We start from the raw sequence: 134,173 nt of genomic DNA, 5'->3' as shown, positions 1-134,173 counted from the left end.
CAGGACAGTGCTTCCCTCTGGGGGAAAGCAGGAAGACAAGACAAGAGAGGTCCATATGGAGAAATGTGAGTTGTGATCATGTTCTAGGAGGGCTTGGGTGGGCGCTGGCTTCATCATGTTCCTTGTATAATTAAAAATAAAATTGGCTGGGCTCAGTGGCTCATGCCTGTAGTCCTAGCACTTTGGGAGGCTGAGGGAGGTGAGTAGATCACCTGAGGTCAAGAGTTCAAGACCAGCCTGGCCAACATGGCAAAACCCCGTCTCTACTAAAAATACAAAACTTAGCCGGGTGTGGTGGTGCACACCTGTAATCCCAGCTACTTGGGAGGCTGAGGCAGGAGAATCACTTGAACCTGGGAGGCAGAGGTTACAGTGAGCCAAGATTGTGCCACTGCACTCCAGCCTGGGAGACAGAGAGAGACTCCGTCTCAAAAAAAATAAAATAAAATAAATGAGGACCATACATCAACCGATAATCATAGTACATGGTGAGCCAAGAAATTATGATGAATCTAATTACAGCTCACCCGTGAACAACACGGGTTTGAACTGTGAGGATCCACTTATACATGGATTTTCTTCCACCTCTGCCACCCCTGAAACAGCAAGACCAACCCCTCCTCTTCCTCACCCTCCTCAGCCTACTCATTGGGAAGACAGTGAGGATGAAGACCTTTATGATGATCCATTTCCACTAAATGAATGGTAAATATATTTCATATTGTTCTTGCCGTAATTGAAGAGGACCAACAATTAATAGCAGAAACAATGGCCAACACCACAGACATCTCAATTGATTCAGCTTACACAATTCTGACTGTGAAATTAAAGTTGAGCAAACTTTCCACTCGATGGGTGCCAAAACTGTTGTGCCCAGATCAGCTGTAAACAAGAGCAGAACTTTCAATGCAAGCGTTAAACAAGTGGAATGAAGATCCTGAAGCATTTCTTCAAAGAACTGTAACAAGAGATGGAACATGGCTTTACCAGTACTGCCCTGAAGATGAAGCACAATCAAAACAATGGCTACCAAGATGTGGAACTGGGCCAGCCAGAGTAAAAGCAGACTGGCCAAGAGCAAAGGGCATGGCAACTGTTTTTTGGGGATGCTCAAGGCATTTTGCTAGTTGACTTTCTGGAGGGCCAAAGAACAATAACATCTGCTTATTAGAAGAATGATTTGAGAAAGTTAGCCAAAACTTTAGCATGAAAACACCTGGGAAATCTTCACCAGAGAAGCCTCCTCCACCACAATGACACTCCTGCTCATTTCTCTCATCAAACAAGAGCACCTTAAATCTTAAAAAATCTTGTAAAATCTTTAAAAACTTGTAAAAGGCACCCATTTTCTTCACTTAATCATGTAAAAAACAATTGCCTCGACATGGTTAAATTCCCAAGACTGTTAGTTCTTTAGGGATGGACTAAATGGCTGGCCTTATTGCTTATAAAAGTGTCTGAACATAGCCAGGTGTGGTGATGCACACTTGTAATCCCAGCTACTTGGAAGACTGAGGCAGGAGGCTCACTTGTGCCCAGGAGTTTGAGGCTACAGTGAGCCATGATCTTGCCACTGCACTCCAGCCTGGATGAACTTCAGCCTTTGAGACAGAGTGAGACCCCGTCTCAAAAAAAATAAAAAAAGAAAAGAAAAGAAAAAAGAAAAATGGTGTCTGGACTTGATGGAGCTTATGTTGAGAAATAAAGCTCATATTTTTATTTTGATCTTTTAATTCCATTTTTCCATGAACTTTTTGAAGTCCCCTCATAGAAACTGTCCCATCTGGCAGGAGTGACTTTGAGCCAGGTGACCTGCAAGGCCTTGAGGAGTGTGAGAGAAGGTCTGGGGAATGCTCGTTGAGAGACCAGGGAGTCACCGCAGCCCCAGAACCTGCTGCTGCTGGAGCCTGCTGGTGTCTCAGTAGCGACCCATCTCCCACCCACCCTGGAGTGTGGAGAGCCCTGGCTGGACCCCTGCCCTGCCGCTCACCCACTGCTGACTGTCACCAGCTCTGTGCCCCTCCCTGCTGCACCAACATTTTCCTCTTGTGATGGATGGAAATTTCCCTGCTTGGGTCAAGTCAAATTTCTCCTGATTTGTTGTTTTACACACACTGAGGCTGAAGGTGGATCCCGCGTGATTCATAAAGAGAAATGTGCTGTCTGTGAAAGAGAGTAATTTATAGGCAATGTTTCCCCTACTTTCAGAGATGAAAGTCACTGGGTAGGAAGAGGAGGAGAAGGGACCTTCATCCACTCTCAGTAGCCAGCATGGCTTCTAACGCTCCCCAACAGGTCCTCCAACTGTGGCATGAGTTTGTCAGCGTGTTTTGCAGAAGCTGTGGCTTTCTTTGGTAACTGGGCACAGAGCCAGACCTGGGCGAGCAGGAGACAAGAGGGGTTGAGGCCCCCAATATCCTTCCTGGCTCTCCCAGCCCCTCCCACCCCCTCCTGCCCCCTCCGCCCTGGCTCTCTCTCTCCCTCTCTCTCTCATGTATGAAAATAAATGAAGTCAAGTTTCCCAGCCCTTCTCGTCTGGAGGGGGCGAGGGGAATGGGGCAAACAGCCAAATGACACCCTCCTGACCTAAGCCGTACATCACGAAGGTCACAAGGCTGCCGGGGACAGGTCTAACCTGTGGCCACTAAGATTTCAGGGTTGGACAGATCTTTGCTGGGGGTGGTTGGGGAGGGGTGGACTTCACGATCAGAAGAGGAGAAGACCAAATAGAATCTGTGGAAAGAAGGAAGGAACTGAGTGCTTACTCTGTCCCAGGCACTGTGCCAGGTGCTTTGCACATAGAAGCTCAGTTATGACCCAGTGAGGCAGTGATCACAACTTCCATTTCATAGATAAGAAAACTGAGGCTTAGGGGGTGGAGGGGGTGGCATCCAGAACTGTGGGTTTGACCACATACCCAGAAAGTGCCAGTGAGCAGAACATCGATCCCCTGGGTCCTGAGAAGAGAGAGAAAGGGGGCAGAGGCAGAAGGCTGGAGAGGTTTGGGGTGCATCTGAGGATGGGGGTAGGGCATGAATGGGGCACAAGGTGAGAGTGAGCTGAACCTGCAGGGGCTCATGGCCATATCTGTGGCCAGGTAAGCCTGGATATAGGTAAACTGAGTCGCCTCAGGAGAGTGATTGTCGGCTGTCCCCATGCCACCTCAGCCATGCCCCTTATCCCACCATCAAATCATACCTCCTGAACCTGGCCCCAGATTTTGTGCAAGCCCCACCCCCCAACCCCAGCAGATTGCTCCTTCAGGCCACTGACCTGTAGAGCCTCAGAGACTCCACTAGGTTTGCTCTGCAACCCACACACTCTCCCCACAGGCTTGCGCTCTCACTCAGGCTCACTCGTTCATTCACTGTGGACCATGCCTGGGTTGGGCTTTCAGATGTCTGTCACCACGGCCCCTGCCCCTAGGTGCTCCTCATCTAGAGGGGGACATACCAGGTGGCGGGTCCCATGATGGATGGGCAGGGAGTCAGCAAGCTCCACGGAGAGGGGGCCAACTCTGCCCAGAACATTCAGGGAAGACTGAACTGGGCTTTGGAGACTGAGTAGGAGTTTGGTTGCCAGACTGAAAAGTAAGGGAAGGATGTTCTAAGCCCCAGAACCACATGTGCATAGCAGAGTTGCAGGCAGCCATCCTATTCACTATCCTTCATTTGCCCCCAAGCCTCCCTCCACTCCTGTGATCCTGACCCACCATCTTCTGTCTGTCACTCTCTAGCCCCCTTGCTGCTGCAGAAACTGAAGCCCCTGCCAAGACACACCAGGGCCACAGGCCCCTCTTGCCTTCCCCACCATGTCCCCTGGTAAATATGCTCAGGGACACATGCGTGAACCATAAATTCAGCCTTCTGGGGATGGATTCTGCTGAATAAAAAGCACATTCAGTAGCGAGAATATTTGTTTTTGTTTTCCTTCTCCGAGTAAATGGAAACATGCACTGACCTCACTTTTCTCACAAGTACAGTAGCTTTCCTGAGCGGCCGTCAGGCCTGGGGTGCCAGGAAAAAAGTGGTGGAACATTCAGCCTTGGGAACAAGGGCCTCAGTGGCAGCTGTGGCCGGCCAGTGGAATACAGCTGTCAGGCCGCTGACATGAGTTTCCGAGAGGTGGGGAGGATCCGGCCTGGGCCTCCCAGGGGGCCCTGAGCATCGCCAGGATGGGACTTTGAGACTGCTGTCCTCCCAATTCATTTTCTGACACTGCAGACAGAGGGTCCCAGGCAGACTGCAGGCTGGGAGGAGAGCCCACACAAGGGCCTTGGCTCAGACCTGCGTTTCCATCCCGGCTGCCATTTCCTGGCTCTGTGGCCCTGACTAGTCATTATACTTTTCTGAGCCTCAGTTTCCTCAACTTCATTCCAACCTCATGGAGTTGTGTGAGTTTTAAATATTTGAAAGTACCAAGAAAGACTAGTCCTCAGTCCCTCCCTGGCCCCCCCAACGCATCCAATTTAAGCCCCACCTCCTCTGTAGTACCCACCAGACCCAGTGACCTCTTCCACCAGATTTTTTTCCCATGGCCTTGTGATGATGAGTACCTTTCTATGAGAGCAAGACATTCACCCACCCACCCATCCGTCCACCCACCCATCCACTCATCCACCCACCCACCTACTGATCTACCCATCCATTCCCCTACCCATCCACCTATCCATCTACCCACTCACCCATTTATTACTCACTCATTCACCCATCCATCCATCTACCCATCCTCCTCTTATCCACTCACCCACTCACCCGTCCACCTATTCATCTACCCACTCGCCCATTTGTCATGCACTCATCCACCCGTCCATCCATGTACCCATCCTCTTATCCATTCACCCACTCATCCACCTATCCGTCTCACACTCATCCATCTACCATCCACCTATCCACCTACCCATTTACCCATCCATCCATCCATTCGTCCATCCATCCATCCATCCATCCATCCATCCATCCATCCATCCACCCATCCATCCACCCATTAACCCATTTACTCACCTACCCATTCATCCACCCACTTATCCACCTACCCATCCGTACACCTATCTACCCACCTATCCATCCATCCATCCATCCACTCACCTATCTGTCTGTTTATTCATCCATTTACTTATTTACTCAGTGAACATTTTGAGCAACTATGTGCTCTCCCACTGTTGGGAAGATGTGCTGTTCTGTCTGTGATCTGATCTTCATCAGTTATAGACACAGTGCATACTGCCCCCTAGAGACTAGGGGATTGTCCTCAGTTTCCTCTATAGCCATGGATGGCAGAGAACATTCATTTGGTTAAAACAAACAAACAAAAAAAAAACAACTAGCTTAAGAAAACGGAAATCTAATGATTCATGTAACTGGAAAGCCCAGGTATAGGTCTGGTTTCAGATGCAGCTTGATTCAGGCCTCAAGTGCTATTTCCAAGACCTCGTGTCTGCATCTCTCAGCTCTTCCCTCCTCCAAGTAGTAGTAATGCTGGCAGCAGCCGCGGCCTCAGCCTCACATCCACCCAGGTTGCAGTCCAGCAAGAAAGATCAAAAATCTTCTCCAGAAACCCTACCCAGACCACATGGGCTGAGAATTAGAGAAAGATAGAACCCCAAATTAAATGGGGAGGAAGGATTAGAAGATGGGAAGGCAAGCGCCAAATACCTGCTACACATCCTACATGCAGGCACTGGGGATCCCCAGCTGAACGGGAAAGCTCTGTGTAGCATCTAGGGGCTGACATCCAAGGGGAGGCAGCAAACACACAAACCAACAAATGTAGAAATAAAATCACCTTGGATGGTTTGGACGATAATAACTGCTGGAGTGACAAACAGAGCAGTGTAGTTATAGCGACTGGAGTAAAGCTCTTTTAAAGAAATAGTCAGGGAATCTGACATTGAAGTCAGATCTGAATAAGTCGTCATCTGGGTCAAGAACTGAGAGAGAAACATTTCTGGCAGAAGGAACAGCAGGTGCAAAGGCCCTGTGGTGGGAATGTGTTATGCAAGTTCCAGGGACAGTAAAAGGCTGGAGAGGCACAGCGGGGAGCATAACCCAAGAAGAAGGTGAAGAGGTTGGAGGGGCTAGATCTTAGAGACTCTTGCAGGGCTTGGTGAGGAGTTTGAATTATATCTCCTCACCAATGGGCACTCAGGGTACACTTTTAATTGAGTAAGGAGATAATCTCATATAATTCTTTTTAGGATCCTTTTCAAAAAAATTTTTCATCAGGATATAACCTATACATGGTAAAGTACAAAAGCACATTCTTCTTAGGTGTACAGCTCAAGGTCTTTTTCCTTATGCCTACATTGGTGTACCCACCACCCTGATCAAAGTGGAGAACATTCCCAGCCCCCAGAGACCTCCCTCTGCCCCTTCCTACTCAACCCTTCCTCCCACAAGAGGTAGCCTCTATTCTGACGTAGGTCATCATAGGTTAATTTTGTCTGCTTTTGAACTGTATGTAAATGGAATCCTACAGTGTATGTTCTTTTGTGTCGCTCACCACTATGTGTAATTGACTCTCATGTTTCTGCATGTGGCAATGATTCTTCCTTTTTTACTGTTGCATAGTATTCCACTTTTTCCACTTTCCCTATGCTGGGAGGTGGGCCGTTTTTTGGTAGGATTGTCCTCAGTTTCTTCTTCAGTCAGCCTCGGGCTTGGGACAGGATGGATCAAACCCCATTTTGGGGATTGAGCTAAGAATTCAACCAGGATAGCACAAGACAGGCCATCTAGACTAGAAATTGCTAGATGCCCTCTCCTCCAGGCCTGACATCTCCCAGGCCCTGGGCGCCCCTCTCACCCACCTCCCTAACAACAAAGTTCAGGTGCTTGCGCTTGGCCGGGCAGAAGTTCTAGTAAATGCCAAGCCCCAGAGCCCCCGGTGGCCAGCGTGAGGGACGTCGCGGGAAATGAGAGGAGCTGCGGCTAGCCGCCAGGCAGTGACTCTACCACCAAAGAATGTGCTCTTGGCCAGGGTCTCCTTCCTCTCTCTTCTTGGCTCCTTCAGGCGGCCAGGAGTTGGCAGGCCCGGGTGCAGATAACGTCGAGAGCCCCAGGCCCTCTTCTGTCATCGCCTCCCCAACGTGAAACTCAAGATCTTGTTTATTTATGAGGAAATTCTGTTCTGCTGCTCGACAAATGGTGTATGGGGGCCAGGGCACATGGAGCGTGGAGCCGGCCCAGCCAGGCCCCAGCATGCTGCGCCTCTCTGCTGATGCAAGCTCAGAAGGAGAGCTGGCAGCGACTGGAGGGCCGGCCCAGCACTCCCTGGATGCCTCCCCCATCCCTGGATGGGGCCGGGGGTGGGGGAGGAGGGGTCCTTCTTTCTCTCAAGCAGCCAGAAACCCCTTGCCTTCCCTGAGAGGCCACAGGCAGTAACAGCCCGGTGGCTCGTCTGATGAACCTGCTGCAAGGCCAGCGCCAACCCTTCTCTGGGACTTGCTTCTCCCCCTACCTTCCTGGGAAGGAGGAATGAGATGGTGTATGTCAGTAACCAAGGGATGTGAGAGAGAAAATAAAATCTACCAATTTATTTTATGCTAATGTAAACGCACTACATGCCAGGGGTAAACCTGGCATGTAGTGGGTTTACATTAGCATAAAATGAATCAATTCAATTGATTCACCAACATTCAATTCAACTTGCCAACGATGCTACCAGGTAGATATGAGTGTCCTCACTTTTGATGAGGGGCTAAAGTTCAGAGTGATGAAATGACTCATCCAGGAACATAGAACTGGTAAGCATAAGAGATGTGACTCAAACCAGAGCTGGCCCACTCCACGTCTGCCATCTGGATGGGGTTGACTTGAGTAATCACTCAGAAACAGCCAGGGTCCAGCTGCAGCAAACCATAGATGAAATTGTTTTATATCTGACTCTAAATCTCACTCCATCATGCCTCCCTGCCTCTCAAAGTGACATGTCCTTTCATAATACATTCAACGGAGTCCCAAGTTGCAATGCAACATCCACTTCTGGATGAAGATTACCCGTTGTACTCCATCCCCATTTCAGATTAATCTGATTGAAAGACATGGCACTAGCTGAGCCCTCTTATCCAAACAAGGGTCATTTGCTGAGCCCAAATCTTCTGGAAACATTTCATGTGTGTGGGTGGAATTGGTGACTATTGAGCTGTGGTGCAAGCATGTGTTTGTGAAAGTTGCCCTTTCATCTGTGCTGCCAGAGCTATAGACCTAAAACAATAGCGAAACACTTTAAAATGACAGAAGACCAAATATGTCAGCTATGAAGTAAGTATAAATGGGTTAAATGCTTTTATTAAAAGTAAAGACTTTAGCTTCCAAACAACAAACAAGTCATTCTTTTTTTTTTTTTTCTCTACATTTTCAAAATATACCCACACTGAGTCCCAAATCTTCAAGGAGTTACCTCTGTCCTTCCCAGGCTACACAGACTCTTTTTCTTTTTTTTTTTTTTTGAGACAGAGTCTTGCTCTGTCGCCCGGGCTGGAGTGCAGTGGCGCGATCTCGGCTCACTGCAAGCTCCGCCTCCTGGGTTCCCACCATTCTCCTGCCTCAGCCTCCCGAGTAGCTGGGACTACAGGCGCCCGCCACCACGCCTGGCTAATGTTTTTGTATTTTTTAGTAGAGATGTGGTTTCACCGTGGTCTCGATCTCCTGACCTCATGACCCGCCCGCCTTGGCCTCCCAAAGTGCTGGGATTACAGGCGTGAGCCACCACGCCCGGCCCGGCTACACGGACTCTTACATCTCTGATTTCTCCAAAGCTTGCTTGCTTTATTTTTATTATAAAATATTTCAAACATACTTAAAAGTAAAGAAAATAGTGTGACATCCATTGATCTACCACTGAGATTTAATCAACGCTGATGTTTATCATCCTTTGTTTCAGTTTTTATAGTGATAAAAAGGTAAATCACTAACTTGAAGATGATTGTGTATAATTTCCCCACACATTTAATAACTTTTCTATGTATAGATGTAATCACAAACTCTATGTCGAATCATTTTGTGTTTTTAGAATTTATCTAATAATACCATGTTACAGATATGGTATATCCTTCTGCAACTTGCTTTTTTGAGAATTAGATATATTGAGACACATCGATGTATTACATTGATGTGACTTGCCAAACAATGCTCACTGTATACATAAATTACAGATTTTTTGTCCATTTACCCATTGATGGACAACCATTTCTATTTTTTTGCCATCACAAACAGTGCTTTGATGGATGTCTTTATCATAATCCCTTGCAAACTCAAGCTAGTATTTCTCTGTAATTCTCTGGAAGTGGAATTTCTTAGTTGGGCTGGTTTTAACACATCTGATGCCTATAATCTACTCTCCACTTTCCTCTCTATGGATGCAGTTAAAGTGGGCTTCATAAGCAGGATTTGAGTTGAGTCTTGGAACAAGAGAAGTCACAATGCTAGAAAGAAAAGTGAGCAGGATGGCAGGAAGAGGGAGTCACCAAGAGTAAGGGTCACATGGCAATAGGCCCTGTCATGCTCTCTACTGTTAGTTAATCCTGTGGGCTGGAGTGTGTGGGCATCTGTCATTGCAGCTGAGGACATCATATCCTTGGGTTTGTTCTGTTGGCATTATACTCATTCTTGTACCAGCTCCCATTTCAGAGCTGAAAGCCAGTGCTTTCCAATCGCAGCTGTGCATCAGAATCACCTGGGGTTGGGGGAGGGCTTAAAAAATATACAGATTTCTGAGCCTGCACCCGGAGATCCAGGCTCAAGGGTCTGAGACAGGCCCGGAAATCTGTACTTTTAAAAAACCTCCCCAGGGATTCTGAGGCTTCCAGTCTGCGAACCCAGTTTTGGGGGAGGCATTTATCTAAACGACCACGATCCCCATTGGTAAAGCTGGCATTGCCAAGGACGTAACCTCTGGTTATGTGCTTGGAGCTAGAACTGACTTTCTCCAATTATCCCACTGCCCATCACTGTGCACTTGTGAGCAATAGTTTGTGGTCATGGACTTCTCTGAGATGTCTCCACAAATCCCGCCGGTGCTCCTTGTATGAAGTCTTGTTTCCTGTATTGAAGAAACATGGCAGAGTCAGGGAGGGACCGGATTGTGACTCCCTGCCGAAATGAGGCAGAACCTTGCCTTGCCCTTCTTGTTGTCTCCACCAGATGCCTGGCTGGGCCACGGGAGAGCCGAAGACTGTACCCTTGCCCGTAAAATATTGGTAAAATGATAACAATGCAAACAGCACTTTCAATAAGGAGGAAACTGTTATGCTCCCCATTTCACAGCCAAGGAAACTGAGGCATAGCTGGTAAGTGGAGGAGCTGGGATTTAACAAGGTGAACTGGCATCAGTACCCATGATCAGAACCATTCTGCCGGACTCTGCCATCTCCTCACTCTAGAAGGAGGAAGTCTCCCCAAGGCACTGTCTCAAAACGTACCCATGCCTGGTCCCTCCTGTCGTAGGGTAATGTGGGGGTCTCCGGTCTATATGACACCTTTTCTTATCTCAGTCCTTGCATCTAACATACATTGCAGATGTTCATGTGTGAGTCATAAAACTAATATCAACCACAGCTGCCATTGTCTGAGTCCTTACCTTGACTATGTGCCAGACCCGTGAAGAGACAGTTTATATGGGTTATCACGTGCAACACTGACCATCACCACCTGCCAAGCACACATTGCAAGGGGCATCCTAACAGGCCCCCTGTGAGAGGTGAGGTCACTTGGCCCAGGGTCACTTGGCCACTCGGCTCAACTTGGAGAGCCTCTCACTCAGGACCCTGTTCTTTGTTCTTTCTACACTTCTTGTGGCTTCTAGCTCCTTCTTCAGAGTGAGGTCAATGAATCACAATAGCAATAAAAATTCAGCAACAATACAGCTCCTCCCTTGAGAGAAAGGAGCCCTTCCCCAGAACTGGAATGATTACCAGTTCTTTGGACTTTTCTTCCAAGAGCAGAAGGAGCCAGAATGTCTTGACTGTGGCATTTTTTTTTTTTTTTTTTTTTGAGACGGAGTTTCACTCTTGTTGCCCAGGCTGGAGTGCAATGGCGCGATCTCAGCTCACCACAACCTCCACCTCCCAGGTTCAAGCAATTCTGCTGCCTCAGCTTCCCCAGTAGCTGGGATTACAGGCATGCGCCACCACACCAGGCTAATTTTTGTATTTTTAGTAGAGAAGGGGTTTCACCATGTGATCCGCCCACCTCGGCCTCCCAAAGTGCTGGGATTACAGGCGTGAGCCACCATGCCCAGCCTTGACTGTGGCTTTAACCATCTTGTCTGACTCTGAGCTGGTAACTGCAGTGCTTCCTCCCTGCCCACTGCCCACCCCAGGAACATACACCCCCTGGTCTGTTCCCCAATACCAGAGCCATCTCTTTCTTGTGCAAATCTGCTGTTGTCTCCCCTCCTCAGAAGACTTCAGGGGCTCCGTAGCACCCTTTCCCTCTCTGTGTAAGACAGCTGAATGTGCCAGCTCTCAGTACACCGTAACTTGCTAAGACATCGATGCAGCGGATGCCTCATGCCTTCCTTCACAAATCGAGTGAGCCCACCTGGGAGCTGGGGATAAAGAGGTAAATAAGACTAGGAATAGCAAATATCAGGCACAGGATAGCCACTCCCCAATACTGTTGTCACTGGCCATGTGGGGCTATTGAGCACTTGAAATGTAGCTAGTGCTGCTAAGAAACTGTACTTTTAATGTTAAAAATTAATTTAAATGTAATAGCTGGGCCAGGCACAGAGGTTCACGCCTGTAATCCCAGCAGTTTGGAAGGATTGGGAGGTCAGGTGGATCACCTGAGGTCAGGAGTTCAAGACCAGCCTGGCCAACATGTTGAAACCCCATCTCTACTAAAAATACAAAAATTAGCTGGGTGTGGTGGTGAGCGCCTGTAGTCCCAGCTATTCTGGAGGCTGAAGCAGGAGAATCTCCTGAACTCGGGAGGCAGAGGTTGCAGTGAGCAGAGATTGTGCCACTGCACTCCAGCCTGGGCAACAGAGCAAGACTCCATCTCAAAAAATAATAAATAAATAAGTAAATAAATGTAACAGCTGATAATTTCATTATTAAAAAATTTTACATAAGTTTGGGATAACTTAGGTATGTGAATCTACTTTTCCAAATATACATTTTATAAAACCTTAATAGACATCAAGCATTTCTGACAAAAAGTTAGCACATGAATTGAGATGTAAGTATAATATACATGTGGAATTTCAAATGCTCTAGACTGAAGAAAATAATGGAAAATATCTCATTCATAACTTTATACACATTGTAGGTTGAAATGGTAACATTTGAATATATTGTGTTAAAATATATTATTAAAAGTAATTTATCTGTTTATCCATTTTTGAATGCAGCTACTAGAAACTTTTAAATTATATGTGTCTCCCATTAAAATTAGATTGGCCTGTGCTGCTTTAGACAGATCACTCTGGGTGGCCACTACTAATTGATCAGAGGTGGCACATTGAGGTAAAATCTGTTTGCCATCCTTGTAGTGCCTGCTTAGTGGAACTCGCAGGGCAGTCGGAGAGCTGGCCACTATAACGTGGGAAGAGATGCAGAAGGTTTTGCCAGAGCAGAATGTTGGATCGATTCGCTCTGCCTAGCAGAAAGTTTGGGAAAACATTTTACGGGGTGGCATTTGAATGAGGAAGAGCATTCCACGCCAAGAGAACAGCACCAGCAAAGGCAAGAAGGTGAGCACACGCAGAGCTGGTGGCTAGATGGGCAGCTCTTTAATGGGGCTGCAGCCTAGAGCTACGTGGGAGGACGATTTGAAGATGCTTGAACTCTGCTCCTATGTGCTCATGGCTGAGGGCCTCCACTTCATTTATTCCCCTCCTTGTTCCCCTTTCTAACTTCCCAGCCTTTGATGAAGCTGGATACAGAGACTAAAGTGCAGAGAGGAGCAGATACCAAAGCTTTGAAAAACAGAAAAGCCTTCAAATACTGAAAGCAGACACCACAGACAGCTAGGGTGGGAATGAGTTCATTGGTAGGAGTCAAGCTGTAGTGCCCCGTTGAGGCTCATATTTTGGCTCCATGGGTGGCTCATTATTTTTATTCATTGATCCATTTATTCATTCAATGTTTATTAAGCACCTAGTAGGGACAGTGAGTTATGGGGCCTGCAAAGGCAAAGTCCTAACGCTCCGCTGGTTCACAAAGGTTGGGAAGTCAAGACATGCTTATTAAAAATTTAATTAATACTACAAAGGAACATAGGACAAATCTGGTATAAAGTAGGTGCTCGATAAATACTTTCCAAGTCATGCACAAGGATTTTCATTGCACTATTGTTTATAAAAGCATAAACTAGAAATAACTTAAGCTTCCCTCAATAGGGAAGTGGTTAATAAACTATGACATATCACCACTAAGTGTTTCTCTTTTGCTGAGAGGGTGGATGGGTGGATGGATGGATGGATAGATGGATGAATGGATGGACAGATGAAGGATGGGTATAAATTCAGAAGAGGAGAAGAGAAAAAAGGGAAGTAGGAAGGTTAGAGAAAGTGTCACAGAGAAGGCAATGTGAGAGAAAACGTCTGGCACATCGTACATAGTCAGTAGAAAATGAGTCCCCCCAGGGCATCTAGTAAAATAAACCATTCCTACCCAAAGATCCCCAGGACCATCCTTCTGTGCCTGTGAACACGTCTCCTCCACAGCGCCCTGGCTGCACCCCTGTCTCCTATGGCAGCTGCACTGAAACCTTGCGGATGCCAAACTTTCATGGAGATTTCATGGCAACAATGGGGAGAATGGCCCTCTCCCTCTTTGAGTCCTACAGCAGGGCTTCCTGGGCCCAGTGTATTACAGAACTTCCCATTCTACCCACACAGCCTGCTGCTAGCTTGTTGCTGAACCCAGATATGAAGCCACGGACTTGGGCTGGGGACAAATCCAAGGAGTCATACCTGTGCCCTTCTTGGGACCTCCCAGGTCAGCCCTCTATGCCCAACTCCTTCTTAAGTTCTTATTCTCTCCAGGAAACTCCTCATCGCTCCTGTACGTCATGTCTGGTGGGTCCGTACGCCCAGTTCAGCAGACCTGCTCAAAGGCATGTCTGATTTCCATGCGTATTGAGTCAGTCCTACCCCTACATCCACCTGCTGCCCTGCCACATGCACACGTGTGTGTACACGCATGCTCGCTCGTGTGATTTAATCAGCAAACTGACGTTTGGGGATTGGTGAAAGGAATGGTCCTTAAGATGAAACTCTCCTTGCACTAAGAAGACACCCTAAGCAGCTCCCTCCTACCTCTGCTTCTCACAAAGAAAGGACCGTCTCTTCCCTGTGCAAGCACCCTAACCAGATTCCACAGGGAAGGGGGTTCCTCTGCCTTGTGACTGCCCCTACCCCCCTCTCCACTAACAAAGAGGACAAAGCCAGGCACACCTCCCCTTCCTGTCCACTAAGTACAGGTTTGCTGCCTCCTACATGAGCCTCATCTTACTCAACTATTTGCAGCCTCTGAGCTCAGGGGAGCCATGACAATTCTGAGCTTTGACCTGCCGAAAGATTCTCAACAGACATCAAATTGCTATATTCTCACCTTGACACTGAGAGGTGCCAAAGGGAAGATTTTCATGCCTGTTTCATAAGCGAAGACCCCGAGGCCTTGGCTGTGAAGCTTGTGCCTAAAGACATAGTAGAGACCGTCAGAGTGTGTTCCTGGGGTTACCCGCACCTGCTTATCGCTGAGACTATGAAGACCCACCTCTTAAGGATCGGGGCAGGGCTGGTTTTCTGAAGGCTGAGGATTGTAGTGGAAAGAGCACTGGCTTTGGAGCCAGCTAAGCCTGGGTCCAAATCCTGCCTCTAGCACCAGTTCCTGGGTGGCCATACCCTCACCACCACCACACCCGCAAATATAATACCTGAGAGGGGGCAAGGATGTCATCAGAAAATACCTTAGGGAGCAACTCAAACACCAGGTTAAAAAAAAAAAGCCACACACCTAGATATGTGCAAAAAGCTGTTTTTTTGTGTTAGCATCAGAGATCACATAGTACCCAGAATTCCAAAGGAGAACCATTGCCAGGAAGGCTGTGGGAGCTCCTAGTTTGACCATTAGGACTCAAAAGTTGTAATGAACTATAGGTAACTTGGGGCTACCAAACATTTATTTATCCTCTGTATGAGTACCCTAAATCCCTCAGAGAATCACCACTCCCCCTTTGCATGGAGTCTTGGTGGAAACCCAGGGGCTGGCTAACCATTAAGAAAGCCAACGGACTATATCCTTTATTTTGTAGGCCTGGTATGGTAGGAGGCAAGTATATGACAGCCAGAGGGAACCTCCTTCTAAAACTTTGCATCTTCATACCACAGAAAAGGGAGAATGGCAAGAGGACACTCATCATTGCAGCAGTGGCTGACTTTATAGGACCTGCAGCAAGATGGTTGCTATGGTTCCTGGAGATGCCTGAGATGCCAGACAACCTTCTTTTCTAAGCCTGCTCCTCCTACATCCCACCAATTTTGTGGTTCTTCAGCATCCTTCCAATGGCTACCCAGCCAGCACTGTTATCCAGTCCTGGTTTCTGTTGCTTGCAGTCACCGAGCTCTGAGAGAGTGGCAGACATAGAGTAGGCATCCAGTAAGTATTTGTTGAATGAATGCAGGAATGAATGAGAAAATTAATGCAGGTGTAATGCATGTGTGCATGAATGAATGAACATAACAATGAACGAACAAAGGAAGCTCCTGCCTGTCTGTCTATGTGCTTATCTTCCCACACTCTCTGTCAACAGCTGCAAGGAGCTTTCTTTGGCTGCCTTGATGTTCCAGGCTCCCTCCCTCTATAGGGACTTGGCATGTGCTGTACCCTCTCCTGAGATGATCATTCCTCCACTTACTTTTTTTTTTTTTTTTTTTTTGAGACAAGATCTTGCTCTGTTGCCCAGGCTGGAACACAGTGTCTCAATCATGGCTCACTGCAGCCTCGACCTACTTGGCTCAAGTGATCCTCCCACTTCAGCCTCCTGTGTAGTGGAAACTACAGATGCATACCACCATGCCTGGCTAATTTTTTTATTTTTCATTTTTTGTAGAGACGGGGTCTTGCCATGTTACCCAGGCTGCTACCGAATTCTTGGGCTCAAGCGATCCTCCTGCCTCAGCCTCCTGAAGTGCTGGGATTACAGGCATGAGCCACTGTGCCTGGCTTTCCCTTTACCTTAATAACTGTTCATCTTCATACTCAATCATATACCTAGAGAAGCCCCTGACCTCCCAAAGTCCCACCAGATTAAGCCTTGTTACAGTCTTCCTCCTAGACCACTGGTGTTTTCCGTCAAATCGTCTATCTCAGTAGATTCAACACCTTTTTGTGCCATTATTTCATTAATGCGTAAATCTGCCAAGACTCTAATCTCCAGGAAGGCAAGGACAATGCCTGCTTTACTTAACGCTGTATCTTCAGACCTAGCCCAGTGCTTTGAGGCAGCAAGTATTCAATAAATATTTGGTACCTAAATAATGAAAGTGTGTGCCCCTTTGAAGGAGAGGACAGGAGATCCTGACCTGAATAAGCAGCGAGTAAATGCCTGTTAGTGAATTTAACTTGGCAGCTCAATCCCATGCACGGGGTCAGTTCTTGGAGATTAGTTGAGGAGCACTCAGACAGCCTGAGATGGAGATGAGGGAGGGAAGTGGTCATAAGAAACCTGGAAAGAGAGTGGCTCAGTGGGGAGGCAGGCGGTGGTCAAGAGCTAGCTTCTTCCTCTGCTCTTGGCCATGGGCTGGGCTGGAACCCAGGCGTCCTGGCACTCAGGATGCTGCCTGCTCTCTCAGTCATTAGGAAGTTTGCTCTGAAGATTAAAGAGACTCTGCCTCCCCCCACCCCCAGAAAGCAAGGAGAGTCCACAGGAAAACAGCTCCTTAACCCTCTTTGCTGGATCCCTGGAGAATCATCTGTCCAGTTCTACCGTGTCTGAGAGGGGCCTCCAAGTGGAAAAGGGCCCCATGGTCTGGTCTACTGCCTTACTTTTGGGGTCACAAACACGTAAGCAGAACCCCAAGGCCCAGGGTCTGGGCACCTGCCTGGCTCCCCATAGCCTCCTCTCCCAGCTGGGTGACTCATCTCTTCATGGACCTTGGCACCTCTGGTTGGCATCAGGAGCAGTTGATGAAGTCACATGCTCCTGAAAACCAATCCCTCAAATGACAGAGGAGGAGGGGGCAGTCCCAGGGAGTGGGAGCGGAGACAAGGAGAAAAACCAGGGTTCTAAATATTTTAAAATTTTAAAAGAAAATGAGCGAATTCAAGTTGGCTGCTAGTAATTTACAATGACGAGGCTGTTTTTACTCTGGTACCTCATAAATAACTTTTGATTTAAAGTTTCCAAAGAATTGACAGAGCACTTCAAACGACCTCATCGGAGAGGGAATGAGCTTCTCCCTCCATGCCCTGCCCGCTCAGGTGAGGACTGAGATCAGTAGCTGGAGGGGTTCATCAGGGGTGTAGCCCGACTGGCAACTGACAGGCTTACTGACTGACTGAGGAGCTAACCGGCCAGCAAGCTCATGGAGAGACTGACCCATGGGCTGACAGGTTGGTGAAATAACCAAGGGATGGTTGAGCCAATGGCATGGTTGATACACCAATGAAGGGACTGACTGTCCAATAGATGGACAGTTGGACTAATGGCCAGCCAGCAGACCAACGGATTGACCGATGGATCGGTTTGTCAGTGAGTCAGTGGATCGTAAGGCTAACCTGTCTGCCTCCCCCAAATCTGGTTAGCCAGCTGACCTACAGACCAACAGGCTGATGAACCAACCTTCCCAGACACTAACAGGAGAATATGGAAAGGAGGGGGTCATCTAGCAGATGGACAGGGCAAGCAACCATTGACCTACACACATATCAGAAAGAATTCAGATTGCCAGGACTACACACAGCGAGGAATGCTCCCAAAAGAAGATTACATGCAGATGCAAAAAAAGATTAAAAACTAAACTAGACTAAAATGCTTACTATATGGTAGGGAATGGAGAGGACCCTGGTGATCATGTTGGAGGTAACCTGACATTGTTGACATCCAGAGTTGCATAAAGAGGCTGGCAGATTCCAACACAATGTCAAGATGTGGTTTTTGCTATTGAGGTCTCCCTTATGGGTTGAATCAAATAAGCAAATGAGCAAGTGAGCTCAGCAATGGCCTCTCTTTAACATTCTTCTGAGCCTTTCTCTATGTTCCCATCATGAACACAGCAGACTCATTCATTCTCCTAAGGTCATAGATTTGGGGTCATAAAATGAAGTCACAGTGGTGTTCTGGTTACAGGATTATGGGTGATTATTTTTTCTTTCATTTTCTAATTATATCTTATAGTGGAGCTGTATTATTTTGTAATAAAAAAATTCACACATAATTTTAGAAGGAAAAATAAAAACTAATTTGGACCCTTCTTCTCATTTGCTCCATACCCAAAAAAGATTTCTTGATTTATGGATCCGAGGAGTCTTCAAGACTCGCCTCACCTTACCTTTCATGTCAAAATGGTTTATTGAATACCTACCAGTCCTTTCTCTCTTTTTCCTGGATTACTAGAACAGGCTTTGCAGCCTCTCCTTGCTCAAGTCTGTCCTTCATGCAGATGCTAAAAGAATTTCCACTATATTTTTCCTTCTTAAGAATTTCCAGGGGCTGCCAGGTACCTGTTTAATTCTCAACTTAAACTTTTTAGAATTTAACTTTTTAAATTCTGAACTAGAATCAGTGGACTTTGGATAACTGTGTCCTCTCCTTGCACACCTCTCCCCATATCCACATGCACACATGCACACACAAGCACACGCACACAGACCCGACCGACCTCCCCATTCCAACTTCTTATGATGCCCAGTGCTTACCTGAATTCTTGGTTCAGTTACACATCTCACAGTTTTCTCTCAAGCCAGAATGGAAATCCCACACCCAACATGTGGCCACCATCACTCTGATAAACTTATCCAACTATCCATCAAAAAGTACTCACTAAACACTCAGTATTTGACCACCATTGTAGGCATTATGGAATCTCCAAGAAGGGCAGAGAGAAGAGTGCTGATATTTATTGAGTGCTTAGTATATCAAACATTGAATTCACATAGGTGATCTTTTGGTGTCCTCAGTAAAGTATTTTCCCCATTTCAAGGATGAGAAAACTGAAACACAGAAAGGTCAAACTAAGGTCACATCGCTAGGAAGCAACAGCTGAAGCTAACTCCGGTGCCTTTGCTTTCTCATCTGGTTGGGAAAGCCAGACCATGTTTTCCACACACTCATCCACTCGCATATTCATTCATTCACTCACTCATGAATGCATTCATTTAGCAAGCATTTATTGAGAATCTATTCTATACCAGGACAATACCATATGCTGAGAATATAATGGTGAATAAGACAGTGATGATCCATATTTTCATGGAGCTTACTGTTTAGTAAAGGAGATAGACCAAAAATAAAAATCTATCTATCTATCTATCTATCTATCTATCTATCTATCTATCTATCTATCTACCTATCTATCTATCATCTATCTATCTACCATCTATACACCAATTTTCAATGAGGAAGGAACCAACAGGTAGAGAATAACATGGACAAATGATCTTAGATTTTATAACATCTATCATTTATATTGCTTTACAGTTTTAAAAGCCCCTTAGAAACTTTATGTGGAACCAGTTCTTAAAAGGCAAGATTCTATAGGTAAATTGAAGGGCAACATAAATTATGAGTGCAGACACCTGGAACCAAGTCTGGAGTATGCAAAGCTGTTCTTTCTGTAGCATCATAAACAGGGTCACAATTGAACAAAGGAAAAAGCACAGGTTTGAGACTAGCAGGGCAGTCTTCAAAGGCATGATGAGACTTAGAATTGAATGAGGGCTGGAGGTGGACCAAGAGGGAAGGAAACAAATGCAGCATAGGTCTCTAGGACTGAATTGAGGCGTGCTCATCCAAAACCTTCTTGGAAGATCCCAGGTGTGTGAAGATATAAAGGCTTCTCCAAATAGATAGAACCACCAAGGAGTCTGAAAAAAAAAAAAAAGTTTGAAAATAGGATTCTCAATAATGCCAAGGTCAAATTATTTCTGACTTGAGACAATCAAAATAAAATTATAAGTTGCTTATAAGATTTGCAAACATGACCAACAACATGCTCTGGGATTTTGGAAAGATGAAGAAAAGCAAGCACCTAGTTATGTTGAGACTTGTGCTACTCGGCACAGATGAGGGCAAGAACCACAAACAGTCCTGCATGGGCCCAGAAGCTTCCCCTTGTGGAGCTGGGATTCTGAGCCCATCTGTATCTTTCACGTATCTTCCAGCTGCTAGTTCATGACCTGCTGCGAGGCTCACTTCCTTCTGTAAAGTCCTGGCAAGAACACAGGCTTAGGGATTCCCAGCCTGAATCTGCCACTGACACACTATGTGGTCTTGGGCAGGGTCCCCAGACTCTCTGTGCTTCTGTTTTCTGCAAAATGAGAAGAATCATAACTACCTTTTGGGCTTGTCATGAGAACCAAGTTTGTTGTTTTCCGCTCTGTGGTAGATGTTGGCTGTTCTCATCTACTCAGCGTCTCTCTCCTCTTCTGTCAAGAACCTCCGCCTTGCCCTTGGAGAACTGCTCCTTCCCCGTTCTCAGACCATGTTGATTTAGGTGGGGTTGACTCCACCTCCAGGTTTCCAGGATGGATACATGATATGGCTTGGCATGTGACCCAAGTATTATATAATACGTTATATAATACATTCAATAAAATGCAGTCCTAGGGCTTGTATTTAAGCTGTTGGGCAGGAGTTCTCTTTTTGTTAAGGTGCTGAGCTGGTGAGAGGTAGTCCTGAAGCTGGGCCGCCATCCTACCATCACAAGGGCAGAGCCTGCCTGAAGGTGGATTCAAACTGAAAGAGAATAAATTTAAGAAATGTAAAGAGATTAGCTGGGCAGCTGGATTCAGCCATACCTGAAGCCATTTACTCCTATTAGTAAGTTCCTTTGTTCATTTATTAAGACAGATTGAGTTAGTGTCTGTCCTTGCCATCTAAAGAGTCCTGACTAACGTGCTATCCTAGGAAGAGATCTCCATGGACTGAGATACTGGTTAACACGTTGGGCAGTTTGTAGTCTCCAAGAATCCTGTCTACATGGGTTGGTAGGGGCTGGGGAAGAGACGCAAGGACTCAGGATCTTGACACTGCCCAGGAAGGGAAGCTAACAATATGAAAGAAGAAAATGGGCTCCAAAGTCTAAAAGTGCCAGATTGAAATAATTTCTACCATCTAGTAAGACCTATGACATGCCAGATATACTAAAAACATACTCATTTATTCAATGTGTATTTCACAGGGTCTACTGTGCGCCAGGCACTGTTCTAGAGAGCTTCCATTCTACTGGGAGAGCTGAGCCTAACTCTGCCAGGTAAGTACAATGAATCCCATTTTACAGATGAGAAAAGTCACAGCTCTGGACAAGGGTAGATTCAAGATTCTAACTTGGGTCTGTCTGACTTCAAAGCCCATGCCTTTGTCATCACTCCAGGCCACACTTTTTGTAAACTCTGCTCTCTGGAAACATTGCCTGATTCACATCTTTGCCTGAGATGGAAATCGGGGAGTTGGGGCCCCCATACTCAGCCTCTGGTTCAAGAGTCAGGACCCACAGCGTCTCATGAGGCGCTTGGCCATGTTTATGTTGCTCATCAGACAGGCCTGAGTGTGTCTGCCCAAATGGACTGTGAGTTGCGTGATGGAGTTTGGCGGTTTTGTCTGAGGATCCTCCGACAGCCAGAGGAACTGGCAGAGGGCTAAATTTGGCTACCCCGCCCAGCCTGTGGCTTCTCAGTTCTCCCAGAACCCTATGTTTAAATGTACCCCATCTATCCCACCTCACCCCCATTTTGGGGAGACACCATTGCTAAGATCACTGCAGTGGTAGCTTGAGAAAACAGCTTCACTCTTCTGTGCCTCCTTTTCCCCACCTGAAAAGTGGGAAAAACAGGACTCCCCTCATAGGCTTGCTACAGGAACTAGACAGATAAATGGAATGTCTACATGTTCCTAGAACTACATCTAGCTACAGTAGGCTTTTTTTTTTTTTTTTTTTTTTTTTTTTTGAGATGGAATCTGGCTCTGTCGCCCAGGCTGGAGTGCAGTGGTGCAATCTCAGCTCGCTGCAGCCTCCACCTCCCAGGTTCAAGCCATTCTCCTGTCTCAGCCTCCCGAGTAGCTGGGATTACAGGTGTGTGCCACCACGCCCAGCTGATTTTTGTATTTTGAGTAGAAACGGGGTTTCACCATGTTGGCCAGGCTGGTCTCAAACTCCTGGCCTCAAGCCATTCACCCATCTCGGCCTCCCAAAAGGCTGGGATTACAGGTGTGAGCCACTGTGCCTGGCCATACAGTAGGTCTTTGATTAGCCTGAGTTATCTTTCTTGCCCACAGCAGCCCTCTCCCCTGTGGCTGCCTGGCTCACCTGGACATCCCCCTCCACCCACCAGCTCAGCCACCCACCCCCCAGTCTAGCTCTAATGACTTTTGCAGCCCATCTCTGGTGGCAGTAGCTGAGAGGCTGGAGACTCCCAGGGTCCCGGGGCTCTTTCATCAGCCTCTGTGAGGGCTGTAAGTGATTCAGCCTGCAAGTGATTCGGCACCGGGCACAACAACAAACAGGCCTGCGGGGAATCACTTCAGCAGAGAGATCTTGGCACATCTCTATAGCAACTCAGGGAAAATATTTCACGCAAAAGTCCATCTGCTGTAACATAAAGGGAGTCCCAGCCAATAATCCAATTATAACGAGTTATAAATTAATCCTAATTTGCAAGCTTTATTTTACCAAACCACAAAATACACACACACACACACACACGCCTCTATATATTTACACACACTGTATATATTCTTATACATGTGCACACACATGTGTGTGCAGTCAGGAGGCAATAGCAATGCAATTGTGGCTTGTTTGTCTCATCTCATGGTGCTGACTAATCAGCAGGCAGAACATTCATCCGGAGGCTGAATGATTGACCCAAGCAAGTAGACAGCAGTGACCTCCAAGGCCACTGTGAAAAGGAGAGACAAACTCACTATGTTACCTAGAGCTATCCTGCAAGCCAGGGCTGAAATCTTTTTGTTAGTTGTGTCGGTTTCTCTTAAGGAAAAAAAAAAATGTATCTTTTTGTTTCCAATGTCTTTATAAAGAGACATTTGTATTGATTCATCGGTATAAAATGCTTTGTAGAGGCTATCAAAGTGGAAAAAACAACGTGATAATTCGCATTGTGATGCTTTTAATTTTATGTGTTGTCAACACTTCAAAGCGCGCCGGAGTTCTGTGTGGGAGATCTGGGATGTCTCTCTTTGCACGTCGTATCTGGGCTGCAACTGTCTGCAACTCTAGAGCCTCTTGCATGACGCCCATTCTGGCTTCAGATCTCTCCTCTTTTTCTTTTTTTCATTCTCTGCTTTCTACGTCTGCTCTGCAAAACTCATGTGGCCTGGAAAAAGAAAAAGGGTGGTGGTGAGTGGGAGGGAGCAGGGTTAAGTGAGAGCAAGATGTATAGCATCTTCTCCCTCTTAGACAAAGAAACAGTTGGCTTCCCAGCCAAGAACCTCCCATGGCATCTCAGGGAGAGCAGCTGGAAACTGAGCCATCAAAGAAGAGTCATGACTATTTGTCACCATCCCTCGAGCTAAGCACTGTGCCAAGGGCTTGCATTATGCCACTTAATCCTGACCTCAACCCCTTGAGAAAGAGGGCATTCCCTTGAGGAAGAGGGCATTTTACCTGCATTTTCTTTTATATTTTATTCATAACCGGGGCCCAGAGAGGTGGATGAATTGCTCAAGGTTCCCCAGCTGGGAAGCTGTATAACCAGAATTCATAATCAGTTTTGGCTGATTGTACTGCCTGGACTGCTTCTGCATACCTAGAAAGACACAAAAAGGCTGTCCCTAAGAGAGCGATCTCCAACAGTTGACTTCCACCTCCGAAAGTTAAGTCAGAAAGCTGCATTGGGTCCCCAGTATGAACCCAGATGTGCACTGGACTGCAAGCACATTCATTGTCCACTCTGAACCTCACAACATTCCAAGGGAGATAGGGTAACCCCCATTTCACAGATGAGCACGTAGAGACTCAGAGAGCTCAAGACACTTTCCCAGGGTAACACAGTAGAGAAGCCAGACCTCAAAGCCCATGACCCACTGAGCCCCCGGTGCCTGTTTCCCTCTGGATAGCTGTCCCCTAGGCTCGATGGTAAGCTTCTGCAGGCCGAGGGGGGCTGGTCACACACATCTGCGCCATCCGTGGGGCTGAGTGCAGATTTGGCCGGCTTTCTTAGAGCATGTCGACTTGATGAAACGCAGCAGGGGCGGGGCCCAGGCAGAAGGGTCAGGAAGGGGAAGAGGGCAGGAACACCCTGTTACCAGATCTGGAGAAGAAATGGAAAGTGAAATACTTGGAAAATAACTTCGGCCTGCCTGGAGGAAAGTGTGTCGGGATGTTTCCAAAGGCCTGGATGAGCAAGGCTTTTCCCCACCCACTCCCACACCTCACTAGAGGGGCAGGGGCGTGTGCAAAAGAGGCTGCTTCTGGCCTGAGTCCCTGGAGTTCAGGTCACTTCCAGGGACAGTCTCTGAAGAGCCATGCGATGTTCCCCCTGAGGCCCCTGAACCTGCAAGGAAGGCCCTGAGGCTCCCTGACACTGCCCTGCCCTCCTGGAAGGGCAGGAGCTTCAGCTGCAGCATCTTAGGTCCCCACCATCCAAATCTTTCCCTGGGGACCCAGAAAGGCCCTCCCAGCCAGGGTGACTCTATTTGGAATCAGCATCGGACCTGTTGAGTTGGGGCCTTGGAATAGGGAGCTTGCAGCTGCACAAGAGGCCACGATCCATCCACTAAGTACATTTGCAAGAACAGCCCCACAGTGGCCTCCATTTCAGGCATCATTAGGGATGAGCCCATCAGGAAATTTGACTCAACAGACCAGACCCCTAGTATGGTCAATTTTTCTCTCCTTTCTTCCTTTCCTTTCCTTTTCGTTTCCTTTTCTTCTTCTTCCTTCCTTCCTTCCTTCCTTCCTTCCTTCCTTCCTTCCTTCCTTCCTCTATCTCTCTTTTTCTCACTTATTTTCTCCCCTAAGCACTTGAAGAAAGAGAACTCCCTTTCAAAGGCCAGCCTGTAGCAGCCTTTCCCATGGCTGGGTTTCCAGTGCTAAGCTGCTCCCTCTAAGCTGCTCTGTGGCACATGAGGGAGGGAGCTGTGTCCGGGGGAACAAATATCCCAGTACTCCCGCCTGTATGCCGAGAGACCATTCCAGGATCTCTCAGACTTGCTGGGAATCCACCCTCTGGGAGGGTGAGCCAAAGGCAGGGCCTCCGCTGACCTCTGCCCTCCCTTAGCCTGGCCAGAAAGAACAGTCCAGAGCACCGCAGGAAGCCCTTTGGTTGAGCAAAGCAAAAACTCGCATGCAAGCCCAGGAAAGCCCAAGCCAGGTCTTTCACATGGGGGATTTGGCTGCAGTTAACAGAGGCGTGGAGAGGCAGTGAAGCTGAACGCCCTTCACTCACCCACCCCCAGCTCCCCCCAGCCTTGGCCTCGGTCATCTCTGAATTCTCAGCCAGGTTCTGTCACCAAAAGTTGCCCTCAAGTGGCAGAAAGACATGCACCCTGGAGTCGGAGGGCACACTCCCGTGGGAGGCCCTGGAGTGTAGCAGCTAAGAGCTTGGAGTCCAACAGATCTTGCTTTGAATCCCACATCTGCCACTGACCATCTGTGGGAGTATTTATTCCAACTCAGGAGCCTCCGTTTCCCTAGCTGTAAAATGGGGATAATAACATCCCCCGTTTTGTACAGTTTGGGTTGGTGGTAACAACATCACCCGTGTTGTGCAGTTTGAGTAAGAGGAAAATGAAGCAATACACGTGAAGCACTTAGACCTTTGCATCCTGTGCCTGGCACAGAACAAGTGTTCCCAAAATGATAATTATCATATTTTGCGCTTGTTCCTACATCCAGATCCTCCATGTGCTGCGTGTGCACGCACACTCACATACACACGCGCACAGTCAGTCCAGGAGCACCCTGAGGGTCCAGGCTGCCTCTCTGCATCATCATAGAATGTGAGAGTTGGAGAGGATGTTGGAAAATATCTGAGGCCAGACAGGGGATGTGTCCTGGCCGTAGTCACTGACCGGTATGTGGCAGAGTGGGGCTGAAATGCAGTTCTTATTTAGTTAGATTTCCTCTCCTCATTTATTATGTATCCAACAAACATTTATGCTGACCACCCCCTCTGTGCCAGACCCTGGCTGAGCTGGGCTTCAAGGTGAGCAAGATGGCACCTGCATTCCCAGATCCTGCAGCCAGCAGCTTCCGGCCCATTGGGCAGCTCTGTGGCTCTCTAAACTCCCGTCCTGTGCATAATCAGAATCTCAAATACCCCAAATGCTTGGGCAGCTTTGTCTTTGTCTCAGGTCTAAATCTCCTTTCCCTTGGTGATGGTAGGCTCTTTGAGGGCTCTCTCTGCTCGTTCTGGGTAGGGGGCTCCCATGTGGCAGCCTGGACTGCACTGAGACGTACCCATCCGCACGGGGATCTGTCTCTCCCCACAGACCAGGAGATCCTGCAGGCAGAGGTCTCCACTTAGCCAAAGCAGTGCCTGGCATGGAGCTGACTCTGTAAATGGTGGTTGAATGAATGATGAATGAATGACTGCTCAGGGAAAAGAAGGTCGGTAATTCACTTATTCACTGACAATGCATTTATCATGAATTTATCTGTGCCAGGCTCCTTGAGACCCTGGGATACAGAAATGAATGGGCCATCATCCCTGCCCTCAAGGAGGCCCAGTAAACAAACATGAGCGGTGATAGCCATGCATGCAGGGGCCAATGGGGTAGGAAAAGGTGAGGTCAGTTCTTCTGGGCAGTGGGGAATCAGCAGGAAAGACACGGAGTGACACTAGGACAGGGCTGAGCAGGCAAGGCTGCCAGGTAAGCAGGGAGAGAGCAGGCTTTCTGAGCAGAGGGACAGACATGGGCAAAGGTTCTGAGGGGTGATGTACTCTGGGAAACATCAGCCTTACCATTTCACTCCATTTACCACAACAGTAAGAACAACAATAAGAGCAAATATTTGTGGGATGCTTTGCTCCAAGCACTGTCTTAAAGCTTTGTAAGGGTTAACTCAGTAATACGCCCACCTTAGTGTGTCTCTAGTCTCATTTTTCGAAGAGAAAACTGAGGCACAAAGAAGGGAAGGAATTTGTCCAACGTCTCACAGATTTTTAGTGGTAGAGCTTGTTGTCAAAGAGACGTTAAGGCTAGAGGTGCCAGCACTGACCCGGCCACAGAGAGCCTTAAATATTGAGTAAAGATGCTGGACTCTACCCTCGTGCTGGAGGAGAGCCACTAAAGGATTTTGAGCAGGGGAATGTCGTGATGTGATTTTCATTTTTGATCATTTCTTCTGGGATAGTCAGGGGAATTGACTCAAGGTTTCTAGTAGCTGTGAGGTTAGAGAGGACCAGGAATCTCTTGCACACATTCGATAGAGGACAGGTATAAAAAAAGTTCACGGAGCGATTTTCACAATATCAAAAACACAAATGCCCATCAATAGCAAAGTGGACCAATAAACCATATGTACACTGTGGAATATTACACAGCCATGAAAATGAATGAGCCATAGCAGCATGCAACAAAAGACTGAATCTTGGTGTAACAGCTGGTGATTGCTGTGTAACAAACCACTCCAAACTTAATAGCTTAAACAATTACTTATTTGATTCAGAATTCAGTGGGTAGGTATTCTAGGCTGGGCTCAGCTGGACAGTTCTGGTTTTGGCTGGGCTTCCTCATGAGTCCAGGGTCAGCAGAGAGTCAGCTAGGGGGCACTGCTTCTGAGAGTTGACTGGTTGTTGGCTGAGACAATGGTGGCAATTGGGCCACATGTCAGTCCTCATCCAGCAAGCCAGCCCAGACTTGTTCAAAAGTTTCCAGGAAAATATGGAAGAGCACAGATCCTCCAAAGGCTTAAGCTCAGAACTGGCACAATTCCACTTCCACCGTATTATATTAGTCAAAACATACATCAGCCCAGCCCAGATTTGAGAGGTGGGGAAATAGACTCCACCTCTTGATGGAAGGAACTTCGAAGTCATGTTGCAAAAGGGATGTGGAGGCGGGAAGAGGAATAATTGCAGCCATATTTGGAAATGATCTACTACACTTGCAAAAAGTAAATTCCAAAAGATTACATACAGAATACCCATTTATAAAATTAGACTTTAGGAGTACAGATACATAAAGTAAGATTTTATCAACAGGAAGCAACAGAGCAATAGACACAAGACATAGGATGATGGCTCCCTCGGAAGGCGGAGGGCAAGGAGATGGGGTGGAGAATCATGCATGGTGAACGCAGGTTATTGTCATGGTTCTAGCTTTTGTTTTGTTATTAAAAAATAAGGAAATTTAAAAAGCAAGCCATTTGAAAACTGGATTATAATTAGTTGGATTGTATATACTTCAGGTCCAGAAAAGGAGAGGGAGATTGAGAGAGAGAAACAGTCCAATGGAAGTGCACAAAGAGTCAGGTTGTCAGGATATGGCACATGCCACATCTTAGATGTGGATGGAGAGGGAGAAAGAGGAACAAGGATCACTTCTGAAACACCCGCTTGGGGGACTAGGTGGTAGTACCATCCCTAAGCCAGGAACCCCACAGAGGAAGACAGTTTGGAAGAACAAAGAGTCGTGTTGGGGAATACTGTGTTTACAATGCCTGTGAAGACCCACAGATCAAGGTCCAGTGGCTGCTCTTCTTTCCAGAGCTTTGGGGAATGGTCAGGACTGGAGAAGCAGGAGCCCCAGCAGACCTGAAATGGAGACCATCCCAGAAAATCCTGTTTGATATCAGCATGGAAAGCCTCCCTTCCGCTGAGAGCCACCACCAGCCCCTTCCTGACAGCTCCTTGGGGCATGTCCACAGCCAGGTTTCCCTTCTAAGCAATCAGGCCTCCACCCTGGAGTCCCAGGCCAAGCGAGTAGGCTTGGGGTTGTGGCTGAGGGGGCCCCAATAGCAGCCTCCTCCCTCCAGCAGGGCCAATGGGACCCCAGAGGGGGCTGGATGTTTGTGCAGATGACATGTTTATGGCCCAACCTCTCCTTACTCATGCTTTTGGCTTTCCCTCGCTGATTTTGGTTGGGTGGATCCCAGTTCTGCTGCTGGGTTTGGGAGCCTTGGGGCTGGGGCTGAACAGAGGTTCCTTTAACTGTTCCAACCCACGATGATTCCAGCCCCTTCCCCCTCTCCCCCAAGACCTCATCTTTTCCCACACCCAACCTTATTACCAAATGCTGGCCTCTCAGAGCTGGAAGGGGCCTCCGGCATCCTCTTGTCCAATGCCTCCTCACGTAGATGAAGAAACTGAGGCCCAGAGACAAGAAGGGACTTGCCCAAGGTCATCCAAGCAGGTAGAGACAGAAGAGCCTGCATCCTGACTTCCAGCTTGGAGCCCTGAAGCCATCCTCCCACCACCAACTTCCTTGGTTGCTGTTTTGTTTGGGAAAGGACAGTTCAGCTTTTTCAAGCCTGCAGCAGTAACTCTCTCCCCTCCCAGGGAGGCAGCAGACAGTGACGGACTCTCTGCTTTTACACTTTAATTCCATAGGAAATTGGAAATTGCCTGTCAGAGGTGTCCGGGTGGCCCGGCTGCCGGCCACCCCACACAGACCCAGGCTGCCCCGCCCCGACCTGGCCGCCAGCACGCCCGCTTCTCCCTGCTCCCTGGCAGGGGGGCCCTTTTCGGAAGCTCTCCTGAGGGCTCCTGTGGAATCTCTCCCTGCTCTTCCTTCCAGGGCAGGAGGATAGAGCTCGGTATAGGGCAGCCAGGCCTGGCTGGGGCCCGAAACCCTGACATTTAGTCGCACTGTTTTCCATTCCGGGCTCTCGGGAGTCTCTGGCCCATAGTGGCAGCTTGGCTTCAGCATTGCTTCCTGCCCTGAGGTCACAGCGAAATTGGGGGACCCCTCTTCTGGGGGTCTGGGGTATCCAGGTTCCCTAAAAGCCTCTACATTGCCCTCCCAGTGCTTGTCACCATCTCAGGGTTTCTGAGACTGCAGTGGGTCACACTTCTTCCCTTCTCTGGGTATCCCCTGCATTTGGGATCCTATGGTGGCATCTCTATCTTGTCTCAAAAACCAGCCCGGAAGCTTCTGGAGGTCAGTGTTCCTGTTGCATAGTAGTTAGAGGTGAGAATCTCTGGCATCACAGTGCCTGGACTGAACCCCAGAGTCACCACTTTTGAACTTTGTGACTTTGGACAAATTGCCCACCCCTCCATGCCTTTGTTTTCTCATCTCCAAAATGGGAATGCTAATAATAGCACCAAATGTGCAGGGTTGTGTGAAGGTTACATGGGACAGCGCAAGTGAAGCACTTGATAAATGTGAGCACTGTTCATATTCTATTTCAGCAGCCTCTCATCTGACCCTGCATTTCGGCCCAGACCTAGGCTATGAGAGATAGTAAGTACTCATGAGCTGACCTCTTAAACAACTGGCAGGATATATAGCAGAACAAGCAGTCTGTAGCTTCCTGGGTCCTATTCAATGCAATGAGCATTGATGGAGTGCTTGTTATGTGTAGACACTGTGCTTGGTGCTAGAGGCTCAAGGGTGTGCAAGATGGACAATCTCTGCCCTCCCACAGCTTTCATTCTAGTAGGGAAGCAAATGCTGGAGCAATCCCAGCCCAGTGAGCCAGGTGATGAGCTGGAAGCAAGCTCGGGGCCTGCAGGTCCAGAGGAGGCATGGAAAAGAGGTCACTCTGCGGCTTTGACCTTATGGATGAGCAGACATGAGTGAGTGTGAGTGTGTGTGTGTGTGTGTGTGCGTGTGTGTGTGTGTGTGAACAATGTGGAAAAGTATATAGCAATGCATATATGCTTGATGGAGCAAGATTCAGTGAAGGAATTGAAGAATGTTTAGTGCAGCTGAAGAAGAAAGTAGGGAGAAGCAGGAGGGGAAAAATGAGACTGGAGAAGTGGAAAGAGGCCAGATCTCAAGAGCTTTGTAGATTTGTTCTGAAAGCAGTGGGGAGCCACTGAAGAGTACAGAGCAGGAGGGTTTGGCAAGGGGAAGTTTGCCTTTTAGATTGTTCATTCGGTGTGGCGGATGGATGGAGGGGTCAGGCCTGGAGGCAGGGAGGCTTGCAATGAGACCGCTGCAGTGATCTGGATGAAAGGAGGCGAATGGCAGAATATGGACTAAAGTTCAAAGTCTCAAGGATGACATTCAAGGCCACTCCCAAACTGGCCCACTGGACTTTCCCAGTCTTCCCTCATACTAAAACTGAGTTATTGTGAGAATCAAAGGAGACCCATGGGCATGGACATGCCTTGTTAAACACAAAGCACCGTGTGAGTATAAGAAATTGTTATCTTTGGGATTGTTAGTGGTTGGTTTGCTGGACATACTCACATGAGCATCCTGCCAGGTCCAGGAGTAACACCGCCTCCTTGAGAGAGGAGGATTTATTTCAGTTTGCCTCCAGTGGTTCCTAATGGATACCCACAATTGGTGACACAAAACTGAATTTCAGGGCACCCATTCCAACCAAATTTCTCTGCTGCCTTGATGAACTGATTTCTAGACAGAAACAAACTCATAGCATCTTCCATGCTTGGGAGAAGGCACTTGGGCTAAACGTAAGCAAACCTGCCATAAATACAGAGACTTTTAGAGGACCAGGGAAATCAGCTGGGCCCTAGACAACAGTGTGAGCTGGCAGGAGTTTGGAAGAGCTCCAAATACAAGAACAGATTACTCATCTCAGATATTTTCCTGCCCCACATGCTCCCCTTTCTCACTGCTGAGTAAGCAATAGTGAAGAAAGAGTTAGTAAACGGATTGTAGTTTAATGCATTCTCGTGATGATAGGATTCAAGATCCTGACAGACTTGAATTTAAAAGTGAACCAAAACTATCTGAAACTGTAGGCTGGGTGTGGTGGCTCATGCATGTAATCCCAGCACTTTGGAAGGCCGAGGCGGGTGGATCACCAGAGGGCAGGAGTTCGAGACCAGCCTGACCAACATGGCAAAACCCCGTCTCTACTAAAAATACAAAAAAGTAGCCAGGCATATTGGTGTGCACCTGTAATCCCAGCTACTTGGGAGGCTGAGGCAGAAGAATTGCTTGAACCCAGGAGGCAGAGGTTGCAGTGAGCCAAGATTGTGCCATTGCACTCCAGCCTGGGCAACAAGAGTGAAACTCCATCTCAAAAAGTAAGAAAGAGAGAGAGAGAGAGAGAGGGAGGGAGGGAGGGAGGGAGGGAGGAAGGAAGGAAGGAACTGTAGCCATTTTCCAGCTCAAATTCTGACACGATTAAAAACAAAACAAAACAAAACAAAAAACAACAGCTTTGGGGTTTGGACATTGAGACAATCACACAGATGAACTCAATCTAATTAAAGCTGTGGCCCAGCCCCATCTCAACTTGATCAAGGAGAAATGTGAATGATCAGACATTTACTTTAACCATCAGTCATAAGAAAGGGTTTTCAGTGTGGGAAATAAACAAAGAAAAGTATCCTTTAGTCTTCACTGCTATTTATATATAGTGTTTGGAATACAATTTAAAAAGTACAAGCCATCTGAGGAATCTCGTGGTGGTGGGGGGAATAATGATTATAATCAAGAGAAAGCATAATCAACAGAAACAGACTCCCAAAGGAAATATAATTAGAATTGAAATTCTGTCATTGGAACTGGCAAATAAGAACTTTGGAACAACCATTTTAATATGTTTAAAATTTTAGAGGTAAAGAAAGATATAATCATTGAAGAGATTGATATTTCTGCAGAGAATTGTAAACTATAAAAAATGACAAAATGCAAATTCTGGAACTAAAATATATGAAGCAGAAAATTAATAGAATGAGGTCCTCTGGAAAGATGGTGAAGTAGAAAGCACCAGAAATCTGTCTACCCACCTAACACTAGCAGACTCCATCTGATGTAACTATTTTGAAACTCTGGAGTTTATTGAAGGCTTGCAAATTCCAGGGGAAATTTCACTCTCAGCACAGTAGTAGCTATTCATCCCCCACCCCCAAGCCCATGGCAAGCAGCCGTGCACATGTTTCTGGAGCAACCTGCACATAGCTTGAGTGAGCCAGGGTAGACCAAAAGGACCCTATCCTCTACATATCAGGCATCTGTTGTCTGATCCCTGATTTCTGCTTCTGATCACAAAGGTGCAGACAAAGAAAAAGGCAGCCATTGTTGTTGCACCTCCCCCAACTGTTGCAAGCCCCTGCTTCTTGGCTGAAATGACTTCCAGGGGATTTAAAGGGCTAGCACTCTTTTTTTTTTTTTCCATTTGTCTCTGTTTTTTTCTCTTTTTCGCCTTTTGGGGGCCAAACATTAAAGACTAGAAGATTCAAAAGCAATCACAGATACAGGGAAATCAGAAAATGACCACTCATGTCCCAGGAAAGATGAAGGCTCAGAAAAGACTTGAGAAGACCTTAAGTTTATACCCCAGGCTGATCCTTGGCATGGAGACAGCCTACAACAACCAAAAACAAAACAATAAGAAAACAACAAATCCTGAGGAAGGGAGAGAATCTAACTTCCAGTCACCATATTATTAGATTCAAATGTCCAGTTTTCAACAACAACAACAAAAAAACCACAAAGCATATAAAGAAACAGGAAAGCATAGCCCATTCAAAGGACAAAAATAAACAGAAACTGTCCCTGAAAAAAAACCTTATGGCATATCTGCTAGACAAAGACTTTAAAACAACTATTTTAAAGATGGTCAAAGAACTAAAGGAAGATATGGAGAAAGTCAAGGAAACAATTTATGAACATAATGAAAATATTAATAGATAGAAACCTAAAAAAAACCCAAAAAATATGAAGCTAAAAATACAATAACTGAAAAGAAAAATTCACTACAGAAGTCCGAATCAGAGGCAGATCTGGGCAGACAAAATAATGAGTGAACTTGAAGGTAAAACAATGGAAATTATCAAGTCTGAGGAACAAAAAGAAAAAAGATTGAAGAAAAGTGAATAGAGCTTAAGAGACCTGTGGGACACCATCAAGCAGATCAACATATGCATTGTGGAAGTCCCAGAAAGAGAAGAGAGAATGTTTGAATAAATCACGGCCAAAAACTTCCCAAATCTGATGAAAGACATGAATATAAACATCCAAGGAGTTCTTCAACAAACTTCAAGGAAGATGAGCTCAAGGAACTTACACTAAGATTAGGGTTAGGGTTATAACCTAACCATATAATCAAAACTTTACATTATAATATAAACTTTTGAAAAACAAAGAAAGAATCTTGAAAGCAGCAAGAGAGAAGTGACTCATCACATACAAGTGATCCTCAATGAGATTATCAACACATTTCTCATCAGCAACTTTGGAGGCCAGAAGGCAGTGGGCCAATATATTCAGTGCTACCAACAACAACAACAACCTGCCAACCAAGAGTCAAAACTGGCTCAGAACTAACACAAATGTCAGAACTATCAGACAAGGATATTAAACTAGTTATTGTAAGTATATTCCAGTTGTTCAACAGTTAAGTAAAGGCATTAAAGATCTAAAAAGGTCACAAGTCAAATCTAGAGAGATTAAATCTACAATGTCTGAGATGAAAAAAAAAAAAATACTAGTCTTTAATGTTTGGTTCCCAAAAGGTGGAAAAGAGAGAAAAAAGGGGTGGGGGAAAGGTGCTACCCCCTTTAAATTCCCTGGAAATCATTCAGAGGAGAAGGACTTGCAACAATGGGGGAGGTACAACAATGGCTGCCTTTCTCTGCACCTCTGTGATCAGAGGCAGCAATCAGAGATCAGACAACAGATGCCAATATGTAGAGGATAGGGTCCTTTTTAACTAGGAGATAGTGAAAAACGGCACACTAGTGTTTGAAGAAGCAATTAAAACTATTCAAAATGAGACAAGGGGAGAAAAAATTTTAAAAGTGAAAAGAGCCTCAGTGAGCTTTTGGACAATGGTATAATACCCATAATCACATTAAATGTAAATGTGCTAAATATCCCCAATTAAAGAGCAGAGATTTTCAGATTGGATTAAAAAAACAACAAAAAAGAAAGAAAAAGAATTATATCCTGTTTACAGGAAATGAATTATATATATAAAATAATTATATATAATGTTGCACCATTGTCTTTTTGCTTGCATTGCTTTTGCATTGCTTTAAAAAGAAATCTGATGTCATTCTTATATTTGTACCTCTGCATGTAACATGTCTTTTTTTCTCTGACTGCTTTTGAGATATTCTCTTTGTTACCAGTTTTGAACAATTTGATTAGGATATATCTTGGTATAGTTTTCTTCACGTTTGTTGAGCCAGAGATTTGTTGAACTTCTTGGACATTTGGCTTTATAGTTTTCAATAAATTTTAACAGTTTCTGACCATTATCTATGTGTGTGTGTGTGTGTGTGTGTGTGTGTGTGTGTGTGTGTATAAAATGAAAGTAGAAGGATGAGAAAAGATACCATGTTATCCCTAACCAAAAGAAAGCTGGAGCAGTTATATAAATATCACAGTAGATTTCAGAGCAAAGAATATGGCTAAAGATAAAAAAGATCTTTTATTATGATAAAGGGGTTAATTCATCAAATTATAATTCTAAATGTTTATGCATCTAATAACAGAACCTCAAAACACATGAAGCAAAATTAACGGAATTGAACTACAAGGAGAAACAGATAAATCATCATTACAGTCAAAGATTTCAACATCCTGTCAAGAGTTGATAAAATAAGTAGACAAAAAAATCAAAAAGGATATAAAAGATTTGAATAACACTATGAACCAACTTGACCTAATTGGCATTTATATAGCACTCCACCCAACAACAGCAGAATATACAATCTTTTCAAGAGCACAAGCAACATTTACCAAGATAGACCATATTTTGGGCCATAAAATAAGTTTCAGTAAACTTAAAAGGATTCTAGTCTTACAAAGTATGCTCTCTGACCAAACTGAAATCAAATTATAAATTAATAACAGAAAGATCTCTGGAAAAATCCACAAGTATTTGAAACTAAATAACACACTTCTAAGTAATTGAAGGGTCAAAGAAAAAAATCAAAAGGAGAGTTAAAAGTATTTCAAACTAAGTGAAAGTGAAAAAACATCAAAATTTGTAGGTCACCACTAAATCAGTACTTATAAGGAAATTTATAGTACTAAGTGCCCATATTATAAAAGAAAGGAGTTATCAAACTAATGATCTCAGCTTCCACCTTAAGAAACTAGAAAACAAAAGAGCAAATTAAACCCAAAGGAAGCAGAGGAAAGGAAATGATTAAAATTCCACCAGAAATGAATGAATTTTAAAACAGAAAAACAACAGAAAAATCAAATGAAACCAAAAGCTGGTTCCTTCAAAAGATCAATAAAATTTTAAAAACTTCTAGCTCAACTGATCAGGAAAAAATGAAAAGAATATAAAAATTACCAATATCAGAAACAAGAGAAGTTATATCAATACAGACAATATCCCTAAAACTATTGAAGAAAATGAATTTGCAGTTAAACATTGTCACAAAAACAAAGCTCCAGGACCAGAGAGCTTCGATGGTGAAGAATATGTAACATTTATGGGAGAAATAATGTCTGTTAGACAGAAACACAGGCATACCTTGTTTTGTTGTGCTTTGTTTTACAGATTGAAGGTTTGTGGCAATCCTGCGTCAAACATATCAGCACCTTGTCTCCAACAGCATATGCTCACTTCATGTCTCTGTGTCAGCAATTCTTAGCAATAAAGTTTTAAAAAAATTAAGGTATGTACATTGTTTTAAAGACATAAAGCTATTGCACACTTAATAGATTACAGCAGAGTGTAAACATAACTTTTTTTCTTTTATTATTAAACCTTAAGTTCTGGGATAAATGTGCAGAACATGCTTTTATATGCACTGGAAAACAAAAAAAAATGTGTGATTTGCCTTATTGCAGTGGCCTGGAACTGAACTTGCAATATCTCTGAGGTATGCCTGCACTTCTAAAAAAATTGAACAGAAGGAAACACTTCCCAATTCATCCTATGAGGCCAGTTACCTAACATCAAAACCAGACTAAGAAATTACAAGATGAGAAAATTAAAGACCAATACTTCTCATGAAAACAGATGCAAACATTTTAAATAAGATTTTAATGTATTGAATCTAATGACATATAGAAATGAATAATACCTCATGATGAAATGGTGTTTTAAATCCTTAGGAATTCAAGGTAGGTTTAATATTCAAAAATCAACCATTGTCATTCATCATAGTAAAGACTAAAAAGAAAAACCATATGATCCACCCAATAGATACAGAAAAAACATTTGAAAAAAAAATCAAACATTTGGCTGGGCATGGTGGCTCATACCTGTAATCCCAGCACTTTGGGAGGCTGAGATGGGTGGATCACTTGAGGTCAGGAGTTCAAGACCAGCCTAGCCAACATGGGGAAACCCTCTCTCTACTAAAATACAAAAATTAGCTGGGCATGGTGGCGGGCACCTGTAATCCTAGCTAGTAGGGAGGCTGAAACAGGAGAATTGCTTGAACCTAGGAGGCAGAGGTTGCAGTGAGCCAAGATCGCACCACAGCACTCCAGCCTGGGTGACAGAGCAAGACTCTGTCTCAAAAAAAAGAAAAAAAATCCAACATTTACTCCAGATAAAAAAAAAATCCAACTATCAGCAAACTATGAGTAGAAGGGAATTATTCAATCTCATAAAGAGTGTCTAGAGAGGCCAGGTGTGGTGGCTTTAATCTGTAATCCTAGCACTTTGGGAGGCCAAGATGGGGAGATCACTTGAACTCAGGAGTTGAGACCAGTCTGGGTAACATTGCAAGACCTTGTCTCTACAAACACTCAAAAATTAGCCCAGCATGGTGGCTACTTGATCCCAGCTACTTGGGAGGCTGGGGTGGGAGGACTGCTTGAGCCTAGGAGGCAGAGGTTGCAGTGGGTCAAGATTACACCACTGCACTCCAGTCTGAGTGACAGAGTGAAACCCTGTCTCAAAAAAAAAAAAAAAAAAAAGAAAAGAAAAAAAAAGTCTACAAAAAAACCCTAAAAACCTACAACTAATATCATATTCAATCGAGAAAGACTAAATGTTTTCTCCCTAAGACCGGGAGCAACAGGATGTTTATTTTCAATATTTCTATTTAGCTTTGTATACAAAGCTAAATAGCAAGTGCAAGAAGGTAATAAGAAGAAAAAAAATACATCCAAACTGGAAAGGAAGAAGTAAGAACCTCCTTTTTTACAAACAACATGATGTTTTATGTAGAAAATCCAAATGAATCTCCAAAGAATCCACCTGAACAAATAAGTTAGTTTAGCAAGGCTTCAGGATACGAGATCAATATACAAAAGTAGATTGTGTTTCTGGCTGGGTGCGGTGGCTCATGCCTGTAATCCCAGCATGTTGGGAGGCCGAAGCAGGCCGATCACTTGAGGTCAGGAGTTTGAGACCAGCCTGGCCAACATGGTGAAACCCCCTCTCTACTAAAAATACAAAAAAAAATTAGCCAGGGATGGTGGCGCATGCCTGTAGTCCCAGCTACTCAGGAGGCTGAGGCAGGAGAATCATTTAAACTCAGGAGATGGAGGTTGCAGTGAACCATGATCGCGCCACTGCACTCCAGTCTGTACAGTAGAGAGAGAGAGACTGTCTCAAAAAACAAAAAAAGTAAACTGTGTTTCTGTACACTAGTAATGAAAGAATTGGAATTACAACTTAAAACCAATCCTATTCATAATAGCATAAAAAATATGAACTATTTAAGGATAAACCTGTCAAAAGATACATATGATCTATACACTGGAAACTATAAACATTACTGAGGAAATTAAAGAAAACTTTAATAAATGGAGATATGTGTTCATGAATCAGAGGACTTAATATTATTAAGATCTCAAGTTTCCCAAAACTGACCTTCAGATTCAACAGTTTCAATTGAAATCCCAGTAGGCTTATTGGAGAAATTGACAAGCCGATGCTTACACTCATACAGAAATTCAACCAACCTAGTATGGCCAAAATAAGAATAAAATTGGCAGACCACTATCATCTAACTTTAAGACTTACTATAAAGCTCCAGTGATCAAGATAGTGTGGTATTCATGTGTGTGAGGCCGTTCTTGCATTGCTATAAAGAAATACCTGAGACTGGGTAATTTATAAAGAAAAGAGATTTAATTGGCTCACAGTTCTGTAGGCTTTACAGGAGGCATGGTGCTGGCATCTTCTCTGCTTCTGGGGAGGCCTCGGGAAGCTTACAATCATGGCAGAAACTGAGTGGGGACCGGTATGTCACATAGAGTGGGAGCAAGAGTGAAGGTGCCACACACTTTTAAATGACCAGATCTCATAGAACTTACTATCATGAAGACAGCACCAAGCCACGAGGGATCTGCCCCTGTGATCCAAATGCCTCCCACCAGGCCCCACTTCTACCACTGGGGATTATAATTCAACATGAGATTTGGGTAGGGACAAATATCTAAACTATATCATGATGGAAAAATAGAAAACAAATGAATCAATGAAACACAAGAGGGAGTCTAGAAATAGGCCCAAATATAAACAAACAACTGAGGATTTGGGGTTTTTTTTTGAGACAAGGTCTCACTCTGTCACCCAGGCTGGAGTGAAGTGGTCTGATCACAGATTACTGCAGCCTAAACCTTCCAGGCTCAAGTGATCCTCCCACCTCAGCCTCCCAAGTATCTGGGACTACAGGTGTGCACCACCACACCTTGCTATTTTTTTTTTTTTTAATTTTAGCTAAGACAAGTTCTCACTATGTTGCCCAGGCTTGTCTCAAACTCCTGAGCTCAAGCAATCCTCCCAACTCAGCCTCCCAAAGTACTGAGATTACAGGCGTGAGCCACCACCCCTCCACCCCCTGCCATTAACAACAGATTTTTGATGAAGATGCAAAGCAATTTGGTGGAGAAAGGATGTTCATTTTATACAATGGTGCTGGGAAAATTGGACTTCTTTAGGCAAAAAAAAAAGAACTTTGATTCATAAGTCACATGGCGTAAAAATTAATTCAAAGTGGATCACAAACCTAAAACTATAGAAATTCTAGAAAAAAAATAAGAGAAAGAGCTTTGTGACTTTGGATTAGGCAAAAAATTTTTAGATATGATATCAAACAACAAACCATACAAGAGCAAACTCATAAATTGGACTTCATCAAAATCAAAGATTTTTACTCTTTAAATGATACTTCTAACATAATAAAAAGAGAAGGCATACATTAGGAGAAAATATTTGAAAATCATACATATGGTAAAAGGCTTGTGTCCAGAAGATAAAAAGAACTCTTAAAACTCAATAATAAAATAAAAAGGCCAGGCACAGTGGCTCACGCCTGTAATCCCAGCACTTTGGGAAGCTGAGGCAGGAGGATCGCTTGAACCCACGATTTTGAGACTAGCCTGGGCAACATGGCTGATATGGTAGGGTTGTGTCCCCATGAAAATCTCATCTTGATTGTAGTTCTCATAATCCCCACAAGTGGTGGAAGGGATCTGGTGGGAGGTGATTGAATCATGGAGGTGGTTTCCCCCATGCTATTCTCGTGACAGTGAATAAGCTCTCACAAGATCTGATGGTTTTACAAAGGGCTTCCCCTTTGACTCAGCTCTCATTCTTCTCTCTCCTGCTGCCATATGAAGAAGGATGTGTTTGCTTCCCCTTCCACCATGGTTGTAAGTTTCCTGATGCCTCCCTAGCTCTGTGAAACTGTGAGTCAATTAAACCTCTTTTCTTTATAAATTACCCAGTTTCAGGTATGTCTTCATTAGCAGCATAAGAATGGACTAATACAATGGCAAAATCCCATTTCTACAAAAAATACAAAAAATAATAGCCAGATATGGTGGCAGTGAGTCATAATCACTCCACTGCACTTCAGCCTGGGCTATGAAGCCAGACCATGTCTCAAAAAAAAAAAAAAAAATATATATATATATATATATATATTTATATTTATATTTATATATACATACTGCTCTTACCATGAGTTTACAAGAATTTAGAAAAACTAGAAGTCTCATAGACTGCTGATAGGAATGTAAAATGGATCAGCTGCTTTGTAAAACTGTTTGACAGTTTCTTAAAAAGTTAAACAAAGGGCTGGGCACAGTGGCTCACACCTGTAATCCCAGCACTTTGGGAGGCCGAGGCTGGCAGATCATGAGGTCAGAAGATCGAGACCATCCTGGCTAACACGGTGAAACCCCATCTCTACTAAAAATACAAAAAATTAGCCGGGCTTGGTGGTGGGCGCCTGTGGTCCCAGCTACTCGGGAGGCTGAGGCAGGAGAATGGCGTGAACCCAGGAGGCGGAGCTTGCAGTGAGCCGAGATCGCGCCACTGTACTCCAGCCTGAGCAACAGAGCGAGACTCTGTCTCAAAAAAAAAAAAATGTTAAACAAACACATACCATATGAGCAAGCCATCCTAATCCTAGGTATTCACCCAAAGAAAATTAAGTATGACCATATAAAGACTTGAACAAAAAAGTTCATACCACCTTTATTTATACTACCCAAAAACTGGAAACAAATGTCCACCAATCGATCGATTGTGGTATATCCACATCATGGAATACTACTCAGCAATAAAAACCTGTGTATTAATACATGAAATAACATGGATGAATCTTAAAATAATTCTGCTACCTGAATAAAGTTGGACAAAAAAAGAGTATACATGCTATGATTTCATTTATACAAAATTCCAGAAAAAATGCAAACTAATCTAGAGTGACAGGAAGCAGAGCAGTGGTTGTCTGGGGAATGATGGGTGGCAGGGAGAGCTGGGAAGGTGAGATTGCAAAGGGCATGAGGAAACTTCTGGAGATAATGGATATGTTTATTATCTTGATTTGGGTGGTGTCTTCACTTGTCAAATTATATGATTCCAACATGCACACTTCATTATGTGTTAATTATATCTCAATAAAATCATTTGGAAAAGCAGAGATTGTTGATTAGATTGTTAAAGTGGCCCCAGACTGTGCTGTAATCAAGCAACTCATTCTGAATATGAATACACAAACAGGGCAAAATAAATACACTTTCAGACACAAGAGCTGAGAGAGCTTGCCATCAAGACAGTTCCAAAGGAGAGGCTTCTGACAAAATGATAATTATCTCTGAGGAAATTTTTCAAATGTGAGTAGAAATGAAAAACAAAAAGGGAAAAGGTAAAAATAGAGTAACGTCTAGGCTGGGGAAGGAAATGAAATAGAACAAAGATGATCAAAATAACATATTTTAGGAGAAGGTGATTGGAATTACAGCATTGAAGATTATTTTATTACCAGTAGAAAGGCAGAGATATTAACTTTCTTATTTAGTTCAATTTGCATGTAAATTTTCTGGAGGAACCAATTGGAAAATTAAAAACAAATTTATAAATAACTCATTGATCTAAGAAGCACTGATATATTAAACCACTTAAATACATGAAGCTTGGGGCTGGGCACAGTGGCTCACTCCTATAATTCCAGCACTTTGGGAGGCCGAGGCGGGTGGATCACTTGAGGTCAGGAGTTTGAGACCCATCTGGCCAACATGGAGAAACGCTGTCTCTAATAAAAATACAAAAGTTAGCCGGGCATGGTGGCGGGTGCCTGTAATCCCAGCTACTTGGGAGGCTAAGGCAGGAGAATCACTTGAACCCAGGAGGCAGAGGTTGCAGCGAGCTGAGATCGCACCACTGCGCTCCAGCCTTGGCGTCAGAGCAAGACTCTATCTCAAAAAATAATAATAATAAAATAAATAAATAAATAAATGCTTAAAGCTTGGGAGGCTGAGGCAGGAGAATCACTTGAACGTGGGAAGCAAATGTTGCAGTGAGCCGAGATCTTGCCACTGCATTCCAGCCTGGGTGACAGAGGGAGACTCCGTCTCAAAACAAAAGAAAAGCTTAAAGCTAAATAATAAAATTTTTATATGTCAAAACTTATACAATGCAGCTATCACTGAACTTTTGGGGAAATATGTAGCCTTAAGTGTTTATATTTAAAAAGAATAAAGCTCAACATTAACAACCTAAGCATTCTACAGCACAAACCCAAAGAAAATAAGAGGGACATAATAAAAGGAAAAATTATTGAAAAATAAAACATATAATAAAAAGAATCAGCTGGGCATAGTGACTCATGCCTGTAATCCCAACACTTTGGAAGGCCGAGGCAGGAGGATCACTTGAGCTCAGGAGTTTGAGAACAACCTGGGCAACATAGGAAGACCCCATCTCTACAAAAAAATTTTTTTTGATTAGCCAGGCACCTGTCATGTGCCTGTAGTCCCAGCTACTTGGGAGGCTAAGGTGGGAGGATCACTTGAGCCCAGGAGTTTGAAGCTGCAATGAGCCATGATTGCACCACTGTGCTCCAGTCTGGGTGACAAAATGAGACTGTCTCTAAAAAAATAAAATAAATAAAAAGGATCATCAAGGCCACAAGTTTTCTCTTTGAAAAGCCTAATAAAATAGACAATACAGATGGATAAAGTAGACAAATATCTAGTCAGACTAATCAAAAAAGAAAAAAGACACAATAAACATTAAGGAAAAGGGACATAAAAACAGATGATAGTGATATTAAACAGACAATACAAAAATGTTGCAGAAAAATTTTGACAATTTATTGGAAAACTTAGACAAAGGAGCAAACTCCTCAAATAATATAACTCATTAAACTTGATTCAAGAAAAAAAAAGAAATTTAAGAAACCCAATGAAATTGAATCAGTCATTGAAATTGAATCGGTCATTGAAAAGCTCCCCATGAAGAAAACTCAGGTTCAAACATCCTTACATCTTCACAAGTATTCTACCAACCAGGTAACTCAATCTTAAACTTTTTCAAATAATAGAGGGGAAAAAAGAACATTTTATGAGCTTGACCCAGTCTTGATTAGAAAGTCAGGAAATAAAAGCATAATCAAGGAACCTACCTCATTTTTGGAGATCAACGTAAAAACCCTAAACAAAATTTTATCAAACAGATTTCAACAATGGATATTTAAAAATCCAACTTCATGGCCAGGCACAGTTGCTCATGCCTGTACTCCCAGCACTTTGGGAGGCAGAGGTGGTCGGATCGCTTGAGGTCAGGAGTTTGAGACCAACCTGACCAACATGGTGAAACCTCGTCTCTACTAAAAAATTACAAAAATTGGCTGGGCTTGGTAAAGCATGCCTGTAATCCCAGCAACTCGGGAGGCTGAGGCACGAGAATTGCTGGAACCCAGGAGGCAGAGATTGCAGTGAGCTGGGACTGCGCCACTGCACTCCAGCATGGGCAACAGAGCGAGACTGTCTCAAAACAAAACAAGACAAAACAAAACAAAACAAAAAACCCACAAAAATCCAACTTCACCAAATTGGCTTTACCTAGGAATACAAGTTTGGTTCAATATTAGCAAATCTATTTATGTTGTTCATCACATAAACATAATTACAGAGAAAAACCATCTGATTGGTTCAACATTTATTCATAATAAAAACTCTTAGCAATTGGAACTAAATACTTTCTCCACCTCTTCAAGAGTATCTTCAAAAAATCTATAGCAAACTGCCATATTTAATGGTGAAAAGATTCTCTTTATTAGAACAAGGAGCTAGGGGAGAATTTGCCTTACCAGATATAAAGGTTTGTTATAAAGCTATGACAAGTAAGAAAGTGTGTACAGGTGCAAGAATAGGAAAATATACCAGTGTGAAAGAATAGAGAGACCAGAAACAGACCCATGCAAACAAAGAAACTTGGTTTATGCCAAAGTGGAATTGAAGATGAGTGACAAAAGATATTGTCTGGACAATAGTCCATTCATATGGCTGAAGAATGAGACTGGATTCCTATGTCACAGCATAAAAAAAGTCCACTTCAGATGGATTAAAGCCTTAAATACAAAAGGCAAAACTTTAAAAATTTTGGAAGGCAATGAAGGAAAATACTATTGCTGACTTCAGAAAAAGGAAGGATTCCTCAAACAAGATGCAAAAAGCAGAAATCATTAAAAATTATAATAAACTTAACTGCGTTAAATTTAAGAGCCTCTGTTCATGAAATAACACCATAAAGACAGTAAAAAGAAAAGCTACAAACTGAATGTACTTGCAGCACATATAACTGACTAAGGATTAATATCCAGAATATATAAAGAACACTGATGGATCAACAAGGAAAAGTCAAACCATACAATAGAAAATGGAGAAAAGTCATAACCTCTTCAGAGAAGAGGGAACATCAACGGCTCATAAAGTAGGAAAATATGCTCAACCTCAATAATCATGGAAATGCCAATTATATTCATGAGATCTCATTATACTCCCATCCAAAATGCTGGTAAGAATGTCGAGTAATGGAAATTCTTATATACTGCTGTTGGGTTTTACTTTTCACATGTAAATGGCATAATCATGAAACACTCAATAGCATTGATCAGTAATGAACCACAGCTTCTACATATGTGCATATGAACACAGATGCGTCTCAAAATCATAATGAAAATGATAGAAGAAAGTCATAGAAAAATACACACGGTATGATTCCTTTTATAGGAAGTTTAAACAAAGAAAAAAGAAATGATTAGCACAAACTTCAGGGTGATAATTTCCTGATTGATAGGTAGAGAAATGCAGTTTGAGAACATGCCACACGGAGCTTCAAAGGACCTGGAAATGCTATTTTTCCTAAGGGGAATGGAGTGTCCCTGGATATTCATTACATTATCATTTCTTTTTTTATTCTTTTTGTTTTCTTTTGAGACGGAGTCTCGCTCTGTCACCCAGTCTGGAGTGCAGTGGTACGATCTTGGCTCACTGCAACCTCTGCCTCCTGGGGTCAAGCGATTCTCCTGCCCCAGCCTCCCAAGTGGCTGGGATTACAGATGCCCGCCATCACGTCCAGCTAATTTTTTGTATTTTTGGTAGAGACGGGGTTTCACCATGTTGGTCAGGCTGGTTTCTAACCCCTGACCTCAGGTGATCCACCTGCCTTGGTCTTCCAAAGTGCTGGGATTACAGGCATGAGCCACCATGCCTGGCCCATTATATTATCATTCTTTATACTGGACATATGTGTTATCTACAATCTTCTCTCTGTGTGACATATTTTATAAAACATTTTACCTAAAATAATTTAAAAGAAAGAAGGTAGGTTATTAATACATTAAAAAGTTCTTAAAACTAACAAGAAAAAGATTAAGAGTCTAATAGGAAAGATGAGCAAAGGACTTTAATGGTTCAGGGAAAAATAAATAAAATGGCTTTAAACAGATAAAACGATGCTCGATTTCACTCATAATAAAAGGAATGCAAATTAAATCACAAGATACAAGTTTTCTCCTATCCTAGTGAATATATACGAGAAATATATAAGAAAAATAGGCACTTTTATACAAAGTTGATGAGACAATAAACTGCTACAGTGCCTTAGAAGGGCAATTTGGTAAAAGCTATGAAAATTTAAAATACACTTGTAAGAATTTATTCCATAGATATAATCACTCATGTGTGCAAAGAAGTGGACAGGGCATTTAATCTCTTCGTGCCTTGGTTTCTTCATCTATAAAATGATAAGAGTACCTGCAATCTAGCTTTATTTTGAAGATTAAATGATTTAATACAGGGAAACATAAAATAGTTCCTAGTTAGGAGTCCAACAAATGTTAACCATTATCATTATTATCAATAAAATAGCATTTGCTGCATTATTTATAAGCATCAAAAGAGTAGAAATGTCTTAAGTGTCCATCAATTGCAGTCTGATTAAATAAATCATAAGACATCCATACAAGGCTGGGCGTGGTGGCTCACACCTGTAATCCCAGCACTTTGGGAGGCAGAGGCGGGCGGATCACGAGGTCAGGAGATCAAGACCATCCTGGCTAACACGGTGAAACCCTGTCTCTACTAAAAATACAAAAAAAATTAGCCGGGCGTAGTGGCGGGCACCTGTAGTCCCAGCTACTCGGGAGGCTGAGGCAGAAGAATGGCGTGAACCCGGGAGGCAGAGCTTGCAGTAAGCCGAGATTGCGCCACTGCACTCCAGCCTGGGCGACAGAGCCAGACTCTCTCTCTCAAAAAAAAAAGACATCCATACAATGGAACATTCTGCAGCTGTTAAAATGAATAAGGTAGATGTATGTGAAACCGTCTCAAAGATATAGTATTAGGTTAGAAAAGCACAGAAAAATGCATATGCTCTGCTAATATTTCTGTAAAACACATACCCACAAATCTATACCTTTATATACATAAGCTTCTAAATGGTGGCTCCAGACAGGTAAACTGGGGAACTGGGAGTCAGAGCTGAAGGTGAAATTCCTTTGGAGGATCTAGCCTTTGTGCTATTTGAATGCCTTGCTGTGCACATTGGATCTGTGTCTGAAATAGAGGAGGAAGAGAAAGTAGCAGAAAGAGGAGGAAGTAAAGGGATGAGGGGATCCAGGAGGAGGGAGAAGGAAAGAGGAGGAGGGAGAGGAGGTAGAGAGGAAGGAAAATGGGAGAAGTAGGGAAAAGGAGATAAAAGAGGAAGGGAAAAAGGAAGGAATGGAGGTAGTCGAGGAGGGGGTGGCGGGAGAGGAGGGGAGGGGTCCTCCCACCTGTGGCTCTGAACCCATGCCCTAGTCTAAGCCACCTTCTGATTGTGCCTTGGCATCCTGTGAAATTCTATCTACCTAGGGTTCATGCTGCTCAGGCCCCTGTGAGCATTAGGCGTGAGTGGCAGTGCTGATTCTCACCTTATCTACATGAATCTGTCTGTTCTCATTGAGGATGCAAAATCAAGATTTTGCCACTACAAGGTGGCACAAAGTACCCCGGGCAATGAATTGACCCTGGACAGTGGCAATGAGCTCGAGGTGAGTGTCCCCTGGTGGAGGTCGGGCTAGGCTGGGGGTGGGGGTTGCGAGTGGTCACATGCCGGCCCTTAGTGTCCACCCACAGACCCAAGGACACTCCCCCACCGCCATATCTTGCTTCTCTGACCTCTATCCCAGGGCTCCATGGCACCAGGGCCCTGCAGGAATTGCCTGCTCTTCCTTCCCCTTGTGTCCACACTTCCCTCTGCCATTCTCTCTCCAGCTCCTAGCCTCTCGACCCACAGTCCCCACTGATCTTTTTCTAGAATAATCATAGAGACCTATCTTCTCTTTATCAAGGCAAAATAAGGATGGTATGCACCCCTTCCTGGGTACCTACCAAGTGCCAGACCCTGTACTCAGCCACCTCCTGTTCCAGCACTGTTCATCCCCTGGGCAAATTCAGGACACGTCTGAGACCCAGAGGGGCCAAATGACTTACCCAAGATCACATTGTGAGGACGCAGTGGACTCGGATTTGAACACAGGTCTGTGTTTCTCCAGAGTTCATGCTCCTAAGTCCCAGGATGGAGTGCTTTCCCCGGCTGCCTCCCAAGAGGCTGGCGGTGGGACCATTCACGGTGGTCACTACTCGAGATGAGTAAGGTGGGGAGACTTTGTGAAATTATAGAGCTGGCTTCTCTTTCCTGCAAAAACAAAAAACCAAAGACTCAAAACCAAAAACCTTGGTCCTATGGTGTGCCTGGCATGCATTTGGCTTTCCGTCTCACCAGTGCTAAAGGGCAGCACAGTCTTCCCAGAGTGGTCTGGGATGGTGAAACACAGAGGGAAGCAACATCCTGTCATTCTAGAGCCAAACCTCCTCCCCACCCATCCCTTCAGCCACCTTTAGAGTAGCATCCCTCATGGTGATTTCTCCCCGGTGAAGTGGGAAGGAGACTGGACTACCCGACAGTCATGTGCCTTCTTCAGTGTAATGAGCTTGCCCACCTTCTCCCTGTCACCAAATTTCACATGAATGAAATAGCTCAGTATCTGGGCACAGTCTTAGGCATGGCTCCCCAGTTGGAGAAAGGGACACCTTCTGTAATGGAGTGGCAGGAAAAAGAACTGAGCCATGTGTTCAAAGGGAGGAGAGTCTGTATGCACAGTCAGCATCGAAAGTCTCCTCCATTAACCTCATCCCCTTCCTCCATGCCCTGGAGAGTGGAAAGCTCAGGCAGGGTGGGGAGGAGCTGGTTTGCTTGAACACCTTTGATGAGCCTCAAAACAGCTCTGGGTCCTCAGTCTGAAGCTGGGGAGTGACTGGCCAGTGCAGGGAGGTGGGATGCCTCAAATCTTAATTTTTTTAACACATTCTCATTATATATATATATATATATATATATATATATATATATATATATATATATATATATATACTGTAAGTTCTGGGATACGTGTGCAGAACGTGCAGGTTTATTACATAGGTATACACGTGCCATGGTGGTTTGCTGCACCCATCAACCCGTCATCTACATTAGGTATTTCTCCTAATGCTATCTCTCCTAGCCTCCCACCCCCCAAGCAGGCCCCGGTGCGTGAGGTTCCGCTCCCTGTGTGCATGTGTTCTCATCGCTCAACTCCCACTTATGAGTGAGAACATGCAGTGTTCGGTTTTCTGTTCCTGTGTTAGTTTGCTGAGAATGATGGTTTCCAGCTTCATCCATGTCCCTGCAAAGGACATGAACTCATCCTTTTTTATGGCTGCATAGTATTCCACAGTGTGTATGTGCCACATTTTCTTTATCCAGTCTATCATTGATGGGCATTTGGGTTGGTTCCAAGTCTTTGCTATTGTGAATAGTGCTGCAATAAACATACGTGTGCATGTGCCTTTATAGTAGAATTATTTGTAATCCTTTGGGTATATACCCAGTAACAGAATTGCTGGGTCAAATGGTATTTTCGGTTCTAGATCCTTGAGGATTCGCCACACTGTCTTCCACAATGGTTGAACTAATTTACACTCCTACCAACAGTGTAACAGTGATCCTATTTCTCCACATTTTCTCCAGCATCTGTTGTTTCCTGACTCTTTAATGATTGCCATTCTAATTGGCGTGAGATGGTATCTCATTGTGGTTTTGATTTGCATTTCTCTAATGACCAGTGATGCCGAGCTTTTTTTCATGTTTGTTGGCCACATAAATGTCTTCTTTTGAGAAGTGTCTGTTCATATCCTTCACCCACTTTTTGATAGGGTTGTTTGTTTTTTTCTTGTAAATTTGTTTAAGTTTCTTGTAGATTCTGGATATTAGCCCTTTGTCAGATGGATAGATTGCAAAAATTTTCTCCCATTCTATAGGTTACCTGTTCACTCTGATTATAGTTTCTTTTGCTGTGCAGAAGCTCTTTAGTTTAACTAAATCCCATTTGTCAATTTTGGCTTTTGTTGCCATTGCTTCTGGTGTTTTAGTCATGAAGTCTTTGCCCATGCCTATGTCCTGAATGGTATTGCCTAAGTTTTCTTTTAGGGTTTTTATGATTTTAGGTTGTACATTTAAGTCTTTAATCCATCTTCAGTTAATTTTTGTATAAGGTGTAAGGGAGGGGTCCAGTTTCAGTTTTCTGCATATGGCTGGCCACTTTTCCCAACACCATTTATTAAACAGGGAATCCTTTTCCCATTGCTTGTTTTTGTCAGGTTATTCAAAGATCAGATGGTTGTAGATGTGTGGCATTATTTCTAAGGCTTCTGTTCTGTTCCATTGGTCTATATATCTGTTTTGGCACCAGTACCATCCTGTTTTGGTTACAATAGCCTTGTAGTATAGTTTAAAGTCAGGTAGCATGATGCCTCCAGCTTTGTTCTTTTTGCTTAAGATTGTCTTGGCTATACGGGCTCTTTTTTTGTTCCATATGAAATTTAAAGTAGTTTTTTCTAATTCTGTGAAGAAAGGCAATGGTAGCTTGATGGGGATAGCATTGAATCTATAAATTACTTTGGGCACTATGGCCATTTTTATGATATTGATTCTTCCTATCCATGAGCACGGAATGTTTTTCTATTTGTTTGTGTCCTCTCTTATTTGAGCAGTGGTTTGTAGTTCTCCTTGAAGAGGCCCTCCACATCCCTTGTAAGTTGTATTCCTAGGTATTTTATTCTCTTTGTAGCAATTGTGAATGGGAGTTCACTCATGATTTGGCTCTCTGTTTGTCTATTATTGGTGTATAGGAATGCTTGTGATTTTCGCACATTGATTTTGTATCCTGAGACTTTGCTGAAGTTGGGCAATCAAGCAAAAGAAAGAAATAAAGAGTATTCAAATAGGAAGAGAGGAAGTCAAATTGTCTCTCTGTTTGCAGATGACATGATTGTATATTTAGGAAACCCCATCATCTAAACACATTCTTAAAAAGCTGGTAAAAGAGACTCTTCTGAGAGCTGACACAGGCTAGACTCGCCTGGGTGACAGTGATGGTGACAGGGAGAAATATGGAACACAGCTAGAGATTGAGCTAAAAGAATGAGAAGTGGAAAGACTTGTGGAGCCTGGTGGGTGCCAGTTCAGCCCCCACAAAAGCAGCCCTCCCAGCGTGAACCCCTTCCCTGCAGGAGTGAATGGGAGAGCCTGAGGAATGACCTAGGGCTACCGTGGCTTCACCCCACTGCTCTCCACTGCCACATCCACTTCTGGGCAGACAGCACAGTCAGTTGCCAGATGCCTCTTCTGCACGGAGACCATTTACTTGTGAGCCTGACAGACAGGTAAGGAGACAGTGCTGGCATCCTTAGCTGTGCGACCTACATCCTCAGTCACCTCACCTCTCAGCTGGAAGCAAAGAGACCTTTCCGAGAGTTGCTGGAGGATTCAGTGAGACGGTGTGGTGTGGGCTTGGTGGGGGCCAGTAGCAGTAACCCCCTACCGTATGCACAGCTCTTGCCGTTGTTATTACCATTCCTATGATTTACCCTCCCCTTCCAGCTTCACACCACCCTGAGGAAGTGGTTCAGAAAGAAAATGTCAGTGTTTGTACTCATGACAGTCTTCAAAGAAATTTGGAAAGCATAGACACTGAACGGCAGTCCTTAATTGCCCCCCAACCCCAGTAAGCTGTGATCTACTCCAGAAGTGAGAATTATCAAAACTTTGGATCTGGTAGGTCCTCTTGTTTATTTTGTCATTCTCATGATCTCCACTTGGCCTTCATTTTCTTTTCCTTTGTTCCTTTTTTTAAAAAATATAAGCTCTATTATTCACAGTAGCAAAGACATGGAATCAACTTAGGTGCCATCAGTGGTGGATCGAATAAAGAAAATGTGGCATATATACACCATGGAATACTATGAAGCCATAAAAAAGAACAAAATCGCCTTCCAGCGATAGGGATGCAGCTGGTGACCATTATCTCAAGCAAATTAATGCAGAAACAGAAAACCAAATACTGCATGTCCTCACTTATAAATGGGAGCTAAATATTGGGTACACACAGATATAAAGTTGGGAACAATAGACACGGGGGACCTTACAGGAGGAGAGGGATGAAGGAGGACAAGGGTTGAAGACTCCCTATTGGGTACTATGGTCACCATTTGGGTGACAAGTCCAATCAAAGCCCAAACTTCAGCATCACACAGTATACCCATGTAACAAACCTGCACATGTACCCCTGAATCTAACATTTAAAAAGAAAAAATAAATTATAAGCTCTATAATACATGCTAAAAGTATTTAAAACATTATGTACTGTATCATTTAAGGTAGGTAAACCTCAAAATTCCAATGGCTTCACTCAAGAGAACTTCTTTCTTTTTTTTTTTTTTTTGAAACAGGGTCTCACTTTGTCACCCAGGCTGGAGTGCAGTGGTGCAATCTTGGCTCACTGCAACCTCCACCTCCCAGGTTCAAGTGATTCTCCTGCCTCAGCCTCCCAAGTAACTGGGATTACAGGCGCCCACCACCACGCCCGACTAGTGTTTGTATTTTTTGTAGAGGTAGGTTTTCACCATGTTGGCCGGGCTGGTATCGAACTCCTGACCTCAAATGATCCACCCACCTCAGCCTCCCAGAGTGTTGGGATTACAGGCGTGAGCCACCATGCCCGGCCAGAAGTCCAGGGTTTTAACTTGCATGATAGACTACCCTGGGTATTGTGGGCATCTGTTATTCTTACCATCTAGCAATCATTCTCCTTTCTCGCAGTAAATGTGCAATGATTTCTCTCTAAAGAACTACACTGTTGCCCACTGTCAGTCCACATGATTAATATGGAGTTCCATCCTTACTCCAGAAATGCACACATGATGTAGGCCTAGCCAATTCTAACGTTGCATTCTCTTGGCCATGGTAATGGGTCAGAACTGATGAGCTACAACTAGCCCCTTGCTGGGACTTGAACCTTTGCATGAGTGCTGGAATTCCTGGTGGCCATCTTGCTACCACAAGGGAAAGTTCATTCTGAAGACAGAATCAGAACACCAGAAGCAAAGCCAAGAAATGGAGAAAAAGAAACTGAGACCCAATCGTCTTTTTCAATGCCCTGGATCAAGCCATGCCTGAAGTTCTAACTGCCTTAGTTTACAAGAGCCAATAAAATTCTTTTTTAGTTAAGCCAGTTTGAGTTGGGCTTCTGACACTTAAATAGAAATATCCCAAACTTTTACACAGACTAAATACTGTCCACGAATGTTTGAGAAGATGCACTGCACTGAGGATAAAGTATTCTCAAAATGACTTAACAGTTAAAAGTATGTATTATTTGAAGACTTAGATCATTTCTTCTGTAACATAGCTTTCCATCCTTCCCTCTCCTAATTAAAGAGCACAAAAAGACCCCTGTCCAGCTGCAGAACAGGACCCCTCACCCTACTTTCACCCAGTGCAGAAGCAGGAGGAGAGAAAATTTCCCTCCGTAAGGGTGGACCAGTGTGTCATCTGATCTCGGGAGATTTGAGGGTCTCAGTTTAAAGTGATAACAAGCCAAAATTATTCTGAACCAAGATTTTTTTAAAAATCAAATGTACATCAGTAGAATCCCATAAAAAATAATTACCTATCTGTCACCTAAAATCATTTCAATGCTGTTTTTCAGCTACGACATTCAGAATACAGGGATCTTGTCTTTCTTCATTTGGGACTACACTGCCCCTTTTCTCTCCCGGAGTTAGGAAAGAAAACATTCTTATTTCCAGTCGCTGGTTACCCGTGTAGCAGCCTCTGTCCACTGGCCCCATCCCACACTCATTTTTACGCTGGGGGCCTCCAGGCCATAAATCTACCCTTCAGCACAAGTGGTCTGTGGCTCATAGGGGCTCCCTGGACTCCCTGAGCCAGGCCTGGCCAGCTCCTCTGCAGAGTGAGCTTCGGCCCAGGATCCAGATTCAGGGAGGGGCAGCTCGGCAGGGACAGAGTCCAGGTCCCAGGCCAGCAGAAGAGCGCAGATGGCAGAGGGTGGAGGCAAATGGCTGTAAACTCAGTCTTCAAATGTTTTTTTAAATCGAAATATAATTCACAAACCATAAAATTTACCCTTTTAACATGTACAATTCAGTTTTTTAGTGCTGTATTCACAAGGCTGCTATACAACCATCGCCACCATGTAATTCCAGACCATTTTCATCACTCCAAAAAGAAGCCCCATACCCATTAGCAAGACAATCGTAAAGAAGGATGCCACTCCCATGTTCCTAATGTTGGCATTTCCCCCTTTGCCTATATGGAAAGGAAATGCCCTTCTTTTATTCATATTGGAAAGGATTAGATGGAGAAGATGCAATTATTCCCTCTCCCTTGGGCCTTGCCACTCAAACACAAGAACAGAGGCCCAAAGCAGCCAAGGAAACAACACATCTATGAGGAATTCCAGCCCATCATCACTGGGAGAGAAACTGCCTCCTTCAATAAGCTGGTACTGTACCTTGGCATGGTTTTTTTCTTTTGTGTAAGGGAAGCAAGGTGCCTAGGGTGAAAATTGTAAGGAGGTCCCCACTCTCAGAGTCCATTACAAGTTTCAGATCATATAAACCACTGGAGATCTTTGGTAATTCAAGGGAGGAGGTGCCCAGGAGGGAGATCTTGGGCTTCCTGTCCATCTATCATTTGAAGACTCGACTTGATTTTAATTTCTGTTGAAAAATAAAATACAAACCTCAAGTTTGTGAATTCAGTCATAATCATTATTCCAGGGAAATTTGAATTGTCTTTTGTGTTCCATAATACAAACCTTAAGTGTATTGATGGGGACAAGGTAGATTCCAGGATGGAAAGGGGTGACTTAGTGGTATAGGGTGACATTAGCAAAGAAATATGTCTATGTCTTCCCCCAAAAGACTGCTTTCATTACTGTGGCTCAGCTGTACAAATCATTTGAAGTTTTTCTCTGATGGCGTTGTAAAGCTAATTTTCTTTCTTTTCTGACCCTATTTCTTCATTTAATGAATATTGCCAAATGCCTTCTATGATCTAAGCAGAGTGCTATGGATCACAGAAGTGCTAGGCCATGGGAACTCAGAAAAAAAAATAAGATGTCCTTTGTTCTCAAGGAGGTCAGTTTAAAGGAGAAGATAATCTTAGGAACCAACCTTTGTGGTCCAGTTCTATGATGGATACATTTACAAGAACAGACGGATGTGAGGAACCAACTTTAAAAAATTCATCACATCACTGTTTATAGGAATAACAACCTTGAAATAATCTGAATGTCTAATTATAGGGAAATGGCTGGAGATAATGTAAGGAAATAATATTGATTAGTACAATTGTATAGGAAAGCATGTTCTATTTGTAGCTGTAGGAAAAAACTTCACTATCCCTCCAAACACACACACACACACACACACACATGCATGCACGCACACTTGTTCTTCTTACAGGTTCCAAGCATAAGTCTTAGACTGACACAGCCCAGGTTCAGTTGTGGCAGACATTTCACTCACATAGTGTTTTAAATTTGGCTTTGCCCACATTTTAAAATGAAAGATTTCCCATTTTTTGGAAGATGAAATAGTTTTCTGGCTTCTTTTGAAGCATGAGATGATGGGACCCCAGTGAGCTCCTGTCCTGCACAGCAGTGGTTGCCTGGAGCTCCGTGGTGGGCTCCCCCTTGAAGTGGGTCACACGCTGGCCAAGGCCACTGCCCCTACCCACTGGCCTCTTTCAGCACAGGCTGTGGGTCACCATTGATCGTCCTAGAGCTGGCCCTGGTATACTCAGTGATGTGAGCTTCCTGACCACTGCATGCATTTAAAGTTTGACCTCCTTGGGGAAGAAAAAATTGTTTCTGAGAATAAATGTCTGGTAGAAATATACACTGTGTGTGGTGTGCATGTGTCTTGGTATGGGGGGATCAACCCAGCAGTCAGCCTCTGCATGGGCAATCAGAAAAAGAATCATGTTTACAACTCACAGTGGTGAAGAAACCATAAAGAAGCAAGGCTAAATCATTCTTCTATAGAGATACATGCACATGTATGTTGCAGCACTATTTACAATAGCAAGCAACCAACAACCCAAATGCACATCAGTGATAGACTGGATAAAGAAAATGTGGCACATATATATCATGGAATACTACACAGCCACAAAAAAGAATGAGTTCATGTCCTTTGCAGGGACATGGGTGAAGCTGGAAGCCATCATTCTCAGCAAACTAATACAGGAACAGAATACCAATAAGTGGGAATTAAACACTGAGAATACACGGACACAGTGAGGGCAGCATCACACACCAGGGCCTGTCGGCGGGTGAGGAGCAAGGGGAGGGAGAGCATTAGGACAGATACCTAATGCATGCAGGGCTTAAAACCTAGATGATGGGTTGACGGGTGCGGCAAACCACCATGGCACATGTATACCTATGTAACAAACCTGCACGTTCTGCACATGTATCCCAGAACTTAAAGTAAAATTAAAAAAAAAAAAAAAAAAAAGGAGCGAGGCTTGGTGGGCCCACAGCAGCTTTGGATAGTTCTACAGAACACAGCATGTCAAAACCACATGGTGTCCTGTTCTGTGGGGCTTGGGGGCTACCATGGCATTACTTCCAGTCTGGGTAAATTAGGCCTGTGGAAATCCCCTGCTGCAGGAAAGAGGGATGAGCGTGGGGGCAAGGTCAATATCTATGGGTCAGGAAGATAATCTTCCAAAATCCAGGCGAGCTTTTGAAAGGAGGACGTGTGACAGAGACCAGGGAGATCATTGCGAGGGGCTTATCCCCTGCACAGCGGGCCTTACCTTTTTTTCTCACACGGGAATCCCCATCGGTCAGTCAAGCCAGGCACACCTCCACAACTGTGGGCCATTATGGGGGGAGTACAGGACACGGGCATCAAAAATTGTGAGGCTCGAGCGCCTGGAATGGGAGACTGCCATCCCAGAGCTCCAGGATGTGGGCCGGACAGCTTGAGCTGTGGCCCTCTGAAGAACAGAGACCCATGTGGGGGACAGTGAAACGTGGTGGAGGGCAGTCAGGTTGTCAACTCCGAAGCAGAAAGGAGGCCCTGCCCTTCGCTTTCACACACAGACTTGAGGCCGATACTGCTAGTGCTTTCCCAAACCCTGGTCTCCTCTTCCAGACTGTATCTCCCAGCCTTGTAGCTGCTTGTGCCATGTGACTGAAGTTTGGCCGATGGGATGAAGGCAGAAGTGATGTAGGTACATGACCTCCAGGCCTTGCCCTTAGCACTTGCAGGTCAGCCGCGCTACCAGGCTCCCCAGGGTGGCCCGGGTAATATTTCCCTTTGCCCCTCTCAGGGTGAACAGCACAGTTCTGGACACACCGCTGCTCAGTAATCCCGAGGATTTAGAACCCTGGGTTTTGGATTGAGACCGGCTGGCTATGTGGCCGTGGGCAAGGAACTGACCTCTGAGCCGCTGGTCCTCAGTGGTAGAAGAGCAATGACGAACTTTCCTCAGAGCCGTGCTGCAGCGACAGGGGCAGTATGTTCCCTCCCTTGTCCAGGGCCCCAAGAGAACTGAGCCACCTGGTGCCTCCAGGACCTGGTGAGCCACATAGAACACCTGAGCACTTTTCCCCAAGGCCGCTCAACAAGGGGCTCAAATGTTGAGCCCAGCTGGAGGGCCCATGGTCCCCCAGACCACTTGGGCCTGAACAAATCCCTGCTCCTCAATGGGAAATGGGAGGAAGCAGGCCGGACCAGGGCAGGAGTGCATCCCTCTCTGAGACGGGGAGGGGGCCCAGTAGGGGGAGGCGGAGGACATGACTCACTCTACAGGCCAGGGAAGCTCCCAGGAGGAGATGCTCAGGAAATGGACCCACCCTCCCGCTGTTCCGGCGAGGATGTCTAGCCCAATCCCACTCACATCCCCAAGCCCCCGTACAGGGGTGATGGCAGGAGCTGAGCTAAGAGAACAGGAGCCAACGGAAGGTTAAGTGGGGACATGAAGAGTCCTGGTGGAGTTAGGGTGGGCAACTCATCAGGGGTTGATGGACCAGTAGAAAGTCAGCGCTCAGGAATCAGTGAGGCGGTCCTTGGGGTAAGGCGTGGGGTGAACAATGAGAAGGAGTCTTAGGGGAGGTTAGCGGGGCCACTCAGAGGGCAGGGTCACAGCTGCCACAAGCCCCTGTCCATACACCCTCCTCACTCTCCATTACCCTGCATGTTGACCCAGAGGTGACCAAGTGAAGCTCTTATGACCTATCTGAAAGCTAACTACACACAGGACAAGCCAGAGGTATGGGGAGCTAACATCCCCTGCAGGGCCCCTCAAACGATGGCCGTGGGCCTGGCATGGAACACTTTGCTCCCACTTCCTGGCGGGCAGCCTGAAAGGCACACTTTCCACACCACTCCCAGACCCACACCACTAACGACCCCCATATTGACCTCCTGCCCTTCTCTGTCTCATAGCCCTTCTCTGTCTCATAGCCCTGTTCCCCTTGCCAGCACTTTCTGGAATTACCTTCCAAATAAACATGTGTGCTCACATCCTCCTTTCAGAATCAGTTGTGTGCGGGCTGGAGGGGGTAAGTGGTGGGCCATGGGAAGAGGGGGGTCAGCCTTTCTGCCAGGACTGATGATGTTAAGTCATGACCCCAAGGCTGGTGATGTGGCCGCCTGGGCCAGCCCCGCTCTTGTCTCTCTCAGCATCAGTCTACAACTCTGCAAGGCGGAGCTCATCCATTTGAGTACCAGTGAGGTGGGGAGGGTGAGGAGCCTCCACTGGGGCCCTAGGACTCAACGTCCCAGGCAGCCTAGGGACAGAGTTCCCTTCCCAACTTCAAAAGCCCAGTTGGAGCAGTCTTGGGGAACAGGGTGGTTAGGACTCCACCCCAGTTTTCCGGATACTTTCAGTCTGGGTAAGGGGCTCAAGCACCGAAGCCTTTGAACTGCATGCTTGTGGCAGCTGTGGCGCTGCCTTCTGAGTGGCCCTGCTAACCTCCCCTAAGACTCCTTCTCATTGTTCACCCCAGCCCTCACTGCATGTTGAGAAAAACCCTGTGGCCGAAACAAGATGGCATATTAGGATCTGAAAGGAAAGTGCATTTTGAAGGCTGGTCGGGGAGGGCTTCTCTGGTGATGTCCCTGTGATGTCTGAGCTGAGACCTGAAGGTGCAAAGGAACCAGCTGATGGAATACTACTTGACCAGAAAGGGTGTCTCCACCCAGGGCTGACAGATTCAATGCACGCCCTGCCCCCCAGCCAGTGCCAGCCACTACTACAGGCGTGATCTCACTGAATCCTCATAACTCCAGAAGAGTGTTAGGATTCCCATTTGCACATGAGAAAACCGAGGCCCAGAGAGTGCAGTGACCTGCCCAAGGTTGGCACAGCAGGCACGCAGTGCTGCTGGGATTCCTACCCCACAGTTCTGGATCTTGCCCTGAGGTCTTCGCCTGGGCTGTTCTTTGAACAGCCTTCCCTACCCTTCCTTCTCAGGTCCTGACTAAAGCCAACTCACCCAGCTCAGAGGTTACCTTCCAGGTCTTCCAAGAAGCTTCCCTGACCTGCCAAGCCTGAGTTAAGATCCTTTGCTGTGTTTCCACAGGCCCCTAGCTGAGTAGTGACTGCATGGTGTTCAAACTGCCCCTTCACTTCTTTTCCTCATGCCATTCACACGAGTCCAGCAGAATAGTCATGCTAGTAAATGGCCCCGCCCCTGGCGCCGTCTAGAGGCAGGCACCTGGTAGAAGCTAAGCCCATTAGAAACCTTCCCTGGGGCTTTGGAACTGGAACCCAGGAAGAAGAGTCAAGCTCTGCACAGATGGTTGGAACAGAGCCCATAGGAACAAGATCCCCGTTCTGCTGCGGTGACCGAGGAGCAGAAGGGCCCGCAGACCATGAAAGAAGAGTTAAAACCCAGCTAGGAGAGAAGTAGAGGCAAGAGATAAAGAGAAAACACTTCTGGGGCTTCCCACCATGTTTGGTTTGGGGTTCCAGCCCATCCCTGGCTGGAGTCTGACTCTAGGAGGCCGGGCGCTCCCACAGTGTCCTCATTTCTGTTACCACCAAAAGACTTCAAACACAAGAAGCTCAGTCAATGCCTATTAAATGAATAAAGCAGCCCGAACACGGTGCTGATTCCCGTCTCACTGAGTCTTTCTTTGATGTTACATTAATTTAGAGAAAAATAATAATAAAGATAAAACAGGCCAGTCTAGCTGGCAGGCTCTCTGAGCCCAGAAGAGAAGACAGCAGGACATGCCCCCACAAGAGGCCCCAGCACATGGCCCCAGGGGTGTCCGGCCCCTCTTCCCTTCGAGGAGGAGCTGCCCTCACACTCCCCTCGACAGAAGGTCACAGGCGTGAAATGGGTCCCTCCCAGTGACCTGGCCAGGCCTTGGGTGTGAGTTGGAAGAGGCGGCATGGTTTGCTCAGGAGCCAGAGGTCACCAGTCAGAGCGGATGCTTTGAATTTAGACCCGGGTTTATGAGCCGCAGCGGCCGCCAGCGAGGACAGGACCCAGCCCTTCCCAGGCCAGGGGCCGTTGGGAGGAAGGCGCACTTTTAATGGGAGTGTTTCTCCCAAATATTACGCTAGGCAGGGAGTTTGGACCAGAATGAAAGCAGAGGGTCTAATTTTAGACAGTACCTATGAATGAAACTTGACCCAGGCTGGGGAGGAAATACCTTCCACCAGCCCATGCCAGGGCCAGTGTGTATGCTTTACTGCTAAATTAGGCAGCTCCTGCAAACAGGTTACTGCGGGGACTTGGATTTTTTTCCCTTCTTCTCTCCATTAAATTGGTCAGACTCTTTATTTCTAAATATACATTCCCTCCTCCCCTCATCCCCTTTCTTTTATGAAAGCTCCAGGTCACCCCATCCCTGCATGTCCCAGCTAGTTAACCATCTGCCCCTCCTTTTCAATTTCCCCATCCCTTCCCAATTCAGCCCTGCCTAGGACCAAAAGCCCAAGACATTACGTCAAGTGACATGGGACTATAGGGCCCGGGGTGCCACACTACCAAGTACCAGCTTGACTGGGGTCAGATGGTAGCCAGGCTTAGACTATGGAGTTGATGAAGGCAAGGCCCACATCTGTCCTATCCATGGCTGTCTCCCAAGTCCCCAGCAGAGTCCAGCAAGGATCCAGGCTCAGTCAATACCTATCAACTCTTAAGGGAAAAAGACATTTGCCCTCTTGGTTGCTGCATCTGAGCCCAGTTTGAGTAGATCAGAGGTCATCTTCTGACCCAAAATATCTACTCTCCTTGTTTTTGCCTTATTTTTTTTTCTTTAAAATGATTTGGCAAACATCACCTGGGAGAAAAAGAAGCGTATGACCTCCACCTCCATAGATACTGACCTACAGCAGAGAGGGAAAAGGCAGCTGAAGAGACCAACAGGCCAGGGCTCCGATTCCAGCCCTGTCTCTTCCTGTCTGTGTGATCTTTGGCGAGTCTCTTGTCCTCCATAAGCCTCAGTTTCCTCATCCATAAAATAGGGTAGCAATCCCAACTTTTCAGAGTGCCCTGCACCTATGATTCTTTCCCTAGAATGTTCCCCTATCTCTCTTCCCAGCTCCAGCTCCAACCGGGGCCTGGCTAGACTTGGGGGCGAAGGCGGAATCACATCAGCCAAGCAGGACAGAGGCTGGGACGTAGCTCCGTTCCCAGTTTGGGGCGAGGCCCTGGCCAGGCTAAGGATCCGGTTCATCTGTGGCTGGGCTCTGCAGCTTTGGAGCAAAGGCCCAGGGAGCATCCCAGGAGGCCCTTGAGACCGAGCAGCCCTGGGGCAGGGACAGTAGTAAGGACCTCGGTGGTGACAATTGTCATTCCAGCCATGAGACGGGGCCGTGTGGGCTGGCCATGGAGACAACCTGAGTGCCACCCGCACTCCCTCCCCGGCCAGCCCTGACCATTTGCTTGTTGTATGTTGAATGACTCAGCCATTTGGGACCCATTTTCCCTTCTCTAGAAACCTTCCCAGCAATGTTCCTGGGGAGGGAAAAGAAACTTCCCTAGAAGATGTGTTTATCTCCAAGCGCTTATTTTCTTTTGGGGATTTGGGCCGAGAGTACTTAGTGGGGGAAAAAAAAAGACACACTCAAAAAGACTTACACTCAAAAAGGCTTCTTAAAAAGTGTTCTGTGGCTGTCTCTCCCTCTATGCCACGCTTCTCACAACAACCCCCAAAGACTCAGCTACCTCTCTCTAATCGGGTTTTTTGCTATTCCTTCATCCTTTCTCCCTTCTTTCTTTCCTCTTTCTTTCCTTCTTTTCTTTCTTCCCCCTTTCTTTCCTTCTTTTCTTTCTTCATTCTCCTTCCTTTCACTCTCTCTCTTTCTGAATTCTTTCTTCCCTCCCTCCCTCCTTCCTTCCTCTCCCTCTTTCTTTCAATTCATTCCTTCCTCCTTCCTTCCTTCTTTCCTTTCTCCTTTCCTCCCTTTCTTCCTTACTCAAGTTCGGTTCGGCAAACCGGTTGTTTTTTTTTTAATTTTAGCTTTTATTTTAGGTTCAGGGTTACCTATGCAGGTTTGTTTCCTGGGTATATTACGTGAGGCTGAGGTTTGGGGTATGGTTGATCCCATCGCCCAGGTCAGTGCCCAATAAGTAGTTTTTCAGCCCTTCATCCATCCCCACTCTAGTAGTTCCCAGTGTCTAATGTTCTCATCTTCAGCAAACCTTCAAATGCTTACTACGAGTCAGTACTCGGTGAGATGTGGGTAAAGATGGTTATGGTGGTCACACACGGCAAATGCAGAGCCATCTGACTGGCATTGATTCAGCACCCACGACACTCACCCTGCAGGGGGAGAGGGGCACAGCAGCAAATGAACGCACTGGCAGCAGGCAGAGGCAGCACAGGGGAGTCGGTTCTGGGCTCTAGTGCAGGCTCATGGAAGGGGTCCTTAGGGAAATGATGTCCGAGCAAGGCTTTGAAGGTTGAAGAGGAGTCCATCAGAAAGACAAGAAGGGAGTCTTGACTAAGCATCCTAGGAGAGGAGGCAGAGTGCACAGTGACAAAATATGGTCCATATTAGGATGCACAGAGGAACTTGTGGGGTATAAGACACACAAGAGCCAAATACAATGCCGAATTAGTTGAGGGTGCTAAGAACAGAGCAGCGGGCAACAGGGCTCTGAGTTATAATAACTTAGAAGAGCTTGGTCAGGGAAGACAGCCTGGAGGAGGGGCCTGTGAGAAGTCCTTTAATAATAAAAGTATTTCCTCAGGGAAGGACGAAGGATGGGGGAAAGAAGAAGACCGTCTAGAGCAGTGTTCCTCAGGAGCACCTGGGGTGCTTTTAAGAACACATACCCCTGGGCCGGGCATGGTGGCTCACGCCTGTAATCCCAGCACTTTGGGAAGCAGGGGGGTGGGCGGATCACTTGAGGTCAGGAGTTCGAGACCAGCCTAGCTAACATGATGAAACCCTGTCTCTACTATAAATACAAAAATTAGCCAGGTGTGGTGGTGCAGTCCTGTGGTCCCAGCTACTCGGGAGGCTGAGGCACGAGAATCACTAGAACCCAGGAGGTGGAGGTTGGGGTGAACTGAGATCGCATCACTGCACTCAAGCCTGGGCGACAGAGCGAGACTCCATCTCAAAAAAAAACAACAAACACAGACCCCCACCCTACTCCCAGACAGTGGGATTCAATTGGTCTGGGGTGGGGCCCAGGCATCTGTATTTTTTTAAAGTTCTCTGGGATTCTGATGTGCAACTAGGGTTGAGATGCGCTAGTCTGAGCAAAGCAGACAGTAGAAGGAAGGATTTGGGGGGAAGAGCAATGGAAGCTGCACATGGGAAGACACAGGACAGCATGCCAAGGACCTCAGGGTCAGGCTCAGAGGCCTCATCTCCATTCCATTTTCACATGGAAGTCATCAAAAGCTTTTGAGCAGTGGCACTTGTTGGGGCACAATCAGAGTGAAGGCTGCTGGAAGAAGGAAGGGGTTGGAAGTAGGGTGCCTGTTATGGCTGTCGGACAGGGGAGAAATATACAGCCCTGACCCGGAGTGGTGATAGGGGACAGGTTTCTGGACTTGTGGACGACAGGGGGGGATGTCATCAATCCTGGATCTCTGCTAAGGACACTGACCTAGTGCATCTTTGCACATCCATGTGCTGAGTGCTTGTCAAGTTCACTCTGCTAAGGACACTGACCTAGTGCATCTTTGCACATCCATCTCCTGAGTGCTTGTCAAGTTCACTGTCATCACTATGACAACATTATGGCAAGTGTGATTGTTAATGCTATGTGTCAATTTGGCTGGGCCATGGTGCCCAGATATGTGGTCAAACATTATTCTGGATGTTTCTGAGATTAACATTTAAATCAGTGTCTTTTGAGTAAAGCAGATTGCCCTCTGTAATATGAGTGGGCTTCACCCAGTCAGCTGAAGACCTGAATGGAACAAGAAGTCTGACCACCCTTAAGCAAGAGTAAATTCTGCAGCAGATGGTCTTCAGACTGGAACTGCAACATTGGCTCTCATCTGGGTCTCTAAACGCTGGCCCACCCTGCAGATTTTGAACTTGCCAGCCTTCATAATCAAGTGAGCCAATTCCTTAAAATAAATCTCTCTTCACACACACACATGCACATACACACGTATGTGTATGCACACACACACACACGTAGCCTATTGGTTCTGTTTCACTGGAGACTAATACAGTAGAGATACCTCCGCTCCTTTACCACCCTGCAGCTTCAACAGAGCCAAGCTCTCTTGTCCAGCTTTGGCACAGGGATGCCTCTTAGCCAATCCATAAAAACAAGCATGGTGCCACCTTCCTTACCAAAGCCCTGCCTCATTTCTTGCAAGAGCCTGGTGCCGTAAAACTGGGTATACATCTGGATTTTCTTTGCATAAACTAAAATCTCTTAAGTAAACTCAGAGTATCAGACAGGATGCTTTCAGCAAAAAACCAAAAACCCCAACTCATAAGTAAATATTTAGCTTACGTATTAGAAACCCCATGGGTAGGTCAGGCTCCAGGACTGGCACTGCGGTAACTGAGCATTGCCACCAGAGTGGGCTCCTTCCAGCCATCCTCCCTGTCTCAGTGTTAATTTCATCCTCAGCCTGGCAGTAACATGGCCACAGTGGTTCCAGATGTCTCCACCAGACACTGCAACATCAAGGCAAAGTGGCAGATCCTTGCTTCCTGTGGCTGTCTCTTAGGAAAGAGGAAACTCTCCCAAAAGGCCCACAGTAAATTCCCCTCATATCTCATTGGCCAGAACTGGGCCACATGACCACTCCTGAGCCAATCACTACCAAGGTGAGTGAAATCATATTAATTGATTTAGACTAACTACCTCGGATGGGATAGGTGTCAGAATAAATGAAGACAACCAACTTCATTGTCCCCTCACATGTGGGACAAACTCTGTTGAAAGAATCACTCTGGACTTACACCCATTTAATAAATGTTCAGTTAATTAGGTGGGTTCTGACTGGTCAGGTGGTTGCACAGTTGACAATTATTCTGAATTATGTTTTACTACAATATGCCCCTGTGAGTATTTCTAGAAGCCACTAACTGTCTTGCAAATGCCACTACCAACATGTCACTCTTTTCTAGTGAGGTGAGGCTTTCTCCAGCCCTGGGTAAGAGGTCACACTGTATGCAACAAGGATCAGGGAAGAGGGTGACGATGAAATACCTAGCACAGTGCACACAATGCCATCTAATTCCCCCAGGAGCTGTAGAAAGTAATCATCATTCCTTATGTCAGCTAGGGATGCTTCAGATGTGAGTAACAGAACACCCGAAGACGATCAAAGACTTAATTACTTCCTGTAACAAAGAGTCCCAGTTTGATGCAACAGTTCAGTGTTGTCATCAGGATCTTTCTCTCCTTCCCCTGTGTCATTCCCAGTGCATGGGCTTTAATTTATAAGCTCATCATTTCGTTGCTCTATGATGATTTCTTCAGCTGTGACTACCACATTTTTGCACAAATGAATTCACGGCAGGAAATAAAGGGAGACAAAATGTTTTTCATAAACCTCCAACCAGATGTCCTGTTGGTCAGAATTTGGTTACATGTCCGCTTTTAAAACAATTACTGGCTTAGCCCAAACATGACACATCCCCAGGGTAAGGACATCATCAACATGGATGAACTCAGGGCTCTGTTAGATGGAGGTAATAACTATTCAGTGGGCAACGAACAGTGTCTGTCACATGCCTATTCTACAAATGATGAAACAGGCTCCAAGGGGTTAAGCCAAATGCCCAAGGTCACCCAGCATGCAAAAGGCAAAATTACGGCCAGGCCTGGCGGCTCACACCTGTAATCCTAGCATTTGGGAAGGCCAAGACAGGAGAATTGCTTGAGCCCAGGAGTTTGAGACCAGCCTGGGCAACACGGCATAAAACATACCCGATCACCTCTACAAAAAATGAAAAAATTAGCCAGATATGGTGGCATGTGCCTGTTGTCCTAGATACTCAGGAGGCTGAGGCGAGAGGATTGCTTGAGCTAGGGAGGTAGAGGCTGCAGTGAGTTGTGTTCACGCCACTGTACTCCAGCCTGTGCGACAGAGTGAGACCCTGTCTCAAAACAAAACAAAACAAAACAAACAGAAAAAAACACAAAAGCAAAAGCAGGATTCAAATCCAAGTTGAGATATTCCGAATCAAGGGTCTTTCCATAGTGCCGTGATAACAGGTGAAGACGTATGCCTTGAAGCTCATTTTACTCACATTCCTGAATCTTCCGCTGGCCAATTACACACTTCCTGCTGGGCTCCGCCTGGTTACCTCGGTATGAATGATACTCCACACTCACTGACTGATGGCCCCATAACAATTGCAACCAACTGGACAAGGGCTTCTGGTTGCTGTTTGGGGGATACCCGGACACAGCTCCACTGCTCTCAGTGTAGTCATTAACACCCAGCTGTTAAAGGGAATGGCTCCCTGTTTGCACTGAGCCAATTTTATGACATCCAGTGAACATGAGAGAACTGCAACCAGAACCATTTATAGACTTCATCTTAGGGCCTGCAATGATATAAATGTCTAATGCTTTTTCCAGGTGTGGGCTGGGGGAAGCTGTGTGCATAAACCTTGGGTTGAAAAAGGACTGACGTAGGAGGGTTGGGGTCACAGGAAACATGGCTGGAAACTCTGGCTGGGGAACAGGACACCTTCCTCTAGTCCTATCATGATCCTGGGCGGACCATCTCTTCTCTCTGAGCTGTTCTGCTCACCCTCCTTGTTTTTTCCCCCAAATGCCCTGGAAGAAAAGAACTAATTCTTACTCATCTTCATTTCCTTATTAATGGTTAAGGATTGGCACATAATGGGTACTCAGAAAGTATTTGAATGAATGAATGAATGAGTGAATAAACGAAGCGAATGGATGCCTCTCTTCCTTGAGGGAGGAGTAACATCTGATTTCCTCATTCCTATCTGAAACAGAGGAGGAGCTCAACTGCAAGTCTGTTGGGTGAAGACATGAATGAATAAAATGTTTCAAACCTGGGGTTGCATTTACTGAGTTGACTTAGCTGTTGTACTCAATGGTCCCTCTGCCCAGAACCTTCTTCCCCTGACTCACTCAGGTCTCAGCTCAAATCTCGCCTTCTCAGAGCTGCTGTACCCGATCACCCTATCCAAGATTTACCATCCCCTGTTCCAGTGCCTCCTGAAGCTTCATCACACTCCTTGTTCATTTTCCTTCCTGACACTTTTCTTAATATGCAATTATTGCATTTGTTTATAGTCTGTCTCCCCCCACTATGAAATAAGCTCCTTGAAAGTAGGAGCTGTGTCCGTCTCAGTCACTGCAGTACCCCCATTAAAATGTCTGGCACACAGTAAAAGTTCAATAAATATCTTTTGAATGAGTGAATAAGTGAATATGACTTCCAACCTTTTCTCTGGCTGCCAGTGTCCCCCTCTCCAGAGCTGGAGGCTCCTTCCCATTTATTCAAATATTCCAGGGCCCTTTACAATATAAAGCATCTTAAAAGTCTTTCCGGCCTTGGCTTTAGTAACCCTACACCACCTTGGCCCCCTACCCCTCTGACCACATTCCCCATCCTTCTCCTGCCCCCACAGTCCTGAATCTTCTGAATTACTGGTCATGCTTAATTATGGTACAACCATACAATAGAATAAACACTGAAAATGATGTTAAAGAAGCATGTCTATTGACATGGAAAGTCATTCACAATATATTGCTAATTAACAAGGTAATTTTATACAGGTAGTTAGATTCCATTTCTATAAAATCTCTGTGTACAGTTACATGTGAATGTATCACATAAAAACAGAGGTTTATACAAAAAAAATTTAACAGTGATAACATTTGTGTATATTCTTTGTTTATGTCGTCCTTATTTTTTATGATACTCCTGTATCCCTTATACAATTTCTGAAAATATTAAGTTAAACCACATGAAATTGCCATTTTGATAGATCAAAAACAGTAAAATATCTTCTATTTCATATGATTAGTTGAAATAAACAAAAAGAACAGAGAAAACATAAAGACTAAAAGAGCCAAGATTGCATGCCAAGGGGAACTGCGTGCAGGGAAGCCAACCCCACTCAGTAGGACCAGGTTTGGGGAAAGAGAAATGGGGCAGGTCTTTGAAAGCCAAAATGCTGAGTCACCGTGTCCAGTATTAGGACACTGAAGGTCCCTGGTCACTGCTGATTGACAGGTGCTGGGGATTATTGATTAAGCACTGAGACAGCTGGGGGCGATGGACACAGCTGGGGGCTGTCTCCGAGGACTTTTTTGTTCCTTGCCTTGGCTCCTCACATCAAGTGCCCGATTTGGGGATCATGGCACCCACTTATCATTTGAGCAGAAGTCAACTCCGTGCCACTGTCAGCAGCCTGGGAGGCTAAGTCAAGATTCATCAAAGGAAAAAGAGGAAGAGGGAGAAAAGGAGAAGGGGAGGGAAGAAAGGATATTTCTATTTCCCAAGCCCGAGTGTCAATGGCAGGTGCTTTTCCCTGGGTGCTAAGCCTTTACACACCATGGCTTCTGAAAGAGGCAGTGACGCCACACATATCTATGACACTCGTTTGAGAGTACTGAATGCTCAACGTGGGAGGAAGATGACTGATCTGGATGTTCAAAGGAGCCTGTCATGAAGTTTCACAGCAATGACTTTGACATGCTGTGGCATTTGTCAAAAGGTTTTGTTATAGATAAGACACCTCGCTCAGACGTGGGAAGCCAAAGGTGGGGAAGAGTGGGGAGAAGGTGGAGTCTCCCAGGCGTTGGTGACTCAGGGTGTGTGTGTGTGGTCACAACCAGCCCTCAGGCCACATACCAATGCTGTCCCAAACCTTTGAATGGCTAGTGTAGGCTAGCACCCACAGCTTAAAAAGGGGGCTCCATCCACCACTGAAAGGCAGTGACGGTTTAAGCTTAGATACATCTGAGGAAATGACAAGAGAGAAAGCAAATAAATATATCTGTACATGAAAAAAAAAAAAAAAAGCCAAAATGAACATGACAAGACCCACAGTTTGGGGGGAAAAAAAACAATAAATTCTACCAAAAATGACTAAAGGGCTAAAATCTTTATCAAGGGCAAATTAGTTAAGAAAGACACAAAATCAAAAAATAAGTGGGCAAAGGATATAAATTATTATGTCACAAAAAAACCGGGATTTAACAATAAGATACCATCTCACACCAGTCAGAATGACTATTATTATTAATAAAAAGTCAAAAATAACAGATGCTGACGAGATTGTAGAGAGGAAGCAACACTTATATATTGCTGGTAAGAATGTAAATTAGTTCAGCCATTGTAGAAAGCAGTCTGGAGATTTCTCAAAGAATTCAAAATAGAACTACCATTCTTCCCAGCAATCTCATACTGGGTACATACCCAAAGAAATATAAATCATTGTACCACAGATACATTCACACGTATGTTCATCATAGCACTATTGACAGTATCAAAGACATGGAACCAACACCGACATCAATAGTGAACCAGATAAAGAAAATGTGGTACATATATACCATGAAACACTATGCAGCCATAAAAAAGGAGATCATGTCCTTTGCAGCAACATGGATACAGCTGGAGGCCATTATCCTAATCGAATTAATGCGAGAACAGAAACCCAAATACCACAAGCTCTCACATGAATTGTAAGTGGGAGCTAAATATTGAGTCCACATGGACACAAAAAAGGGAACAATAGACACTGAGGCCTACTTGAAGGTGAAGGATGGGAGGATGGTAAGGATTGAAAAACTACCTATCAGAGGCCAGGCACGGTGGCTCACACCTGTAATCCCAGCACTTTGGGAGGTCAAGGTGGGCGAATCTCCTGAGGTCAAGAATTCGAAACCAGCCTGACCAACATGGAGAAACCTTGTCTCTACTAAAAATACAAAATTAGCCAGACTTGGTGGTGCATACCTGTAATCCCAGCAACTTGAGAGGCTGAGGCAGGAGAATCACTTGAACCCGAGAGGCAGAGGTTGCCATGAGCTGAGATAGCGCCATTGCACTCCAGCCTGGGCAACAAGAGCGAAACTCCATCTCAAAAAAAAGAAAGAAAGAAAAACTACCTATCAGAGGCTATGCCAATTACCTAGGTGACAAAATTATCTGTACGCCAAACCCCCGTGACGTGCAGTTTACCCATGATATACCCAACCTGCACATGTACACCTTGGCATAAAATAAAAGTTGGAAAGGAAAAAAAATCTGGATTTAACTTATTTTTTAAAAAACAGGGAATTCAACTTCACCAGCAATCAAAGAAATATAAATTAAAACAAGAAGATGTCAATTCTCTGTTGTCAAATTAACAACAGTTTTAAAGTTTAAAAGTATATAACAGCCCACGCTGATGAGGATGGAGTCATACAGGCATTCTCAATATTTACATGTGGACATGTGAATATATATATATAGGAAATTAACAATGTATAACAGAATTTGTTAAGAGTATTCAAGACCTTTGGCTCAGTAATTCTACTTCTGAGCATCTATCTTAGGAAAGCAATATTTTTTTAAAAAATTAAATTTTATTTAGAATAGTTTAAAAACTGAAACAACTTTAATCTTCAGTAATATTGGGATGATTGGGGAGATGTCAACCTATTAATTCACTTAAAATAATATTATAAAGATCTACAGTGATATGTAAAAGATATATTAATAAATTCAAACAAAAACACATAAAATGCTTATCACCTAATATTAAATGAAGAAAAATCAGGAAGAAAAAACTGCCTATGTAGTGGAATCCATACTCTGTAATAATCAAAATTAAATAGAGTAAAAAAGACAAGAAAGAAATAACTCAAAATGTAAAAAAATTAATGTGATTGGAACATCAGTGATTTAAGGGTTTTCTTCATATTCATCTTATTATCCAGTTTCTTTAATTCCTTATAATGAGAAAAAAGTAAGTAAGCTATACTTTTAACAGACAGAAAAGAACAAAGATGTCTGCAATCTCTATATCATAAATAATAAAGTGCAATGAAGCCAAGTACACGCCCGACCTGTCTGCCCCACCCTGTCTTCCTTCCCCTGAAAGCAGTTCTGGCTCACTCTGTTAGCATGGAACAAATTCACACAGTGCACAAATGTCAGCACACCCAAACAGAAGAAAAAGAAGGAAAAAAAAAAAAAAAGCACAAAATAGAGAAATCTAATGAAACATACGAAGCACCATCAACTTGATACTTAATAGAAATGCCCAAGTAAGATAAAAGCATCTGATCTTCCTGACCTGGGCTTTTTTGTTTAATCTAGAAATATTGAAAAGTGGGCAAAATAGAAAAGGATACTTGAAAAGTGGATTTTAAAAATCTCAAGGGTCTCAAGGGGATTGAAATATTCTTATCTCAAAAGAAATATAAATTTGGTACGTAAAAATTTCTCTGTGAATTTGGGGATGGGTCAATGGAGGCCGCTGTCCTCAGGCAAAAGAGAACCAGCCTTGGGAGTTTAAATCTCCACTCCTTCCTTGGCTGGCTGGATGCGCTCTGTAAGGCACGTCTTCCTTTCCCACAGGCTCAGTCTCCTCATCTGTAAAATAGGCATGCCACCTTCCTAGGTCATAACCAGGAGTCTCTGCTCATTACGACTTCTCTTTTTATTAATTTGTATTTTATTTTTCTTTAGAGACAGGGTCTCACTCTGTAGCCCAGGCTGGAGTGCAGTGGTGCAATCGTAGCTCACTGCAGCCTTGGACTCCTGGGCTCAAGCTATCCTCTCACCTTGGCCTCTTGAAGCACTGGGATGACAGGTGTGAGCCACCACATCTGACCCCACTTCTCTATTAATTAAGCAGCTCCTCTCTGCTGGAGCTGGGCAAGTGCTTCATTATTATCCTAATGAATCAATAATAAGATAGCAAGTGTTAAAAGTGTAGAGGTTACATGTATTCTTGTCTACTTTCCCTTGATGAATTGCTTTTAGATAAAGTTTGCACCCTGAATGCTAGACCCCAAGTAGCAAGGGTCCAACATGGGTTATTTGATCCAACTCTGCACTCAGGCAGGTCTTGAGTTCTCCAGTACATCTACCATGGCTTCCTTCAATCATCAGGCATTTATTGAGCACCTACTCTATGCCAAGCACTGTGCTGGGTGCTGGAGATGTACCCACAGACAAGGCAGCACTGGGCCTTGCTGTCCCAGAGTTTAGGACAGGGACAGAAACAGACCAGGAAAATAGGTCTTTGCAAGACCAACTGATATGTGAAGGATAACAAATCCCAGCTTTACCATTTACTATCCATGTGACCTTGGACACGCGATGCCACCTCTCTATACCTCACCTGTGAAGGGCGGACAATAATAGTTCCCACCTCAGAGGGCATTGAGAGGCTAAAGGGAACTAATATGTATTGAGTGCTTAGAACAGTGCTTGGCACATGCGGACATTATGGAAGCACTTGCTATGAGCATTAGTGTTCACTAATATTTGTATTAGTGTTAGTATTGACATTAAACTTAGTACTAGCCTTAAGGACAGGCACTGTGGCTCATGCCTGTAATCCCAGCACTTTGGGAGGCCAAGGCGGGCAGATCACTTCAGGTCAGGAGTTTGAGACCAGGCTGGTCAACATGGTAAAATCCTGTCTCTACTAAAAAATACAAAAAAAATTAGCAGGGAGTGGTGGTGCATGCCTGTAAGCCCAGCTACTCAGGAGGCTGAGGTGGGAGAATTGTTTGAACCTGGGAGGTGGAGGTTGCAGTGAGCCAAGATCGCACCACTGCACTCCAGCCTGAGCAACAAAGCGAGACTCCATCTCCAAAAAAAAAAAATTTAATTAAATTAAAAAATAAATAAACTTAGTACTAGCTTTAAGATTAGCATTAGTACTATTGTTAGCAGTATTTTTAGTAGTTATAGTACTGTTGTTAGTAGTTAATCAGTAGTAACATAAGCAAAGCACTGGGGATACAGAGCAAAGTTACCTTATCCAGCCTGGAGATGGGGATGAGTAGGGAAGACTTCCTGGAAGAAGTAACATTTAAGCAAAGACCTGAAAAATCAGTAGAATTCACTTGGTGAATGTGATGGTGGGAAAGTATTCTAGGAAGAGAAGACTGTGTGTGCAAAGGCCCAGAGTGGACAGAAAGCAGAATGCATCTGTACAGTTAACTCCGAGAAGGCCCTCTAAAGTACAGAGCGCTCCGAGAAATGGGGGCAGAGATAAAGCTGTTGAAGGCAGGAAGGAGAGGGCAGGTCCTGCAAGGTCTGTGGGCCAATATGGGGAGTTTAGACTCTACCTTGAGGTCACTGAGGGCTCTTGGTATGGACATTACATGATCAGATTTGGCTTTTAGAAAGACTTTTCAGGGGCCATGGGGAGGGATTGAAGGAGGGTTGGCTGGAGGCAGGGAGTCCAGGGCGGAGGCAGCTGTCATCATTAGGGGAGGGAGGATGACGATCCACCAAAGCCTTGGCAACGAGGTGGAGAGAAATGAGCGGGCCCAAGAGATTTAGAGGATACAGCAGGATGAACCCAGTGTCTGCTGGGATGAGGAGGAAGCCAGAGGAAGGCAGGCTTCTGGCCTGAGTGGCAAGGACGTGGTTTTGAGATGTTTTTAACTTCTCGGATTTCAAGTCTGAATTCATACTGAGATAATGAAGTTCTTGGAGGGCCCAGGACTGTTTTAAGCATCTGTGAATCTCAGGGGCCTGGTACACAGTGGGTGCTCAATGAATACCTCTGACTCGGGCCCTTCCCAGCCACCAGCCGTTCCACTGGGCTGAGCCACTGCCAAGCCCTTTACCACGGAAAACCAAACCGCAGTGGGTTTCCAGAAATGTGGAAAACATCCCCTCAGGAATCCACACGTCCCCACGGCTCTCCTGTGCTGCAGAGGAGTGGCAGGAGTGGGGAGCCAGGCTGGCGAGGAAGGCTCCGGGCTGGAGGTCTTGCTGCTCAGGAGAGCCGTAAGGAGCCCTCGGGGAAGGCTTGGAAGAGGGTGAGCGAGGGAAGGGCTCTCCTAGAGTTCAGGCGTGTGACCGATCCCACACATGGGCTCCATAGCTCTCAGGAGCCATGAGGAAAGGCCGGGACAGGAATGTGAAGGCAATAAAAATCTCCGACCCACCCAAAGCCGTGCACACCACAGCCCCCCCACCCAACACACACACACAGAGACCACCTCCTCACCACCATTTATCCAGCATCTGTGAGGGGCCCTGTGCCCCGTGGTTCTTGTATAGCTCTGAGGCACAGGATGACTGATAGGGAGGTGAACTCACTTGCCCAAGAACACACAGCCAGTTGGGAGGGATGCAGGATTTGAACCCGGCATGTGTGATCCTTGCTTGCTTTTAAACACCATCCAAAAGGCCAAAGTCTGGAGCTGGTGGCCATGAGGTCAACTCAGCAAGCACATGTGTTTTGTTTGGACCTGACACTGTTCTAAAAAGTGGGAAATTTCACATAAAAATCCAGGTTTCCGGCTTCTCTTTAGAAACCAGATCTGTCAACCCTAGGCCCACATTTCCGTAGGGCCACAATTGGCCGGGCTGAGGAGTGGCTTTCCCTTAGATGAAGCTGTACACTCTGCTCCGCAGCCCACGTGCCTCACTGATGTCCCCTGCCTGGTCTCGGAAGGCATTGACTTTGACTGACAGGCCCAGGAGCTCCCTCCCAGGAGACAACCCTATACCCTAAAGTAAAGATTCTGGCCCAGGTGCAGTGACTCACGCCTGTAATCCCAGAACTTTCGGAGGCCAAGGCAGGCAGATCACCTAGGTCAGGAGTTTGAGACCAGCCTAACCAACATGATGAAACCCCATCTCTACTAAAAATACAAAAATTAACCCGGTGTGGCGGCAGATGCCTGTAGTCCCAGCTACTTGGGAGGCTGAGGCAGGAGCATCTCTTGAACCTGGGAGGCAGAGGTTGCAGTGAGCCAAGATGGCGCCACTGGGTGGCAAGTCTGGGTGACAAGAGCAAAACTCCATCTCAAAAAAAAAAAAAAAAAAGATTCTGAGTTCCCTTTCTCAGCAACCTTTTGCACCCTCTTTTTTCCCATGTTGAGTGCATGATCTTTAAAGTCAGGCGGGAGACCAGTGGCTTCCCACTTCTAGCCTCAGTTTTCTCATCTCTAAAATGAGGATGTTAACAGTATTGATCTGACAGGGCTACGGAGAGAATGAGATGAGCTCCCAAATTCCGAGTTTGGGCCAAGTGAGTCCTCTCTTCCCCATTCTATGGAACAGAGTAGGTTCAGGGGTTGCTAGCAGCCACTGGGAGCCCCAGGTAGGACAACATCTGTCAGAGTGGAACTGTAACAGGCCACGTTAATGGGTTCCCTGGGCTGGATGAGATGCCACCCTGGGCTCCCACAGTCGTGGGGCTGACCCCTTTCTACAGCTTGTTGGCCTGGTGAACTTGCTGGTTCCTTCCACGTACTGCCCTTTTTAAAACACACACTCTGTGAAGGCAACAACCACGTTTTCTTCTATCTGTACCCTGAGGGCTCAGTATATATTAGGAAAATCTCTAAGTGATGGAAGGTCCTGGGCTCAGTCCTTGGACCTCTTCTCTTCGCTGTCTACACTCGCTCACTTTGTGATCTCATCCAGTCTGAAGGTTGTAGACGCCATTCCTATACCAGATTGATGCCTCCAGCCCAGACCTGCTCCTGACCCCAGACTGGATATTGAGCTGTCTTCATGGTGTCACTGCTTAAAGATCTAATGGGTGCCTTAGGCTCAACATATCCAAAAGGAGCTTCTCATATTTGTTCCCCCCAACAAAACCACCTCCACCCACAGCCTTCCCTCTCAGGTGATGGCAATCTTTCCAGTTGTGCAGGCATAAAAACAAAATCATCCTTGATGTCTCTCTTCCTCCTTCACCTCACATGGAATACTGATGGTTCTTGCCACCTCCACTACTATTACCCTGGTCCAAACCGACATTATCTCTTGCCTGGATGGTTGCAATAGCTTCCTAATGGGTCATCATCCTGCTTGGACACTTACCTCCTGACGGGCTATTTTCTACACAAGACCTGGAGTGATCATTTTGTTTTGTTTGTTTGTTTGTTTTTCAGGCAGAGTCTTGCTCTGTTGCCCAGGCTGGAGTGTAGTGGCGCCATCTCGGCTCACTGCAACATCCACTTCCTGGGTTCAAGTGATTCTCCTGCCTCAGCCTCCCAAGTAGCTGGGATTACAGGTGGGCACAACCACACTCAACTAATTTTTGCATTTTTAATAGAAAGGGGGTTTTACCATGTTGGTCAGGCTGATCTCGAACTCCTGACCTCAGGTGATCCACCCGCCTCGGCCTCCCAAAGTGCTGGGATTACAGGTGTGAGCCACTGCTCCCAGCCTCCGGAGTAATCATTTTAAAACCACAGTTGGATCATGTCTTCTCTGCTCAAAGCCCTGTGATAGCACCGTTTTTACTCAGAGTAGATGCCAGAGCTCTTCACAATGGCCTACAAAGCCGTACATGGCCTTGAGCCCTCTTTGACCTCATGTCTCTCTCCTTCCTTTACAGAGTTTCAGTGACTTGCACAAGTCCCTCAGCTAGGAAGGAAGCAAACTGGACCTAGAAGTCTGTTTGAGCTTCAGGATTCTCAATCTTTCAATTACAAAGCACAACTTCCCAGCAAGTCTCATTGCTTTTCCTGGCCTGCAGTTTCCTCACCTGTAAAATAAGATACTTCCTCCCACCTAGATTACATCTGAGGGGGTGGCATTAGACACTTTCTAATATTACATTCCACCTCCAATATTTGATGAACCTGAATGAGGCCTCAGCAGGAGCTGTGTTCTAGTCATTTCTACACCTCTGATGCCTGGCAGTTAGTAAACATGGGATGGGTGGGTGAATGGATGAGTGGATGGATGAATGGATAGGTGGATGTAGGTAGAAGAATGGATAGATGGATGGATGGATGGGTGGATGGATGGATGGATGGATGGGTGGATGGATGGGTAGGTGGGTGGGTGGATGAATGGATGGATGGACAGATGGACAGATGGATGGATAAATGAATGGTTCAATAAATAAATAAATAAATAAATAATGTTTAAGGGACATTCTGAAAGCTTAGCAAAGGAGAAAAGGGAGAGAAAACATTGCCGAAGGGGTGGTTTTTAGGAGCTCTGATTTAGAGCTGGAGGGTTAAGATGATAGCCAGGACAGAAAAGCTTCCCTTACTTACCAAATTCTCCACAGGAGACCAAACTCTGAGCTAATGGGTCATATGAGGGGCAGGTTGGAATAGAAGACAGAACACAGACTTTAGGGTTGAGGGGCCTGGGTTCAAATCTTGTCAGTGCAGGTTTCTAGTTGTGTGACTCTAAGCCCTGGTTTTCTCAGGGGCATGGGGGAATCATATAATCCTTTTTTCTTGTGGTCGTTGTGAGGAGTAGATGAGATATTAACATATATTTGTAAGTGCCTGGCACATAGTAAGTGTGAGGCAATGGTGCTGCCATCATGGCTAGGAAAGGACTCTACCAGAGACAGGGGCCTCAGCCAGACACCTCAAAGCAACTCCTGTCTTGACGCTGCCTAAGAAGCTTTGATGAGGGGTGCCAGAGGCAGAGGCCAAATGCTCTGTCTATATCTGCTGATCTCTGGCCATTGGCTAAGCGGCCCAGCTGGCTTGAGGCCTTCTAGAGTACACAGGATGGGCCAGCCTCACGCAGAGTGGGCCTGGCCACGTCCCTCCCTGACAGGTTCAGAGGGCCTTGTGAAAGAGCCAGCCACCTGCCCTGCCCCTCCAGGCTTAGGGGGAGAACTTGGCTTCAAGCTCCAGAGCCCCAACTTCTCAGGAAGCTCTCAGACATGAGGAACTTTCCGTCCACATTGCAGGAATTTTTTGCAGAAAGGGAAAAAACTAAAAACCTTCATCCTTTGGCCTCTGGGAGAATATTCCTTTTATGTGAAACTGGCAGGGAGGAAAATTCAAGATTCCTTCTCCTTCGCCTAATTGATATCAACATGAAATATTCTGGTGTTGTTTTAATAAGACTTTGGTTTTCCAGCAAGAGTAGGGGAAAAAAAGAAAAAAAGATCTTCTCCTGGACCAGAATATTTTTAGCGAAAATATTTTGCTTGCATCCTCCCTGCCCCCTCCCTTCCCTGTTCCTGCCTGGCTTCAAAGGCACAGCAGCGCCGTTCTGGGGTGCTAAACAGCGGCCCACACTCGGCAGCCCCCTCCTCCCGTTGCATGGCAGGCCGGCCGGCCAGAGAGTGCCAAGCCAGGAAGATATTTTTTCCAGAAGCGGCATCTGGCTGCTTGGCAGCCGCACAAGCAGTTGTGCTGGCAGCCAGGGCTGGCCGGGGTCTGCCGTGCGTTTAGGCTGCTGCCTCTTCTGACTCTCTCTCACAAACACAGTGTTCTCTCTCCCAGGCTGGGCCTCTCCTGTTCTCACCCCTCACGAGGATAGGGGGACCTTAGAGCACCTGGGGGCTTTGCCCCTGGCCTCCCGACAGGATCTGACATGGGAGGCCCACCTGAGCTTCATCTCTTGCCAACTTGCCCTTGGGCAGGTGGTTTAACTCTTCTGAGCCCTCAGTTTCCTCGACTGCGAAAAGGGAGTCGTCAGCACCCACATGAATGAGGCTGTCTGTCTGCTCTGGCCCCTGCCTGACTCCCCGAGAGAATCTCTTACATGCTTCCCATCACACGTGAAAGTCCCTGAAAGCATGGCCTCTGCTTTCTCAGGCTCTCAAAGCCTTTGCCATCCCAGAGCCTTTGCACTTGCTGTGCCCTGCCCACCTCTGCCCACCTTTCAAACAGCTGACTCCTGGCACTTCAGCTCAGAACTCAAAAGCCACCTCCTTCAAGACGCTCCCTGGATTCCCCATCTCCAGCAGCCCCTCCTGACCTGTGATCCCAGCTCCTGGCGCTCTCCCGCAGAGCAGCTATCACAAACCGCTCCGTGCATCTGGTCTTCACTCCTCTGCCATCCCAGGCACAGGGCTCCATGAGAGCAGGTTTCCCATCTGTCATGTCAATCATCAATCCCAAGCACCTTGCATAAGACTTTCCCAATGACATGTAGATGAACGAAAGGGCCCCCAGGCCCACTGGACATGTCTCTTGCATCTCCCATTGACAGCCCTTGGGGGTCATGATGTCCCCAACCCACCCCCTCGGAGAAGGGAAGGAAGGAGGCCAGCTTCCAGTGTATGCCTCCTCCCCGCAAAAGAGGAATTATTATCGCTGATATACAAATGTGGATTCTGAAAAGTTGAGGGGCTGGCCTGTTGTCACACAGCCAAAGTGTAGCCAGCTCTGCCTAACCCCATTGCCCTCCTTCTTCCACTCCCCACAGCTGGTCCTACCACTGTGCCATGTGAGCTGTAGGCTCGGGTGTGATGCTGTAAGGAACACTGATGACAGCTCCCATGCAAAGTCCTTGTGCCATGCTGGGTGCCCTCCATCCATCATCTCATTAAACTCACAACAGCATTACAAACGGGGATCATTAAATCTCATTGTATAGGTGAGAACACTGAGGCTCACAGGAATGAAATGGTCTCCCTGGGCACACAAAGGAAGTAGGGGAGTTCCTTAAGTGCTGAATGGAATGGACCCACTGCTAAAGTGAGATCCCATTAACATGTGTACCATGCTTTCTGATGCACCTTCAACATCCGCTATTGACCACACAGCTAGCATGCACCTGCGCTCAACAATTAGTCATTGCATAGATGAATGGATGGATGGATGGATGGATGGATGGATGGATGGATGGATGGATGAATGGTTGGATGGATAAATGAATGAATAGATCCAGAGCTGACATATGAATCTTGATCCATATCAAAAACCAAAGTCCCAACTGAGCACAGTGGCTCACATCTGTAATCCTAACACTTTGAGAGGCCAAAGCAGGAGGAATGCTTGAGGCCAGGAGTCCAAGGCCAGCCTGGGCAACATAGCGAGATCTTGTCTCTACAAAATAATCTTTTAAAAAATTAGCCAGGCATAGGGACTTGCAGCTATAGTCCCAGCTACTCCAGAGGCAGAGGCAGGAAGATCGCTTAAGCCCAGGAGTTTGAGAGTTTGAGGCTGCAGCGAGCTTCGATCCTGCCACTGCACACTATCTTGGGTGACGACAGAGCAAGAACTTATCTCAAAAAAATAAAAAGAACCAAGGTCCCAATTCTGGCTCTACTCACCATCCGAGGCCTAGACCAGGGTCTAAAACCCGTGGATGCCCAGACGCCAGCTTCAAGGAATACAGACTCCCCAGGAGCTGGCCCCACAATGAAACCATTGCAAGCAGCCCTCACAATTCTGTCTCCCATCCTCGTCACCCCATAGAGGGGCCGGGGTCAGAAATGATGATCATGGCTAATCCAGTGAGTTCTCCAGCCACCTTCTAAGTGGTCACCCAATTCTACCTCTCCTTGAGTCATCTGAATGAGAATGTTGGAGAGTAACCTGAGACCGCAGGGAAATGGAGGCACAGAGAGGGGAAGGGACTTGTCAAGGTCAGTCAGCCTTGGTTCCTGGGGTTGAGCTTGATCTGCATGGAAAGAGCCTCAAACACCATTTTGTGCTAGCTCCCTGGGATCCTTTGCCTTGAGTACATTTTTATAGCTCCTTCTTTGCAGACGGAGTGCTTGGGGCCCAGACACAGTCCTTGTGCCTGTGGAGGGGCAAGCTGATCAGCCTCGAGACAGCCTCCAGCTTCACCGGCAGCCCTGACAGCTTATCAGACCCAATCAAACACACATCCAAAATGGTTTTCTAGGCCAGGGAGGAGGGTGGAATATTCATCCGGTCAAGCAAAGTGTCACACTGGTTGTCCATACTCTCAGCCTGGTATTCAGAGCACACCTCTCTGCGTTTCAGTTCATCTCCTAGCTTTACACTGTTGGCCTTCCAGCAGGGCTATAGCCACTGCAAGACCTTTGCAAATGCTATCTGTCCTTTCTGCCTGGAGGCACGTTCCTGCTTTATCCCTTGTAGAATTCTCACTCCTCCTGTAATGCCACCTTGGAGGCCCCACCCTTGAACTTTCCTCCTACCTGGCTCCTCCCACTTCTCCATCCCAGCATTCTGTTCCATCATGGCCTTGTGATGGAGTTGTCTCCTGCCCTGGACTGTGAGTTACGTGCAGAAGAAACCTTGTCAAATAATCTTGTTACCCATCCCCTCACTGGTCAATCCCAGCACCTGGCACATTTAAGGGTCTGTCCCTGATGTCCTGACTCTCTGAAGGCTTGACCTCTCCTGCAATCACCGAGCTCTGTTCTGAGATGTGATTTGTTCTGAAATGTTCTTACTAACTTGGGTGAATCCTCTGTACTGCAGAGGAATGCAGCCCTTTAGCAGCTTTTTCAGATGACTCACTAGGGGCTGAGGATGATTAAGGGAGCATTAATGTTACTCTTTTCTCTCCAGTTCCTAAAACCTCCCTGGCCTGCTCACAGATGTATTCCCAGCACCCGACACCAGGCTGGCACAGGCCTTGTTTCTTGCAAGAGGAAGAAATGAATAAAGGCAGCTCTCAGCCCAGCAGCCCCTAAGCTGTCTACATCTGCAGCTTTCCCTATCTCCTAGGGTGACATAACACAAATGTCACAGGTTGCAAGCTGAAGAGGCCTGGGGTTGAATCTTAGTTCTGCCTCCTCCCACAGTGAGAAGGTGGGCAAGTTCCAGGAGTGACAGTGCAGAATGCTGGAGCTTGCTGGAGACTTAAAGGTGCGATGGCACAGAGGCACGGGGCATGACTGCAGCTTGGGAAAGGTCTGTCCCACCCTCCCCCCATTGCCCTCCCTCATACCTCCCCCACATCTCAAGGGCCTTTGTCTGTTCCCATCTGCCTCTGCCCTGGGCAGAGGCTGCCCTGCCTGCCTGCAAGCTCTGCCTGCTGTTGCGGGGCAGGTGGGTCTGGGAGGGCCAGGCCCGGCCATTTCCTCCCTTCCCTTCCCGCCCCGCCCGCCTGCCTGCAGCCAGCTGTGGGGCAGACATTCCTAGGCCTGCTCATTGATATTCAGGAATGGAACTTGAGCCGGCTCCGGGTGCCCAGAGCGGGCAGGCGCTCAGACCCTCTGCTTGGGTTCTTCTGCCCATATTGGGAGGACCTCAACAGCCTCACCAGCCAGAAAGAGCATCCCAGGCCACCGACTCCAGCAGTTGGATGGCAGGGGAAACTGAACCCTGAAGTGGGGACCCCTCAACAGCCCCAGGGCACGCAGGAGTCTGGGGGTGTGGGTGGCTGAGATCTCCCGACTCGCTGCACAGTGCTCATTCTCTGCCAGCCGCCTGAGTTGCAAAGTGTCCCCAGAGCTTCCTGCTCCTCCAGGTGCTTCCGAGTCCTTCCCAGCCCCACACTGCTCTCCGGAGGCCCTGCCCAAGGCCCCATGGAGGGAGGGAGCTGGATCCCAGGCTGGGCTGGCCGGCCTTCCCACACTGTCTCAGCGGGAAGACAGGAGGCTCCTCCCTCCCAGCCGCAGATTGCCAAGCCTCCACCTCACACCTCTGGGTTTTTGCAGATGGGCTTGTTTTTCCTTGGGGTGTGAAAGAGCTGGTTGGTCATCGAAGGGGCCTCCTCCCCTCCAGGCAGCTGCTCAGGCCAGCCACAAACTCCCATCTCCCCAGGAGATGGCCCCTGACCCAGGGGTCACAGGGTGGGGAGGAGGTGGTACCCTCCCAGGACCAGCTGGGACGGGCCTTAGGGGGCCCAGCCCCGAGGACTGAGGCTCCCACCCCAGGAGGTGGCAAAAAGCCCCCTCCATTGCTCCTTGGGAAGCAAGATAAGCACCTTCCCCCCACCCCGTAGGTCCTTCTCACACTTCTCAGCTTCAGCTGAATCCTGTTGGACTCAAGTGTCCACAGGAAGGACACAGGACAAGGCCTCACATCCCTGTAAGGGGGTCCATCCCCTCATACACAGTTCTACAAGCTCCTATCCTCATGCTTTCTGCACAGTCTCTCCCCTGGCCCAGCTTCCAGCCTTCCCTCCTTCCAGAACCTTCTCCCAGGACCCTGAAGAACCCCAGCCCCACAAACAGCACACTGCCTCGCACACAGCTTCCTCCTCTTCCCAGCTCCTCCCTTCCATGGCCTTGGGGAGCCCCCTCTGCCTTGGGGACATCATTTCCTCCCCTCCCTCCCAAGAGAAGGCTGGCTTTCCTCTCTCACCTCAGGACAGGAGACAGAGGCGGTGTCCCCTTGCTTCCATGGCCACTTTCTGGCCTATGCTGCCCACACCTTCCCAAAAACACCTGCTCTCTCAGGACACAGGCTGTTTGCAACATCTCACCCCCCTCACTTGTCCACAGCCTCTTGGGCACTCTTCACTCCCTGAGGAGCCCCCCAACTGCATCTCTTGCCATTGCCCTGGGTCGCTTTGACACCCTCACAGACATCCCTCTCAATGTCCTGGCCCCTCTGTCTTGGACTTCCTCGTCACCAGTGCCCCTCCTCCACCCCGAATCAGCCATCAGGACTAGTCATCACAGAAACTGCACCACTTCCACCATCAAGGACCCAATCAGTACCTTCTTCACCGGCAGCCCTCTCTCTGTCTCTGGGGCTCGGGAGCTCCTGTACTGCCCGCTCCGTCCCCAGACTGTTCTCAAACACATCTCTCTCTGCCTCTGAGAGTTTCCACCCCATGGCTGCAGCCCAGATTCCACGGCCAGCACGGTCATCCCTGTCTGCCCTCTCTGCCTCCGCCACCCCCACCTGCCTGAGCTGCAAGCCTGGGTGACCCTCCAACCCACACCCCTGCTCCTGTGCCTGAACAGCTGAGCTGGGCCAGAGACACTCACCCTGAGGGGCAGCTGGCCTCTGTGCTCCCAGTCCCTGGCCCGCACTGGGTGATCCGCATCGCTGGCAGCCTCTCCCTGGGCCCCAGCCGGCTTCCTTTCCCTCTCTCCACCACGGCCGCCGCATCGTTCCTTTCCTCTCCTCGACCCACCCTCAACCTCAGCCTCAGCAAACTCCTCCCGACCCTCAGGAAGTGGTCTTGTCTTGTCTTGATCTTCATAAAGAAAATGGAGGCCTTCAGATGGGCGTCCTCGGATCTCCCCAGCTCATCTCCCTGCCCCGTGACTCTCCCCTTGTCTCCCCTCACCATGGAGATGGTGGCCCAGCCGCCATCCCCGGCCCTGGGTTCCTGACTCCATCTCTTCGTCCATCTTGCTCTCACCAATGCATTTTCTCCTGAATCTCCATTTCCTCGTTCTCTGCAGGGTGCCTTTTTTTTCAGCATTTTTTTTTTCCTGAGGCAGGGTCTCTCTCTGCCACCCAGGCTCAAGTGCAATGGTGTGATCTGAGCTCATTGCAACCTCCACCTCCTGGGCTCAAGTCATCCTCCACCTTAGCCTCCTGAGTAGCTGGGACTACAGGCACCCGCCACCACACCCAGCTAATTTTTGTATTTTTAGTAGAGATGGGGTTTCACTATGTTGGCCAGGCTGGTCTTGAACTCCTGTTCTCAAGTGATCCACCTACCCTGGCCTCCCAAAGTGCTAGAATTACAGGCATGAGTCACCTCGACTAGCCATCATCAGCATTTTTTAATGTACCAGTCTCTCCCATCTTAAGACAAGAAAAATGTTCTGGACTTCATTCCGCTTCTCAAGCAAATTTCTCAGAATTGTCACTCTCTCCTCATCTCTCCTCATCTCCCTTCCATTCTTCAACTGACTTCAGTCACACTTGCAGCCGCATACTCCAGGAGGCTGCCAATGACAGCCTCGCCACCAAAACTGGGGCCGCATGTCTGCTCCGGCATCCGTGGCCTCCCAGCAGCATTGGAGGTTACCGCTCCCTCCTTCTTCAAAGCTTCTCCTCCCCTTCCCGGTTTTCTCCTGCCTCTGGCTACTCCTCCAGTCTCCCTTGGAGCCAGGGTGACCAAGGTCCCAGCTTGCCCAGGACGGAGAGGCTGCTCGTTATCCTATGTGGGGTGCCACCTTCTCTATCCCTGTTGCTTTCCCAGAGCTTGGTCTTCAGCAACTTTTCTCCCCTCTCTGCTCTCCTGCTCCAAGTGTGATCTCCCGCCCCTGTGCACTTAAATAAAGCCCGTGTGCCAATGACTCCCAAAGGCAGGTCCCAGCCCAGCCGCCCCTACCAAACTCTCTATGTCGCCCTGTCCCACTGTGTCCAGAGCCCCTCCAAGGCAGGGCTACGTGTTATGCCACTCTGTATCCCCACAGTCTGAAAGCCACACAAGACCCTGTAGTGAGAAAGTCAGTTCTAACAGCAGCTAACAGAAACTGAGAGCGCACCTCTTGCTGGGCTCTGCTCAGTGCTTTATATGAGGATATGAGGTCACTCATGCAATTCTGCCAACAATCCCATCGAAGCCCTTTTAGAGGAAGGGAAACTGAGGCTGGAGAGGAGCAGTAACTTGGCCAGCATCACACCACTAGGAAGCATGGAGCCAAGACCTGAGCTCCACAGTCTATGCCCTGACCTCACAGATGAGGCCTCACCTCGTGAGGCAGGAGCCCATGATCCATCTATTGAGTCGAGTTTTACTGGGTTACCTCCCACCCCAGAAGACGTGGAGGCCCTAGAGACTTCAACCAACCTCCTCCTGTTCTTGGAACTGTAGCCAGAGGTACCATTTGCCAAGAACTAAAGAAACATGTAAGGGAATGGTTAGAAGCTTAATCTGGAGTCAGACTTGCTGGTATGAAATGCCAGCTCTTTCTCTTACTGACTCTTGGGGCTTGCTTGAGTAAGTCATTTATTTTGTACCTCAATTTTCTCATTTTTAAAATGGAACATGGTGGCTGGGGGCGGTGGCTCACACCTGTAATCCCAGCACTTTGGGAGGCCTAGGTGGGCGGATCGCGAGGTCAGGAGATCGAGACCATCCTGGCCAACATGGAAAAACTCCGTCTCTACCAAAAATACAAAAATTAGCTGGGCATGGTGGTGCGTGCCTGTAGTCCCAGCTACTCAGGAGGCTGAGGCAGGAGAATCGCTTGGACCCGGGAGGCGGAGAATTGCAGTGAGCTGAGATGGCGCCACTGCACTCCAGCCTGGTGACGGAGTGAGAATCCATCTCAAAAAAAAAAAAAAAAAAAGGAAGATGGTGATAGTAAAGAGTAAAATAAGATAATACAAGAAAGCACATAGCACAGCAGCAGGCACACAGCAGATGAGCCGCAAGTAGTTACTTAGCCTCTGCTATGTATTAGGCACCAAGCTGGATGCTGGGATACAGAATTGAAAACATAGACAGGACGGGGGCTGAGAGGTGTTTACAATCATGGGTGTAGGAAAAGTAACCCTGAGAGAGTTGGTTTCTTTGATAACTGAGTTGCTGAGATTGCGCTTGGGGTGAGAGGGAAGCCATGCACCTATTCACTCTCATACCTCTCTGCCTATTCCCTCTCAAGCACGAGCTAGTCCCTGTCCCAGCTCTAACTAGAAAACTCCTACTTAACCTGTAACACCTAGCCTGATTATTAGCCTCTCTATGGAGCTGCCTCTGATTCCCACTGAACAGAATCAGTGTCTCTTTCCTCGGGCTAACCTTAACATCTTACATATCCTCTTACCAGAGCCACTCAGTCATTCACAGTTTCATCAAACAAACAAACATGTGCTGAGTACCTAGGTACCTATTATGGGCACTGAGGTTACAAATAATAGCTAAATGCTAATGTCTATCGAGTACTTATTATGAACCAGGCAGTTTTCAATGCTTTATATATAATCTTCACAACAACCCTGAAAGATAGGAGATGTTATTTTCTCCACTCTATGGATGGGGACACTGAGATGCAGAGAAGTTCAGTTACCCAGGCCTCACAGCTAGGCAGTGGGGAAGCAAGGACTGCTGCCTGGGCCCACACCCACCCTGCCAGATCACCTTGCAGAAGCCTGAAGAAGTCACAGTCCTTGCCTTCTGTCAGGTTCATCCACTGTTTTTCTAGGGCGACCCCCAATCCGGTTTCCCTAGGACTGAGGAGTTTCCCAGGATGTGAGACTTTCCATGCTAAACCTAAGAAAGTCCCAGAAAAAGAGGGACAAGTTGGCCACCCCAGTCTTCCCTTGAATTGTTGTGGAACCAGATTCATACCCACATCTGTCAGACTCCATACTCGCCCTCCCAAGCAACCTCCAAAGGAAAGAAAGAAGCTCCTGGCTGCTGGTCCCAGCCCTCCCAGTCCGCAAGGACCACAGGCTGGTGGAAATGGGGCTGAGGAGGGGCCAGCTGGAGGCCAGCAGACAGGGAGGGGACCTCAGGGCAGGGGCCAGGCTCACTTCATTCAGGAGTGGCCAAGTCACCACTGACAGGCACCACTCCTGCCTGGCCCCTTCCCCTCTCTCGGGCCTCCTCGCCTCTCTCAGCAGAGGGAGAAGCTGAGATGACGCTTTGCCCCATCAGCCAGGAGCTGAAGAGGACTCAGGCCTCCTTTGTCTAGCCCTTTCCGAGGTGAGGGAGGGTGGGCCACCCAGACAGGTGAAAATGTCTCCCCGGGCATGGTGGCTCACACCTGTGATCCCAGCACTTTGGGAGGCCAAGGCAGGCAGATCACAAGGTCAGGAGTTCAAGACCAGCCTGGCCAACATGGTGAAACCACGTCTCTACTGAAAACACAAAAATTAGCCAGGCATGGTGGCAGGCACCTGTAATCCCAGCTACTCGGGAGGCTGAGGCAAGGGAATTGCTTGAACCCAGGAGGCAGAGGTTGCAGTGAGTTGAGACCGCGCCACTGCACTCCAGCCTGGGCAACAGAGCGAGACTCGGTCTCAAAAAAAAAAAATGAAAATGATGTCTCCCCTTGCCCAGTTCCTCCTCCTTTTTGGCCTAGTCCTAGGGATCCACTCAATATGGATCTCCCTCTAGAGAAAACAGTTTCTGAACAGCAAGGGGAAGGACAAAAGCATTGAAATGGATGAGAAATAAGAATGAATAAAAAGCACCATTCTTGAAAAGAGAAACCTTGAGTAAATGTTGAATCAATCTCAGTAGTATGAAAGTATGGCAACTAGTTCCCATGTTAAAACCTCCTTTACCCCCACATCCCGATCACCCCACTTGCCTTCTCCCCTTGCAGTCAAACGCCTCAAAATAGTCTGTGTTCACTCTCTCCACTTCCTCTCTTCCCATTGTCTCGAACCCACTCCAACTACCCCCTTCCCATCACTACCACGTTTCTGTAACCCCAAGACCTCTAGCCGTCAGCTCCCCTGGTCAGTTTGTAGCCCTCGTCCTCCTCAATCTACCAGCAGCATCCATTTGACACAGATGACCCCTCCCTCCTTCTTGAAACCTGCTTCATGCGTAGCTCCCAGACCCTACTCTGCCTATTCACCTCCTACCCTCCGGCCACTCTTTTCCAGCTGCCTGGTTGGTTGCTCTCCATCCTGTTGCCCCATAAATGTAGGAGGGCCTCAGGGCTCTGCCCTCAGATGTGGACTTGTCCATACACCAACTCCCTTGGAGACGGATCTCATCAGTCTTTCTTCTTTAAATATACCCTTTGCACACCCACTACTCCCAAATTTATATCTTCGATGCAGACCTCTTCCAGACTTGCTGCTCTTTGAATATCCTCAACACCCACCTACATCAAGATCCTCAACACCTACCTACATCCAGATCTTTGCACTTTCTCTTTCTGTACATTCATCAGCAGAGCTGCTCCAAGACACCCTCTCTCGCCACTTTATATATAAAGTAGCACACTTCCATAAACATCATCCACCCCCAAATCTGCTTTCTCTCACTTCATGTCATTTATCACAACTTGTCATGTATTTACTTGCTTATATCTAATAGAATATAATCTCCTTCCATGCTGGAACTTCTTTACTTTGTTTACTGCCTTATCCCCAGCACCTTTAATAAAGATATATATATATATATATATATATATATATATATATATATATGTATGTATGCATGCTATGGTCCTATACCAAAGCAATATCTGGCACAGAGATGGCACACAGTAAATATTTGTGGAATGGATGAATGAAAGAATGAATAAATGAACACAATTGTAAATCATGAACAAGCAAGTAGCTGAATAATGGGTGAATAAATTAATTAAAAGCTACATGAGTGGGAAATAAAAAGTTGTGTACACGGAATACTAGTTAGCAATACAAAGGAATGGATTACTCATGCATGCAACAACATGGATAAATCCCAAATGATTCAGCCAAGTAAAAAAGGGGCCAGACACAGAAGATGTTATAATATATGATTCCATTGATGTAAAATTCCAGAAAATGCAAACAAATCCATAGTGACAGAAAGCAGGGTGGTTACCCGGGCATGGCACTGGAGGGAGGGATGGACTGTGAAAGGGCACAAAAAATCTTTGGGGAGTTGGGAATGGTCTGTGTCTTGATTGTGGCAATGGTTTCATGGGTAGACACATGCAGCTGTTCAAACTCATCAAATTGTTCATTTTAAGCGGATGCAATTTATGGTATAGAATCATACCTCAGTTAAGCTGATTTTTTAAAAAAGAAATAAGTTGGTGAATAAATAAATCCATCAACTTACTCAACATCCCACTCCTTCTCACTACTCCCACCAGGGCTCCAAATACTTGGGTGGAAACCGAAGTGACACATTTTGGGTCTTTCTTTCCTAGACAAGCTTTTCTTCCAGCGAAAATGGGATTGGTATTTATTTAGTACCTGGTATGTACCAGACACTGTGTCCATAATTATTTCAATTCTTCCTAACAAAGGCCTTGTGAGGTGGGCCATATTATTCCCATTTCACAGATAGGAGCACTGAGTCTCAGAAAAGGAGAGAGACATCTCCAGAATCATACAGCCCCAAAATGGCAGAACCAGGATTCAAACCCGTTTCTCAGACTCCTAAGCTATGCCACAAACTTCCTCCCCACCAAGGTCCCCTGTACAAACCTCGTGTGCGTGTGTGTGTGTGTGTGTCTGTGTGTGTGTGTGGCCTTGTACATGTCTCTGATCTTTCAGGGAGAAAGTGTTGCTGCCACCAAGGAGTCCAAATGTGTTTCTCATCATGTTTGAGTTGTCATGAGGAGATTCAAGGAGAAGCAGTAGCCAGGCCAGGTGTTGTCTCTGATCCATTGAGGACAAAGAAATCATCCCAGCTGAAGCAAGAGGGTCAGGCAGTGGTGTCCCTTTTGGGGTGAGGGTGGTGGAGGGGGCTATTCTATGCCCAATGTAGGCCCCAGGAGGTTGTACCAGCCATGTCAGGGATGTGTTTCTATTAAAGCTGGGGTGGCGGACACAGAGGAGACCTCGGTATGATTTCGCTCTATAAAACATAACCTTCCACCTACAGACAAGGAAGAAGGAGAGGAGAGGCAGAGGAATGCAGAAAACCGACATTTTTGAGAACTTAATAATATTTAATGCACTGTGCCAGACACTTGCACACATACCTCACTTGAGCCTCACAGCACGCTGCCAGGTAAATAGTATTTGATTTCCCTTTTATTTTTAGATGAAGAAATGGAGGCTCAGAGAAATGAAGGCACTTGTATCAATCATATAAAGGGTACATGAAATGTTGCTTCTTTTCTACTAACTCTTCCATAAAACAAACTTGCTGACTTTAGCATTTCCCCATTTAGCATTCTCCCAAAGAGATCTATAGATTCCCAATATATCTATTCACACACCCATCTACTTGTTCACCCACCCTCTCATCCATTCCTGCCTACATCTAACACACTTAGTCTTTCAATTATCCACCGGTCCCCTCATTTACTCATTACTCAGACTCCACCAGTCACACAGCCATCCACTGGTCCATGCATATGTGCGTCCATCAGCACTTCATCCAACCACAGGTCTTACTAGACAACATCCAGCTATCCAACCAACATTCAACCCTTACCATCCCGTCCACCCACACATTTACTACTCAACCAGTCACTCACCAATACATATATTCACCTCTCTACCTATCTGCCCACCCACCTACTCACACCACCAATCATTCTATGATTCATCTACCTATTCATTTACTCATTCATTCATTCATTCATCTGGCCTCTAAACACATAACCAATCATATATCTCCATCATCCCATCCACATATCCAGTTATCCATTTATCCGTTCATCCCTCCATTCAGCTATCCAGCTACCCACATTCCATGTATACAAAGACATACAGGCTGGGATAGATAATTTCATGTGTCAGCTTGATGAAACGGCACTATCCAGATTTTTGGTCAAATGCCAGTCTGGATGCTGCTGTGAAAGTATTTGTTAGAAAAATTTAACATTTAGATCGGTAAACTAAGAGTAAAATAGATGACCCTCCATAATGTGAGTGGGCCAGATCTAATCAGTTTAAGGCCTTAAGGAAAAAATGACTGAGTTTCCCCAAGAAAGAAGAAATTTTCCAGACGGTCTTTAGGCTCCAGTTGTAGCATCAACTCTTCCATGCGTCTCCAGCCTGTCAGTCTGCCCTGCAGATTTTAGACTTGCCAGCCCCGACAATCACATAAGCCAATTCCTTAAAATAAATCTGTCTGCGTCTATATATCTATACCCACATCCTATTGATTCTGGTTTTTTTTTTTTTTTTTTTTTTTTTGGTTAAATAAAAATTTAGGTCAGGTGCAGTGTCTTACACCTGTAAATCCCAACACTCTGGGAGGCTGAGGAAGGTAGATCATTTGAGCCCAGGAGTTCGAGACCAGCCTGGGCAACATGGCAAAACCCCATCTCTACAAAAAATACAAATAACAATAATAATAATAATAATAACTGGGTGTGGTGGTGTGTACCTGTAGTCCCAGCTACTAGAGGGGCTGAGATGGGAAGACTGATTGAGCCCGGGAGGTCAAGGCTACAGTGAGCCATGATCACACCACTGCACCCCAGCCTGGACAACAGAGTGAGATCCTGTCTCAAAAAAAAATTGTTTAATTAGGTTACGTAAATGCCCAACATAAACACTTTATGCAAGATTGAAATGCATCTTCAAGTTCAGGTTTTATAAAGATCCTCTGTATATAAAAGCTGCATTTAGTCCCTTGTGCCTAAGAACGTTATACTTACCTGGCAAGGGAGATACCATGATCACCAAGAATGTTCTGTACAAAACCGATGGCAATAGCAATGGTGAATGGTAAGCTAATTTGCAATTCTAAAAACATGAGTTAACAAACGGCTCAAAGTTGGCCGGGTGCGGTGGCTCACACCTGTAATCCTAGCACTTTGGGAGGCCAAGGCAGGCAGATCACGATGTCAGGAGTTCGAGACCAGCCTAGCCAACATGGTGAAACCCCGTCTGTACTAAAAACAGAAAAATTAACTGGTTATGGTGGCGCGCATCTGTAATCCCAGCTACTCGGGAGGCTGAGGCAGGAGAATTGCTTAAACCTGGGAGGCGGAGGTTGCAGTGAGCCAAGATCGCGCCATTACACTCCAGCCTGGTTGACAAGAGCAAGACTCTGTCTCAAAAAAAAAAAAGTTCAAAGTTTAAATGTTTATCATCATTACAAACCAGAATGTTTAAATTCACAATACAAACTTTATCAATCTTGAGTGTTTTTGTATTATTTACATGATAACTTTTAGAGGACTTTTATATGGCTTCATAGAATATTACATTTGTTTCAATATAAAAATGTTCGCTGGCTCACGCCTTTAATCCCAGCACTTTGGGAGGCCAAGGTGGGCAGATCACCTGAGGTCGGGAGTTCAAGACCATCCTGACCCTGTCTCTACTAAAAATACAAAAAATTAGCCTAGTGTGGTGGCACATGCCTATTATCCCAGTTACTCGGGAGGCTGAGGCAGGAGAATCACCTGAACCCGGGAGACTGCAGTGAGCCGAGATTGCGCCATTGCACTCCAGCCTGGGCAACAGGAGTGAAACTGCATCTCAAAAAAAAAAAAAAAAAAAAGTTGGCTTTTCCTCAAAATTCTCAAGTAATATTGGCACTTAGGGAGATTCCTCATATCTACTTGTGACATTGTGTACTCCCTCCGATGCTATCAGGCATCCAGTTTGAGAAGCACAGCTCTGGGCAATGAGGAGAAACTGAAGTGGTTTAACCCAGGGAATGATATATGTTCTGATTAATGTTTCTAGAAGTGAAGGCCATTTGGAACAAGGTAGGTGTGATGGAAATGGAAAGAGGTCTATAGATGTGGGTGGCATTGTTAAAGTGGCACTGGCAGGACGTAATGACAGAAAGAAGATGATGGGGTCAAGGAAGACTCCTGTGTCTGGCTTGAGAGAATGGATAAGTGGAGATACCATTGCCCGAGAACAAGGGAGGAGAAGGGGAAGCAGTGGGCAGTTCACTGCGCATGCCCCGCAGCAGTGGGCATGCGGGGTTGGCAGTTCCTGTGGGATCCCTAGGGAGACATTCAGCAGGTGGGGGACATGAGCGGCTGGAGTTTAAGGAATAGAGAACTGAGGGTAGTCTTCAGTTAGTAGGAAAGCATAGTTGACAATCCTATTGGAATTGAGGGGCCTCAGGGCCATAAACGAGCTTGTGTAGGGGGAGCAGGGAGGGCCCTCTAAGCTGCTCCCTCTTTCTCCGGGGCTCATGGAGGGTTCACAGGAGCAGGCGAGCCCCATAAGTTCCTGTCTTGCACAGATGGGCAAAGGGGTCATCTCAGGCTCCAGCTAAGGGGTGGGCCCCAGAGCTCCAGCTGGAAACCCCATTTGGGGCTGCAGGGTGTGTGTTAAACTGCTCCCTGGGTGGCTCAGGCCAGAGCAGGGCAGCTCAGAGAACAAACTGTTGTCTCTGCCATAAATCCCGTCGGCCATAAAGTCCCTTCCCCCGTGACCCCTTGGTTGGTGTGAGAAACTGAGGTCAGGGCAGGGCAGGGTGATGACCTCCTGACTCTGGGGCCACTGGCCTCCCAGCCCACCGTACTGTTACTTTCAGGGCCTCGCAAGCCCGTTCAGGGACCCAACACTGAGAGACATGGCTCCGGCCTCGAGTCAGAGCCCTTGTTCCAAACCCAACAATGCCCTGGTTTCCCCTTCCACTGCTAGCCCCCTCTGCCCCTGTCTGTATCTTGGTTTCTTCATTAGCAAACTGTGTTGAGAATCCCTGCTTTGCCTCTGGAGGGAACTCTGGGGCTAAAAGGAAAAGCACAATTTAGCATCAGAGACCTGAAGAATGTACTTGAGCATGCCCCACCAACTTCATCTCTCTGCACCTCAGTTTCCTCACCTATACAACTGGGATCATGGGCCAGGTGCGGTGGCTCACGCCTGTAATCTCAGCGCTTTGGGAGGCCGAGGCGGGTGGATCTCCTGAGGTCGGGAGTTCGAGACCAGCCTGACCCACATGGAGAAACCCCATCTGTACTAAAAATACAAAATTAGCCGGGCGTGGTGGCACATGCCTGGAATCCCAGCTATTATGGAGGCTGAGGCAGGAGAATTGCTTGAACCTGGGAGGCGGAGGTTGTGGTGAGCTGAGATCGTGCCATTGCGCTCCAGCCTGGGCAACAAGAGTGAAACAGCATCTCAAAAAAAAATAAAAACTGGGATCGTGATAATCCCAACTGCCTCAAAAGGTTGTGTGAATGAGAGTGAGTACTGAATGAGGTGCAAGTATAGTATCAATGCACTCTAGTAAAGCTGTTTGAAATGAAGCGTATGCATTGCCCTTTGCAAAATGTTTAAGGGATGCTAAGGGGGTCAGATGACACTTAGATGACTAGGGAAAATGTGACCAACAATGATTTTATGAATTGCCTGGGAAATGACATAATTTTTTCAATTGCACTTAATTTTCCTAAGATTTTTCTTCAAGACCAAAGCACTCATTTCCCAGCTGCCTGGAGTATTACCTGATGATGGCACATAGCAGAGTTGTTTCCAGGAATTGCCTTCAGCTAAGGTGAGCTGCCTCCTTCAAGGCTACACCCCTCCGCAGGGGCAGCCCGCGTCCAGTGACTGGTCTCCTTGCTTCCATTCAAACAACCTGGAAGTGCCATCCCAGCTCTGGAAACGCTCATGGAATTGGCCAAGGACTTTGTCTCCACTGCGTAGCAGTTCAACGTCTCCCTCCACCTCGTCCTGCTTTCCTCACCCGCTCAGAGGACTCCCCTGCCCTGCTGCAGTGGTACAATTCTTAAAACTTTACCAACCAGGAATTATGATGGGATGCAGGTAGAAGGGAATGTCACACAGATGCAAAGCCTCAGATGTTTCAGAGGTTGGGGAAAATATCTTTACAATGATAATGGAATCAAATGACTGTTGCCAAGTGTCATCAATACAGTGGATAAAGACAATAAAGGGCTGCCAGTGTTTAATTACTAATCGAAGGTGAAGTGTGAAAGCCAGATGTTCTCCTTGGTGACATAAGAAGAGATTCCCATCTCCTGAGCATCAGGTCCAGAGTTCATGAAAAATGAGCTTCAGAGGTTGAATTCTCAACCCCAACAAGTTGGCTATGCCAGAGTCATGGTCCTGCTTGGATGGAGCGGAACTCAGAAGATGGATGTGGGACCATCTGGATGGAGGCACTGAAAACTCTTGAATTCCTGAATTTCCCTGAACCCTATGAGTGTGCAGACATGGCTCACCTGAACTCCCTGTTCAAGGCTGGCATTTCCCTCTTATCTGAAGATGACACAGAGGCCTCTACTTTGAAAGACAGGATCTACCTCATTCAGAATCTACCCTCATCTTCTTCCTGGCTGCCAGACCAATAACTAGGGTTAATCACAACATGACCCAGCCAGAGAATTGGCAGACCTGCTAAAGACAATGCTAGGGGACCACCACAAACTTAACCACGTAGCTCCAGTTGCAGCTGCCATGTTGGATATGGTCTTTTGGCTAGAGCAAATTAGCACCATGACAGGCACTGGGCATGTGGCCACTGGGTTGGCAGATGCATTCATTTCTATCCCTATTAGGAAACAGGACCAAAAAGAGTTTATATTCACAGAGGATGGATAACAATCTTTCTCCAGGACTATGGTAATTCCCCTAACCTCTGTCATAATGCACTACGAAAAGATGTGGGCAATGTAGACATCGTGCAAAATACCACAATAGCCCATGATATTGAAAAGCTACAGCATACTTGGGAAGCTGAGGCAGGATAATCGCTTGAACCCGGGAGGTGAAGGTTGCAGTGAGCCGAAATCTCACCATTGCACTCCAGCCTGGGTGACAGAGTGAGATTCTGTCTAAAAAAAAAAAAAAAAAAAGGCTATAGCATGTTAATTAGACCAAATAAACAAGAAGTGGCAAGTATGTTGGAGACCTTGGAAAGACACATGCTTCACAGAGAATGAGAGAAAAACTTTATGAAGGTTCAGGGGCCTACCATATCAGTGATGTTCCCAAGAGCCCAGAGGCCAGGTCATGCTGGGTCAAACCCCTCTAAAGTAAAAAACAATTTATGGCATCTTACAGCTCCCACCGTGGAGAAGGAAGCACAAGGCCTGGTAAGGCCCTTTGGGTTCCAGAGGTAGCATATTTTCCACTTGGAAATGTGTTCTTTCTGATCCATTTACCAAGTGACATGGAAACAGCCAACTTTGAGTTGGGCTCAGAGCAGGAAAGGGCTCTGCAAGCGGCCCAGGCTGCAGTGCAAGGAGCTCTGCCTTTTGGGCCATATAACCCAGTCTGTGCTATGCTGTTAGAAAGTGTCCATGGTAGGGGCAGTGTGTTGTGGCTCACGCCTGTAATCCCAGCACTTTGGGAGTTAGAGGCAGGTGGGTCACTTGAGGTCAGGAGTTCAAGACCAGCCTGGCCAACATGGTGAAACCCTGTCTCTAGTAATAAAACAAAAAAAATTAGCCAGGCTTGGTGGTGTGTACCTGTTATCTCAGCTGCTCAGGAGGCTGAGGTGGGAGGATTGCTTGAGCCCAGGAGGCAGAGGTTGCAGTGAGCTGAGATCACGCCATTGCACTCCAGCCTGAGCTACAGAGTGAGACTCAGTCTCAAAAAAAAAAAAAAAAAGAAAAGAAAGTGTCCATGGTAGGAAAAACATGCCACATTGTATTTTTTGGGCAAGCCCCAGTAGGACAATTAAAATATGGACTTCTAGAGTTCCAGAGCAAGGGCAAGGACATGCCATCTCCAGCAGGGAATGGCATCTATTTTAAAAAACAGCCCCTGAAGGGCTGCCAGGCCCTGGTAGAGACGGGCACGTCACCAGACGGCAGCAAGTGACTGTGGGAACAGAACTGTCCATCACGAACTGGGTTCTTCAAACCCACCAAGTCACAATGTCAGGAAGCCTGGCAGGAAATGCCACTCCCAGGATTGGATGTGAGCAGAGCCTGAGGGCAAAAGTGATCTGCATGGGCAAGTGGGCCAGACTGCCCCATCGCCCACCACTGCACAGCTCATAGCCAAGCTCCAGTTGCCACTGCCCAGGAGCCGACCAGTTCCGCTAGCCTAACCCAGAGGTGGCAGCAATGGCAAGGCCTGGAAAGAACTTGAGGCAGGGCCAATGGGCAGGCAGGAAAATGAGAATGTGGAATCATTCCCCTTACTTTACCCTTACCATCAGAGGAGGTGAGGGCAGAAAAAGGCTGGTGTTACTCAGCCATCAGCAGAAAGGGTCTTGGGGCCCTGGGGAGAGCACCCTCACCAACCTCCACTGTTGCTCCTTGCTCTGCTCCCTCCTCTGGAAGACGCCAGCCGCAACCAGTGCCTCCAGTCCATCCCACACTGCCTGTTCTGGCAGCCTTTTTAAAGCACAGCCCTGAGCCCTGCCTGACCCAAAACTCAGCCATGGCCCTCGCCACATTCAGGAGGAAGCCCAAGTCCTGTGAAAGGCTGCACAATTCACCATGACCTTGAGCCCTATCTTCTGTTTCAACCCATTTTCCACCACTCTCAGCTCCGTTCCACCCCCAACACACACACCACACAATGCTTGTTTGCTGTGCTACAGCCACTCTAAACTTCTTCAGTTTCCAGAACACACCAGGCATCACTTTCCCTCTCTCTCCAGACATCACTTTCTCTCTCTCTCTCTCCTCTGAGCCTTCACACACGCTGGTCCTTCAGCCTGAAACACTCTTCCTCACCCCTACCTAGCTAACTGCTACTCTTCCTTCAGGGCCCAACCTTAGATTTCATCTCTCTCATGAAGCTTATCCAGGGTCACCAGAGACTGGGTTAAGTGATCCAACCCCTGCAGCCCTTTGTCCCCCCTCAACTCTCCATACCACTTCTTTCTGAATGAATGGAGTAGTTAATACCATTCTCTATTATAATTTAAAACACATAGACATTCAACTTTGCATTAATCAGAGCTCTCTAGAGAAACAGAGCCAATAAGATATCTGTAGATATATAGAAAGATTATTATGAAGGACTGGCTCATGTGACTATAGGGATGGAGAAGTCTCATGATCTGCTGTCGCAAGCCAGAGACCCAGGAAAGCTGGTCATGTAGTTCCAGTCCAAGCCCAAAGGCATGGGAAGCAGAGAAGCAGTAGTGTAAGTCCCCATCTCAGGTCAAAGGTTCAAGAAACAGGGGGACCACTGGTGTAAGTCCTGGTCCAAGTTCAAAGACCCAAGTACCAGATGCACTGATGTCCATGGGCAGAAGAGATGGATGTCTCAGCTCAAGCAGAGGAGGCAGTCTTCGCCCTTCTTCACTTTGTTGTTCTATTCAGAACTTCAACAGATTGGATGATGCTCACTCGCATTGGGGAGGGTGATCTTCTTTACTCAGTCTACTGATTCAAATGCCAGTTTTTTCCAGAACACCCTCCAGACACACCCAGAAATAATGCTTCACCAGTTTTCTGGGCAATACTTAGCCCAGTTAAGTTTACACGTAAAATTAACCATCCCAAACTTCAGCCTCCAAATTCAGCCAAAATCTGCTATTTTGACTTCAACCTTGGCCTGGGCTTTGGAAAGCGAATAGACAAATGCTAATGTCACTGTCATTTCTGGCATTCCTAAGCTGTGGGTGAGAACTGGTCATGTAATCATATAGGTTTCCCATGGTGTCCAATCATTGTAACAATGTCAGCAATACATAGAAGACATGCCATTCAGGCATATTGTTAATTTCTGAATATTTACTTTTAGGGTTTTTAATTTTTTTTTTTTTTTTAGAGTCACCCAGGCTGGAGGGCAGTGGTGCAATCGTAGCTCACTGCAGCCTCAAACTCCTGTGCTCAAGTGATCCTCCCACCTTGGCTTCCCAAAGTGCTGGGATTACAGGCATGAGCCACTGCACCTGGCCCTGAACATTTACTTTTAAACATAGGAAATAATTCTAATTGTAACTTGAAGTGAAAATTGCGTTGTGGGATTTTTTATCTTATCAGGTAGTTAAAGGGTAATGTATCATTGCAAGCATAAAGCCTGCAATAATTAATGACAATTGTGAACACTGTTCATTTTATATACAAAAACAAGCAAAATAAATTGAGTTGTTGGTAGACAACTATCAGTGAGTCTCTTGATTTTCTTTCCTTTTTTTTGAGACAGAGTCTTGCTCTGTCACCCAGGCTGGAGTGCCATGGCATGATCTCAGCTCACTGCATCCTCCGCCTCCTGGGTTCAAGTGATTCTCCTGCCTCAGTAGCTGGGATTACAGGCATGAGCCACCATGCCTGGCTGAGTCTCTTGATTTTCTGCACATCTTGGGAACAGAGGCATTGTCTCTTCAAGTTTGTTTGTATGTTATGAACAGCCCTGGAAGATCACCACAGTATCTCCCTTCAGACCAAAGCATAGGTTTGTCTAATGTCCAATATAACAAAGAAAAAGTCTTCCCTAGGACAAAAGTCAAGTCAGTTTCCTGACCATTATAAAGGATTCGGTTCCCCTAACTCAGGGTCCCTCCTCTGTAACACAAACACACAGCATGTGCAGCCTCCACCTGGACCCCTCCACGTCATCCCCGTCAATGAAGCTCATGCTGCCTACGGTACTGTGAATAAGAATGTCCTTCTCTCGGGTTAATGGGTGCAGCAAACCACCATGGCACGTGTATACCTGTGTAACAAACCTGCACGTTCTGCACATGTATCCCAGAACTTAAACTTTATATATATATATATATATATATATATACACACACACACACACACACTTTTATATATATGTATATATATATACTTTTATATATATGTATATATATAAAAGAATGTCCTTGTCTCTGACCCCGGAATATTGTGTCTTCTGCCAGGATCCATGAAACAATGCAGGCTAACTTGTTAACTTGTATACAAGTAGGATAAAAATCTCAGACCTTTTACAGTTCTTGACAACAGTTTATTTGAATCTTAAGAGAGAGTATGTTCTAGGTCAGGTTTCTTGGGAAAATGGCTCTAAGATTGCAGGACTCCTCTCAGCTATTCAGGCAGAAGAGATGACCCTGGGCCGTCTCCTTGGATCTGGGGAAGAGAGGCAGGTATAAAGCATCAGGCAGTGGGTGAATTCCCAGATGCCGCTGTCTGAACCTGCACTTCTCCTGTTTCCAATCTGCATGCTGACCCTCTCCAAGGAGCGCTGAGATTAAACCCAGCTGAACACCGAGCCCCAGGGATGGGAACTCCACAAGTTCTGCACCCCAGTTAGCAGGCAGACAGGGTTGTCAACTAGAGAGATGGAGGGCTGCCCGGACCAGGGTGCAGACCTCCCCCAACGGCTAAAGACTTTAATCGAGGAATTATACATGTGACTATTTTTAGCCAGGTGAAATCTGTAGAAAGCAGACAGGCTCAAAATGCAGCAAAAACCTGCTTTGAATTTACAGAGCAGACCTCCACGGGAGGGAGGAGGGGTGACTGGGGGACTCTCCAAGAAAAAAAGGTAGAGAGAATTTGATAAAAACATAAAGGAGGGGTGTGGTGGCTCACGCCTGTAATTCCAACACTTTGGGAGGCCCAGGTGGGAGGATCGCTTGAGCTCGGGAGTTCAAGACCAGCCTAGGCAACATAGTGAGACCCTGTCTCAATTTAATTATATAAAATATATCTTTTTAAAAAAAAAAGGTAAGGGAGGACTCATTCCCACAGATACCCACTGTGCATCAGGTATGATGATCAGAGAAATGGCATCTCAGTGTGGCCCAAACTCCAGACCCCATTCCACCACTCCACATGCAAGAACTACCTGTAAATTAGATACCGATTATAAGTGCAAGCTCTGGTCAACATGAATGAAAACAACAATGAATGGAAACACATCAGAGAAGCTGGCAAACTTCCTATAAAGGGCCAGAAAGTAAGTATTTGGGGCTTGTAAGTAAGACTACCCAACTCTGTCATTGTAATGCAAAAGTAGCCAGAGACAATATGTAAATGAATGAGTACAGCTGTGTTCCAATAAAACTTCTTTTTTTTTTTTTTTTGAGACGGAGTCTCACTCTGTTGCCCAGGCTGGAGTGCAATGGCACGATCTCGGCTCACTGCAACCTCTGCCTCCCAGGTTCATGCAATTCTCCTGCCTCAGCCTCCTGAGTAGCTGGGATTGCAGGCGCCCACCACCACACCTAGCTAATTTTTGTGTTTTTTAGTAGAGACGGGGTTTCACCGTGGTGGTCAGGCTGGTCTCGAACTTCTGATCTCGTGATCCACCCTCCTTGGCCCCCCAAAGTGCTGGGATTACAGGCGTGAGCCACCGCACCTGGCCAAAACTTCATTTTTTAAAATGAATATATTTTATTTTGGACTGGATTTGGCCTGTAGGCCCACAGTTTGCCAACCGAAAATGTCAAAGTAAAATTACAAAACACGGTAGCCTGTTTTAAATATTAGCTCTGAACAAATTAAAGGTTTTCAATCCCCATAAAATGTAAGATATCCCCAGGGTAATTTCAGGACTTTTTAAAGATACCAGTCTAGGCTGGGTGGGATGACTCACGCCTGTAATCCCAGCACTTTGGGAGGCAGAGGCGGATGGATCACCTAAGGTCAGGAGCTCAAGACCAGCCTGACCAACATGGTAAAACCCCGTCTCTACTAAAAATACAAAAAAAATAGCCTGGTGGTGGCAAAAAAAATAGGGCGTAGTGGCAGACACCAGTAATCCCAGCTACTTGGGAGGCTGATGCAGGAGAATTGCTTGAACCCAGGAGTCAGAGGTTGCAGTGAGCCGAGATCACACCGTTGCACTCCAGCCTGGCCGACAGAGTGAGACTCTGTCTCAAAAAAACAAAAAATAAAGAAAGATACCAACCCATAGAGCACTACAGTCCAGACAATTTGATAACACGACAAATTTCATCAAGGTGAAATCGCCTACTATGAATTCCATCAAGGTGGTTCTGGGACAGGATATAGGGTGGCCAGATGAAATGTAGGATGACCAGTTAAACTTATTTTAAGATAAACAGTGAATAATGCTTTCATATAAATATATATCATGCAACATTTGGGACATACTTATACTAAAAAATTATTGGATGCTTATCTGACATTTAAGTTTAACCTGATGTCCCATATTTTGAATCTGCTAAATCTGGCAATCCTAAGAGCATGTGTAATCTGAATCGAAGAGGCTGTCGAAAGCCTACATCTACAGTTCTTTGTGATTGCAAGGCCGGGGTCAAATGAAGCTGGTGTCCCGGGACTCCCTACCACCACCCGACAAAGGCCCTAGATCCAAAGTAGAAAAGTCACTGTTCAAGCAGATAGATCCAGGTTCATACGCAAATTGTCTGGTACCTAGTGGGTAGATGAGAAATTGTAGTTGTGGGTTTTATTCATTTGCAGTTTCTTTTGTTGTTGTTGTTTTGTCTTGTTTGTGTTTTGTTTAAGACAGTCTTGCTCTGTCACCCAGGCTGGAGTGCAGTGGTGCGATCTCGACTCACTGCAACCTCCGCCTCCCGGGTTGAAGCGATTCTTCTGCCTCAGCCTCCCGAGTAACTGGGATTACAGGTGCGCACCACTGCACCGGGCTAATTTTTGTATTTTTAGTAGAAACGGGGTTTCACTGTGTTGGCCAGGCTGGTCTCAAATTCCTGACTTCAAGTGATCCACCTGCCTTGGCCTCCCAAAGTGCTGGGATTACAGACATGAGCCACCACGCCCGGCCCATTTGCAGTTTCTTGATGTGTTTTATTCTCCCTTTGTAAACACACTAGTTGCGTGACCTTGGCCAAGTTTTTGAATTTTTCTTGAGCCTTAGTTTCCCTGTCTGTAACACAGGGATAATGCCAGCACCTTCTTCAGGAACTATTGATATGAATTAAATGAGCCGATGTGTGTCAAGTGCTTGGCACTGTGCCTGACAACTAATGTGCTTTCTGTAGATTTTAAAAAAGTCTCTGATAACTAATTCCAGCTTCACATTCAACCTTCTATTAAATCTTCAGAACAACCAGAGAGTAGGTGTTAAGATCCCCTTTGCACAGAGCAGATACACTGAGGCTCTAGAGCTCACTCAGAAGGAAGAAGCAGGAGAGATGGGATTCGAACTGGAAGTCCCGGCCGCTCTTGACTCAACAACCGGCAAGGCTGGGCTGGTTCCACACAGCCGGGATACAAAAGGCAGACTAGGCTGTGGTTCATCCTCCATAGACCTCAGACACAAGTCCCCCCATCTGCTGAGCAAGCTGCCAGTGTCCCAGCAGAAGACACTAGCCTGCAGAACTGGCACATTTTTACCTGGGTCAGGAATATTACCGCGGGCAATCAGTTCCAGGTTGGGCCGCTGGAATCAGACCACCCAGGGGTTTCCCAGCTGCTGCGGGACAGACAGGGAGAGAATTCCTCTGCACCTTCAAGCATCCAGGGGTCTTCAGCCCTGAGGACCTCTCCCACTGCCCTAGATAGAAGCCCTCCCTTAGGCCATTGGGGTCCAGGGCTTTCTAATCTCCGGTTCCCCCAAGCATCTTCCCTACCCACTTCTAGGCTTTACCTGACCCTGTACTTCTCCCTACCAGCCCAGGGCATGTTTAAAATCATCCAATCAATTATGTGTCATGATTTGCTTAGCAACTGTCTTCCCCATTTGGCTGGAAGCTCCATGGGGGCAAGACTTCATCTATCCCACTAAACGTTTGTCGAATGACTAACAGACTGAGGCAACTCACATTTTTCAGGCATCTCTTCTGTCCTAAGCACTTTACCTGCATTTTTGTTGTTGCATTGCCAGGCTAGTTTTGTGAGGTTGAAACTAGCAGTCTCATTTTACAGATAAGAAAACTGAGGTTCAGAGGCAGTCATAAAAAGCTGAGTGACATGGTAGTTAGGAGTGTGCCCTCTGCCACTTGCTGGCTGTGCAACTACAGGCAAATCCCTCATCTGTAAGATGGGAACAGTCACCTTACCACCTCAAATGGCTGCTGGGAGGTTTCAGTCAGAGAAGGATGAAAGGTACTCAGTGATGTCTCAGAAACACAATTAATGCGCTGCAATTGTTAATATTATTACTTTTGCCGAATCAGACAGCTAGTAAGTGCTGGTGCTGGGATATGATTTCACTGTTCACACCACTACAGCAGAGAGAAGCAAGACAAGAAGGGGATGGAGCTGGGGGCCTTGAGATTGCGGTCCTTGCATGGCTTTAGTCAGGCCTGACTGCACACTGAACCTTTTCCTAGAAAGATAGGCCTGGCCTTGCTACCCCTGATGCCACGGGGCCGACAGGGTTGGCAGGCGAGTGGGCTGCAAGCCCCGCCTTTAATTTCATGGCTGAGTTACACCACCACCCAGGCTGGCGTTGGGCACCCTGTGCTAAAGATGGAAATGGGATAAGAGAGAAGAGATAGCCCAAGGCCTGGACTTTTCTGCTTCCAGAATAGCCATTCATCTCTGTTCTTGTCCAAAGCTGGAAAGAGAGCTTTATGGTACCCCTGGGAAAGGGGTAAGATGCAGAGTGGATGAATCCTTACAAGGGAGCCATGGTCGCAGCTGCACCTCCAGCTCAACATGCATCACGAGAGACATTCAGACTCTGGAGCTGGACGTGTCTGAGGCCAGGCCCCAGGCTCACCACGCCTGGATGTGAGGCCTCAGGCAGGCAGCTTTACCCTTTGGGCCTCAGTTTTATCCATAAAGTGGGTAGAAAAAAACACATCATCCTGGATTACTGTGGGGGATAGAATAAAACTAAAACTAACATAAGAAATGCACTTAGGTGAGCGGGGCAGGGGTTAAGGGAGGGGTAGCATTAGGAGAAATACCTAATGTAGATGACGGGTTGATGGGTGCAGCAAACCACCGTGGCATGTATATACCTATGTAACAAACCTGCATGTTCTGCACATGTACCCCAGAACTTAAAGTATAATAAATATTTAAAAAGAAGAAAGAAGAAGAAAAAGAAGGGGAGAAGGAGGAAGAGGAAGAGGAGGAGGAGGAAGAGGAAGAGGAGGAAGAGGAAGAAGAAGAAGAAGGAGAAGGAGAAGGAGAAGGAGAAGAAGAAGGAGAAGAAGAAGAAGAAGGCGGCACTTAGGCTGGGTTAGGTGACTCAGGATGCTAAGGAAAGTGGCCATTGCAGTGACCACATAGCCCCCAGATATGATGGGACCTCCCAACACTTTGGGAGGCTAAGACGGGAGGATTGCTTGAGGCTAAAGTTCGAGAACAGCCTGGGCAACACAGTAAGACCCTATCTCTACAAAAAACATTTTTAATTAGCCAGGTGTGGTGGCGTGTGCCTGTGATTCCAGCTACTCCGGAGGATGAGGCTGGAGAGTTGCTTAAGCCTGGGAGATCGAGTTAACAGTATGTTATGATCATGCTACTGCAGTCCAGCCTGGCTGACAAAGTGAGACCCTGTCTTTAAGTAAACAAACAAACATAAGCAGCTAGGCGTGGTGGCTCATGCCTGTAATCCCAGCACTTTAGGAAGCTGAGGTGGGTGGATCACCTGAGGTCAGGAGTTCGAGACCAGCCTGGCCCAACATGGTGAAACCCTGTCTCTACTACAAATACAAAAAATTAGCCGGGCGTGGCGGCAGATGCCTGTAATCGCAACTACTTGGGAAGCTGAGGCAGGAGAATTGCTTGAACGCAGGGGTGGAGGTTTCAGTGAGCCAAGATTGCGCCATTGTACTCCAGCCTGTACAACAGAGCAAGACTCTGTCTCAAATAATAATAATAAAAAAAATTAACATAAGAAATGCACTTGGCACACAGGAGGGGCTCTGTAAATATCAGGTGGAGTTCGCGCTACCTCCCAGTTCCCCTCTCCCTCTGAGTCTCTCTTCCCAGCTCATTTCAGAGCAAGAGTTGGAAGGAACAAGAAGGCCATCTTGGAGGCAAGCCTTGGTTAGGCTCTGCAGAAGGGATTCAGGGCCAAACATAACATCAGATTATTAAAAATGTGGACTGTAAACACCGGCACAACAGGCCAGAACACAGTGGCCAACACACCACAGCCCAGCTGCTGCTCATGCCCATGGCCACACCACCTGCTGCCCCTGATTCTGGGATGGACCCAGCTCCACAGGCACCGGGCACAGACTGGTGTGTTTTTCCTGAGCTGAGCCCTGGGGACCTGGCCAAAGCCTGTCCTCATAGCGAGAAGTCCTGGCAGGGTTCCTCAGAGAGGAGAGGGCCTCCTACCCTGCCCCCTGCTCTTGCCTTTAGGCTGGCCCTGAGGAAGTGACCAGAGACCAGGCCCCTCAGGGATTCTATAAACTTGGGCCTGACAGTATGGAGCCAGGTGCCCCATATAGGACGGGAACCCCAGCACCCCCAGTTGGCAGCTGTGTGAACTTGGGCAAGCCACTTTACTTCTCTGAGCCCCAGGGTCCTCATCCAAAAAATGAGGGTATTGGAAGCCACCCCCTCCCCAGCCCGTGGTGTGAGGGTTAAATGAGATAGTGCATATAAAGCGCAGTGCTGGCAGAATAAAGGTGGGACTGGGGCTCAGTGCACCCTGGCATCCCACGCCAAGCAGGGCAAGACTGATGCTGGGAACCAAGCTCCCATCATATCTGGGGGTCATGTGGTCACTGGAATGGCCACTTCTCTTAGCACCACAAGGTGAAAGGTGAAAAGCCTGGGTGCAGAGCTGAGTGAGCAAGCCTTGGAGACAAAGAATGCTGGATCTTTTTTGTTTTTTTGTGATGAAGTCTTGCTCTGTCGCCCAGGCTGGAGTGCAATGGCGCGATCTCAGCTCACTGCAACCTTCGCCTCCCAGCTTCAAGTGATTCTCATGTCTCGGCCTCCTGAGTAGCTGGGACTACGGGCGCGCACCACCAAACCCAGCTAATTTTTGTATTTTTAGTAGAGATGAGGTTTCACCATGTTACCAGGCTGATCTTGAACTCCTGACCTCAAGTGATCCACTCGCCTCGGCCTCCCAAAGTGCTGGGATTACAGGCGTGAGCCACCAAGCCTGGCCGGAAAGGTGGATTTGAACCCCACCCCCATGATGCCATAGCTGTTACTGCCCTGTCTATAAATAGTGATATTACCTACCTCACTGACATACTTGCTCACTCAAGGAATTACTGAATTTACTGTTGAGGACCTGCCTTGTGTGCAGCTCTAGTCTCCATGGAACCCTAAGGTTGGGCTCCTGCCCTCAAGATCATTGTGAAGATTCAAGGAGGTACTGCATGGCGATGCCTGGCATTCCACAAGTGCTCGGTAAGTTGGCTTTCCTACATTAATCACTGCCTGCCTCTCTCCCTCCCCACCTTCCTTCCTCCTTCCCGCTCTCCCTTGGTGGCCCTTGCCTCCTTCCTTCCTTCGACTCCCACCCTCCCTTCTTCCCTCCCTCCCTCCCTCCCTCCCTCTGTCCCTCCTTTCCTTCCTTCCTTCCTTCCTCTGTGGGGCATGAATCAGACACGGGCCCTCTGGGAATAATTACATAGAGAATGGGGTGGAGAGTTCAACCCCCTCTTTCCCCAAACAGGTACCAAGCCCTTCTTGGCAGGTGCAGACCAGGGCCTGGAAGGAAAGGACAGAGTTGGTGGCCACAACAGGAGAGAGAATTTAAAAAAACAACCCACTCAGTTACCTTCGAAAGACCAAGGCTTTGGCCCCAAGACCTTCCTTCCAGCCCTGAATTCTCTGATCCTCAGTTCTGGGAGGGAAAGGAGAGGAGGGGCTGGATGACTCAGCGGCCCTCTGGGCAGTTTGTTCCAGCCCAGGGGCCCAGGGAAGCCCCTTGTAGGGAGGGGTAGCTGCTGGTCACATAAGCTGCAACTGGCCCTGGGACACCACACTGTCACCCCAGGGTCACGACCCCACAGGAAAAGAGGCTGCGGGACCCTCCCCCGGCCAAGGCCTCGCCAGCCTGCCCCGCCTGTGTCACCACCCAACTTGGCTGAAACCTGATCCAGAAAGATAGAGCCGGCCGAGCCAGCCAGTTATGTCTTAATGTAATTTAGCTGTAATCGCAGCGTGTTTTCCCTCGCTATAATTAGTAAAATGTGGTTGTTTTCTGTGTTCCTGGAAGATGTCTGAACCAGAGCCAGCTCCCCGTAGCTTCTCTGACAGGCTCTCCCAAATAGGCCCACTAGCAACACAGTGGATTTACCAACACTATTTCCCCCCTTGACCTGAGTTCTCCTAATTCCTGAGTTGAGGCCTCTCTCTCCTGGCCCCTGAGGACACGTCCCAGGGTTTAGCGCGGGGCCTGCACGCTGTAGGTGCCCAATAAACGTGAGTGGGTGATGGAGGGATCAAGCCAGCAACAACAAAAAGGCATGTAGGGAAAGAATTCCTCATTTAGGATGTCCACGAGACCCACAAAGAAATGCGTGTGTTGTATGTGTATGCTCACAGGTGTGTGTGCTGTGTATTGTGTGTGTGTGCTCCCAGGCGTGTGTGTTCTCACAGGCATGTGTGTGCTCCGTGTTGTGCATATGTGCTTGCAGGCTTGTGTGTATTATATGTGTGTGCTTGCAGGCATGTGTGTGTTGTGTATATGTGCTCACAGGCATGTGTGTGTTGTGTGTTGTGTGTGTGTGCTCACAAGCATGTGTGTGTTGTGTGTGTGCTCCCTGGCGTGTGTGTGTTGTGTTGTGTGTTTGTGCTCGCAGGCATGTGTGTGTTGTGTGTTGTGTGTGTGCTCACAGGCATGTGTGTGTTGTGTGTTGTGTGTGTGCTTGCAGGTGCAGCTGTCTGCTTGTGGGTGTATCTGGGATAATGGGCAGAGCCAGCTATGCGTGGGGCTCTACCAGCTTGGGACGTTTTGTCTGTGTGTTCCCACCAGACAGCGCTGTGTGCAAGTGTGGGAATTCTGTGTGCTGTGCACGGGGCCACCCAGAGAGCACCAGAACTGGCCCTGAATGCTCTGCTGACTGCAACACAGCAAAGGATGTGCAGCCCCTGACTCTCCCTGTCCTGCGCGCAGTGCTCACAACCTTCTGCCTCGGATCATCCTTCGGCACAGTCTTTTGTCCTTTCACTCAGGCATCAGCAAACATCCCTCAGGTCCTCCTGTACACTGCCATCTGCCACTCTCGGTGGCTCTCCAGTGGGTCTCTCTGTAGCTTCTTACTCCCCCACGAGTTCATTCATTCAATGAGCGTTTCTTAAATAATTACATGGGCTAGCTTGCGGTTTTGCGGTGGTTTTGTGTTGATGTTTTTTGTTTTTTTTTTTAATGAAAGATCAAGATTCACGTTTTCTGCCTTTGCCAATTCTCTCCCAATAGGAAACATATTTCAGATCTCTTATTTTTTTTTATTATCAATCGCTATGTAAAATAAAGTGGTGATAGCACTCACCCTTACCTCAAAGAGTTTTTGTGTACAGGTTACAGTCTAAATTCCCTTGCTCAGTATCAGTGAGGAGAATGACTATTTCACAGAGGCAGTAGGGCAATCAGGGGCAAGAACCCCCACAACACTTATTTATGTGGCCTCAGGCAGGCTACTTCACCTTTCTGAGGGCAGTTTGAACATGCTTGATGTGTAAGTGCTCAATAAATGTTAATTATTATGTTACTAATCGTGTGGGCTTTGCATTTTCAATTAATCGGTAATGCTTGGAAAGTGCCGCCAACAATCATTTCTCCAACCCAGCGCCCAAAGTTGTGTCCTTGGCAGAAATCAAGAGCATCTGCATCAGAGGAATGCCGAGCTCTGGTTGGCTGAATTCGCCTGGACTCTTCTGATTGGCTGGGACACGAGTGGGTGTGGCCCATTTCCCAGAGCCCACTTGGCAGTCATTCTTGGAGACTGACGTCAGACCGAGGATTTGGCATTTTACCTGGGTTATTGTTCTTTTTATCTTTTCTCGGGAAATCTCACCAAATGTCCAGTCCTATGATTTCTGCAGATAAATTCTTCCAAAACACATCTCCCTTTACAAAATGCGTAATTGTAGTATTTGCCCCACGGCGCTTGGGTGGCTGAAGTGGCAACGCGTGCTCCAGTGCGGTGGTGCCGAGTTCCACCTTCTCACGGTGGGCAGGGGGTGTTCTGGAGACCTTGGCGCCAGGCCTTTACTCATGTGAGAGCCGCCAGTCCTCCTTGCAAATAGGGCATTTCTCCCGGCCAGGCGCAGGAAGAAACTAACTTTTTAAAAAATGTTGGTAAAATGCACTTTAAAATGTTACCATCTTAACCAACTTTAAGTACAGTTTAGTAATGTTAAATACATTCACACAGTTGTACAGCCAATCTCCAGAACGCTTTTCATCTTGCAAAACTGAAACTCCTGTCTGTTAAACAGCAACTCCCCACTCACCCCTCTCTCCAGCCCCTGGTAACCACCACTCTATTTTCTGTCTTGATAAATTTGACCATTCTAGGCCGGGCACGATGGCTCACGCCTGTAATCCCAGCACTTTGGGAGGCCGAGGCGGGTGGATCACTTGAGGTCAGGAGTTCAAGACCAGCCTAACCAACATGGTGAAACTCCGTCTCCACTAAAAATACAAAAATTAGCCGGACGTGGTGGTGGGCACCTGTAATCCCAGCTACTACTAGGGAGGCTGAGGCAGGAGAATCACTTGAACCCAGGAGGTGGAGGTAGGTTGCAGTGAGCCCAGATCATGCCACTGCAGTCCAGTCCAGCAACAAGAGTGAAACTCCGCCTCAAAAAAAAAAAAAAGTGACTATTCTAGGTGCCTCATATACGTGGAATCGTGCAATATTTGTCTTTTGGGGACTGGCTTATTTCACTTAGCATAACATCTTCAAAGTTCACCTGTATTGTGGCATATGTCAGAATTTCTTTTCTTTTTAAGTCCTGAATAATATTCCATTGTAGGTGTTGGTCACAGTTTGTTTATCTATTCATCCATCAATGGACGCTTGGGTTACTTCCCCCTTTTGGCTATTGTGAATAAAGCTGCCATGAACATGGCTGTACACGTACCTCTTCAAGTCCATGCTTTTCATTCTTTTGGGTACATATACAGAAGACGAATTGCAGAATCATATGAAAAATCATATGAAAATTCTATTTTTAATTTTTTTGAAAAACTCAGCATATTGTTTTCTGTAGCAGCTGCACCATTTTACATTCCCACCAACACAAGTGTTCCTGTTTTTTTCCATCCTCACCAATATTTCTTATTTTCTGAAAGTTTTTTGTTGTTTTTTGTTTATTCTTTTGACAGTAGCCATCTTAATGAGTGTGAGGTAGTATCTCATTGTGGTTTTGATTTGCATTTCCCTAGTGATTGGTGATTCTGACTAAGGGATTCTGTTTCCAACAATGAAACCAAATGGGGAATTTCTCCACCCCTAGTACCATCTCTGAGACCAGAAGTGATTGGGGGGCTTTTTCGTTTTTGTTTTTGTTTTGAGACAGAGTCTCGCTCTGTTGCCCAGGCTGGAGTGCAGTAGCTCGATCTCAGCTCACTGCAATCTCTGTTTCCCAGGTTCAAGCAATTCTCCTGCCTCAGCCTCCCAAGTAGCTGGGATTACAGCCAGCAACCACACTGGGCTAATTTTTGTATTTTTAGTAGAGATGGGGTTTCACCATGTTGGCCAGGCTGGTCTCGAACTCCTGACCTCAAGTGATCTGCCCGCCTTGGTCTCCCAAAGTGTTGGGATTACAGTCATGAGCTGCCATGCCCGGCCGTGACTGTTCTTTTTTATTCATTCATTCATTCATTCATTCATTCATTCATTCATCACTCACTCATTCCTCTGCTATGCCTTAAATGCTGTACTGAGCTCTCCACAGATATTTAAGAGCAATACCAAGGCAATGCTACTGAGAGCAGATGTGTGAAATGACATTCAAATGCAACACGGAGAACTTCAAATGGCCATTGAATACGTGAAAACATTCTTCACCTCACCGATAATCAAAAAACTCCATACCTGAACAAGAAGATGAATTTTCTCTCTCTTTTTTTTTTTGCCCTGCCTTTTAGTAAAGATTTAAAAGATTGATATTACTACTAACAATATGAGAAAACAGGTCTTTACACATATTATTGTGAGAACATAAATTGAATCAACATTTTTGGAAGATAATTCAGCAAGTTCACATCTAGAATTCATCCTAAAATAAAACTGGGCAAACACACAAAGATAGGAATTTTGCAACAATACAAATGACCATCAAGAGAGGATTAACTACATAAATGATGATATGGTATGGGAGAAGACAGTGGAAGTGAAAGATGTCTAAAACAAAAGGCTGCTCCCCAGATCTACGGGTTCCACACCCTTGGTTCAACAAACTGCAGATGCCAAACCTGTGGGCTGATTTCTTGTATCCACAGGTTCCCGCGAGGCAGACTGAGACTTGAGAATTCTTGTATTGTGTTATCGTGGGGATCCTGGAACCAAACTCTCATGGATACTGAGGTATGACTATAAGCTAAAGCAAGTTGCAGAAAAGTCTGCAGTGCATGTAAGCATACATATATACATAATAGGGAGGTAGACAAATATTTTGTTAAATATTCTGAAAAGATATGTGCTGCTCTTGATAGTGGTTCTTTTGATGCGATGGTTTTAAAGATACAAGACATAGACATAGAAGACAAAGATATAAGACTAAGACTAATATCAAAGGAAGAGAAATTTTAAAGATGTCTCCTACCTTTTGCAAGTCTGCATCTTCTTTGGAATGTTTACAATGTGTTTGCATTTTTCTGCTTATAGTCAGAAAAGAATAATAATATTTTAAAAATAAATTCACTTTGGGAGGCCGAGGCAGGAGGAGTGCTTGAGCCCAGGAGTTCAAGACCAGCCTGGGAAACATGGTAAAACCCCATCTCTACCAAAAATTAGCCAGGCATGGTGGCATGCGCCTGTAATCTCAGCTACTCTGAAGGCTGAGGTGGGAGAATCACTTGAGCCTGGGAGGTCGAGGCTGCAGTGGCCGTGATCACACCACTGCACTCCAGCCCACGTGACAGAGCAAGATCTTGTCTCAAAAAAGAGTTTATCTGGACAGATTATTGTGAGATAAAGGCCATTAAATATATGAGAAAAAAAGAATATACTTTTCCAAGTGGGAGAAAAACAAAAACAAAAAATAGACAAACAAAATTATTCAATTGGGGTGGAGAAAGTTAAGTATTATCTGTGTATTATAAGGTCACAAGTCACAATACTTAAAATTGCAGAGTTGAGTTTAATCTCATAAACAAGTTTTTATAGGAATCGAAGCACAAACAACAGATGTCATTTTACCTCTACGGCATCTTGCAAGATAGGGGAGGGCAGGCTTTCTTACCACTATCAGCATTTCCCGTTGATGGGCGTGGATACCGGGTCCCAGAGGAGGAGGATCACAGTCAGACCCTCTAAGAGGAAAACATCTGAAGATTTGGAGGGAGGGACAACCTAGGTCAGGCGAACCTGAGAGCAAGGACAACTTCTGTTCCTTTGGAAGTAGAGTTGTCCACAGGCAGGAATGGACGCTGTCCCCGCGCTCGGCACCTTGACAGGGTGAATCCATCTCAGGCACTCTTTCTTGCCGAACCCTGTGCAGCCTGAAATTCACATTTATCCAAAACCACAGCCAGTCCGCCCAGAGTGCCTCATGAGATGGAAAGGCTTGCCATCTCAGTCTGGACCAGTCACCTTCCTTGGCAGAGAAAGAGCCCAGGGCGTGGAGTGGGGTTCTGTGGCACCGCACTGTGTCCAGGGCCCTCCCGGCAGCCCAGCCAAATGCCATCTCATCATGTGTGACCCTGAGGCAGCTGGGGCCACCCTTCCCTTCAACCTGCAGATACAGGCACTCGAGCCCCGCCCCACAGGTACCTGCAGGACACGCGGCACCCTCCTCACTGCTTCCCAGGAGATCCCCAGCGGCGCCTACCTTCCCTCAGTGTTCTGTCTCCTGCTCCTGAAGCCCACTGTCAGCTGTTCCCTGGTCACTTCTGCCACCTTGGCCACCAGTTGCTGGCTCCGCTCCACCCTGCTTGTCCCAAGCATGAACACAGCCCACACTTCTTCATTCCCCAAAGCACCTCAAGAACAGGGCTTTTGCCCGTGACAGAGAGATAGTGCTGCAAAGAGCAAAACTCAACTAAAGCTGGAGAGAAAATAATCTGTCCCTAGAGTTTGTTAGCGCTTTACCTTGACAAAGGATTTCCCTTGTATGTTTCTCAGGAGTCCCTTCTCTCCCTGTCCCTTTACCCCCAAAAACCCAAGACTCCTACTTTGGTGCCCCCTAAGGTGGCTTCCATTAGGAGGGTGTAGGTAGTACAGGTGCCATGTTACATCCGGGATACTCAAAAAAGCAAATTGCCTGCAGCTCTGCCCTCCATGCCTTTGCTCAAGCTGTGCCACTGCCCGATTCAGCTTTCCTCTTCTGCCTCTTCTCTTTCCTACTCTCTCCTCACCCTTCATGTCTCAGGTAAGGTTTCCCCTTTCTGTAGACACTCCCAGGATGAGTTAGAGTCCCAGCCTCAAGCATCCCACAAGCCCCTTATAACATATTATCACAGAGGTTGTAAGCCAAAACCCCAGGGGGATTTTGGTTGGGTTTTTTTGTTTGTTTGTTTTTGTTTGTTTTAGAGTTTTACTCTTGTCACCCAGGCCGGAGTGCAATGGCACAATCTCGGCTCACTGCAACCTCCGCCTCCCAGGTTCAAACCATTCTCCTGTCTAAGCCTCCCAAGTAGTTGGGATTACAGGTGCCCAGCACCATGCCCAGCTAATTTTTGTATTTTTAGTAGACACGAGGTTTTGCCATGTTGGCCAGGCTGGTCTCGAACTCCTGACCTCAAGTGATCCACCTGCCTCGGCCTCCCGAAGTGTTGGGATTACAGGCGTGAGCCACTGCACCCAGCCGGCTTTGTTTTGTTCTGTTTTTGTTTTTTTAATTTTTAACTTTTCTGGCGATGCTTTTTTCTCAGATTTTTAATGTTAGTTTTAAGTTAATTTTCAAGTTTTGAAAAATAGGAGAATTCACATAAGTATCAAAATTTCTGATTTGACTTAAAAAACTGGAGGCTCTGTCCACACAGGGTCCATTTTCCCATGAACCCAGTGTGAGAATATGGACCCATGTGGCAACAAGAGACTGCAGCTGATGGAAGCTGCCACCACCGCCAGGTGTGTCTCTGAAGTTCACCACAATCCCCACCATTCCCTATTGCCTCACACTTGGCCTCCTCACTAATTTATTTACCCTCCCCACCTGCCCTGTATCAGGGGAGCTTATGGCTCCTGAGAGGTTGGCATCACCTGACCCTGACCTGCCTTTGTCTCCCTAACACACTGTGAGCACTTTGAGAGCAAAGCTTCGCCATCTCTGCCTCTCCAGGCTGAGACAGACACTGGCTCAGAGCGGGTGCTCAACAAATGATTTGTCAAGAAAACACCTCAAAGCCCTTCTTCCCCCAGGAGGCCAAGACCCAGTATCTACAGCACCCAGGGACAGTGGGGTACATTTCTCTCCCTCTTGATCCAACTTCCCCTTGGACACTGGAAGGCCCACATCCCATGTTCTCAGCAAGACCTCTCCTTACCCTCTGGATTAGTTAGGGAAAACTAGGTCCTGACCAGGTAGTCCCGGCTCCTCAGCGAGTGGCTTTTACACAATGAAATCTCGTTTCTCCTTCACATCACAGTCCGATGCAGGTGCTCCTGGCCAGGCAGCCTCCATGCAGTCATTCAGGGCCCAAGCCTCTTCCATCCTGTGCTTCCATCCTCTTCGAGGCCCTCAGAGTCCTCTCCTCTCAGCCAAGGGGCAAGAAAAGAGAAGGGGGCTCATAGGAGAGTTTTTTGGGCCAGGCCCAAAGTGGCATGAATCACTTCCACCACACTCCACAACCTAGAAATCATGTACATGGCCACACCTAATTGGAAAGAAGAAAGGGAAGAGCAGTGGAGCCACGTGGCCAGGAGGAGCAGAGAACACAGAGATGCATGAATATTGAGCTCTCGCTGCCAAGCCCTCCTTGTCCTTCATTTCTGCTCAGGAGGAATCCTGCAGAGGTGCTCCAAACTCACAGGGACTTGATCTTTCAAGAGCAAGAAACTAAAAAAGAAAGTTTCCTAATCTCACTCCCAGCCTTGTTCAGTGACTCCTCCCAGGAACTGTTTTAACGATCTATCGCTGCTACGTAACAAGTCACCTCAAAAGGGACTACGCAAGGGTGTCAATAGCAGGCATGCTTCACTGAACCAATCTAACAGTCTACACAGGTGCTCCAGCAGGGCAGAGTAGAACAATGTGGGACCTTTGAGTCCAGCCAACCAGGGTTCAAATCCCAGCTGCGACACTTCGCAGCTGGACGACCCTGAACATGCCACTTAGCCTCTCTGAGGCTCTGTTTTATGCATCCTCATAGAGGGGTGAAAGCACTGTGGCCTTGGGGACTCTTGGGCTCCTGTACCCCCCACCTCCTCAGCTTCCACCCACTTTTATCCCTTAAATATTGGGATTCTAGAAACGATTCTTCTAAAGAAAGAGAAGCAGCAGAATGCGGAAGTTAAGTCACAAGCTCCAGAGTGCCTACCTTGCAGGGCTGCTGTATGGATTCAGAGTGATCATGCTGAGCCCTGGGCCTGGTCCCCACTAAGTGCTTCACACACATTATTGGTTCCCATGTCCCCAGCCCCAGCGGGACCCACCTGACAGTGTTCCCCCACTGCAGGATATGTCTTGTACATACTGCAGCTACATTTAATTCCCCCAGCATCACTGCAGAAGTCAGACAATTGCAGAGATTCGACTCCTACAAAAGAACAAGGTGAATCCCAGGTGGGACCTGGGTAGGAATTCACTGCATTACACAGAAACAGGACTTCGCATGGTACGGAGACCATATCCCCCCCTAGTGCTCCCAAGCTAGACACACAGCCAGGGGGTCATTGATTCAACTCACATGACCACAGTCTGCTCCAGGACCCAGGATCCTACCCAGGAGGGGGTTTGGGACTGCACACTACTCAGAGGTGAGAAAAGGGCCTCTTGTTTACTATGGCTTGGGGGAAAGACTGATGGAGATTTAGGGGACCCACATGTCCATCCCCCAAGCCACCCCTCGGCTGCCACTGCCTATGACAGCCGACATGTCCCAGAGTCTCTAGTCAGGGTGGAAGTCTCTTCATCAGGGATATAAGGTTCTCTGCCCAGTTGCTGAGGCCAAAGATTAAAGCATCTACCCCTGTCACCTGAGGCCTGGACCTTATCTCAAAGTCAAGGTAGCACCCACAGAGGGAGCAAGTAGTGGTCTGGGGGCTCTACCCCTAACCAGCTCTGGGCCCGTGGGCAAGTCCCTGCTCCTGTCTGGGGCTTGGAGAGGGGGGCATTCGATCAGGGCTTTTCAAACTGGCCTGGAAAGCTTCAGGCTCCTGTACCCCCACCTCCTCTGCTTCCACCCACTTTTATCTCTTAAATGTTGGGATTCTGGATAAGATTCTTCTAAAGGAGAAAAGCAGCAGAATGCAGAAGTTAAGTCACAAGCTCCAGAGGCAAAGAGACCTGGGTTCAAATGAGCAAGGTTGGGCAAGACACTTCACCTCATTGATCCTCAGTCTCCCCATCTGTAACAGAAATAATACTGGAACATACCCCCGTTTGGGTTGTTCCTAGTATTAGGGGAGATTGTGTATATAGAACTCTTGGTATTGTGTTTGCCACATGGTGAGTGCTCTATGGATGTAACCTACCATTATCATTATTTTGAAAAGCTGCCGAATTTTGTGAAGGTTTACAAACGTTTCCTTTGGTGGTCTCTGATCTCATCAATCCTAGCCTCCACCTTCAGCTCCCATCCCAGCCATCCTCCCCACTGCAGTGGCTGACTCTGGGTGCCATGAGGCCTCTGCATTGGGCCTGGGACTCCACTGCTTAGACCTGGTTGCTGGTCCCAGCTCTGTCACTGACCAGCTGGGTGGTCTTGGGTGAGTCATTTTACTTCTCCAGACCTCGGTCTTGTCATCTGTTAAGTGGGAATGATGTCACTGTATACCTTCTAGGGGTGTTGTAGGGATTAGTACAGCACCTGACACATAATAAATGCTCAATAATTGCTGTAACGATTACGTTTAGTTGGGGTAGGCCGTTTGGGTTTTATTTTTTTAATCAAGTTGTGGGGGGGTGGGCGCCCTCTAGTGGTGAAGCCCCACCTGGTGGGGGGTGCCTCAGCCTTTAGCCTGGGTGGGGAGGATAGTGAAGGAAGGACCTGTGGACTCACATATTAGACGGGGACCTTCTTGGAACCAGGGGTGTGTTCCAACCTAGGGCTACCACAGCCGACCCTGGGACCAGTGATCTGTACGCTGGCTTGGCAGGGAGGGCAGAGAAGGAAGCTCTGGCTTAGACCCCTGGGTAAACATCTCTGCAAAGAAGGAAGAGACAGTGGCCACCATAGAGAGAGAAGACAGGCATGAGAGGGTGCAGAGGCAGTTCTCATTCTCCCCTCTTCTATTGCTAGACACACCCTCACTACCATCCTCCCAGTCCATTTTACGGATGGAAAAACCGAGGCCCACAGAGGTAAAGGCGCTCTCCTGCGGTCACACAGGACATCCAAGGCAGAACGCATGCCAGCACCTGAGCTCCAGGTCCAGTGCTCTCTGCTCCACACTACAAGGTCAGCTTAGCCAAGCCAGGTGACGGGAAGCAGAGGACATTTCATTGAATCATACAGTGAAATTTCGAAGAAGGGGAAAAAAGCAGCAGGCGGAGTTCCCAGGGCTGGAGCCCTGCCCAGCTAGTCCCAGAGCTCAGGGAGGGTGGGAATGACGCAGCCTGGGCCCATAGCGGTCTCAGGAGCACCATTCGCCGGGAATCTGCAGGCAACGGCAGCCAGAAGGGCTGCAGAGGCTCTGGGAAGGACGGCTGAGCCGGCGGCGGCCCAGGCTGACTCCACAGGGACGCCAGGATTCCCTCCATCACAGAATCCAAGAGGACCCCCACCTATCCCCAACCCCCACACACACAAACACAGAGAATAGCCCAGGCCCAGCAGAGCGGACGGGCAACAGAAGCCTCCTCTGCAAGGAAGGGGTCAGCCTGGAGCAGAGAAATCCCCGCAGACCCATGAGAGGGGCGGCCACGAGCAGGAGTCCAGGCCCAGCTGTGGGCCGGGGCTGAGGCCGAGGGTTGGAGGCTGTGGACACGGCCAGCTCCCTTCCCTACTCAGACAGGCTCCCTTCCTGTCCTCCAACCTGGGAGGCCTTGCCTGCTATGTGTCCGAAAAGCTTTCTCACGAGTTATAGCTCAGCTGAGACTCACAATGCCTCTGTCGGATCATCCCAACCTACAGGCGAGGAAGCTGAGGCTCCATGCGAGGAAGGGGCTGCAGGCTTTCAGAGCCATTCCCACCCAGCATGACTGTCTGACATCACCCCCTTTGACATCCTGAGATCTGCAGCATTAGGCCAGGGGAAGGAGGGCATGGATCTGGTCAGCCACTGGCCCCCAGGACCCTAGTAAAATGCTATCCCCTACCCCAGCACTTAGCAGCTCCCGAGCCCCAGTGATCACGCACTCCCAGGGCAAGATGTGGAAGGAGGTGGTGCATGATGACACAAAGAAAGCAGGCTTTGGCTCAGCTGGACCTGAGTTCAAATCCTGGCTCTGCTGTATATTTTCTGGGTGACCTTGGACATGTCATTTGCCTCTCAGCTACCCAGTTTTCTGAGCTGACAGAAAAGCATAGTATCCTCTGCACATGCCGTTCGTAGTAAAAGTAAGAGCTACCGTTTATTGCACCCTTTAAGATCAGGTCCTGTTCTCATCACTGTCGCTGCTTTAGATGATCTAAGCCTTTCAACAATGCCCCAATATATTATTACTCATAGCTCCATTTGCAGAGAGGAAACAGAAATATCTAGGAATAGGCAGAGCGAGGATTTGAACTCAGCCTGTCTGGTCCCTAAATACTAAGTTACGGTGTCCATTTATCACATAGGAAAAGCACATCACAGATGTCAGATGTGCTATGGGGCTGGAAAGTTTGGGATGAGTGGAGATGGCAAGGTTCAGAAACAGATTGACCAAGGAGTGCCCGTCTCTGCCAGGATCCATTTGGACCAAGCTCATACCCTGGGTTGGGAAGAGCTCCGGTTGTACTCTGGGGTCTCAGCTCACAGCTCCAGCCCGGTCCCTTCATCAAATCATCTACTTCTCAGTAGTCACTGAGGCTCTCTTTTGGGCCAGGCCCAGGACTGGACACGCAGGCCAAGGCAGATGAGGGGCCCAACCCCACAGCCCCCTCATGTGGGAGGAGGCCTTTCTAGATGCCATGATGGTGAGGAGGCAGGAAACCAGGGCATCTCTATGGTAGGTGGACTCACTGCCTGATGGAAAGAAGCTCTGCTCCCAGGGCTGAGAGGCCAAGCTCTCCCGGGGCCCCTCCCTGCCCAGGAGCTGCCACTTTAAGAAGCCTGGCTGGCCCCTTTAAGGAGCAATGGAGTGAGGCTATTTCCCACTGTGTGCCCCCTCCAGCTGCAACTAGAAGACTCCTGGCTTTCACACCCAGGCTGAGCTGGGGATAGGGAGCCCCCTGCTCCTCCCTTGACCTCCTGGCCACCCCTTGACCCACCGCAGCCCAAAGTTCCCATGCCTTCATGCCTTGGTCCCAGAACCTCAGTGGCCCCCATCATCCCATCCGCTCTTGATCTGTTCCCTGGCTGGGACTCCTGGCTGGGGCTGCACAGCCCTTCCCTTCCCACTCCGTGCTTGGCAGAGGGGTGAGTGTCTGTTCTCGAGCTGGGCCCAGGGGGCTGGCCGAGGCCAGCGAGTGGAAAGGGAGGTGGAGGGCAGGGCTGTCTAAAAGGAACCCCCTTTTCCAAGGAGCCAGCTCCACCCACCACAGGGATGTGGGATGAGAGCAGTCAGAAAGGGGGACCGGCCCAAAGTGAGTGCTGGAGAGCATCTATCTGCACAGAAGACTGAAGAAAGTGGTTAGGCTTCTGGGAGAACTGATTAACCAAGGAGAATCCAGACTCCTGCAAGAACGGAAAGTCCCCATCTTCCTGGGAGTCTTGGTCTTCAGTCGGAGGAAGGCACACAACCATACATCCAGAAAAGCACCCACTCTGCACCTGCACCCTGCTAAGCACCTCACAGGTCTGATGCCAGCTCACACCTGGACTTGCAGCCTTCCCACTCAGGTCCTCACCCAACTAGCAGAATGAGTAAGAACCCAGGCTTGGGAGACTTGAAGGATGCTTCGATTGAATCCTGGCCCCACTATTCACCACCTGTGTGACCTTGGACAAGTCATGTCACCTCTCTGGGCCTTAATTTCATCATCTGTAAGATGGTGATAGGCTGGACGCGGTGGCTCACACCTGTAATCCCAGCACTTTGGGAGGCCAAGGCAGGTGATCACCTGAGGTCAGGAGTGCGAGACCAGCCTGGCCAACATTGTGAAACACCATCTCTACTAAAAATACAAAAAAAATAAAAAATTAGCCAGGCGTAGTGGCACATGCCTGTAATCCCAGCTACTCGGGAGGCTGAGGCAGGAGAATCACTTGAACCTGGGAGGTGGAGGTTGTGGTGAGCCGAGATGGCGCCACTGCACTCCAGCCTGGGCAACAAGAGGAAAACTCTGTCTCAAAAAAAAAAAAGATGGTGATAATAGTTCCCACCTAGGGGGGCTGTTGCAATGAATGCTCAGGGAGTGCATGCTCCTTTCTATGGTTCTGCCCACCCTGCACCCCGACCCGAGTCTCTTCGGTCCCAGTGGAGCCCCAGGTGGGGCGTCCAACCTTCCTCAGCAGTGGGGAATGCCCTCCCCTTGGCTCTGCCATCCTCCTGCCTATGTACCGTAGCTGTTCAGCAGAAGATGCACACAGCCATATTGTAGCCTCTTGCAGAAAAACCTGCGGACTCTCACCACCAAGGCTCCAAGGGACCCACCCCAGGGCACCCCTGCACTGTCACCTACTGGAATCAAAGTGAGGTCAAGAGGAGCCACTGAGAAGGGGATGGTTCTCCCCAGATCCACGTCTGAAGGCCCAGGTCAAGTTTGTGTCTCACGCTCCTTAACAGAATGGCCTTGACCCCTACAAGCCCTGTTTTCCCATCTGTGGAGTAGAGCGGCAAAGACTTCTGCTGCTGAAGGAGGTTGTTAGCCTAGGCTGAGCAGAGCCAAGGGGATGCAAATTCAGCCTCGAGGCTGCCCTTGCCTTTGTTTACTTTATTGAGTAAAAGAAAATACTTTGAACATTTTATGAGGACTTGGGGAGGGGAGGAGGGGTCAGGGGAAGGCTTCATCCAAGAGAAACAGCCTCCTAGGAGGATCCAGCCAAGAAAACCCTAACCGGGGGGCCTGGGGGGTTCTCTGAGCGTGGCCAGGGATGGGAGCATGAGGGGATACAGGAGCCAGAAGAGGGGCGGAGCACTGCAGATGGGGAAGAGACCCCTCAGGCTGGTCCTTCCCCCGCCAGCTAGTGCCTCCTTTTCTGCTGCCGCTGCTGAACCAGGGACCACCCAGAAGCCCCAGCTCCCCCATCACTCCCACTTGGGCGCGTTCATTCATTCCTTCATGCACTCATTGACTCATTCACTCATTCACACAGGCAGTCACTGTTCCTGCTCATTCTTTCCCTCTTTCATTCATTCCCCCTCTGGTTCATTCATTCACTCACTGAGGCACTGGCTCAAAGGTGAACAGTCAAGGGCCCTGCCTTCAAGGCATTCTTTGGTTAGTACAGGACAGTCCCTGAGGAGGAGCATGCCTGAGGCTGTAAGAGGCCAGGGGACCCTCCCCAGGAAGGGGTGAGTTCAGGTAACATGAGTGTGGGGCACTAGGTGGTAAAGGGAGAGGGGAGGCAGTACAGGAGAATGGCACAGAGGTGGGCAAGTGTGCAGTGTGTTTTAGAAGGGGGCAAGAAGGCCAGGGAAGAGGTGGAGCTCAGCACCCACAGAAGGCCAGCCCTGGGCACGTGGCAGGGGACCCCAGGACTGCTGTGGGCTGTCATCACTGCACCAGGCCAGGATGCCCTAAAATTCCCCAGCACTCCCTGTGGGCCTTTTCCCTAAATTTCCCAGGGGACTGAAGTCAGACTACTGCTGGGACCCCTCCCATCCTGCCTGGGGAAACCCCAGCATGGCCCTACCTCTCCCACCCTGCAGGAAACCCCAGCACTTCCTGCCGTCTGGGTCACAGATCTGAAAACCTTCCTCTGGGCTCCTGTCCTCAAAGGCTGCAGGTCTTGAAATTCAAGCCCAGAGATTGCCAAAGCAGCTCAAAAACTGCTGAGTATTTTTCAGAAGAAGGAGGAGGAGGAGAGGTAGAAGGGGAGAAAAACAGACAGCCTGGAAAAGAGTGAAGCTGGCCCCACATTGGAGCTCCTGGGGCTCTTCAAGCCCAACGGCTGCCCTGGCAACAAGGGCTCTCAGGCGGGGTCCCTGGGAGTTCCAGGAGTGTCCCCAGGGTACAGCCTGGCTCCTCCAGGGTAGGGACACTGGTTCCCAGGTGACATTTCCACCCTGAAAGGTCTTTCAAGCAAGTGTATGATGATCCCCAGGGAAGCAAATCACTGCCCTTTGCCTCAGCTTAGCACCTGAAGGCCACTTAGCACCTGAAGGTGTTAAAAACTCCCAGGTCACCACTCCCACTGGGGTTGCTGGCTGCCACCCAGAGCTCCAGGAAAAAAGACCAAGATGGCTGACAAGCTCCCTCAAGCACAGCAGAAAGAAGAAGAGCTGAATCCAAACACTATCTCTCTCCTTTATTGAGGGATCTTGAATCAGTCAAGCGGCCTCTCTGGATCTCAGTGTAAATGTGGACAATAATAGCTATTGTCCTATTATAACAATAGGAGTCCTATTTATTGAGTGCTTACTGCTTGCTAGATATGGGCTAAACACACAACCTCATTTAAGCCTCGTGACAATTCTATGAGGTAGGTACTTCTGTTATCACCACTTTACAGATTAGAAAACTAAGCTCAGAGAGGTTAAGTACCTTGCCCAAGGTGATCCAAGCAACAGGGGAAAAAATAAAGATTCCAACCCACCCACCCCAACTCCAGAGCCTGCAAACTTCACAGTTTTGCTGCATCTCAAGGTGTTTTTGTGCATTGATCGAATAAATGAAGAATGTCTTCTTGTGCTGGACACAGGACATAGATGAATCTCATATCTGCCCTCAAGCAGCTTCCAACCCACTGGGTAAGACAGATAAATAACCAATTACAATGCAGTGCGGTTGTTGTTTCAGTAGAAATGAATTACAAGATGCTGGGGGTATTTGTCAGGCTATTTAATGCAAGCTGCTTTAACAAATAATCCCAGCATCTCAATGACTTAGGAAGACATCACATGGTACAGTGCATGGGCAGGAGCTTCTGCTCCCCGCAGTCATTATGAGATCCAGGCCTCCTTGGAGTCTTCTGCTAGATTCCCCTACTGGAGGTCGGCCAACAAGCAAGAGAAGGACGTCATGGAGGACTGCGTGGAACATTTTGTGGGCTGGCCCAGAAGTCACGTACCTCACTTGTCCATATTCCATTGGCTGGAACTAGTCACACTGCCCCACTTAACTGCAAGGGAGGCTGGGGATTAAGGAGATGGTGTTGGTGAGCATCTAGGAGGTGTCTACCACCCTGGGGGAGGGAGACAAAGAGAACACATCCCTATTTGGGTTGAGCAGAGAAATTTCCAAGAAGTAAAGATCAAACTGGGTTTGATCAAAGAGAGGAGTGACCCTGAAGTGGGGCTGGGCTTGGCAAATCACAATGTGTAACAAAGACCCTCCCCTTAGGGCCTCTCTAACTGGAGACAGGTGGAATAGGGAAAGAGCTATGGACTCGGAACCCGAGCTCCAATCCTGGCTCTGCTCTGACTGTGGACAGGCATGCAACCATCTGAATTCAGTGTCCTTATCTGTAAAATGGTAATTAGAAGATTAACTTGGAGATTGGGTTTGGAGCCAGGCACACCGAACAGCACTTGATAAATGCCAACTACCCTTGATGTTGTCTACTGAGGCTTCCTGAATCCACACCACTTAGCCCTTGGGTGTTCTCTAGCAGTATTACCTAGACATATTGTGAAGAAAATATTTAGTCTATTCCCCAGCATATGATTTGATTCCTACCACTTTGCAGCCCCAAAGGCTCCAAGGGAGTGGGACAGAAAACTCCATCTAGAGGCTAAAAACCTGCCCCAGGACACAACTTTCCACCCAATGACTTAAAGACTTTCCTGTCCCAAACTGTCAGAACTGGAAGACACCTTACAGGTCATTTGGGTCATTATTTAACAGATGGAAAAACTGAGGTCCAGAGAAAAGAAGGAATTTTTCCCCAAGGCCCCACAGTCCAAAAACAGAACTCACAAATATGTTTCACCTCATGTGCCAACTCTGATCCACTGGTTGTGGCTGCCTGGAGCACACTGATAAGATTTCTGAGGCTTGATCTGGGCTCAGTGGGGAAGAATACCAGAATCGATTAGTCATGTCTTCTATGGGTGGGTTGGGGAAAGTAGACAGTACGTATTTACATTGCTGCAGTAGATGATGAGAAAATGCATCAATCCTCCTCACCAACTTCTACTTTCTCCTTAAAAGGTTTAGCAACATTCATAGAAGATGGTTCCAAAATAAGTCAAAAGGACTTAGGGGACAAAAACCTAATGTCCAAAATGAAGTGAAATCACTTAATAAAAGCTCTAATGCAGACCCTACAGCAACTATAACTCCTTAACCATCATTCAGGCACTATAACCCTGGACTCCAGTAAATGGCTCCAGTATCCTAAATTAAAGTAGACATTTGTTGTTGCTACTTCCCCTTCCTAGAAATGTCCCAATTTCCTTCTGAGGAGTTGCCTGTTCCCCATAGCACACAGTTTATTGCATATGTTCCAATCTGCCCCTACCCCACCCAAACCTGGAAGTTGAGTCTTAAAGCAGAGACACAAGGAGACTGGAAATAGTCAAGTCTTGGTGCCCAGCTGTCTAGGCTCAGGATGAAGAGGTGACCCCCTCATCATAGGTGTTTCCACACAACATCGCCACTGTCTGTGTCTCCTGTTAGATAGTAAGTTCCTTAAGGACCGAGACCTTGTCTTGTTCACTGATGAATCAACAAAGTTTAGCAAGCTGTCTGCATGTGGCAAGCATTCAATGATCTTTGCTGTTCTTAAATGAATGAATGATTTAATGAATATTAAGAAAGCATATAAGTTCTGAATCAGAGGACAGGATTTAAGATTAGCTCTGCTTCAACTATCGCAAGGACAGAAAACCAAACACCGCATGTTCTCACTCATAGTTGGGAACTGAACAATGAGAACACTTGGACACAGGGTGGGGAACATCACACACCGGGGCCTGTCGTGGGGTGGGGGGATGGGGGAGGGATAGCATTAGGAGATATACCTAATGTAAATGATGAGTTAATGGGTGCAGCACACCAACATGGCACATGTATACATATGTAAAAAACCTGATAAATAAATAAAAAAGATTAGCTCTGCTTCTCACTAGCCATGTGACCTTGGGCAAGCCTGTTACCTCTCCGAGCCTCAGTTCTCTCATGTATGAAATGGATAAATTCCACACACCTCCCAGGATTGTCGACAGGTTTAAATGAGATAATGGATGTGCAGGGCTTTGTGGACTGTCCAAGTGATGTGCAGAGGGCAATTACTCTCATCACCAAGATAGGAAAGAGGTTGATAATAGGCCTGGATAATACAAATAACAAGCCCACCCTAGCAGATAATTGAGTGAGGATGAAGCAGATGTTGTCTTTGTCCAAAAACAGTTTGTGATTCAATGTCTGTGTTGAAACTTAATTCAAACTAGCTTAGTCAACAAGAAGAATCTGTTGACTCAGGACAGAACATTTTGACACTAGCTTCAGGTAAGGTTTGATCTGATAGCTTAAGTGATGTCACCAAAGACCTAGTTTCTAAGCACCAAAGATTCAGTAGCCAAACATTAATTGGTGGCTCAGTTGCTGAGCACAGAGTTAGAACCTAGGACATTTTTGTTCAAAAAAGATAAACAAAATTGCCCTTAATCTGATATGCAGAACCAATAAAAACTTTTGATGATTCAGGAATCAGGAACTTTGGTTGCATGAAACAGAAAGAAACATAAGAAAATGTATTGGAAGAAGTGACTGGGAGGTTGGAGAATAAGGCTTGGAAATGGACAGGAATCAATGATTGGCAGGGTGAGCCAGGTCTGGAAGGACCTTGTAAAGCATCGTAGAGTCCCAGGGTCGATGAAAAAGCATGGCGAGATTTAAGCAGGACAGTGGCATGCTTCCATTCGTGTTTTAAAAAATCTCCCTGGGGCCGGGTGCAGTGGCTCACGCCTGTAATCCCAGCACTTTGGGAGGCTGAGGCGGGCGGATCACCTGAGGTCGGGAGTTCGAGACCAGCCTGGCCAACATGGTGAAACCCCATCTCTACTAAAAATAAAAAATTAGCCAGGTGTGATGGTGCATGCCTGTAATCCCAGCTACTCGGGAGGCTGAGGCAGGAGAATCTCTTGAACCCAGGAGGCAGAGGTTGCTGTGAGCCAAGATCGCACCACTGCACTCCAGCTCTGGGCAACAAGAGTGAAACTCCATCTCAAAAAAAAAATAATTAATTAAAAAAATAAATAAAAAATAAAAATTTTTAAAAATCTCTCTGGCTGCAGCCTGCTGGAAAGATGGAAGGCAAGACAGGGCAAAAGAAGACTAGAGATGAGTTTGCGGTGGTGGTCCAGGTGAGTGATGATGGAGGCACAGATCATGGTCACCTAGAGCTGGAGAGGTCTTGAGAAATGTGAATAAAAAGAGATCAACAGGATATGGAGATGGGATGGGCCAAGAGTCAAGAATGACCCGCAGGGTCCAAGCCTGGCAGCTGGGTGGGCATTGGCACCACTCACTGAAATGGGGGGCACGGAAAAAGGATGGCTTCACCTCACTGGGTCTTGAGCTGGCGCCATTTGTCCTGCAGAAGGCCTAGGCCAGGCAGCCGGCCCAGGGAACTGGCCAGGGAGGGACAGGCTGGAGAAGGACGCCCAGTTTGGTATCAGACGTCAGGGTAATTCCAAACTCTTTTGGGTACAGAGTTGGGCCTCCAGAGCCAAGTTCTGGGATGCTGTTTGCCTCTGGCTTCCCGCCATAGGCATCATCTGCAGAGAATATTCAAAGATGTAAACATGATGATTTCATCAAGGTCCGCGCGTTAGGGGACACATGTGCAGGCGATGGCAGCCCATCAAACCGTGGAAATTCTGACCTAGGAGGTTGAGACACAACAATATGGAGGCTTCCCTCCCCCGCATCCCCTCTGGCCCGCGCCCAGTTCTCAAAAGTGGTTAATTAATGTAATGAATTATGACAAACGTGGATGGCGCCTCTGATTTGCTGACAGCTGATACAAACAGAGGCAGTGGCCAAGAATCCCAATGCGTACATTACACACACACACAACCCACCAGCACCACCACATACAACTCCACCAAAAATAGCTTGCAACTAGGTTTGTAATTCAGTGACTTTTCCATCTGTACTGGAACGTGGCAAGAAATGACTGCTGCTGCAGCTCAGGGTAAATGAAGAGTTGGAAATATGTTGTCTCCCTGTGTTTTTAAATTATAAAGCCTTTCTTCTCCTCACTGCTGCCTCTCCCTGTGACATACAGTCTAGGGTTACCTTTAGCCAACCCTGCATTCAGTGATGAAAGGAAGCGACTCACATTCACTAAGGACCTACTATGTGCCAGGGCTTTGTATGCTAAGTCAGAACTCTTTTGGTTGTAAGCAACAGAACTCCATCTGAATCAGCTTAGGAGAAAACGAAAAAGGGTGGATTTGAGAAGGCCTCTGAAATATTTCATATAATCAAACAAAAATTGAATAGTCAAACTATAAGAAGGACTGGGAGATAGCTAGGGCCAGTGACTCAATCCCCACCAGAGCTGAGGGCCTCTCCACCTCAACATATCTATCATCTATCTATCTATCTATCTATCTATCTATCTATCTATCTATCATCTATCTCTCTATCTAATCTATCTATCTATCTATCTATCTATCTATCTATCATCTATCTGCATTTGATTCTTACTAATCACAGATTCTCTATTTGTGAATTCACTTACTTGCCAAAATGTATTTGCAATCAATCCCCAAGTAAATATTCATGGTACTTTCTTTTTTTTTTTTTTTTTTTTTTTTTTTTTTAGAGACAGTCTCGCTCTTTCACCCAGGCCAGACTGCAGTGGTGCTATCTGGGCTCACTGCAAGCTCCACCTCCCGGGTTCATGCCATTCTCCTGCCTCAGCCTCCCGAGTAGCCGGGATTACAGGAGCCCGTCACCACGCCCGGCTAATTTTTTGTATTTTTGGTAGAGACGGGGTTTCACTGTGTTAGCCAAGATGGTCTCGATCTCCTGACCTCATGATCCGCCCCCCTTGGCCTCCCAAAGTGCTGGGATTCCAGGCGTGAGCCACCGTGCCCGGCCTATTCATGGTACTTTCATGGTTGTTCATGGGCATGCATGGAGTGGTGATAATTTTTTTGTTGTTGTTGTTTTTGAGACAGAATCTCACTCTGTTGCCCAGGCTGGAGTACAGTGGCACAGTCTTGGCTCACTGCAACCTCTGCCTCCCGGGTTCAAGAAATTGTCCTGCCTCAGACCCCCAAGTAGCTGGGACTACAGATGCCCGCCACCACACCCAGCTAATTTTTGTCTTTTTAATAGAGACGGGGTTCGCCATGTTGGCCAGGCTGGTCTTGAACTCCTGACCTCAAAACAGTGGGATTACAGGTGTGAGCCAATGCACCCGGCTGTGATAATTTTTTGAGTCACATGATGCACATGTTTCCAGCTAAGGTCAAACAAGGCAATGCCCTTCTTCTTGTTCAGCTCTCTTTTTATAAACAAGCATCCTTTTCAAGGTCCATTTAGTGCCACATTTTTATCTGGAGAAGCTTCGTCCGGTAGTTACGGTGCTGCTGACCATGCGTTGAGTGTCAATGAATCAACAATATATATTAAATAAAGTGTTTAAACAGAAACACACATACAACAAGGTATGTGTTGATCCATGGATGAAAATGCTGTGACCAGAAGCTCACAGGAACCTAACCTGTGGTTCCTCTGGGAGCAATAGGTTGGTGTTCACTAGTTTCATTTGTGGCAACTTTACAGAACATAACTACCACCAGAAATGAGAATCAACTATATCTCCTGTTTCTCCTTCTCTTGGCCTGCTTCCTTCTCTCCAACTCAATGTCCATAGTAGGGCAAGGAACAGGTCGCCCACAGCTGTGCCTCATAGCCTCTGCCACCAGAGAGGGGCTTTTCATGTTTGAAAAATCCGGGACCAATCAACTACGGTGGGAGTGGGGAAGCTTGCACATATACAGGGTGTCTCCCAGTGAAACTATATAAAATTCAGGAGCACCAGTTCCTAAAAGAACAGAAGACTGCTCTCATATGCCTGGAAAAAAGACTGAGCAGACAAACATGTCACTCATTCACACATACACACACACATGCACATATTTACTTAATTCTCATTGCACAAGTTTTACTATATCCACATACCACCTGTAACATTACCACCTAGTTTTCCTTAAATTAACTCTTTATTTATTTGCTTAAATGTATTTAAAAAGAAAATTTATATTTCTATCATATATAGAAATTGATCATCAAAATAAACTTGTAACGTTAAAATAAAAAGCAAATGTTAGTCCAGAAGCCATCTGAAATTCTTTCGCCTGAAATTGACCATATGTTTAGAAACATAGGTTTATGTTTTAGTCTCTGTCTCTGAACTGGGAGCTCTGTTCCAAGGAACCATCTCTCATTCACTGCAGCTCAGCACAGGACTGGCACGTATGAGCACTCAATAAACATTTTATGTCTAAGCTCAGGCTTCTGCCACCTGCATCTTCCTCTTAGGTACATTGGAGAGGACACCGGTTGAAGAAGAGGAGCCCCTCAAGAGGAATGAAGGGGCCGGGTGAGATAGCTCATGCCTGTATTCCTAGCACTTTGGGAGGCCTAGGTGGGAGGATCGCTTGAGTCCAGAAGTTTGAGACCGGCTTGGGCAACATAGTGAGACCCTGTTTCTACAAAAATAAAAATTAAGAATTAGCTCAGCTGGTGGTGTTCATCTGTAGTCCCACCTACTTGGGAAGCTGAGGTGGAAGGATTACTTGAGCCCGGGAGGTTGAGGCTGCAGTGAGCCATGATTGTGCCATTGCACTCCAGCCTGGGCAACAAAGACCCTCCTCCAAATAAAGGAGGAATGAATGGATAGAGAGAGGCAAAGAGGGAATGGAAAGGGGGTGCGCCTAATGGGCTGAGCCCTATCTGGCCTCTTCTTAGAACTACACCTGCCACGGACCTACTGCCCTCCCATGTACTTTTCCTGTTTCCTCAACATCTTTGTCTGGACTGTATCCCCTTCCTAAAAAGCTCTCTCTTTTCTCTCCAAGACTCATTCTTCAAATACTACCTCCTCTTCTGTATCAGTTGGGAAGCTTTTAGCAACACGTAACAAAAAACCCAGCTGCAAGAGACTTAACTACAAAAAAGTTTTGTTATCTGAGACAATGAGAAGACCCCATATGGCTTAATTCGGCAGTGGAACAATATCATCGAGAACTCAAGCTCGTTCCATCACTTTGCTCTGCCATCCTCAGTGCAGCAGCTAGCTTTCCTCATGGTCTCAAGATAGCTACAACAGCTCCAGCCCTCACATCCTCACCAAAATGCAGACTCAAAAAAGGAATCATGACTTCCTTGTGTCTGTTTTTAAGAATCATGAAGCCAGGCATGGTGGCTCGCGCCTGTAATCCCAGCACTTTGGGAGGCTGAGGCAGGTGGATCGTTGAGCTCAGTAGTTAAAGACCAGCCTGGGTAACATGGCAAAACCTCATCTCTACAACAAATATAAAAAAATTAGCGGAGCATGGTGTGCTTGAGCCCAGGAGGTCGAGGATGCAGTGAGCTGAGATCACGCCACTGCACTCCAGCCTGGCTGACAAAGTGAAACCCTTCTCAAAAAAAAAAAAAAAAAAAGAATCATAAAACTTCTCTAGAAACATGCTCCACCTCCAACACCACCCCACGGACCCTAATAGTTCATTGGCCAGAACATGATCACATGCCGCGTCTGAAGCCAGTTATTGGCACAGGGGATGCAGTTAGCGTGATGGGCTATAATGAATCAAGACTCACCCGTTGTTTGGGAGGCCGAGGCAGGAGGATCACATGAGCCCAGGGTTTGAGACTAGCCTGGGCGGCAAAGCGAGACGCCGTATCTACAAAAATTTTTTAAAAGATTAGCCGAGCATGGCGATACACACCTGTAGTCCCAGTTACTCGGGAGGCTGAGGCAAGAGGATCCCTTGAGCCCAGGAGTTCAAGGTTGCAGTGAGCCATGATTGCGCCACTGCACCCCAGCCTAGGTGACAGAGAGAGACCCTGTATCAAAAAAGAAAAATAATTAAAAACAAAAAAAGACACACCCTTTGAGGATGATGAGGGTGGGAGGGCAAAGTTTCTCTGAAGTACATGACCCCATAGGGGAGCACAGAACGTGAGCCAGGTCCAGTTCTGCAGTGAGAAGCCGACCACATTCTTTTCAATACTTCCTCTCTAAATACCTATCCCTCAGGCCACTTGGATAAAATCCCTCTTTGGTCCATGGGAGCCTCATGTCTAATGGATTAAAATGTCTCCAGTCTTGTCTCCCTTTCTAGAATCCTCTGCACAAAGACCACTCCACGCCATCTATCTCCTTTGTCTAGACTTGTTGAATTACTTTGCACTTATCATAGCACAGTATAATTTATAATTGATCTGCTTACGAGTCTGTCTTTGTCACTAGGCTGTGAGATCCTTCCAGATAGGCCAGAACTGTACTCAGATGTAAGAACCTGGCTCAAGGTAGGTGCCGGGGGTGGGGAGGGGCAGGGGGGGCGGGGAATGCTAGTTCCATTGAATTTGCTGAAATGAATTGTGAGGGCAAGGGAGGGGGGAGGAGGAGGGAGAGAGAAGCCAGGAGGAAAGAGAGAAGAGGACAAAGCAGTCAATAAAATACAGGCTTTGGCTGCAGACAAAACAGGGAATGCCTGGAAGAGCCAATTCACTAACCGGGATGGAGATTCTATTGTGGGAAATAATCATTTGTTAGCTTAAATAAACCCTTTTACCTCAATTACATGTAATAGAATACAGAGGTATTGA

At 46.8% G+C, this 134,173-nt stretch overlaps 5 long non-coding RNA genes across 6 annotated transcripts, besides 9 other annotated features; 2 read left to right on the top strand and 3 right to left on the bottom strand.

Moving 5' to 3' along the window:
- Positions 1-19,053: 19,053 nt before the first annotated feature.
- Positions 19,054-20,689, bottom strand: LOC124901134 (uncharacterized). Its single transcript, XR_007059048.1, has 2 exons — positions 20,506-20,689; positions 19,054-20,035 (listed from the first exon to the last, which is right to left on the bottom strand). It is a non-coding gene; the product is annotated as an uncharacterized LOC124901134 (long non-coding RNA).
- A 92-nt stretch (positions 20,690-20,781) lies between these two features.
- Positions 20,782-36,809, top strand: LOC105377722 (uncharacterized). Its single transcript, XR_941214.2, has 3 exons — positions 20,782-20,990; positions 21,352-21,423; positions 36,742-36,809. It is a non-coding gene; the product is annotated as an uncharacterized LOC105377722 (long non-coding RNA).
- LOC107986392 (uncharacterized) lies at positions 23,280-29,624 on the bottom strand. Of its 2 annotated transcripts, XR_001742537.2 has the most exons (3): positions 29,364-29,624; positions 23,794-23,935; positions 23,280-23,503 (listed from the first exon to the last, which is right to left on the bottom strand). It is a non-coding gene; the product is annotated as an uncharacterized LOC107986392 (long non-coding RNA). The 2 variants fall into 2 exon arrangements; XR_007059047.1 differs by lacking the exon at positions 23,794-23,935.
- Positions 74,255-74,754: an enhancer, noted in NCBI's record as "H3K4me1 hESC enhancer chr5:170955957-170956456 (GRCh37/hg19 assembly coordinates)". NCBI's record gives its function as "activates a minimal SCP1, AML or CMV promoter by ChIP-STARR-seq in primed H9 embryonic stem cells {active_cell/tissue: H9 hESC(primed)}" and the evidence as "EXISTENCE:reporter gene assay evidence [ECO:0000049][PMID:30033119]".
- Positions 80,825-81,356: an enhancer, noted in NCBI's record as "H3K27ac-H3K4me1 hESC enhancer chr5:170949355-170949886 (GRCh37/hg19 assembly coordinates)". NCBI's record gives its function as "activates a minimal SCP1, AML or CMV promoter by ChIP-STARR-seq in primed H9 embryonic stem cells {active_cell/tissue: H9 hESC(primed)}" and the evidence as "EXISTENCE:reporter gene assay evidence [ECO:0000049][PMID:30033119]".
- Positions 82,959-83,491: an enhancer, noted in NCBI's record as "H3K27ac-H3K4me1 hESC enhancer chr5:170947220-170947752 (GRCh37/hg19 assembly coordinates)". NCBI's record gives its function as "activates a minimal SCP1, AML or CMV promoter by ChIP-STARR-seq in naive H9 embryonic stem cells {active_cell/tissue: H9 hESC(naive)}" and the evidence as "EXISTENCE:reporter gene assay evidence [ECO:0000049][PMID:30033119]".
- Positions 83,108-83,402: a silencer, noted in NCBI's record as "tiled region #286; K562 Repressive non-DNase unmatched - State 21:Repr". NCBI's record gives its function as "represses a minimal TATA promoter and a strong SV40 promoter by Sharpr-MPRA in K562 cells {active_cell/tissue: K562}" and the evidence as "EXISTENCE:reporter gene assay evidence [ECO:0000049][PMID:27701403]".
- Positions 83,492-84,025: an enhancer, noted in NCBI's record as "H3K27ac-H3K4me1 hESC enhancer chr5:170946686-170947219 (GRCh37/hg19 assembly coordinates)". NCBI's record gives its function as "activates a minimal SCP1, AML or CMV promoter by ChIP-STARR-seq in naive H9 embryonic stem cells {active_cell/tissue: H9 hESC(naive)}" and the evidence as "EXISTENCE:reporter gene assay evidence [ECO:0000049][PMID:30033119]".
- Positions 84,026-84,558: an enhancer, noted in NCBI's record as "H3K27ac-H3K4me1 hESC enhancer chr5:170946153-170946685 (GRCh37/hg19 assembly coordinates)". NCBI's record gives its function as "activates a minimal SCP1, AML or CMV promoter by ChIP-STARR-seq in naive H9 embryonic stem cells {active_cell/tissue: H9 hESC(naive)}" and the evidence as "EXISTENCE:reporter gene assay evidence [ECO:0000049][PMID:30033119]".
- Positions 100,954-108,911, bottom strand: LOC105377720 (uncharacterized). The gene is made up of 3 exons (XR_941212.3): positions 108,626-108,911; positions 101,730-101,818; positions 100,954-101,097 (listed from the first exon to the last, which is right to left on the bottom strand). It is a non-coding gene; the product is annotated as an uncharacterized LOC105377720 (long non-coding RNA).
- LOC105377721 (uncharacterized) lies at positions 108,121-133,872 on the top strand. Its single transcript, XR_941213.2, has 3 exons — positions 108,121-108,252; positions 113,303-113,387; positions 133,815-133,872. It is a non-coding gene; the product is annotated as an uncharacterized LOC105377721 (long non-coding RNA).
- Positions 109,227-110,074: an enhancer, noted in NCBI's record as "H3K27ac-H3K4me1 hESC enhancer chr5:170920637-170921484 (GRCh37/hg19 assembly coordinates)". NCBI's record gives its function as "activates a minimal SCP1, AML or CMV promoter by ChIP-STARR-seq in naive H9 embryonic stem cells {active_cell/tissue: H9 hESC(naive)}" and the evidence as "EXISTENCE:reporter gene assay evidence [ECO:0000049][PMID:30033119]".
- Positions 122,850-123,685: an enhancer, noted in NCBI's record as "H3K4me1 hESC enhancer chr5:170907026-170907861 (GRCh37/hg19 assembly coordinates)". NCBI's record gives its function as "activates a minimal SCP1, AML or CMV promoter by ChIP-STARR-seq in naive H9 embryonic stem cells {active_cell/tissue: H9 hESC(naive)}" and the evidence as "EXISTENCE:reporter gene assay evidence [ECO:0000049][PMID:30033119]".
- Positions 123,686-124,522: an enhancer, noted in NCBI's record as "H3K4me1 hESC enhancer chr5:170906189-170907025 (GRCh37/hg19 assembly coordinates)". NCBI's record gives its function as "activates a minimal SCP1, AML or CMV promoter by ChIP-STARR-seq in primed H9 embryonic stem cells {active_cell/tissue: H9 hESC(primed)}" and the evidence as "EXISTENCE:reporter gene assay evidence [ECO:0000049][PMID:30033119]".
- Positions 133,873-134,173: the final 301 nt, after the last annotated feature.

This window comes from Homo sapiens, chromosome 5 (assembly GCF_000001405.40).
Source record: "Homo sapiens chromosome 5, GRCh38.p14 Primary Assembly".
Taxonomy (NCBI): Eukaryota; Metazoa; Chordata; class Mammalia; order Primates; family Hominidae; genus Homo; species Homo sapiens.
The sequence above is the reverse complement of the archived record's forward strand: the minus strand, read 5'-3'. Positions and strand labels throughout refer to the sequence as shown.